At 31.3% G+C, this 144,179-nt stretch overlaps 5 protein-coding genes and 4 long non-coding RNA genes across 12 annotated transcripts in view; 3 read left to right on the top strand and 6 right to left on the bottom strand.

Annotated features, from left to right (window-relative positions):
• LOC134715915 (uncharacterized) overlaps positions 1-16,159 on the bottom strand; it is a 16,281-nt gene extending 122 nt beyond the window's left edge. The window contains exons 1-2 of one of the 2 annotated variants that reach the window (XM_063578469.1): positions 15,183-16,159; positions 1-19 (exon numbers count right to left, since the gene is read on the bottom strand). The exon at positions 1-19 is cut by the window's left edge and continues 122 nt beyond it. In XM_063578469.1, the coding sequence (XP_063434539.1) occupies positions 15,288-15,965 (678 nt within the window). In that variant the 5' untranslated portion in view covers positions 15,966-16,159 and the 3' untranslated portion in view covers positions 1-19; positions 15,183-15,287. Of the gene's footprint in view, positions 20-4,443; positions 5,351-15,182 lie in introns of those variants that run through there. The other variant, XM_063578470.1, reaches the window with a different exon arrangement.
• A 10,803-nt stretch (positions 16,160-26,962) lies between these two features.
• Positions 26,963-31,665, bottom strand: LOC134716800 (uncharacterized). Its single transcript, XM_063579807.1, has 2 exons — positions 31,082-31,665; positions 26,963-27,395 (listed from the first exon to the last, which is right to left on the bottom strand). Exons 1-2 carry the CDS (start codon positions 31,663-31,665, stop codon positions 26,963-26,965), a joined length of 1,017 nt encoding a protein of 338 aa, XP_063435877.1.
• Positions 31,666-48,664: 16,999 nt separating this feature from the next.
• Positions 48,665-120,787, top strand: LOC134716799 (telomerase reverse transcriptase-like). Its single transcript, XM_063579806.1, has 32 exons — positions 48,665-48,767; positions 50,224-50,342; positions 58,100-58,214; positions 61,262-61,312; positions 63,131-63,243; positions 64,022-64,107; positions 68,161-69,166; positions 69,619-69,689; positions 71,586-73,044; positions 73,713-73,792; positions 74,397-74,479; positions 75,425-75,512; positions 76,618-76,688; positions 79,291-79,401; positions 80,332-80,428; positions 80,797-80,834; positions 81,968-82,096; positions 82,860-82,916; positions 84,695-84,780; positions 85,212-85,308; positions 90,242-90,427; positions 92,415-92,489; positions 93,743-93,947; positions 94,463-94,561; positions 95,654-95,734; positions 96,800-96,869; positions 97,798-97,840; positions 99,142-99,259; positions 99,694-99,755; positions 114,705-114,751; positions 120,227-120,338; positions 120,637-120,787. Exons 2-32 carry the CDS (start codon positions 50,239-50,241, stop codon positions 120,709-120,711), a joined length of 5,115 nt encoding a protein of 1,704 aa, XP_063435876.1. The 5' UTR covers positions 48,665-48,767; positions 50,224-50,238; the 3' UTR covers positions 120,712-120,787.
• LOC134715911 (uncharacterized) lies at positions 50,711-53,455 on the top strand. Its single transcript, XR_010106815.1, has 3 exons — positions 50,711-51,335; positions 52,083-52,151; positions 52,915-53,455. It is a non-coding gene; the product is annotated as an uncharacterized LOC134715911 (long non-coding RNA).
• Positions 65,322-66,632, bottom strand: LOC134715914 (uncharacterized). Of its 2 annotated transcripts, none has more exons than XR_010106816.1 (3): positions 66,429-66,632; positions 65,999-66,076; positions 65,322-65,434 (listed from the first exon to the last, which is right to left on the bottom strand). It is a non-coding gene; the product is annotated as an uncharacterized LOC134715914 (long non-coding RNA). The 2 variants fall into 2 exon arrangements; XR_010106817.1 differs by lacking the exon at positions 66,429-66,632 and adding an exon at positions 66,221-66,263.
• On the bottom strand, positions 85,477-88,733 carry LOC134715913 (uncharacterized). The gene is made up of 3 exons (XM_063578468.1): positions 88,397-88,733; positions 87,571-87,762; positions 85,477-86,723 (listed from the first exon to the last, which is right to left on the bottom strand). Exons 1-3 carry the CDS (start codon positions 88,698-88,700, stop codon positions 86,476-86,478), a joined length of 744 nt encoding a protein of 247 aa, XP_063434538.1. The 5' UTR covers positions 88,701-88,733; the 3' UTR covers positions 85,477-86,475.
• LOC134715909 (uncharacterized) lies at positions 101,524-109,548 on the bottom strand. Of its 2 annotated transcripts, none has more exons than XR_010106813.1 (4): positions 109,406-109,548; positions 107,075-107,210; positions 104,802-104,876; positions 101,524-101,739 (listed from the first exon to the last, which is right to left on the bottom strand). It is a non-coding gene; the product is annotated as an uncharacterized LOC134715909 (long non-coding RNA). The 2 variants fall into 2 exon arrangements; XR_010106812.1 differs by having other exon boundaries at positions 104,806-104,876.
• Positions 109,768-112,639, top strand: LOC134715910 (uncharacterized). The gene is made up of 3 exons (XR_010106814.1): positions 109,768-109,845; positions 111,382-111,509; positions 112,262-112,639. It is a non-coding gene; the product is annotated as an uncharacterized LOC134715910 (long non-coding RNA).
• Positions 117,517-119,262, bottom strand: LOC134715912 (uncharacterized). Its single transcript, XM_063578467.1, has one exon. The coding sequence runs from the start codon at positions 119,209-119,211 to the stop codon at positions 117,535-117,537; it is 1,677 nt and encodes a 558-aa protein (XP_063434537.1). The 5' UTR covers positions 119,212-119,262; the 3' UTR covers positions 117,517-117,534.
• Positions 120,788-144,179: the final 23,392 nt, after the last annotated feature.

Here is a 144,179-nt window from a genome sequence, read left to right as displayed (position 1 = left end):
GCTGCAGCGTGAAGAGCATCTGAAAAAGAAAAGAAACATTAACTAGGTGTTGAATAACAATATACAAATTTGAATAATATATACAATTTTAACCGTGAACTCATTTCTAAGAAGAACCTGTTCAAATTCAGTAAGCAGTACAATCGTTTACCATTTTTCGTATGCCTACAATTTGTGTTTGGACTTTCGTTTATCACTGAAGATTCTGTTTTGATCCCTCAATGTATTTTTTTGGGTGCATGGTCCACGTTATGGTGTATTCCATTTAGTTTAAATAGTTTTAATTCTATAATATAAACTGACCAATCAAAATGTAATGCATGGTACTGAATTTAATTACCATGATGATTTATTGTCAATTGTTGTTTATTTTTATCAAGATTTTAATTTTTTTCGACATTCCGTTTCTGTACTTTACCAAGAGTTATTATACTCTGTGTGGGTTTGTAACAGAATGATCATCAGTCAACAAATGTCAGATTGCATAAATTGCTGTGATAGTATCTTCTGCAGCGAAACAAAATATACAACAGGGAAGAAAATCAGAAGTTGGAAGAGTGACAAAGAAAAGAAATTTCAGGAATTTGCTTAAAACTTAATTAAAGAAAGATTAGCTGGAGTGCAGTGATTGTTTGATGAAAGAAGAACGATATAATAAGTGCTTCTAAACAACAATAACTATAAGATAAATGCAACAAACATCTATTGCATTACTTATAGAACAATTAAAACTTCAAATAGGATTTCCCCATGAATTGCTCATATTGCAAAGACGAAAAGTCTGCTGAACATGGTAAATGCATTACATTCTGTTAATAAAGGACATGATTCTGGATGTCTAAGAAAATTACTAAATTATAAGCCTCATATATATTCTTTGTTTTCCAGAATACTAGTATTATCAATGCACATGTAGTATTTTATTTCGATATGGTATCGGTTTCACCATGTAGTTTGTTTTCTCTGAACGTACTAGATAGTTTTTAACAAGCTTGAAAATTATGTTATCACCAATCAACATGTTGTCTTGTCAAGTCAGCAGAGCGAACGATCTCGACTTGTCTTCACATTTTGTCGAGTAGCTGATATATTATGTTATCAATATGATAGAAACCAGATAATTCTGTTTTTTTCGTGGTAGAAATAGTATACTCGTTGTTTGTTTAACCAGCAAACCGGAAGAAGACTTGATAAAAACGTGCTTAAACTTTTAACGTTACTATGAGTCGGTGATAAGTCCGGGTCACTGATACTTATAAGCCGGGTGAAATATATTCGAACTCCATTTGTGATAAACAATTTTATATAGAGCTGGACAGAGAGATACAGGCACTAGCTAGAGGAACCTGCTATTACTTATGCTTAAGTTTGAAGTATTAAACATTAAATTTGAGATGATAAGTTATATCACCATACATGTCCCGCCATCTTTGTATGAACCTTAAATTCACAGGAGAACTAAGTCAAAATAATCATAAGATAAAGTAGATGTTGTATGATTGCCAATCAGAAAACCATAACCACAATTCAGTTAAAGTGGATGTTGGCAATTGTAGCCCTCAACAATGAGGGGGGAAACTTTATAGTGTATATGTTATATAAAAAAGAAGATATGGTTTAATTGCCAATGAGACAACTCTCCACAAGATCCCAAATGACATAAAATTAAATTAACAGCTTAAGCTAGGTCACCGTACGGCCTTCAACAATGAGAAAAGCCCATACCGCTATAGTCAGCTATACAAGATCCAACAGTCAGAAACTTTAAAACAATTCAAAAGAGAAAACTCACGACCTAATTAGTGTACAAAAAAAGTGAACAAAAAGCAATTAAGTAAGACAAAAACAAACCATAACCACTCCTGACTTGGAACAGGCACATACATAAAAAATGTATAGTCGGCTACAAAAGGACACAAAATGTACAATGTGAAACAATTTATTTAAATTAGTATATGGCGTTCATTATCACTGAACTAGTACATATTTGTTTAGGGGCCAGCAGGAGGACGCCTCCTGGTGCGGGAATTTCTCGTTATATTGAAGACTTGTTGGTGACCTTCTTCTGTTGTTTTTTCTATGGTCGGGTTGTTGTCTCTTTGATACATTCCCCATTTCTATTCTCAATTTTAATTCAGAAAATACGCCAGAGTTTACGAAAAACATATATATCGGACATGAACCAACGACAGCCACTGAACTACTTGACTCTTGCATTTAAAGAATGAGGTACATAGATAAAGGAAGATATGGTATGAGTATGAGTGCCAATGAGACAACTCTCCATCCCAGTCACAATTATAAAAGTAAACCAGTATAGGTCAAGGTACGGTCTTCAACACACAGTACTGGTTCACACCGACCAGCAAGCTATAAAGTGCCCCAACAAAGAACTAATGTATTTAACCATTAAAAACAGTTCGTTTCAATTGTTTCAAAGGTTTCTGAATAGTTTATGTTTATAGTGTTTACGACAGAAAACCAAGGGGTGATTGGTTTGCTCTAGCTAAATTAAAGTTAGTTATAGATAACATCATACAATAAATAATTGCCGTTGGTTAACCCTTTTCAAACATAAAAAACTTAGAATTAAAGCCTAAAATATCCACAAAAACACTTCTTTTATCAAAAAGACATGTACATAAAAAAAATCAAATAGTTTCATGCCATTTCGTATTTCATTATCTCAAGTTTAATCATTATTAAACTGCAAGGCGTCTACGGAAAATTGAACTCAAATAAAAACATTTTTTTTTATAATTTTAAGATGAGCACTTAATGTCCTGAATGTGTTTATATCAGATTTTAATTCAAACAGCTGCAAAGATGCTATTCTGCAATTAAGTGGTTAATTTACTTTTAATAAATCTTCTGAAATCGTAATGAAGAAATTTCTATGAAAATTTATCATCAACACATTGATAGCGATAACAAAAACGTTCTCACATCTTTGAAACATCAGTATAGATCTTATATGCATAAATCACTGTAGGCTGCCACCCTTTGCTTCTAATCATAATCGAAAATTGATTTAAATTGGCTTCATATTTTTTACAACAAAATCTAATGATAAATCAATAAATGCCATGAAGTGTTAATTAGTTCAAAATTAATTGGTTACAGGCGAACAAAAAATATTATTTAGAATATTGAAGCCAAAATAAACCAGCAAAATATGCATCATAGTTATAGTAGACTAAAAAAAATATTAAACAACTATATGTTTATCCTTTAAAATAAAGATTACAAATCAAATGGAAAGTACAATTAAATAATAAAAAAAAAGTGAACAAAGGCGTGAAATACGGAACAACAATGCACAAAACAATAAACATAAGGCAAAAGATACAAATAATTTTGATGACTTCATGTGTTTATGACTTGGGTTACTGATTTTTCTGATTGCTGTGTGTCCTAAGTTCAGATTGTATGATAAAATACTAACAATCTAACCTTGCAAGACGTAACGCGCGGTATGTACAACGTTCTAATGTCTGGCACAATGCTAAATCAAATAAATAATAAACTTCAGCATAAAGGCTATTTTCACATTTAAAACAATAGAGATTATGTATATCATGCAATTTAAGTAGAAGATGGCTGGCCATATATTATCAAAAAAATATAATGAATTTTATATGGGATGCTAAAAAGTATATTTACCTCAAACTTTAACCTTGGTAAATATGATGTTCTTGGCCTAACAACTCCCTAATACTCACAGCTCAATTATAAAATCGTCAATTGCAAATAATTACATCACGTATATGCAATGTTTCATTATAAATGATTTCATCGTTTTTATAGTCGGACAACCATATTGTACCGTTTTTAGGGAGGCGCAGTCGCGTTGAAACGCAACAACAATGACTGCAGGCGCTCTTTTTGGCAGCATTCCGACAACGAGTTGGAACATTGAGGGGGGGGGGGGGGGGGTGAGAGTTCAGAACTTGGGACAAGCACATGGAAGTATGGTAGCCTTTAACTTATTTTGTTTATAGATTTCCACTCGTCCGCGCTTCTGACTATATGTGCCTTTGTCAAATAATATCAAAGGAATTACAACAATGGCATTCATTTATTTATTGAAAATTAGGATTTGCGCCAGACAAATCTTACCGTCTTTAATAAAACAACCATTTGATATTGCTTTCAAAGTACGTAGAGGGATTGAGATATTTAATATTTAATATACGTTACCCGGATATGCATCTATATGTAAAGCGAGAAAAATCAAATCTGTAATTTTAAAACACGTTAATTAATTTGTATTGTACCTGTTCTTTCGATTGAAATTGAATACGGATTCGAAAGCTCGAAGTATATGTAATGTCACGTAGAATAAATATATTCGTTATAAAAAATCGGTCGAGAAAAAAAATACCACCTATAACAAATACGAAACCGTTTTAAAAATTGAGATATAAAACATACTATACTTACTTTGATTTTGCCAAGAACAGAAGTTGTGGTTAATAGAACAGAGATCATCCAAACATTGCAAAAAGCTTTAAATAATGTCACAGTTTCTAACTATATGTATAAAGAGTCATGCAAGTCATCATTAAAGAAGATATTCCAACAATGTGGAATATTTACTCTCCTCTGCTCCTTGGAAATTTGCTGAAAGTGTAACTTTAGAGTTTTTTCCACGGTATTTGTCTAAGTCAAATTTTGCTGTCCACATATCATGTCCCCGATCTTCAAAATGGTGCCACTCTCCTTCAGCTATAACGGCTACTGCTTTTGCATTCGGAACTTTGACCTGCCAGTTGATATTTGTCAGCTTACTGTTGGTGTGTAGGACTCTTGGCTCTTCAATAAAGCATCCATCTTTCCATTGGGCGTACTGCTTTGGAAACGGGTAGACAGGCTGGAGGGCTCTGGTACAATGAATCAAGTAGTTGTAGACGTTCGGAAGGGATTTGCTGGGATCGGCTGCTGGTAAACAGTACAGCTGAAGCTTGTAATAATCGGATTCCGGCATGTGGACAAGAAAATGCACCACACTTTCTCTCGTTTGCGCAAACACATACTTAGACAAGTCCTTGTCATTACGACAATTGATAAGCTGGGTTGTAAATTTGACGTGAGTTTTGGCTTTTATTTTAATTTCCAAGTGATTATCCCGAGCAGTAATTTCTGGTTCCGGGTGTGACAGTGTTTCAAGTCCAAGTTCGGAAAATCTCTCCTGTGGACCAAGGTACCCTTCAGGTAGTTCCGGCTTTTTATCCATGTTTGTATCAAGCAATTGAGCTGCAAGCCTTATCCACCCTTATGTTTCTCTGCCGAGTGAGAAATCAGCAATGCAGACCGATATAGATGTCGCCACAGTCAGAGAGTGGTAACCAATAGTTATTTGTGTTCGTTATGATTTTATCGTAAATTTCGGCTGGAATTTTCCTAGCAATGGAGAAGCTAAATTTAGATGATAGATAGAACTATGTCAGTTACAATCACCATCATCAAATCAAAATAATAGGAGGATGTTAACACGAATGTATAAGATGGATTCTACTGATAGAACAACCCTCTTCAAAGGAGAGTTATAATTGTCGATAGCTTGTTTTCTTACTTTGTTTTAATTGCATTTTAGTGTAGGAGGAAATGAACGTCTAGATTAAGTAAATACAGAGAGAAAATATTTTAATTAGTTTAGTTGCATAAGACTGAAAATGAAATACCGTAGTGAACTTGTTTACTTTCAAAGAACTATATTTTTTTGCGAAAATATGTCAGAAAATAAGATTTCACCAGATGAATCATTTTGTTTTAGTAACAGTGTATAAAAAGATCTCCACATGTAACTTAGACGGACTATGTGGTATTGTCGTACTATTATAGTATTAACTTCACTGGAAATTAGAAATACTACAATGGAAACTTTGCATGTATCTATTAAACATTGCCTGAATTTATTTAAATAAACCAGATCTACATCTGCCTAATTTTCATTTAAACTAAATAAATGTGAAAAGATGAAAGAAAGATGTTTTGAATTCAGATACATATATATTCTTTAATAGTTAGATATAATTTCAACATGCATTTAAAATTATGCTTCCATCACGATATATATATAACAACAAAAACATCATCATCGAAAGAAAATCCATTATTTAAGAATGTTCAAATTTCATTTTATAATAAATTGCCAGTCTATTAGATATAGTTTTAAAATAGCAAACTCAAATAACTTAGGAGGTAATGATGCTTAAAAAATCTTAGATTGTGATCAGCATTTTATATGAAATAACAAACAAAAAAAGGTACAGATCTAAATCGTCCTATTTACAAAGTAGGAGTTCTAGATTATCGCGGCACAACGTAGAATGTAATTGCAGGTGTTTAATGAGCATGTCTACATTCTACCATTACAACTTAATATGACGTCATCAATCAATTATAATTTGAAAGGACACGAAAAGTATGTGTGTACTTTGAATATGCCATACAGGTTTGCATGTACTGATAATACAAAATGGAAAGCTATAAATTCAGCTGTATTTTGGCAAAACTTTTAGGAATTTTGGGTCCCCAATGCTCTTCAACTTCGTACATAATTTGACCTTTTTATTTTTTTTATTCAAGCGTCACCGATGAGTCTTTTAGGGACGAAAAGCGCGTTTGCTGCAAATACAAATTTAAATCACTGTATCTATGATGAGTTTATTCATAAAAATGTAAAATTAATGCTTGTGTACACGATGTACACACACGCTTAGCATGCTTCAAAAGAAATATAGGGATTGATTGTGACTTAATGTTCAGTTGCAAAATACATCATACAACTTCAAATTAACAATTTAAAAATATAATTAATAGGTTCAGATAAAGGGACAGTAAAGTGCGTCCAACGGTATAAAAGGGTAGAATTTTGACTGCCACTGAAAAATGAGGATATTTGGTGAAGGCAGCTATTTTACTCTGCAACAAACCACATATGGACCACTCAAAAGAGCTATTTAACATACTATTTGAATAGAAATTTGAAAATTCCTGACTGTATTTATACAACCACCAAAACCAAGCCTTATAGCAAGGGTTTCACTGACAGGAAGCAAAAAGTTAAAGGGATGGTAATCCAACCTACCAGTTTATATACTTGAGGACAGGGAATGATTTTCACAATTACAAGTTGATAATGACACGAAAAGGCTATTATGTGAACACATCAGTTCTTGGCAATCATACCACATCTTCTTTTTTATATTGTACCTTATAATTCCAAAGTTATGATTGTCGGCAACGACAGTACAAAAGTGTTAGAATTCTGCGAAAACCTTTTTCGACCCTGCGATTCCTTCTGTCAGTTTAAAATTATAGTATGGTTGACTACAACAAATCTTGATTCATTTTATTAAATGAATTTATTTATTTCTCTTGAAGAAGCTTCAGTCAATGTTATCATAACATTCCGAAATAGTTGATTGATGCCTAAAATTTATAATTCCTGAGTGTATGCAAATGTTTACTGCAAAACCTTAAGTTTATCTATCAGTCATTTACTAAAAAACAAACATATTTCGCAATTTTGTTTCAGACATTATCTCTAAATCATGTATTAAACTTCTGCCAAAATTTTATAAAAAAACGAAGACGGTTTGACATATGTTTGGATGTCTATAATATATTTACAAGTTAAATCAATAGATATATATATCCTACGCATGGCTTTGACAAACTTGAAAAAAATGTAATGGATCGCACGTACAGTCGGGGCTGTTGCTTTCTGTTGGGAATCAAAATATCTTTTTAATACATACTACATCCTTTGCTTTTTCGTGTGATATCTAGATATTTCATAGTTCAACAGGGAATATTTGAGGTTTGTTGTAAGATCTAGTGAGGTAAAATATATTGAGTTTCTGCGATTTTAATGGTTTCTGTTGACAGTTTTCAATCAGTTTACGATCACTAAAAGAGTGTTAAGTAATGCATGCATAAAAAAACCCTCACCAAAGACATTATACGTATAAACTCGTTTACATGAGACTTGCATGCAGTGGCGCTCAGACCAATAAAGTTGTAAGGCCAATCCAAAGTCGAAGTATAGAAAAGCATTATGAACAGAAAATTTCCCAAAAATATTGTGTCAAATTCTTCTGAGGCAATCGCTTCTATAATCTGGAGGTATATACACCTCAGAGTATCGAATTGAAATAACTAATAATAAACAGTACAGCAAATGAACAGATCAATGATATTTCATGTCAACACACAAGTGATAACAAAGATAATTTACAATGCAGTTAAATTAAAAGATAACAACAACCGACTTATTAAACATATAAACGTTTTAAGATCGATATTTTTTTTTTCATTGTTAAAGAGTTGATTAACGGCCAATGACAAATATTGCATCCATGTTAAAGACGATATGGTAAAAGGAAGACAACTCTAATGTAAAAAATATTTCAATCAATTTTTACCACCAGCTCGTTGTACTTATATATGAAAATCATAGAAGTAGGGTACCTAAATAAAGTAAAATTTAAGTCGATTATTAGAGAGAAACGCACAATTTCAAAATGTACAGCATACAGTATACGTACAGTAAACATCAATTCTCTTTATAGAATATCAAGTTTAGATTCTGTTTTGGATTTCAATTCTTTATCTATTGTTGCTGTATAGCTAATAGGAATTATCAAAATAGCGCTGACCTAATCATGATTTTTTTTGCAATGTTTAAAACACTTGTATTTAAGGTTTTCTTAAAATTTATTTTCCAAATATTGTGACTGATGTCAATACTGTTTATCAGTTTTGATACCCTGACTTCTGTTTTATTTTTTAAACGTTCAGTTCAGGATTATAAAAAAATGTAAAAGGAATGTTTATTTTTATTTTTTGTATTTCACTTTTTTTTCTCAGACCAATTAAATCCTTTTAAAATGCAGACACAAAACAAAGAAAATCATAACTTTGTCACAAGAGAGAACAGCATATGTATGGCTCTTCTACAGACGAATATCACATCAGTTACAGCTATGCAATTATGTGTTACATGGAGAGTTGTCTCATTGGCACTCTCACCACATCTTCCTATATCTATACACCATGAAACAGAAGATACACCGGTAAAATTAAATTACAAAAAGAGGACATTAAACTCCGTTGACATAAAGATCCATGAAAACAAACCAACCAAACTAAACAATACACAGAACAGGTTTGATTCAGCCACGGAATTAAGATACTATGGTTGAAGCATGTGCTCCAGAAGTGAAAAATATACAATACTGATGAACTAAGGATTTGTATAGTATATTATACACATCCTTAGATTAACTTAAGGTAATCGTATTGTTAAGTTTCAAACTAAGGCAATTGTAGTTTACCAATGTTGAAATCTCATATATCAACCTAAAAAAAAACCACAGCAAAAAGTAAAATCACAAAAATATTGAACTCCGAGGAAAATTCAACGCGGTTAGTCCCTAATAAGAATGGCAAAAATCAAATGATTAAACACATCAAACGTATGGAAAACAACTGTCATATTCCTGAATTGGTACAGGCATTTTCAAATGTAGACAATAGTGGATTGATATATGGTGAAGTTGTATGACAGTCGCATCGAATTCCATTACATTTACAACGACGCGTGAACAAAAAAACATAAATAATGGTTTTCCCGTTTGAATGGTTTTACACTAGTAATTTTTGGACCCTTTATAGCTTGTTGTTCGTTGTGAGCCAAGGCTCCGTGTTGAAGGCCGTACTTTAACCTATAATGGTTTACTTTTTAAATTGTTACTTGGATGGAGAGTTGTCTCATTGGCACTCACACCACATCTTCCTATATCTATATAATAGGTAAAATTGGCAAAACATGGGTACAACAGTCATTACTGTGTCACAATCTCAAAACTAACAAACATTCAGCAAAGAAACACAAAAAAAAATCTATCAAATTTAACAACCACATTTATTGCTTCGCGCGTTTGACCTCAGAAAATGTAAACGTCACAAATGAAGAAATATAAAATGATCTTGTCGTTCAAAATAGTTTCAAAAGAAATATAATTTCACATGGGAAATGGTAGTATACAGGGTTAACCAAAACAAAAGTTTTGTTAGAACTTATTTCAGAAAAAGACCGAGTTTTTAAATTATCCAGAATCCACCCAAGCAAGATAACACACACAATAAAATTGCATTTACTCCATTAGAAACTAAATAAGATATGGCTTATACAAATACTCAATTTAATTTTTCCATGTTCGGTCAGTGTCATCTCAAGATTTTGAAATTTGTATGCTAGTAGTTATGTTATTGCGAGGCAGAAATTCCGAATGTTATGTAGATGGTGTGTGGTCGTAATCCAAAATAATAATCAGTTAAAAGAGATTATATACATCATATTCAATTATCTCACGATAACTGCTGGTGAAAAAAACCCAGTTGAAACCGTAGTTCATCACAAATTTTTTCATAAATTAGTCTGCAGTATTATCAATTGATTTGTGCAATCAAAATTAGACAGACGATGTCAATGGAAAATCAAACTAATAAGTCAAAGTTAATTAAACAATACCCGAACATGAAAGAAAAACGAATCCCTTTTATACTTTCTTTATGATATAATAGACTACAGATATCTTTTTTTTTTTTTTTTTAATTTAAACGAATTTATAACTGAATAAACGAATTTATAACTGAATTCGAAGGTTATATTTTTTACAACGAACATGTGTCAATTTTTTATCAGTTGTAATCCAATTATGTATATTTTTAGAATTTTTACTTTGATGTCAGGTAACAAAATTGGCTTAAAATAAATATACAAAAATGAGCTGAAATACCAGGTTCAATCCACCATTTTTTTATTACCTGTACCAAATCAGGAATCGATTGAAATTCGAACAGCAGTATACTACTGTTGCCTTTATTTATACAACTAAATGAAAATAAAAGTATCTTGAAAAAAAAAAGAATAGACTATACATCTCGTTTCATTAATTGTTTTGTTTTTGGTTCTTAATTTGTTTTGAAAGAAAAAAAAACCACTGTAGAATATTAACATGTTAACATAAAGAAGAACAATCATTTTCTTGCCAAAATCACTATTATAATGTAGCATAAGATTCACAATTATTATTGCATCGAAGTATATAATTATGACCGACAGATATATTAATTATTAGTACTTGTGCTACAGTCTATACGCATGTTCTGTAGAGGAAATGTTATACATTGTTAAGTCTTGATGAATTCACGTATTAACGCGGCATCGAAAAGGATTGCATGTCTGAATAAAGTGCATTGTAAGTGGGAGTTCCACATACCAAAAACAGAATATTTTTCAAATGATGTCACTATCATAAGAAATGTTCAAACCGCCGACACAATTGACTCTAAAGATAAATTAATCCATATTACATTCCTGCAATAGAAACGTAGAAAGATACTAAAAGGACATTCAAACTTATAAGTCGAAACAAAAAACTGATAACGTCATGGCAAAACAAGATTTAATATGCAAACAACTGTTGAACAAATTCTTTTTATCAACAGAAGAAGAAACTCTACATAGAATATGGGCTTTTTCCGTATGAAGCTCGCTGGCAAATTTTGATTTTGATATAGTTGTTGGGATGAGAACAGACAACTCGTGTTAAAAAGAACACTTATGTGTGAAAAAAGTCCGATAAGATAGGAAAAATCCCTAAAATAATGACAAAAAAATTAAACTAAGCACCTAGTAGTGTTAAATGATTTTGCAATAAGTAGTATTCCGTTTTCTACCAGTTTGGTTTTTACTTGTAGAGAGGGTACAATGACATGATTTTAAAAAAAAATTGATATACAAATCATAATCATACTGTCTTCAGAGCATAAGTTTAAGAGCATTGAAAACAAACCCAGCTATACCTAATTTGACCCCTATATAGCAATAGAAAATTAGAATACTATAATTATATAGTATCTCGATCTATGAAAATTAATGTTTAAGGTTATAACAGGAATTCCAACCTCCAAGGTTAATTCAAAAGGGATAGTCCATAAAGGATGACGAAATCTAACGTTAACAACAATTAGAACGAGAGAAAAACTACTATCAAATTCCTGACTTGGTACAGACATTTCCCGACAAACATTATAGGATAAACCTGATTTTGTAGCGAGCTAAACCACCTACTTGTATGACAGTTGTTTAAAGTTCAGATATGTTGATAAAGTTGGTTGAGAAACCCAAACATGTGGATATGATATGTTGACCCAAAAAAGCGTTGCGGACACATGGAATTTCATAATTGTTTAAATTTTTAAATACGTTAACAGCCCTGTGACACAACATTTTTTTAAATTACTTTTACATGTTTAAAAAACATCAAAAATATCATGATCAGGCTTATAATTTGGTATGCCATACGTGAGTAACGTCTTTATAATATTTATCAGTGGCGCTATGACTACTCGGCTGGTGATACACTCGGGAACGAAACGTCTACCAGCATTGATATCGACCAAGTGAATGTAAAAAGTTGTATTATATTCCCGGCATATAGTTTGGTACGCCCGACACGCGTTTCAACTTCATTACTCCTATCAGTGATGCTCAAATCAAACAGTTAGAAGGCCAAACAAAATACGAAGTTGAAAAACACGTTTCGTCTACAAAAGACTCATCAGTGACGCTCAGATCCATATAGTTAGAAAACCAAACAAGTACTGAGTTGAATAGTATTGATGATCCAAAATTACAAAAAAGTTGTGACAAATACGGCTAAGGTTATCCATATTTGGGATAAGAAAATCCTTAGGATTTCGAATAATTCATAATTTTGCAAACAGTAAATTTATAAAATGACCATATTATTGATATTCATGTCAAAACGGAAGTGCTGACTTCTGGGCTGGTGATACCCTCAGATACGAAACGTCTACAAGAAGTGGCATCGACCCAGTGGTGTAAATAGTTATCAAAGGTATCAGGCTTATAATTTAATACGCCAGACGCGTGTTTCGTCTACATTAGATATGCCGGTGTAAAGTACAACCTTTAATCTGGAAAGTATTAGTAAATCAATAGATATAGGAAGATGTGGTGTGAGTGCCAATGAGACAACTCTCCATCCAAATAACAATTCAAAAAGTAAACCATTATAGGTTAAAGTACGGCCTTCAACACGGAGCCTTGGCTCACATCGAACAATAAGCTATAAAGGCTTTTTTTGTTGTTTTAGATATTAACTGTTGTAACAATGTCATCGAGATTGCAAAATACAATTGATTTTTTCCATAGTCGACAATAGTACAAACTTCGAAAAGTTTGTTTTTGCACGACGCTATTAGAAATAAAGAACAAAATATTTGGTCATACTGGTATTCATTTAAAGCCAAGAGCTAAAGATTCTCGTTGATATTTGTACACAGTGTCACACATTTAGTTTCATTAGGGCACATACTTTATCTTTTTTCGCCTTTGGTATATTGAAGATGAAGTGTCTATAAATAATCGGTCATAATACTCTACATAGCACTTGGAGTACAATATTTGTGCTCGAAACACCGAATCCATGATAATTCTAGCTCGAAACTTTTATAACCGCAAACGGTCAATCAGAATCAGACCCCATCCCTAATTCTAAATATCATGTTATCTTAACATCAATTAACTATATTGAGTATTGAACCCTGTGGAGCACATGCAGTCATGTATGTTGCGTTTTATTGGTACATGCAATTTTATTTGAAAAACACCGCTTGATTGTTGTCATCTGCCAATCAAGTTAATGGAATCTATGTTAATCAATTATGAATATATAAATAAATACGATGATATAATCTTGACACCATCATAAATTAATTGACCGATACGATGTGTCGGTGTCTCAACTCACAAGAAACAAGTTTTAGCGGTAATGTATATTTAGAGCCAAGCTTAGTCGCCTGCTTTTTAAGTATTCCGTTTATGTCGTGAATTTGCTTGGCCAAGTGATTCATGCATAGCAAAAATTACACTGTCGATGCAACTGATCCCTATTATTTTGAAAGTCCCTTAGTGTTTTGTTTTGCTTTACCTTGATTGGTTGCTCCAATATGCATGATTTTAACGTTGTAAATATGCTGTTGCTTTAATTTACGACTCATAACTTTATATAAATGTAAAGATCTACAATTGTGCTGTTTCTGGCAGTTTTGCCTCAACTGTCAGAAATGTAAACCCTTAACGTAATATTTTAGATTGAATTGAAAATAAATAGAAGTACTTAAATTTGATCAAAGCCTTTCAAAGAGAGCAGAGTGATACCTCTATCATTTATTGCACTTTCCGATAAACTGATGATGTTCTTTCACTAAAAAAAATCCATTCTTTACTGGATACACATGTCTCACATACCCATATCAACTTGAAATTAAGTTTTCAAGAAGGTTTGATCCATGTCTATAGCCTTTTCTTACGATTGATGCTCATAAATATTTCAACCTGAAGGCATTATAAAATACTAATATACTAATATACTACTCCAGAAGGTTTGTGAGAAAGAACGACGACTGCAATTTTTATAGTGCCGCTGGATTAAAATGCAAATATGTTGAGGGGAGGGCCATATTTTCAATCTCAATTTGATGTCTCTTTCATAAACCCTAATTGTTAGAGTTTTGTATTGTATTACTGAAGCTAAAAGTTATTTAAGAGACACATGAATTTATATTTACGTATAGTAAATAAAAAGGTGCTAAGAGATATGCCAAGAACCTCCTTTTCCCTCTTGGACAGCTGCCGGATAAATCACAAATCCAATAGCTGAGGTGTCCTATTTTAGATATCCTGGTTTATGTTAATTCAGCATACCATACGCATCTTATGTAACAGTTAGCTTGTTATCGTCTGCTTGTTACATTTTCAATTTTCAAATTAGATAAAGAAATTCCAATGAAATAAGCTAATTTATATGCCAAATCATGAAGGATACAAGTGGTTTCAAACTAATTTTTCTGTTTCCAACATCTTAAATATACAAACATAAATTTCAAATGATAAGATATATATATACTCTATGATAAATCACAACAACATAAAAATAGCAACATAAGCAACTACAATGCATGGCATGCTCAAACAAATACTATTTGTAAGTAAATGCAGTTTTATATGCTATATATTCACATGTACTAGAACAAGCGCCGCCAGCAAACATTATTTGTAAATTTGTAAACATACTTACTTTCAAATATCAATTAAAAGTTGCAATTGGAAATCCAGAAGCCCCCTATATTGTTAAAGCATTCAAGTATTGTCAAGTCAATGTCAAATTTACAGCAAATCACATTTAAATGGTGAACTCGAGCATAGTAGAAAATTTACTCTCCTCATCTCCTTGAAAATTGGCTGAAAGTTTTACTTTAGAATTTGACCCTCGGTATTTATCCAAGCTAAATTTTGCCATCCAAACTGGTCCTCCCCGGTTTTCAAAATGGAACCACTCCTCATCAACAACAACGGCTACTCCATTGGCATGTGGAACATTGACGCGCCAGTTGATATTCGTCAGATTGCTGTTGGCGTGCAAGACTAGTGGCTCATGTAGAAAGCATCCGTCCTTCCATTGAGCATAGTGCTTTGGAAACGGATGAACCGTCTGGGCTGCGGTTGTACAACGAATCAGATAGTTGAATACGTTCGGAAGAGATTTACTTTCATCAGATGATGGCAATGCATACAACTGAAGTTTATAATAACCGGTTTCTGGCATATGAACCATTACATGGATGATGCCTTCTTTCATCTGAGCAAAGACATATTCTGAATATTCCTTTTCAGAGATACAGTGGATAAGTTGGTAAGTAACTTTGATATGTGCCGTCTCCGACCCTATTTCAATTTTCAAATGATTATCCCGTGCAATAATCTCTGGATTCGGATGGGTCATGGTTTTAAGTCCAAGTTCATTCCATTTTTCCTGGGGTCCAAGGTAGCCTTCGGGGATTTCTGGCTTTCTTCCGGCCATTTTGTTACTCGAACGTACTTAGTCTATCTTTAGGTTGTCTTCCAAGTAAAAGAAAGTAGAATAGCAATCCAGAAATATGTATGCGACGACACTGACAGTGGTAACCAATAGCCTGTTATGTTAGCAACGATTCTATCGTTATTTTCTGTAAGTTACGTTCTAGCATGGAAAAAGCTAAACTAAGATGATAGATAGAAGCTTGTCAGAAACAATCTAAAATTATACAACATACGTATTTATTGGTTTCTTGTTGGTGGAAGATGTATGTTCTTTTACTTCATGCTATATCTATTGTTGTCTCCTAATCGTCATTAATTAGTATCTTTTTGTAGGCATGATTCTCTTTGAATACTCTGTGAAATTCATAGAATAGAACTTTCAATTTTCTTTGTTGATAAATAAGCGTAAAACGTAAATACACTGAATTCACTTGTATAATTTGTTAATAGATGTTTCTTATAATACTTTGGTTTTATCTTTCTTACATTAAGCGAGTGGATGTATTTGTTTGTGTATGTTTACATCATCATCTAAAACAATTATTTTCCCATCAAATACAATAATTCAATTACAGCTAAAGTATTGAAGTACAAAACGATCTGAATAGTTTCGCATCTTTTTAACCATTACCAGTCGGGAACACAGTAGTTCAGCGCAGATTATAAGTGGGTTCGTTTGTGTTTCTCTATGAATAGAATTCTGTGTTATGTATCGTTTGTGTTTTCATCTTTTGCTCTGGCAATCGTATTGTATGTTCTTTAATTTATAAATGTTAGTTCTCGATTCTTTATTTACAAAAACTTTTTATGATTTTTATAACTTTTGATATTGAAGTTCCGGATCAATATGGATACATTATATAATTTTGGTATTGATTGAGTATGAATAACTTTATTGATATGTCATATGTCCCATTTTATTTGGTAGTTTCTAAGGTTTGTTTTGTGTGTAGTTTTTATTCAATTAATATAATTACCACCTACAACACAACTATACTAGTGTTTAAAGTGCATTTGAATTATGCATGACGTAATTTTAAAGCATTTGTCAAGATATAAGGCATTGCTAGATATTATTTATACATTCGTCATATTAGAATAATCACCAATAATGGGATTATTTTGGTGCATCCAAATAAATCTAGAAAAACGCTCCGGACGAAATGAATTATTAAACGTGTTTTTTCCATTTTTTGTCGTTGAATCCACTGAATGTTCGATTTTCATAATAAAGTGACACGATGTTGACAGATTTTTTTGTTTTTGTACCAATTATTTGTTTTGTAAGCGCTTAAATTCGGAACATAAAATGTGTTTTGTCTTCTTGAAATAAGGACTCAATAAATGTGAGAACACGATAGTTTTTTTCGGATAATCTTTTGCACTGCATATGGTATGACTGTTGAAATAAAGGCAACAGTAGTATACCGCTGTTCAAAAAAATCATAAATCCATGGACAAAAAACAAAATCGGGGTAACAAACTAAAACCGAGGGAAACGCATTAAATATAAGAGGAGAACAACGACATAACACCGAAACGTAACACACAGTTGAAAGATAATCTATCAAAACTAGTATTTTATTTCATTCAGTTATTTATTTCAGTTTTACACCTTTTGTGACATTTTTACCTACTGTGTCTGTTTGTTTTGTTCACACATTGTTGTCAATATAAAGGAATTTGATGCGACTGTTATTCATGTGAAAGGTTTAGCGCTTTAAAACTAGGTTTAATCCACCAATTTCTATATAAACCTTATATAAAATTTTCATTGAATTGGAATTTAGGTCTGCATTACTTGTAAAAGTGTTATATGTCTGTGATACCAATAATATTTTGTTACGTGTCGTGTTTATCGTATTACTTTAATACAGGGTATATAATAACAAATTCTAAATCTTGAAGTAAAATTCAAATTTGTTAATAAATAATTTGAAATCCATAAACGTTTGATTGGTTACTCATGAAACCAGTCTAATTAACCAAAATATATGTTTTAATTATACTTTTTATCGATTGTATTATGAATAACAATCTTTGCATTTTTATGACAATGATTTTAACAATAAAAAAAGACCGAAAATAGCCATCGTGTCTTTTTTCAGATTTCAATCGTTTTCGCTTCAAAGCGCGATAAGCATGAAATTAGATAAGAACTGAAATACGTCATTACGTTTGCTGAGGGTCGAAGTAGTAATTAGTGTCTAATCTGAAAACGTTTGATAACATATTATAGTAATTTATTTATTTTTAGTTTGTTTGAAATATAGGATAGTTTCTCTGGTTATGTTTCAGGTATAGTCGTAGTGCGAAATGACACACTGCCATTATTTTCATAAATTATAGAATGGACATTCAGAAGAACAAATACATTTTAAGTGACATGGTTTGGTCAAAATATTTCATTTATAATCATTGTTAAAAAATTCCGCGCGGTATAAATAGTCTACTCGATGTCATCATAAAAGGTAAAGCAATATCAATTTTGTTTACTGATCACGTTATCTGCATACTAATGACAACATCAATAATCTACGTTCCAGGCCTTTTTTTGGCACATCTTTATTGAATTATGGGTCTGCGGTGCTCTTCAGCTTTGTATTTGATTGGCTTTATTATTATTTTGATTTGAGCGTCACTGATGAGTTTTGTGTAGACGAAACGCGCGTCCGGCGTATTAAATCATAAGCCTGGTATTTTTTATACATTCTAGTTCTTCTACAAGACATTTTGGATTTTAAGGCCTCTAAACGAAATTGTCTCTTATCAAAATGTAAAACAAAAAACAGCAAGCCTGTAAAGTTTTGATATAGATGCTCATTTCAATAGCAATTGAACAAAAAAGTAGTATTCTACAGGAGCTACAATGATCTGAATTGTAAATATACATTCGTCGTCAACGGATTAGGTTGTAAACCTAGTGGGTTGGTATATGTTGGTGAAAGGAAATGAAGGGTAAATAAACGTATGTGTGGCCATAGATCAGACACATCAACAATTTCATTGGCATTGTTTACCAGTATTGAAACCAGCCTGATCATTCAATCATTTCTATGCAAGCTCGCATCATTGCAACAAATATACCACATAACTTCCAATTATCTTCTTGCAACTCCCTTAGTATACAACGGAAAACTACTGCATTTAACAATTAGGAACTAAAGCACCATATGGTTGCAAAAGCAAAATTAATGGTATATGTGTTCTATCTAGTCCTTCCTGTAGCTCGATGGATGTGAAGAATTTCGCAGTAATTGTCATCGTTATCATACACCACCTCCTCTCCATGATCTGTCCATTAATGACCTGTTACCATTTATACAAATCGTTGGGTATTCAATTATTCATCACATTTACTTGAAGTTTTTTTTATTACTTTCAAACCCCAATTCTCTTTACAACTTATGCTTGAAAACCGCTCTTACTAATCCTCATTTAACCCTATACAAACTTACAGCCATACTTGCGGATATAACAAGTCACAAACCAGTTCACATTTGAAAAGATGAATAGGCAATATCCTTTATCAACAATCAGTCCACTCGAAAATTCTTCCCTATTTTAAATATAAGTCTGTATCTCGTATACTTGTCTTACATGTTTGCCAATGTACTTTGTCTATATGCCTTTTTGTGCTTCTTCTTTTACAAATTTGTTTGTTTTTATAGTGATTAAGATTATAACACAATGTTCACCGTTGTACTCCTAAATTTGACATTTTTACCTAGTAGTATTATGTCTTTTTGTTTTGTTCACACATTGTTGTCAATATAATGGAATTATGTGTGACTGTCATATAAGTGGGACTTAAGCTTGCTATGAAATTAAGTTCAATTCACCATTCCATATCAAAGAAAATGCCTCTATCAAGCCAGGAATATGACAGTGGTTATCAATTCGTTTGATGTGTTTGAGCTTTTGATTTTGCCATTTGATTAGGGTTTTTCCGTTTTAAATATTCATCGGAGTTCAGTAATTTTGTGAAGTTTTCCCCAGAAGTATTCCTTAAACCTATACCAAGCCAATTGCAACTAAAACGTGCAATTACAAATACTAGTAGGTGTTGCTCAATATGACGATTTAAAAGTATAAATATTCTGAATGCATCCGGGCCATCTATAATCCGGCTGGCCAAGTTGTTACTGGTGACATAAACATTGTCAATAACACTGTTCTGCAAAATGTGTTATTCAAAGGCCTGAAAGATCGTGAGCCTAAATCTATCAATTTGAAACTTCACTTAGAAATACTGATGAATTCAGGCGAGGATTATGTTAGGTAAAGGTTATATAAGAGACATAAGACACATATACTCTTCCCAAATAGATTAAGACTGTGAGGTCGTTAAAATAGATCAGAATTAAGAATCTGAATAGGTCTATGAATAGTTGAATACACATGCTATATAAATATCTAATGATATAAATCTTACATGACACATGTCGTACCTCCATGACAAATATGGCGATTTCTACTCAGATAAAGCCTAAAACAGCATTGATTTTGTATGTTAGTCCATTAAATAAACTGCTTGATAAATGACACTTACGAGAGAGGAAAACCTGGATAACAATATGAGGTCTTTTCAATGTTCCTTTGGAATATTAACATTAGATAAAGAATTGAATCTTCCATCACTGTACTAAATGCTCCGAGAAACCTCTTTCTAATTTATTAACATTAAGTTTATCAGAAATCAAAGCCGGTCTTCAAATTATTGTGAAACTGTTAGAACCTTATCTACAGGTGGCGTGAATCAGATGTGGATTGTTAAAGATCTTTTAGGATACGTCAAATTTAAGACTCTTTTTTCCTACACTTAATAAAAACATTTGACTTTTCTACAGTTTCTTCAAGTATTTCACATTCCAAACTGAAAGACGAATGGAAAGAGTCGGTCCTGTCTTGTTTTACAAAAAGAAAAGCAAAAGTATTTTGTCTAAGTGAGGGGAAACCAATAGATTACACCACTGCAACAAGTGTGTAATGAAATTTCTCTTATCGAGACATTTCTATTTTAGTATTTAAAGCGCGAAACTTGAAATTAAGGTTTAACTGTTGAGAGTGGAGAAATATCGGAATGCACGAGTTATAGTGATGGAATCTGTTTCTCTAATAATTTTTACTCATCTCTTCAAATATTTGCAGAAAGTTGTGTTCTTTTTATGAGCGGCGTCGGATAGAAATCGGCCTTATACAATTCCAAGAACACATAAACATGTTAAGACTTTGGTGAATTTGGGTCTTTTCTGTAGAGTTTAATAACAACTAAATGCGCAAATAGTTACATACTTTGATAATAGGGTTTGTCAGTTGTCAACCCGAATAAAGTTAGGAGATACATGTCTTGATAATTTTGGGGATGATGTTGTTTTCTATCCGACACAGCTCATATTTAACGTCATCAGGCATGGTCGCCTTTTCCCGACGTCACAATAGGGAACATATTTCACTAGTGAGAAGAAATGTTTTTCTCACACCGATCAATAAATTTGAAACAGCACAAAGATATAGATTCTTACACTGCAACAAGTGTATAACGATATTTCTCCACTCGAGACAGTTAAATTTTAATTATTTGTGACGCGAGGCTTGTCGAGCTCTTTAAATGATAAAATTCAACTGTCCAGAGTGAAGAAATATCATAATACACGAGTTATAGTGTCGGAATCTGTTTCTCTAATGCTTTCTATCGTTTTTTCAAAGATTTTCAGAAACTTGTGTTCTTTATATGTGACGTCATCAGACATTGTCACCTTTTGTCATGACGTCACATTAGGAAAATTCAGAAAAAAACAAAACATTTAGACGTCATAATAAAATTTCGACTAATCATTTGCGGAGAACAGATTTTTCACTAGTGAGGAGAAATATTTTTCTCACACCGCTCAGGAAATGTATAAATAGTACAAAAATTAGAGAATATCTTATCTTATAGAGTGATCTATCCTATTTCGTTAAAATCATTCTGATTAAAAATATTGATCTGAAACTGACATTATCAAGGAGCTTGATGTCTTCATTTATTTATAAATGACTTCATGAGGCTCACTTCATACAAGAACTTCTTAAGGAACAACAGAAAAGCCTTCTTCAAATAATTCAAAATTAGGTGACAATTCTGAATGCATCTTTTTAATCGAACTTGAGACACAGGATACACCAAATACAGTTCATTGTGTTTCGTATTTTAACTTACATATAAAAATTGAAAACTTTACGACAAAAAAGATGATATCAGATGAACTAATGCCAATAATTTGCTTTCGTTCGTGTTGCCCAGTCTTTAGATGTCTTTTATTGTGTTTTGTGCACTAAAGCTTACTAGTATGAGTTGGTCTTTTCTTTTGTATCCATGGATTTGTAAGTTTACTATCGTCTTGCGAGTTTTTGAATGTCCCTTTGGTATCGTTCGCCTCTTTTAACTATCACAGAAGATAAAAACGGTTAACAAAACTTTGAATTTTACGAAAAACTATGGATTTTCTTATCCCAGGCATAGATTACCTTAGCCGTATTTGGTACCACATTTTTAGAATTGTGGATCCTCAATGCTCTTCAACTTTGTTCTTGTTTGGTTTTTACTTTTATAAATATTTTTATATGAGCGTCACTGATGAGTCTGATGTAGACGAAACGCGCGTCTGTCGTACTAAATTATAAACCTGTTACCTTTTATAACTATTTACCAAAGAATATAAGAAATAACAATCATTCATCATTTATTCGACACCTTAACTGTGTCTACCTTTATAATTCTGTTTGTTCAATTAAGCCTTTTGAAAAGTTTATAATGAGTTTCCTTTTAAATATTACCGCTAATTGACCAATGGATGTTAGTTATGATTTTTATTAACAATTTGAATGTTTAAGTAACAATTTAAAACTTTGATTTGTTAAGCAATTTCCTTCTACAAATCATGTATACGATATCGATTAGATTAGATTTGATTGCTTTAACAAATAATGTGTGGCGATTAGACATCTTAATTGTACAATAACACAACGGCCAACAATATAAATGTAGAATATTCTTGACAATACAGATTTTCAGTTTCACTCCTGTAACAGTTGAAGAAATCATAGAATTCTTTTAAAGCAATTGTTTCCAAACACAGGTTCCTTAATAGGGGTAAAAAACGTTGATACTTGCGTGAACTTTGATTTATCAATGGTTATCAATATAGAAAAATAGAAATCATAACTGCATAATTTGACGGTAAATATGTTTTTGTTGAATGTTATGAAAAATCTATTTCACATGTGGCCACGTGTATGTTTCATTTGTCGTTATCCTCTTAATCGTCTTCATCATTTGCATCGGGATGCATCTTAGATGTTACACTGGTTTATCGACGTGTGCACCGCTGGTTCAGGAACTGATTATCATACTGAATCATCTGATGCTTTGTCGTATTGTTTGATCGCTATCGGTAATAGTGTAAGGAAAATAACAAAACCTCTTTTCAACTTAGTCATCCTTATTGTTATATTTGATGTTAATTTCTGACCTATTTACTACGAACTTTCCTGTGGGGATTTAACAAAACATGAAGCTGAAACAACAGCGCTGGTATTTGATAACAACAATAATTCGATAAACAATGATAAAGTACATGTGTTGTAAATATTCAGTTAGAATGGAAATGGGGAAAAGCTTAGTTTCTAATACAAAACAACTTGGGGAAAATGAAAAAAAAAGTATTGATACCAACGAATTTCCATGACACTTAATACAAAAATGACATAAAAACAGGGTATGTTAATCAGTAATCCATCACACACAAAACAAATCCAAAAATAAAACAGAGAAAAAAAAATTGGACAAGTTCAATGTATATATCCAAAAGAATCAACAAGTTCAAGAATTGAATTGCAATTGACATGATAGGGAATTACCATTAAATCAGTGAAGGTTTTTGTTAGTCAGTAATCCATCACACACAAAAAGCATAGATACATTTCGAGTAATTCTACGAAGCTCCACAAACCGAAGACTTGGATTAATTGACATAACGTCATGTAAAAATAACCTGGTATTTTGAATTTCTTTAAACTTCCGTTGTTTAACATTCCCCGTCTGGTAAAAAAAAATGTAAAAGGCTGATGTTTCCTTTTACTGTGATCACTTTAAGTTCTGGGATAAATTGTAAGAATTGACAAAGAAAACTGAAACAAAATAATTAATCACAACCAAAATAGCATGTTAAAGCTGTGACAATGTTTTGAGTTACTTTTACAAAATGAGTTTTAACAAAAAGAAATTCATCGCAAAACGGCAAATATTTTGTTTAACTATAAGAGTCCTTATAAACCCTTGCTGTAAATCCCGAGGACAGTGCTACACGAGAATGCAAGATGCAGAAACATGCAACAACTTATAAGTATTAGTTTGTATGCAATTATTTTACTCAGTAACTTCATTTTTAAGAATAAAGTATTATATTCTGTGATACAATTAGATCAACTCATATCTATTTAAACAGGACATGAGTGATATATTAAAGTCATAACCATACGCTTTGAAATAACTCGAGTATAGGCGAGTTGTTGGCGAATTCATCAGGTTACTAAAGACATGTTACCAACACACAATTATTTAAAGCACATAAAACGTATATCACAACCTATGGTTAGGGGCTTCCAGACCTTTACGACACTTAACAAATTATAACGGAATATAAATAATATACAAAGGTACTCAGAAATAAGGTTATTGTGTAAAGCGGGAACATAACTGGCAATTTTGCGTCGTGAGTTGTGTCTCTAGTATTTCTATGTTGTGTTTTGTAAACTTTTTTTTTAAATTTTTGCCATGGCATTACCAGCCTGAGTTTGTTTTTTACTTCTAGTAATGAGTTTGATTACCTTTTTGATATCAGTCGACTCTCTTTCATGTCGGCGTTTGCCAGTACCACACATAGAGAACGAAGAGAGAATATTGGTACATGGCAATATAGTTCAACTGACTTCGATCATACCTTTACAATTGCGAACGTTACTCTGTTTGGTATTTTCAAACAACCTGTTAACTCAAAAATGCATATAGCAATTGATTGATTCTTTTAACAATTACTAGTAAACAAGATTTGTAAATATCGGGAAATGGATTATTCATGGTTTATGGTTGAGATACTGCATAGCGTAGACCCGCTTCTCTTAAAAAAATTAAAATGATATTATTGTTTTATATTGCTAATTAACCCTGATATAACTACTGAATAAAATAAAAGATATCAATTTTTGAAAGATATTTCGTCAGAACTCAACAAAGAGGTTATCGATTACAAATTTTAGCATTTTTTACAATATTAACTTGTTATTTTGATACAAAGATTCATACATTCATTCATGATTGTCTTCTAAATACGTCTTATTTCAATCAGCGTGGTTTCTGGTGAGGTCACTATTTTATCTTTCTAAAACTTGATAAACATAATTTCTTTCTGGAATCTAACTGCAGAAACAATGATCACGTAATAAAGTTATTTATGTAATAGTTAGTTTATCATGAGAATTAATTATAAAGTGTTAAAAGTTAAAATGGTTTAATAGGCTACTTTGAAAACAAAGACATGCATGCTTGACATGTACTTTCTGATAGATACCAATAAAAAAAATAACACCATGCCAAAGTAATTTGTATCCAGGGTTAGGTGGTTTAATAGTTTTGATAGGTTACTCGTCTTAAACAAATGGCGAAGGATACCACGGGGACATTCAAAGTCGTCGAAAATAAACGGACAGCGGCGCCATGTCTAAAAAATTAATAGACAAATATACAACAGTACACGAGTAGAATAAAAAACAAAAATCACAGACTAAGCAACACAAATCCCGACAAAAACTTGGGATGATATAAGGTGTTCCGAAAGGACGAGTCGTACTTAGTGTAAAAGGAGGATATCTGGAACTAAAGTCAAACCTTAATCGATACACTTTTGTACATGATGAGTAGAGTTGTGTTGTTGTTTTCATTTTGTATTTAGTATATGGATTGGATATCATTATGAGGAAACTATTCCTAACAAAGATATCAAACTTGTGTTTCAATGGTAGTTATTAGAAATAAGTTGAAAATAAAACAAAATATATTTTCTCTCCAAATTTCAAAATTCCTGTAATCGGTATTGTTTAAGGTATTGTTAAAGTAAATATTGTGGCAAAGTAGTGTGTTGAAAAAAATCAAAAAAAAATCGTGTTCCATTTTTTCCATACCCTGAACATTACATTACGTACGGCTAAAAACTCAAGTGATTTGAAGCTGTTGTACTGATTCCATAGTCCAAAAAACAATACATAGCTTATGTTCTGTGAAATTCTTAAAATACTTGACAAAATGTCTAGAACACCTATAATTATAAATCAATTATATTTTCACACGGATCTTCAGTAATAATATTGGTAAACATGTTTAGTGTATAAAAAATATAAAAAGTAAAATCACAAAAAATACAGAACTACGCGTAAGATTCAAAACGGAAAGTCACTAATCAAATGGCAAAATCAAATGGTAAAACACACCAAACAAATGGACAACAACTGTCATATTCCCAACTTGGTACAGGCACTTTAAAATGTAGAAAATGGTGGATTGAACCTGGTTTTATAGCGCTACTTTTACGACAGGCGAATCAATTTCAATACATCACCCTAACTTTGCGATAACTTTAATTTATCAAAATGTAGTTACAAACATACATCAACAAAAAATACAAAAATGCATGTAAATTATACAGTTATCATATGCATGTAATAATAAAAAATTATGTATAAAACGTGTTTATAAATGATCAACTGGTCTTAGCCATAGTAACTTTAAAAAAAGCACACTTTTTGGCGAAGCTGTTTTGTTGAAGGATTACGAATTTGTTTAAATCTATGAACATGTAAAATTTACATTTTCTATTTAAAAAAAAGTTAGAATAAAGAAGGAATTCGTCTTCTATGATGTTACAATGAACAACAGATATATTGTAAAAGCTCCAGTTTAAGTTAAATCTTTGAGGAAATTGTTGCCACAGATTCGCTTAAATCTGATTTCCTCAAGGCCTTTTTTCTCTTCCGTCTTTTAATAATTATAAAAACTATTCCATTTAGTACTCCGCCAAAATTATTAAAGAAAATTGCTAAGTATAAGATAACTTCTGGGACATTTCCAAGCAAAGCGGTGATTGAATAGGCAGCCAAGGAAAACCACTGAACGAAGAAGACGGCAACAAAAAGTGACATGTTTTTTGCTGCGTTATGAATACTTTTTATGGACTGAGCAGATTCGCCAAGGACATCAGCTAATGCCTTGCTATCTTTGTAAATCTTGATCCAGGTAGCGACATAGAGGGCGCTGTTTACTGCGACGACGACAAAAGTGAGCATGGTAAGGTAGTATACATACAGATCTGTACCTTTAATAGCGTCAAAGTGGCAACTGAAATATATAATTCAAAATGTTTTCATATCAATAATATGTTGATTAATGGAAATAATGCAATATTGATAACGTGTACTTTAAAATTCAATTGTAATAAAAGTCTACAATAAACGTTGGTTGCAACTCGTTATTGCAAAGCCGAGTACTCGCATCAAAAGACAGTTTTCAATACTTGTTTGGTAAAAAAAATACATTTGACTTTTAATTTTTTGTTTGAAAAATATTAAAAAAAAAAAGGATAACAGATACCATACTTATGCCAAACGCGTGTTCTGTATACAATATATCGACTGATCAGTGACTCTCGAATCAAACATATTTAAAGGTCAAATTTATAACAAATTTGAAGAACTTTGAAAACACGAAATTCAGAAGCTGTTTGTCAAAAACAGCTTAGGTGAATTAAACAAATTTTGTAAAAATTAAAGCCCGTTATGTCACAGACGCAAGCTTTTCCCATTACCAGCTATAGTCTGCTTTCATATTTTTCGAATATGAGATAGAAATAAGAAAATAAGTTGTGAGTGCCGATGAGACAACTCTGCATCCACTTGCATGTTCATGACAGTAAATTCAGTAAGTTATCGTATTATCATGCCTCTTTGATATGAGTTTTAAATGAAATTTCGTTTTTAAAAGGTCTTACTATAGCGTCAATGTTGTTATAAATCAATGAGAAAATGTAAAAAAAAGACTGCATCCATCCATTTTTGTTTTAATTTGTTTGTAAAAATTACCGAGTTTCATAGTCTGATTTTTGTTTTAAAGTACACGTTCTCTCTATTTCTTTCCCTCGGGCTCTCATTTACAATATAAGTCTTATTTGAAGATTGAAGAACCATAAGTAAGCTACGTAATTTGAATTTAAAGTACAAGAAAAATCACTTTATTAAATACAAAATAGTTATGCAACAGAAGCTTTGCTGCATGTTTGAAAAGTTAGAACTGTTATATGTCGAGGATGCTTACTTGCACATATATTGTAATACTATCAATATAACACCTGTTGATTTGAAGAAAGATGTATGGTCAATGGTTTTTAAAATATAAACCGTTATATATTAACAAGGTTCACCACTCAGTATGCTTAATGTCTTCTCATAGTTTGGCGATGCTTTTAACACATTGTTGCCAATATAATGGAATAATATGAGACTGTCATACAAGTGAGAGGTTTAAGTACCTATAAATTGAGGTTTATTTTCACCATTTCTAAATAAGGAAAAGTCTGTTCCAAGTCAGGAATATGACAGCTTTTTACCATTCGTTAGATGTGTTTAAACTTTTGATTTTGCCATTCGATAAGGGACTTACCCGTGTTATATTTTCTTTGGAGTTCGGTATTTGTGGGTTGTTTTTTTTAAACTATTTTCGAAGTACAATTGTCAAGATTTAAGGAATTATCATTTTCAGCTGTTATAGGCCCTTTTTAATAGAATTCGATGGGTTTTCTTTTAAATGAAATGAACAATTATTACGAATTAACATTTTGCCTCGAAGGAAAGGTGTTTGAATGGGTTAATAAAATTACTTAATACAAAATTTTAAAAATTGAACATCTTTTTATGGCGAATGTTTTCACGTGACAACAAACGGGATTTTTTTTAATTTCAGTTCATCTTTAATCCTTCTAACTTCAATGAGGATAGTATATCACTTTAAGTCTTCTTAGGCTGGGCTATTAAAGCTTTTTATTGATGATGTTGTGTTGTAATAGAACTATAGATACTGATCAATATATGACACTTACATAAACTATAATTATTTATCTTTATCTTATCTTATCCTTTGTCAAACTCTACATGATGAATTTATTTTATTTTTCTGATACATTGGTCATTAGAGAATGAAATTCGGTTTAAAATATTTTTCATTTATTCATTAGAAAAAGCGTATAAATGTATGCAGGATTGGGGAAGCTTGCTCAAAGATTTAAGGGTTAATACATTGAATAAAATACACAAAAAAGTATAGCCGAGTCGTGGTAATGAATCTGAGATATCAATGAAAGAAAAGAAATTTAAAATTATTTTTCAAAACAAAGTTTAATCTCAATATATATATATTCGTTCATTGAAAGTCACAATTAGATCCTTAAAAGGTACCGTCGTTACAAAAGAGACATATATCTCTGGTCAAAATATGTCCTCAAGTGGAAATGCGTTTTCCGATATAAAGAATAGGGATTGGTTACCTTAGCTGTATTTGGCAAAACTTTTAGAAATTTTTGGTCCTTAATGCTCTTCAACTTCGTACTTGATTTGACCCTTTACACATTTTTTAATTCGAGCGTCACTGATGAGTCTATTTGTGACGAAACGCGCGTCTGGCGTTATTCTAAAATTTGAATCCTGGTATCTATGATGAGTTTATTTAACTCATCTTTCAATTTCGTATTACCTCTCTATGCTTGTCAATTCAATATCATGCTAGTACATTTATATATTACTTCATTGACGAGTCTTTCTGCTAATAAAGATTCAGTACGGAAGAAAATTTTCAAATTATTATACAAATACATATTCACAAGTTCCTGAAAATATTCACATCAAACATAGCAGGATAAAAAAAATACTTTAACAAGAGTAAGTTAGTGTAAAACTAGGAAACCTGATTAATAAAATCCTCCTACATACGGAAATACTATTAGCTTAATATGAAAATTTAAACATTATCTTAGTATTCGCATTAAATTGAATTTTAAGGAAAAAAAATCGAGCATAAATAATGACAATAATGTAGAATTCCCTGTTTATCTTTTGATAAAGTATAATTACACTTGAGAATTATACGATATTCTTAATGCATGTCATTACACCACTTAAAAAGACTATAAGACAATATCGGTCAAATTAAATGGTACGTAAGCATATGTTGGTGACTTCATAGCAAATATCAACAATCTTCCTTTATGCAATGTTTGCATGTATTCGGTGTTGGTTGTTTCGGACAGAGATGCATGTCTTTCATATCTGTTTCTTGTTCATTCATAAATACGCCACTTTAGTTATCACGAAAGATCTGATTAATACTCGAAAGAGATAATTAAACTCAGATATTGTGCACAAGTTACAGCCACATTTCCGTCTTCATTTTTCAAAAGTAGGTTCACCGAATGCGACTTGCTAAATTGTTGCTTGTTATTAGGACGCAGACCTAGATGGGATTCACTAATGGAGCAGAATTTATGTTACATCCCAGAGAACCTGAGATCACCTTCGGTAGCTTGGTGGGTTCGTGTGGGTTAGTTTTAGTTTTCCTGGTTAGTTATTGAGCTCTTTTTGTTATCTTTTCCAGTTAAGTTTGCAGTTGCGATCTTTTTTGTCTTTCATCGTTTTTTTTCTTCCCTTTTGAGCGCTGAGGATGTAAAAAGTACATTATCAAAAATACCGAGCTCCGAGGAAAAAGGTGCTTTAGCAAATTACAAAATCAAAAGCTTAAACGAATGGATAACAACTGTCATATAACTAATGTGGTACAGGCATTTTCGTATGTTGAAAATGATGGATTTAAATGGTTTTATAGCTAGCTAAACCTCTCATTTTGTAACTGTCTGTTGTTATTCCACTTCTAAATGTATCTTCTAACTTTTTTAACTTTGAAAATGTTTCGATTGTGTTATAGCCCAAAAAGATTGAGAATAAAGCCCAAAAAGATTGAGAATAAAATAAAATTATACTTACAAAGCTCCTGTTGGACCAAGCTTTCCGAGGATGGCCGCAACTAAATAAACAACGAAGGGAACACCAAGAGTATACAAGAGCAGCCTCCAATCATATCTTCCAAAACTCATATCTTTGCTGAGGTATATCATACCAAAAGCGTTAATTGCAACAATGTTAACCATCAGCATCTGAGCAGAGATAAACTCACCGATAACGAAAGCATAACAAATACAAAGTGCACGTGGTCTGACATGATCCCTTGTAATGAAAATATGCAAATGGTCCAAGGAATGTCCGAGATTAAAAAGTCCATCACATAATGCCATATAAACAACGAAACGTTCGCTTTTTGTCCAGTCAAAAAATCGTTGTCTAGATGATCGGAATGAGAGTGTGATAACAACCACAGAGAAGGCAAAACTAATAAGTATACATGAAAGTGCTGTTATGTGCAAATAGGCAAAGTGGTTATTGTCCAGACCAAACACAGGCACGTCGTAACCATCTCTAGGAGCACGCGTTGTAATTGTCGTGTTTGAATAAAGTTCCCCAAAATTGGACGAAAACTCAGGAAAACTTAATGTTGACGCGTTTACGGCCATTACTTAGAAAGCAATTAAAGGCCAATTTAGCCGCTATTGATGTAATAGCAAATCTACAATTAACAAGCTAGAAATTAACAACTCTGAGCTGAAGTTTTATCACGTTTTTATTTAAATAGTGATATTAAAAATCAATATTCGATAGGCGAACATATCAGCAATATCCTTTACTGGATTTATATCGAGGCTAAGCTTGTTAGCACTTGACGTAGATAAGTCCGAAGGTACAACTGGGTCAATATTAGGTCTTATATATATGTAAGTGAATGGGGAAAACGGTAACGATCAATACAAAAGTGCAGTGATATCTCCCGCTGAGCATATTGTATTACACAGCAACGATTATTGTATTTTGTTCAAAATGATTTTCATAGGTTTCTACCTTTTGTTTGATAATCTTGTAGTGTATTGATATAATGCAGATCACTATGATTTTAAAGGGATTGGTAGTTGTTATATCATGGCTCGATTAACAACAGGTGGCACAAATTTCATTGCAGATTATGGACAATAATACATTAACAATAAGTCCAAATATCAAACTAAATTTCAATACTTATTGTTATAGAACTGAACAGATTCATGAAATGTATTTCAATGAAACTTTTTTTATTCTTTGACCTTACATGCAAAAAGAAGTCTTGGTGAATCCAGCATAATTGTAAGGCAAAAAAGGAGACATGGATGATATACATCTATCAGTTTCTTGCTGTCGCGAGTTTCTATTCAATAATTTTCTCATCTGAAACCACTTAGAACGGAACTATGCGCCAGATTCCCTTGTCATATATATATATATTATTTCTTTTATAGTAAATCCGATACAAAGTTATTTTATTATTTAGATATCAATGTTAATCACTAATAAAGAGTAAGGTTACGTTTGTAAAGTCTTAATTTTTTTTATAAATAAACAAATTAATGAAACTAACGACATATTCACCTACTTCAAAAGCAACTGATTTCTTTTTAAAAAGATATAGGATGTCAAGGTCATAATAGCTCATATAAGCTATGTACCCCTATTTTGAAATTTTTACCTATTTATGTCAGTTTCTTTTGTTCACATATCGATGTCAATATAATGCAATGTGATGCGACTGGGTCACTCCCATACACGTGAGAGATTAGCGCTATAAAACCAGGTTCTTGAATCCACCATTTTCTACATAAGAAAATGCTTGTACCAAGTCAGGAATATTACAGTTGTTTTCCATTCGTTTGATGTGTTTTAAGTTTTCATTTTGCCATTTGATCAGGGACTTTCCGTTTTAAATTTCCCTCAAAAATCAGTATTTTTGTGATTTTAATTTTTTCCCATCAACAAAAAAAAAATAATTCAACTTCAAATAGCTGGTGAAAAAATTATTCACAATTTGGCGAAATTCGACAAACAATTCAACAAAACACTTATAGACTATTAGTATACATATAAATTAAAGTCTGGACACACGAAAAACACAACATATAAACTAAAGACGAACCATAGAACCCTACCAAGAGTTTGTGGTAAATTCAGGTACCCCCGAGGGGGCGTATGACATCCAGCGGGTTACTCGTGAAAGTAACCTCCAGTCATTAGTCTGAATCCTGGAAAGCGCCAGACTGAATCATATCATCGATAACTTATTTTATAATTATTATCCGTTGTAATCTGAGAAACAAATATATCACATAACGGTTAACCAGCTCGTGATGGTGTCCGAAAAACTTTCGAAGTGATGATTCAACTGTACCATGTGGAACTTTTGGTTCAATACCTTCTTTCTTAGAATCAAACCTTTGTCAGGGAAATTATTGAAAATACATACAACAACTGGGAGATACATACTACATTATAATGCAGGAGCTGTTAACATGTTCATATATATAAATGGAAAGTTCACATTATAGATGCTTAAATCGTCCCTTTTGTCAAAAACTTGTACTTACCCGACCATCATTGGCAACTACTATATGTTAGTCGACTTGTGAGGCAGACTTGACAGTAGTTGTTAAAAATCATATGTGTGTTTCGTTCATTACTTTGTACATAATCATGCTGTTAGTTTTTTGATTGAATGGTTTTACCTTTATCCCCTTTTTAAGATGTAGATGACTATGCAGTATGTGTTTTGATGATTGTTGAAGCTGTTCCTTTAGTTGTTCATTTCTATGTCATCCAGTATCTTGTGGATAGTTATGTCATTGGCAATCATAACTCATTTTCTTATTTCTTCATTTCAAGTTCGTGGCGATAGATGCATTCAATATTGTAACCAAACATTGATTAATTTAGTGAGAGGACATCATCTATGTATCGGAACGTGAGGTTATATTTTGCAATGTGATTATGGATTTTCCAATTGATTTTCTTCTAAGTTCTTATCGAATTGTGATTTTACTTTTTAAAGGATAATGTTAGCTTTTTTTCATTCTTCCTACGAAGCTCATGTTTTAAGTCTGTCTCGAAGGAATAAGGCAACAAGACGGTCAGTAGCGGTTCACATTTGGTTCCATGGGAGTGCTAATTGTTTGTTGAAAAAACACACATCTTCGTTGTTTGAAACAAAGCTATTTCACGAAGCACGCAAAATGTACATCTGGAATCAGCAAAAGATGACTACAACAGCAAATATCCCACCATACCTGAATGAAACAAAATACGATCTAAAACCAACAAAATATCAAAAATATACATAAAAACGTACATCGAAGCCAAGGATAGTATAAAATTACAAAAAAAGGGTCCATGAATCAATTTGGGAAGAGAGTCATATCTGATGTTACAATGGTTCATTTACATAGTCTTACATGCTTGCAAATTGCTACTCGTACTTATTAGACGCCACTGTGGATATTTGAAATCGATGAAATAATCCAACGATTGTGTTTGAGTGACTACACATTTGAGTTTAATCTTGTTTTACCTCATACAGGATAATTCTGAGGATAAACTTTTCTGAGCAGGATTTTCCCAACTAATACTGTTGGAAAGCTTTTACAACGGTAATGTGTTGATGTAAAATTGTTCATATTGAAATTATTATCATATTCCCTATCCCAAGGGATAATCCGATAAAAAAGATCGTTTGATGACATCGCATAGCGGTGGAATCCAGGATGTTAAATTAAATTTCTTTCTTATATTGATATCATATATGCAAGAAATCTTTTGAAGTAAAACATAAGATAGGAACAAAATTTCGTCCACATCAATCGGATTATGATTCAGTTTAGTTATCAAGTAGAAAATGTGCAACACATTCTTTCCAGCAAACACTTGAAAGCCGTGACAGGAGTGATCAAATTAAATGTACTGTAACCGAAATGTTAATAACAAACATCTAGCGACCAAACCGTTTTATAAATTTCAATAAATCATATATTTTAACTTTAACATAGTTGAATTAATATCGTATCGTAGATTCATTAGTTTTCGATATCGTTCAAATTAAAAATTAAAACAATTAGAAGCTGTCATTGATTATCAGGTCCAAATTCTGTCCTTCTATTTGCAATTTACTCAAATTGAGGTTTTAAACAAATACTCCATTAGAAAATGGTGTGTTTTAACCTTTGAAAATACATATTTCAGCTATTTGCACATCCATATTTCAATAAACATATTGAAATAAAATCTGTTTTCCTTAATTATATTTTGTCCTTATTAGCAATTAAACTGTTGTACTGTCTTTAGGCAAATAGAGATTACTTTTTAAAATTTCAATTTTTCATTAAAGTTTTAACATCAATGATCGAAATAGCAATCAAAGTTTTAATCAGCCACATGTTTATGTTCCTGACATTAGTTGGGAAGCTCGTCAGAAGATTTATTTTGTTATTTTGTGTATTATCTTTCGATGGCAGGTCTTTGGTCGTTCAAGTCATATTTATTTGCAAGTCTCTTTAGACTTGTGACAATTACGAGTGAGAACAAGAGGGGGTCAAATAACAGTATACGTATAACACCTCAAAACAGATAACAAGGGATTGAAAAGGGATAAAAACAGATATTCATGAATAAAACCTAAACCATTTGGGTCCAGGATCAATCCAGAATATCTTATTATAAATCTTTGTAATAAATTCCATTATCTATGAACCTGTATTTAGAGGTATCAAAATAAAGTAGTATACCGCTGTTCAAAACTCATAAATCCATGGACAAAAAACAAAATCGGGGTAACAAACTAAAACCGAGGGAAACGCATTAAATATCAGAGGAGAACAATGACACAACACCGAAACGCAACACACACAGAAACGGACCAAGCATCAGACAAAATCCCACGAGAATAACACATATAACATCTAAATCAAATACATGGCAATAAAATTGGATCAATATATAATAATATTGGTTTGTTATCCAAAACTAGTAGACTCAACCCTTGGATTACTATCTTTTGTAGATGTAATGATCTACTTTTGAGTAAATAAGGTCTACAGAACAATAGAAATACATTAAGTAGTTTCTGTTAAATGCAAATTCATTCTACAATAATAGATAACAAAACAATACAAGTCCTATAGCAGCTAACAAGGAATTAGACAATATCAGCTTAGAGCAAATATATTTTCAGAATAACAAATAACAAATAATTAAATTGCCCTAAAACCGCATAACAGTTAAACCCGATGCACCCCTCTTTTACGACCCTGGCATATGATAGTGTATAAACATTTGTCTGTTGTTGAATACTGTCTGTTGAAGGCGGACATCCGTAGTAATGGTGAAACTACATAGTTCAAGGATGATATGCATCAGTTGTTGATAGTTACAAATTCCAAAAATATGTTAAAGTACATTCAAGTAAAGTATCTTCTCTCTTGCATTACTTTATAAGCGTTTGACCTTTGTATCCTTTACTCTAGTAATCCTTGTTTCAAACGCAAAAGAATGTTGAAAGAATTGGTCTTAATTTGTTCGATCAAAAGGAAGATACAAATATCATACCGAAATATTTATTGGTTTTGATTTTTTTTTATTATTATTATTATATTTTCACCAAATGTAAGTTGTCCGCGTAAATGAATTGGATACTGAATTACCCTGCGTTTTTCATGCTTTTCAATACATATGATCAAACTACCTTCAAATATGTATTCAGATCGTACTGCTTGATTACTGAAAACTGTCAAAAATCTGCATTGAAAATAACATGTTGGTGTAAATTAGTTACAACCAACCAGGGTAGCATTCTCTATGTGTATCTAATGCATATAATACAAATATTGCATGCTTATGCAAATCGAATGTGTATACAAAAAAAGTAGATTCGCTTGAAAAACTGCATTCTCTTATAATGTTTAAAAAGCAGGAGTCGTACATTGAGATACAATTCATTTAAATCTAGTTTTATATTGCATACACTACTTGTAAAGGTTATCAATCCTTCACTGTAGAAAGATCGTTGAAAAATGTCTTTATCGGTACAAACCAGAGGTAAAATTATTGCAATTTAATTAAAACATAGGTATTAACATTGATTTTAATTTAAATAGTTCAAAAACCTGTATTGCTTTCAATGGTTTACTATTGCATTGCACTTGGTGAATCCAATGCTTACTGTTCAGACTGCTAATGATGTCTTCACACTCAATCCAGACATTACAATTTGGATGCACACCTTTACAAAGTCTTCGAAAGTTCAATGCAACTTTTTCTCTTTTTTTAATATAAATACAGTTATTAAAAAAAGATAAAAAGTAATATATGAATGGATTAATTTCTTTTAATGCCTGGTGCATGATTTTAATTAAAAAAAATCAAATTATTCACATATCTTTAGCCTTTCAATAAGAACAATAGCAATTCAAGAGCTCCTTTAATGTGTTGTAGAAAATTGCATCAAGTTAAGATGAAACATAGAATAAGTTAAGGATGAATATATACAGTGTCAATAAAGAAGAACAGTGACACCTTTGTTCAACGCTAAAGTGATCCATATTTTGTCCCTGTTCTCCCGCGAATTAAAATAATAAGGAACTGAAAGAGAATAAACCACAGAAAGGATAAAGGAGTGCACATAAGACAACAAAATAGAAGTGATACACGTACCAATCAAATCTAGTTAAAATTCACGACATAACATGGAAAACAATACTTTAATAAGTGAATAGAACCTTGTTATCGATCAAAATCTAAGGACCAATGACATTTATAATATGATAAAATATCCGACCAAAACAAATGGTAGTGTATAGCCATCTGTCTGTTGTTGAATCCTGTCAGTTGAAGCCGCCGGATAAACAAAAGTAATGGAGAAACTACCTTATTGTTGATAGTTACAAATTCATAAGATCTGTACTCAAAGTACATTTAAGTGAAGTCTCTTCTCTCTTGCATTACTTTAAACGCATTTGACTTTTTTTATCCTTTACTCTAGTATTCCTCGTTTCAAACGTAAAATGGTATTGAAAGAATTGATTATAATTTGTTTCATCAACGGGAAGATACCAATTCCTTATCTCGAAATATTAATTGGTTTACAATTTAAAAAAAAAAAAGTATTTACACCAAATGTAAGTTGTCCGCGTAATTGAATTGAATACTGAATTACCGGAGGTACGAACAGACATCGGTTTACCATAATACATCCCGTAAACGGGGGTATAAAAAGTAGATCGCGTGAAAAACTACATTGGCTGGATATGTTTAAGAGCTGGAGTCGTCCATTGAAATGCAATCCATATAAACCTAGTTTTCCTTTGAATATATATACTCGTTGTAAAATGTTAGCAATCCATCACTGTTAAAAGAGATAGAATATTGGTAATTCCCATGTTTTCAGTTCAGAACTGCTTATGATGCCTTTACACTCAATCCAGACGACATAATTTTGATGCAGAACTTTACAAAGCTTTCGAAAGCTCAGTATTTATTATTTTTTTTCTTTCTTTATATAAATAAATACAGTAATTAAAAAATATAAATAGTAAAATATGACTGGCGTCATTTCTTCTGATACCTTTTGCATGATTTATATAAATAAAAAAACCGTCAAATTACTCACATATCTCCAGAGCATTTCAATAACCATAGTTTACCTTTTCTAGCAATTTACTTGTTGCACTGTCTTTATGCAAATAGAGAAAAATGATTGGTTTAAATTTCATTTTTTCATAACAATTTTAAGATCACTGATCCAATTAAAAAAAGCTTTAATCGGCCATGTGTTTATGTACCTGACACGGGTCGGGAATCTCGTCCGTAGATTTCTTTTCTTATATAGAGTATTAGTCCGAGATTACTCTGACGTCCAACGGCTGTTTTGTCAGACAAGCTGTAATCTCGGACTAGAGTATTTGCTATCGATGGCAGATCGAACTTTGGTCGTTCAAGTCATATTAATTGGTAACTCTCTTTAGAATTGTAACCATTACGAGGGAGGGCAAGAGAGGTTCCAAAAACATCAAAATAGCAAGACAGCAAATTGGTTTGGCGCAATACAGATACCAAGGGATTGGAAAAGGATAAACAACAGATAACTGTAAATAAAAACTAAAATCATTCGGGTCCAGGATCAATCCAGGATCAATACAGCATATCCTATTATAATTCTCTGTAATAAATTCCATTATCTATGAACATGTATTTAAAGTTATCTAAAATTGGTTTACTCAATATATAATAATATTTTTTGTTATCCAAAACAAGTATGGACACAGACGCAAATTGTCAGTGGGGTTAAAGGTCGTTACAAATGTATTGAAAGCTAGACTGGAAATGTGTATTAACAAATTGAGTTGATGTGTACATGTCTTCATTCAAATGCATTGACTGATAAAAAAGGGGGCTTCAACTTCCACCCCTCTCTATGAATTAGTTGTTTGAGTGTTTGAATATGGAGTTTGTTAATAAATAGCTGCACTCTAAGCGCATGATATGTCTTGATTCCTTTAAAGCTCGCTTAAAGGTTGAACTATTTTGTTTTGTACAATTATTAGTCTATTTGTTTTCTCATTTCATTTGTTTTATATTTGTCATTTTAAGGTCTTTTTTATAGCTGACTGTGCTGTATGAGCTTTTGTCATTGTTGAAGGCTATTTGGGGACCTGTAGTTGTTAATCTTGTTTTAAATTTTGGTTATCCAAAACTAATAGACTTAGTCCTTGGATTACTATCTTTTGTCGATGATCACATTTGAATAAAGAATGTCTACAGAACAATAAAAATAAGTTAAGTAGTTTCTGTTAATAGCAGTTGCATTCTCACAATAATATATAACAAAAAATGCAAGTCCTATAACATCTTACAAGAAAAAAGACAATATCAGCTTACAGCAAATATATTTTCAGAATAACAGATAACAACGAATTAAATTGCATTACAACAGCATAACAGTTAAACCCCTTGTCTTGCACTCCTCTACAAATGAGCATTTCAATAAGAACAATATCAATTCAAGAACTATGCAGTTATGGATGAATATATACAGTGTTATAAATAAAGAAACAGTGACATCTTTGGTCAACGCTGAATTGAAATAATAAGGAACTGAAAAGGTATAAACCACAGAAAGGATAAAGGAGCCCACATAAGACAAAAAAAATAGAAGTGATACACATACAAATGATATCTAGTTAAAATACACGACATAACATGAAAAACAATACTTTAATAAGTGAGCAGAACCTTGTAATCGATCAAAATCTAAGGACAGTGACATTTATAGAATGATGCAAATAAAATATCGGACCAAAAAAGGTAGAAATCGATAGAAAACACGTAAATATCGCTCAAAAAAGTTCAATGTTCTGATTTTCGAATGCCTTTTTTCGATAAATATGTTCTTCAAATGAACGAAGTTTATTTAAAAAGGATGTGTAATCAGATCTTCGTATGTTTCTATATATTGATATACTGGGTTTTGCTTTATACATAATTCAAGTGTGTTCTTCACCGTTGTGTTTTTTTTTCTGTGAAACATATTTAATAAATAATATGGTGAAAGTTACATATAAATTGTATAATTTTGCAATATCCATATGCAGTTTCACATGTTCTATTGGCTTCCTGCATTGCAAATCTTCATGAAAACCTGTGAGATAGCCATTTACGTAGTTGTAACATTCAATAACTTCATAAAAAAAAAAAGAGTGGTAAACTAAAAAAAAAGTAATCATACTATCATTGTGTAATCATACGTTTTTTGATTGAGTTAAGTCTGCCAATTGATATTTTATCGTGTGTTTTTCTATGTTGTGATGTTATGCTATTGTTTCAGAAAAAGGGAGAAGGTTTGGATCCATTAAAACGTTTAATCCCGCTGCAAATGTTTGCTTAAAAAAAGAAAAGTATTTACACCAAATGTAAGTTGTCCGCGTAATTGAATTGGATACTGAATAACCGGAGGTACGAACAGATGGACAGATATCGGTTTACCATAATACGTCCCGTAAACGGGGGGTATAAAAAGTAGATCGCGTGAAGAACTATACATTGGCTGGATATGTTTAAGAGCTAGAGTCGTCCATTGAGATGCAAACCATATAAACCTAGTTTTCCTTTGAATATATTTACTCGTTGTAAAAGGTTAGCAATCCATCACTGTTAAAAGAGATTGAATATTGGTGATTTCCATGTTTTCAGTTCAGAACTGCTTATGATGTCTTTACATTCAATCCAGACGACATATTTTAATGCACACCTTTACAAAGCTTTCGAAAGCTCAGTATTTTTTTTCTCTTTCTTTATATTAATGAATACAGTAATTAAAAAAGATAAATAGTAAAATATGGCTGGAGTCATTTCTTCTGATACCTGTTGCATGATTTATATAAATAAATTAAAAAAAACGTCAAATTACTCACATATCTCCAGAGCATTTCAATAAGAACAATAGCAATTCAAGAACAATAGCAATTCAAGAACTATGCAGTTAAGGATGAATATATACAGTGTTATAAATAAAGAAACAGTGACACCTTTGTTCAACGCTGAATTGAAATAATAAGGAACTGAAAAGGTATAAACCACAGAAAGGATAAAGGAGCCCACATAAGACAAAAAAATAGAAGTGATACACATACAAATTATATCTAGTTAAAATACACGACATAACATGAAAAACAATACTTTAATAAGTGAGCAGAACCTTGTAATCGATCAAAATCTAAGGACAGTGACATTTATAGAATGATGCAAATAAAATATCCGACCAAAACAGGTAGAAATCGATAGAAAACACGTAAATATCGCTCAAGAAAGTTCAATGTTCTGATTTTCGAATGCCTTTTTTTAATAAATCTGTCCTTCAAATGAACGAAGTTTATTTAATTAAAAAGGATGTGTCGTCAGATCTTCTTATGTTTCTATATATTGATATACTGGGTTTTGCTTTATAAATAATTCAAGTGTGTTCTTCACCGTTGTGTCTCTGTGAAACATATTTAATAAATAATATGGTGAAAGTTACATATAAATTGTATAATTTTGCAATATCCATATGCAGTTTCACATGTTCTATTGGCTTCCTGCATTGCAAATCTTCATGAAAACCTGTGAGATAGCCATTTACGTAGTTGTAACATTCAATAACTTCATAAAAAAAAAAAAAGAGTGGTAAAACTAAAAAAAAAATTAATCATACTATCATTGTGTAATCATACGTTTTTTGATTGAGTTAAGTCTGCCAATTGATATTTTATCGTGTGTTTTTCTATGTTGTGATATTATGCTATTGTTTCAGAAAAAGGGAGAAGGTTTGGATCCATTAAAACGTTTAATCCCGCTGCAAATGTTTGCACCTGTCCTAAGTCAGGAATCTGATGTACAGTAGTTGTCGTTTGTTTATGTAATATATAAGTGTTTCTCGTTTCTCGTTTTGTTTATATAGATTAGACCGTTGGTTTTCCCGTTTGAATGGTTTTACACTGGTAATTTTGGGGCCCTTTATAGCTTGTTGTACGGTGTGAGCCAAAGCTCCGTGTTGAAGGCCGTACTTAAACCTATAATGGTTTACTTTTTTAATTGTTACTTGGATGGAGAGTTGTCTCATTGGCACTCACACCACATCTTCCTATATCTATCTAGTAACATCGTTATTGTATTTCATAGGCAAGTATGGTGACAAAATTGAATCTTGGAAGCCGAATTGATCAGGAATATAATACATAATAAATTGGTTCTACATTAAGAACATCAAATAACTCTAAATATACACGAAAGTCTGGATTATGGTCTGCCTACTGTTACGGGACGGGGGTGTCCCTTAAGTAAAAGTTATTTATATAAGGTTAACACTGATTACTATATTCTTGATAAATTCTAATATAGAGCTGTCAACTCTGGTGCCAAGTTACAAACTAATTTATACTGGTAGCGTAGCTGGCAAAATGGTCAATACTAAATATGGTAGCACAGAAACTCGTTAACATTGACTTACTAATTACATGTACAACAGACAAAAAGATTAATTAAGCTTCACAATTTATTATATACAAACAATCAATACTATTACAAGTATAAATCACATGAAAACCCAACAGAACACTTAATAAAATATACCGAGACCCCCCTTTTTGGTACGTTAATCGTTTGTCAACATCGTAGTAAACGTAGTAAAACATCTAGGTCAATTATGGTTTGGTCCATTTATTCAACGGGGATGCATACAATAGCAAGGTACATGCATAGCATCGACTGCGGCACTTTTGGTTTGCCTTGGTAAGTTTCTTGGTATTAGAAGTGACTGCCCTGGCATCTTCGCTAGCCAAGAGTTACGATCCACTCCCGCTCTCTTCACCCTTGGCAGATTGAGCCAACATTTGTGATATCAATGTTGCGCCATCTATCGGAAGTTTAAAGTCACGCCCATTCCGAATAAATTATTCTTGACCAATGATAGCACTTGAACTCTTCAATTTGGAGATAAAAACACGGTAGCGTCTAGATTCTAACCACTTGGTAAAGCCGGAAACGAAAATATATGTCAATATTCATGCATTTGTGCATGAAACATACACAGAAACTTCTATTAGTTGATTAAAAACATACAAGTTGTCACTAAATATAGTCCTATGTTTAGTGATGTAAAGACTTGTTGCACAATAAACACGTGGCAATTGTTTACAAACACTTTCAACATTTACACGTGATCATGTTATAGGCGCTTTTTGATTGGATGCAGCGAGTATCTACTGCAACCAATAAAAATCCTTACCTTGTGTCTCCGAAATATTATCTCAATCCGCCAAGGGTGAAGAGAGCGGGAGTGGATCGTAACCCTTGGCTAGCGAAGATGCTGCCCTGGTAGCGAGCCGCAGTCTATCTGAAGACTGTTGTGCACTTGCTTTTATATCTCTTTCCCACCAACGTCTCGTGCCCCTATAGAGATGGTGGGCAAATTAAGTTATGCTGATTGGATGCTGATCTCATGTCATTAGGTCACTGACGTAAATAAACAAAGTGATGCAAATGGCGGCGATCGGTATGTTGACATTCTGTCGAGTCGGGAAATGGACAAACGGGACTTATCTAAGCTTATTCTTAGCATGTATGGGCCCCAGTTACAATATTCGTGCCTTACGCTAATAAAATAACAAGATAATAAAGCGGGAACATGTGAAATAAGGATAAACAGAAGGTGGGAACTGTCGTTCAGTCAAGGGACCCCCATGGTCAAACGGTGAAGACGAACTCTATTTTATTAATCCCAGAGACCTTACTAACAATATTTACATACAATAACAATATATAAGTACACACAATGTTCATCAGATGTCTTTGTATACGCGTTGGCTAACAGTAAACGACGAACGCGAAAATAGAATAGAGTGTTTACTGAGTAGCCTGAACTTGAACAGTCGTATGTACAAACCTACAGCTTATACCCTAAACTGTAACACTACATATATGTATTCTTTAACTTTGTAGACCATGCTGCTCTGGTCTTTATTTTTACCGCTGTATTATTATTCCTCGTATTCTATTTATTAGCACTTTATTGTGATCTATTCTTGATTTTTTTACAAGTTTTTTTCTATACTTTATCATGATTCATTTTTCTTCACTGTAAACCTCTTTTATACTTTGCTACTAAAATTAAGGCAATACTAATGATTCCTCGTTTTGAATGTGTTTTGTCGTTATAAATGTTTGGCCTTGCAGACTGTGGCCTGGTACTATTTTGTTTAATTTGATTAGCTTTACAAACGTTTGGCCTCGCAGTCTGTGGCCTGATGCTATTTTGATTAATGTGTTTACTTCACAAACGTTTGGCCCCGCAGACTGTGGCCTGTTGCTAGTTTTTTTAATGTGTTTAACTTCACAAACGTTTTGCTTCGCATACTGTAGATAAATGCGATGTTGTTAATGTCTTTAGCTAACTGCTTTACAGCTAAGCTGTTTAATGTAAATAGACAAAGATTCATTAGTTGTCGATCATTAAATTAAAAAAAAAAAAATCACAATTTGAAACTGTCATTGATTTTCAGGCCCAATGCTGAACTTCTATTTGCATTTACCTCAAATTAAGGTTTTTAACAAATACAATATTTAAAAATAGCCTTTGAACATACATATTTCAGCTACTTGCACTTACATATTTCTATGAACGTATTGACAATAAATTATTTTTCCTTAATCATATTTTACCTTTTCTAGCAATTTACTTGTTGCACTGTCTTTATGCAAATAGAGAAAATGATTGGTTTAAATTTCAATTCTTCATAACAATTTTAAGATCACTGATACAATTAAAAAAAGCTTAAGTCGGCCATGTGTTTATGTACCTGACATGAGTTGGGAATCTCGTCCATACATTTTTTTGTTATTAAGAGTATTTGCTATCGATGGCAGGTCGATCTTTGGTCGTTCTAGTCCGCATATTTATTGGTAACTCTCTTTAGAATTGTAATCATTACGAGGGAGGGCAAGAGAGGTTCCAATAACATCAAAATAGCAAGACAGCAAATTGATTTGGCCCAATACAGATACCAAGGTATTGAAAAAGAATAAACAACAGATAACTGTATAAAATACAAACTAAAATCACTTGTGTCTAAGATCAATACAGCATATTTCAGTAAAGACCTGTCGAAATTGCATTCAATTGATAAATTCAACAACAACTAGAGTTATCTTTCAGACATTGACCCCAAGGAACTAACTTTAAATAAATCAAATGTATACAGACTGGTAATAACTGTCCTTTCCTGGATTTAGATATTTCGGTTTTAAACGGGAAACTCCACACTAAAATTTACGATAAAAGGGTTGATTTTTCTATCCGTATTGTGAATTTTCCGTTTTTTGATGGTGATGTTCCTTTTATATTTCACAGCTCGTTCGCTATGCCCGTGTCTGTTGTGACGTTTTTGATTTTAACGAACGCAATCCATGTATTACTGGCCCGGTAACTTATCAAATCAGGGATATCGTTACCATAAATTACTTCAAACCTTTACTAAATTTTTTCATAGATATAAAGATTTGGTTTTGAAGTTTGGTTGTACCTGTAGAAAACTTATTTCAAACGGGATAGCACATCCTCATTTCTACGGAAATGTTGTTTATATATATATATACATTCATGGATCTACAATCTGTCGATACCTGTAACTTGGCATTGCACAATGTCATGTTTTTCTCTGACTGTTTATGACGTCTTTACACTAAATCCATAATTGGATGTTGGATGAGTACGGATTGACAGTTTAGTCTTAGAAGCATGATTTTTTTTATTAGTTGTTAGTGGCTTTGAATTGGCTTTCAGATAACTGCTAGTACTCTCAGATCTGTTCCAAGTGTCTTTTTGTCGTCGGGATGTACAAGTACCCGGCCACGTCCACTTGTATTTTTGTCCATCTGATGAGTTAAGCCTTTTTCAACTGATTTTTATAGATCGTTCTTATGTTGTACTGTTCTCCTGGTATAAACCACCCATCAATGTAGACATAAAACCAATACTTGCACCAAATAAACAAGTATAATCAATACTTTTACCAAATATCCAAGTATAATCAAAACTTGTACCAAATATCCAAGTATAACCAATACTTGTACCAAATATCCAAGTATATATATGTACACACTCTGCATATAAACGCCATAATAAATACCAAAATACTTTGTAAAGTGGATAGTCGCACGACAACGCCGATGCTCTATATTTAATGATAAATAATCTCAATACATACATATATATCTACACATATAATATATAACTCAAACATCAGTATCGACACAAAAAAACTCTCCAAATAAAAAGCTTAATAAACTTAACCAGAATTAAAATTTACCAAGAAAATTCGACTGCTCAGATTGACGATGTCGTGCTGAATGATAACATAGGCAATAAAATACCGCGAAAATAATTTTGAAGCGGGAAAACATTACGCCCTCTATGCTACATATGATGAAACACCCAGGAGAAATTAATTTCACTCTAATGCACTGCCCGTTTAAACGAATGAAATTATAATTATACCACTGTCCCAGGTTAGGGGGTTGGGATCCCGCTAACATGTTTAAACCCACCACATTATTTATGTATGTGTCTGTCTCAAGTCAGGAGCCTGTAATTAAGTGGTTGTCGTTTTTTTATGTGTTACATATTTGTTTTTCGTTCATTTTTTTTATACAAATAAGGCCGTTAGTTTTCTCGTTTGAATTGTTCAACATTGTCATATCGGGGCCTTTTATAGCTGACCTATGCGGTATGCGGATTTGCTCATTGTTGAAGGGCGTACGGTGACCTATAGTTGTTAATGTCTGTGTCATTTTGGTCTCTTGTGGATAGTTGTCTCATTGGCAATCATACCACATCTTCTTTTTTTATATATATATATGGCATTGATGTTTTTTCAAATGATTTGATAACGGGATATTGGTGCTCGTACTTTAATTCAAACCATGTGAGCTATCTAGTTTTATCATGGCTAAAAAAGGGCCAGTTTTGTATTCTTTGATAGCAAGTTCAATTCACCATGCAGAAACGACCATCTCAGTTGTCTGTGTCCAGTACTGTAGCATTGTGTGTTCTTAAAATATTTCCTCGCACTATGTCTAGTATAGACATCGGTGGATATGCAACATTGCAAAACCACTCATTTACAAATGAAAATCAACACTCAGACGTGACTATAGTTATAAAGTAGGACAATAAATGAACAAAGGGACAAACCCGGGACACAGAAGTACAAACAATTTACCATCAACTCTGAAAACTAAAAAATCAGAGTGAAAAGAACTTGATTCTTGCAAGACACTTTCCGTGAAAACAATTTGATATGAAGAAAACCTTTTGTTTCATTTAAAATTAAAAAAAAATCAACATGAGGCATTTGTCTCATTTGCCTCAATGTATAGTTACGGCACTGTATTTCTTCAAAGATTTTAAGTTATAACCGTTATTACTAAAATAACGTGTTTCCAAAATCTTAGTAATCATATTGTTTTCTTATCATAATTTATTTCAATAACCATAACGATATTTATTTAAAACAACAATCAGTTTTTCATATGAATGTAAAATAAAGGAAATTATTTGATAAGCTTAAATACCTGAATGAAGTTATGATAACTGTATCAACTTTTTTATAATTTCATTTTTAATAGAATCTATTCTGTCAGTACTTTTGATACTTTTCTAATCTTCCAGTTCTTTTAATACTTTCATCGACAGTCGTTTTAAGGTTCATGTCACGGACCCTATGGCTAAAATGGCCGTATTTTCACCTCAAAATTTTCTCTGAGTACAGGCAAACCTTCTACATTTAGAATGCCCGCCATATTGTTTTCTATATTTATTAAGGAACTTGCATACAAGACGTACAAATCGAATTTTTGAAATGAAATTGCACTTTTATTGAATAAATTCGAGTAATATCTATAATAAGTATACTTTAATATTGTTAAAAGTAGTATACCACTATGAAAAGTAGCATAATACCATCAAACAATCTTTTTCTCGGGATATATCAGTTTGTTTTGGGGATATCACGTATTTCTTGTATTTCTCGGGAAATCGTGGTACGGAAATATATTCCGCAATTGATTTAATATTAGGCACTTCCCGCCAAATTTGAGGATAGAGCAAAGATGTTTACATGTCAATAAACGAATTTACACATGTTATGACATTAAAAAAAAGTCATCCAGATGTTATTTCTAGGTTAAAACACTGATTTTTCATCTTTTCAGCATTTTCTAGGTAGTTCCGTAATGGTGTTGTCGCACAGACATTTATTTCATGCGATGACAACATGACAAATGGACAAATATGGCCGAATTTCCAACTCAAAAATTACTCTGTGTGCAGACTTACCTGTGCAGTTTGGAAAGTTTCAAGGCCTAGCATCCACTAGATATATAAAAGTTACATGTATTTTGCATATCAGAAAGATAAAATCTATTTTGGATATTGATGGGCATTTTTTTCCTTTATGCATTAGGTGTGAAAATTGACTAAGTTGTGGAACAACTTTGAGATGCTCCCTCAGGTAAAAAACTGGTTTGTATTGTTTTGATAGTCCTTAATTAACTCGGACAGTAGGTCTCTTCACAACTACAGGTGACATAAAGAGTTTGTCTGAGCATGCTGAGTGGCCAATATCAAAGTAATTCAGGTGTTTGTTTATTTTTACACCTTCTGCAGAAAGGAAATAAAATACCCATAAAAAAACAGAAAAGATTTCAGCTTTCTTAAACACAAATTGCATTTAACTTTTATATATCTAGTGGAAGCTAGGCCTTAAAACTTTCCAAACAGCACAGGTATATGTCTGTACATAGAGTAAATTTTGAGGTGAAACTACAGCCATATTTGTCCATTTGTTATGATGAACCTTAACACAGCCCACAGCACTTATTTTTTTTATATTTCCATTCATCTGTTCATTGGTGAGGAAGGGATAGGGACCTTTATTGGGACTCCTGGATCTTGTGTTTTTAAACTCGTGATTTTGGCATTGACCTTTAAGGGACAAAGTAATATGGATAGTCGACATTCGTATGGATAGAAACAAGTGCCTGTGTTACGGGATCTGGGAATTCTTTTTTCGAAGTTTGGGATGTCTGGATTTAAATTTTTTTAAATACGAATCCTTGTTTACATCAGGGACTTCAGGTTTTGTGTTTTTCAGCCCTGGAATTTCAGGATTTTGTGTTTTTAAGCCCGGGATTTCGGGATCAGGACCCCTAATACCCCCTCTGTTTGTCCCTTGTGAGGTCGACTATTCATATATGATATTGGAAGTTTACTTTAATATACGAACAGTTGACCTCCTGATTGATAGAAAAACACTGCCTTTGGTAACTTTATGCAGCCACTACATTGTAGGTACACACCGTGAATGTCAAAGTAACAAAAATAGGAATGTACAGGTTGACCGTTGAGAACTATCCACACACACTTGTTTCTGTCAATGTGGAGTAAACTACGAATAATCAATTACAATGTACAATCACTTTGATAATTATTTATTTTCTATGTTATGATATTGTATCTCAATTTTTGATTTAAAGTTATAATATATTTCCAGTGATCAGAATTTCCTTAAAATACTATTCAAATATTTAAATATATATTTATAATGCTTTAACATGTATAATGTGTTTCATAATTTCAGACTATATTCCATAGGATGGATATCATAACGCAATTATTCACTCATACCTGGACATTAGAGGAATGGTTAACACTGGTAGACATTTCCAAAAACTTGTTCCAAGATACAGATTCCCTACAGTAAGATCATATACATAATTTCATCTTTCAAATCACCATGTATAGATTCTGTGTACTGATGTTGTTTATCATCTTTACAATGTGTTATATTGTTCTTTCATTTGTCTTTGTTCTATTATTAATATTACTTTTACTGTTGGATTGTTTTATGTGATATCCATTTAACGTGGCTCGGTACTTAAAAATCCTGTCAACATGGTCAATTTGTTTGTGTTATCTTTCATTTTTGGCTGGTGTTTTGTACAGGTTGGGAGCAAACCCTCTATATGGTGATTATACCTGAATAGAGGGATAATCCTTCTATAGAGGGACAACTATTTTGGTTTAGACTGGATTTAAATCAAAATAGGGCAGAATGGCACTCTCTACTTATTATGGCAGTAACCTGGAACAGTTGATGCACCAATAGATGTACTTTTAAATTTAATATGCACATGCCCAGTTTGCTGCTTATCTGACTAGATGGGACAATACCCCTAATGCGCCTTGAAATGAGGAACACAAAAGTCACGTGTAAACAAAAAATCTCTGTGTAGTGATATTTGACACATTTCTATGATAAACAAATAACTGAGCTGAACCATTAGTGTTAATTTAGAAAATAAGGGAACACAGAATAAATGTGTAAAAACCATGGAGCTATGAAATGTGTTCAAAGTATTAAAATTTCAAAGAACTTATTGTGTTAAAATTGGGATTTTTTACCATGAGGAGCGACATCGCAAAAGGATACTCGGGGTTTGCTAAATAACGGAAAAATGAATCACACTTCGTACCCCGAAAATTTAACCACATATGTAAAAATGTCTCAGCTTCGAAACAAGCCATCATACATATACAAGTTTACGATATGGGCTGAGCAACAGAAGAAAACGTTACCATTACGGCCTATGGAATAACAATTGCGCATATTGCCCCATCTTGTGAGAAAGGATCCAGAGATGTCTTTAGCTAATTTCACCTTGTACACCACAGAAAATTGTTAAAATGATGGTTAGTAGTTTTTTATTTATACCTAGTTATCATAAATGATTTCAGATAAATATTTTTGATAAAGAACAGCAAAAATTCAATAAATTTTTCACTTTTTAATGCATTACTGGCACGGGGCTGAACACTTTTTTTAGGCACAGTCATAACTTTGTTTACCCCCGAGAGATCCGAAATGAATTGTTTATTCAATTGAAAAAGGCAAGAAAAAACTTACATGTAATATAAATAAATTGTAAGTAAACATGACACAATATAGTCTTTGTTATGCAATTATCACTCTGGTCTACAGGAATAGCTTATAATCAAGGGAGATAACACACTTCACACGAGTAAAGTGAGATACATCATACATGTGCTTTTATCCAATGATTTGACCCTGGTCAGTAGATATCATATGCAAATAAACAGAAAAAAAACATGTACATGTATTAAGAAAATCACGAATTACTATTGTTAATGCACACGAGCAAAACACAAGATATTGTCATTTCTCAGTGAAAAAGGGGGAGGGTCAAACCTTCTTGAACACAATATTGCTATTCAATTACATGTATTAAGCTAGTTAGCTACAACTCATTGCTTCTTATATAAACAGTTTAAATGAAGGTGGCTAAGCCACAAGGGAGAAGCATTTTTCTTTCTTCGTGATAAAAGTTTTAAGAATTAGATTTTTCTCTCTCAATAATACTTATGTATTTAAATTAAATGATAACACAGTTTGAGTTAATTTTTTTTGTCTTATTTCAGTTCCAGACATATCATTACTTTTAAATATGAGATGACAAACTAAAGGTTTTAAAAAGTCCTGAATAACTGGTAAGCATTTTGATTTATTAGGTAAGCTCTAAATTATTTATTTATGGTATTTGTGCAAATGAAATTACAGTCGGTATGTTAAAAATATGCTTATATGAAAACTGTTGCTATGGTCTTGCTATTAAATGAAAAGGCTTGGTTACTGGTCTTTTCGACTCAACATTTCGAGTTAAATCTTGTGTCAACTGATTCTCATGTAACACTGTAAACTCTATTTAGCACTATTTTGATCTGTCATTATTTAATGACGCCATAATACGTGTGATGTCACAATGTTTCCTTTAATACCTCATGTGGATTTCTCACTGATAAAGGGTTTTCACTGAAATACATGTAAAAAGCCTTTTTTTCTCAAATAGAATTATGTGAATGGACAAGTTTTGAAAATTTGCACTTCATTGTACTCTAATTACATGATAAGAATGACTTTCCCAGTAGTTTTGAGGGGTTTTCACAGTATTATATACCAGATGTCCACTAGTAAGAATAGTTATTTTGCTGGGTTTTTTTTTATGAAATCTACATTTTTGCATAATTTCTCTGTCAAAATGCACTTTAAGACACAAGAAAATGTTATAGAATGCTTTAATAGGGTCTGTGTATTGTTATTTAAGGTTATCATCAGAAGTTTTGTCCTTGTTTTGACTAGTAAAGGTATACTGGAAGAAATTAATTATACATGCACGTTGTATTAAAAATAAATGAATATAGCGATAAAAGTGTCATTGCCATTTAGTGCTGAAATGACTTTATTTTTTTTCAGAAATGGACAAAAATACACAGATTTATTCAGAATGTCATACTGATGAAGATCACCTAAAAATATTTGGAAAAATCAGAACTATGGATTTCAATATGGGACAATACCCCTAATGAGCCTTGAAATGAGGAACACAAAAGTCACATGTAAACAAAAAATCTCTGTGTAGTGATATTTGACACATTTCTATGATAAACAAATAACTGAGCTGAACCATTAGTGTTAATTTAGAAAATAAGGGAACACAGAATAAATGTGTAAAAACCATGGAGCTATGAAATGTGTTCAAAGTATTAAAATTTCAAAGAACTTATTGTGTTAAAATTGGGATTTTTTACCATGAGGAGCGACATCGCAAAAGGATACTCAGGGTTTGCTAAATTACGGAAAAATGAATCACACTTCGTACCCCGAAAATTTAACCACATATGTAAAAATGTCTCAGCTTCGAAACAAGCCATCATACATATACAAGTTTACGATATGGGCTGAGCAACAGAAGAAAATGTTACCATTACGGCCTATGGAATAACAATTGCGCATATTGCCCCAGATATAAAATCTATTGTTCACCATGATTGAAAGCTGTGATGATCAGTTAAATTCTACTCACTTATGCCTCACTGAACAGAATTTTTATTGTTAGATTTAACATGAAATTTAAAGGTCAACTATTCCTTTTGTTGATAATCAGGTGTTCAGATAGGTATACAATGATTGCAAGTTTTGTCACTTTAGCAGAAAACTGGTTATCCCTTTTTAAGCAGTTAAGCTGCCTTATGCGAGCACCCTGGATTTGTGTGCTACCCAGTAAATGCTGAAATACGTGCCATTGTTATCATCTAGCTGGCTATTATATTATTTGTAACTTATTGGACAGTTTTTTTTATTTTTTTCATTCTGGATTACAAAAAATATGACCAGAAAAACCTCAAATGATCGTCGATTTCCCCAAAAGTTGCACATAGGAAGTAGAGCACATTAGGAATCCTTGTGTAGTTTATTATCCCCTGAGCTTCTGGCTAAGATGTCAAAGAACAAATGTATGAAATATCTAATCGCCGAAAATTTCTAAAGACAAGTAGTTAAGATTTCCCAAATTGCAAAAGTCGTAGGAATATTATTTGTCCTCAATACGTAGTCAACTACGTATATAAGTTCAAATGATCACGCTGTTGGCGGCAATTTTGAATTTAAAAGAAGACGAAATTTTCGTATCTTTTCAATTTGGACGCAGGGGTTCAAATTAAAGGTGGTCCGAGGTCTGCGACCTTCCACTTTTGCAGTCGGACTTTCTACTTTGTTACTAGCTACGCACGTTATGCCCGACAGACCTTGAAAGAATATAAAAAAATAACTTTGCAAACCTCTTTACCAAAGTTTCCTAATAAACGATCTCAAACTCATTTTCATCATTACTATTCATGACAGCGATGTTCAATTTGTTCAACGGCTAGCTTCATACATAAAATCGCCGATAAATAATGTGTAAATCCGAGTAAAATCGTATCTCACTATCTGTCAAAAACAACATTGAAACCAAAATGGCTGCCGCGAGATTACAATATCCGATCCAATTCCGGAAGCTGATAAGGGTAATCCCGGATTAGGCTTCTAAAAAAATCCAGACAGGTGACAAAATACATCTATGCATGGTAAATAAATATAAACACTAGAATTGAAAACCGAAAGACATATGTAGAAGAAAGAAAAAGCAGAAAATATTTTTTACACCAATTTTAATGTGAAAATCCAATACATTGTGACAGCTGGGAACAGTTTATCTAACAATATATATTTTCCTGGTAGTAGTATAATTTTTTTTTATCTGTGATAAATGTTGGTAATGCATATTACTGCAATTTCAAGGGGTATTTTTTTCTTCTCAATTTTGATAGGTCAGTTAAAATAGCTGGAAGTTTCTTATATAAAAAAAAAGATGTGGTATGATTGCCAATGAGACAACTATCCACAAGAGTCAAAAATGACCAAAACTTGGTAACGGTCAAGATCCCCACCCCTAAACCAAATAATTCATGTAAGGGACAATATAACAAATCATGAAATATAGGTGGAGTTCGTGGGGCCACTCTACCCCTGTCTGTTTGAGAATTTATAATGGTCGAGATCCACAATCTTAAACAATATATATATTTATGTATGGGACAATATTACAAATCAAATGAATTATAAGGGGGTCCCTATGGTCACTGTACACCCTCCTGTTTGAGAACTTGGAAACATTCGAGATCATCACCCCTTCACCATATATACTCATGTATAAGACTATATAACAAATCAAATGAAATGTAGGGGAAGTCCCTGTTGTTACCCTACCCCTCATGTTGAAGAACTTTGAAAAAATTGGGATCCCAAGCTCTAAATTAAATTAAATATAGGGGGAGTCCCTGCAGTCACCTGATTGAGAAATTGGAAACAGTCAAGATCCCCACCTTTAAATCAAACCATATATATTTATGTATGAGAACTAATCCAATGAAATATAGGTAGAGTCCTTAGGATCACCCTACCCACTCCTGTTTGATTTGATAACTTAGAAACAGATGAGATCCCCACCCCTCAACCATATATATTCATGTATTGGACAATATAACAAATAGAATGAAATATAGGGGAAGTCACTGGGGTCCCCAACCCCCTCCTGTTTGAAAACTTGATAACGGACGAGATCCCAACCAATAAACCATATATATTCATATGGGACAATTTAAAAAATCAAATGAAAAATAGGGGTAGTCCCTAGGGTCACCCCACACCCTCTTGTGTGTGTTTTGAGAACTTGTAAAAGATTGAGATACCAACGCCTAAACCATATTCATTCCTGTTTGTCATTTCAAAAAAGATTGAATGACATACAAGGTCAATGTCATATGCGACACATATGCATGTCACTTTGCTAGACCCTAACACCCTCATTTTATTCCAAACTTAGACATCATGGACTTGGGGTGAAGGTGAGAGTCATTTACATTTACTATAGACAGGTCAGTCAGACCTCGCCCTTGATCCCTGTAGTAGTAAACATTTGTCTGATTTGTGTCTCATAACTTTTGTACTGTACAACACAAACTCAGTTTTCTTTCCAGGGAAGCAAGTCCATTCATACTTTTACAAGCTCGTACTAAAGTCATCTTGAACTACTAACAGTCAACTAATACGAACAATTACGATCAACTAGAAGAACTGCAATCATTGCAAATTTGTTCCACTGCTGACTCATGAAAGACTCATGACCATTCGTGGTCATGTGCGTTGCTATTGAAAACCTTGATAAAATATGAATTATTTGCCTTAATGATTAATTCATTAAATGAACATAAATGTACAATTATATATGAATGTTTAATGCTTGTTCTTTTAAATCTTTAAAAAAAAGTTGAAGCAGCTTTGCCACAGTTTTCATAATTATGTTTGCCTTGGTTTTTGGTTAACTGCCTACAGTGCTTACAGCGCTTTGATTTTAGTAAAGTGCATATGTTGATCGGTATAATGCTAGAGATTATAGCCAATATAAATAGAAAATTCCATTCTGCCCTTATTTGCTTTAAATCCTTGCCAGTGCAAACAAAAATACCCCTCTATAAAGGCATAATTTTATCCCTCTAAAGAAGGATAATCACTCTATACAGGTATAATCACCATACAGGATGTTTGTTCCCAACCTGTTGTATACACAACTTTTTGTGTTTATTTTGTTCTTAAATGTATAACCTGACTCTGTACTTTCAAGATCCCATCAGTAAGTTATTAACTTATTGTTCTAAAATATGTCATTATGATATATTTCTATTATGAATTAGAAAATAAATTGAACCACAAACGTCAAAATTATTCAATCGCGTAGTGGAATGAACTATTTGTGGACTCTTATAAATTCTATAGAACTTTTGCACTATTTTGGTCTATTTCTGACATAAATTTTCACATACTTTTGATTTTTTCTACCCTGTATGCTAATATTACCCATGTGCAATTTGAAAATTGTTTGTATAAACATTGAACAAAAAAAATATGTGACGAAAAAATTTCTGACATCAGACACACAATGAATGCGTTTGTAGATAGGTAGTTGATTTTGTGTTCTGTGAAATTGTTCCTTTTTAAATTGTTACACAATGATGACTGCTGTACCCATATTTAGACTATTTTATTTATTATGTCTGTTTAGTTCACGCATCATTGTAAATACATGTATAACAGAATTTGATGAGACTGTCATCAAAGTGATAGTTTTAGCACTTTAAAACCTGGTTTAACCCACCATTTTCTACATTTGAAAATGCCTGTACCAAGTCAGGAATATGACATTTCTTGTCCATTTGTTTTTGATGTGTTTTGTCATTTAATTTTGCATGTGATAATGGACTTTCTGATTTGATTTTTTCTCTAGTCTAAGTTCAGTATTTTTGTGATTTTACCTTTTTTTTTTGTAAGTATGAAATTAAAAAAAAAATCTCAAAGGTTTTTTTTTTTTGTGTAATTCTCAGTTCTTAATCATTTTCTTTACTCTTCGCTGAGAATATACATTTTAAGAAGTTTTTGATAATAATATAGGGTTATTGCATGAATATTGGGGAATATTGTCCCGAGTAGAATTTTATATTGCAGGAGCTTGCGAGTGCAATATATGTTCTACGAGGGACAATATTCCCCAATATTCATGCAATAACCCTTTTATTGTATAGCAATATAATATTTGAAAGTATAAATTGGTATAAACTAACGTTTTGTCGTTGATGACGTCATGAATTATGAAGATTTATTGCACTAGTGCAAAAATAGAATTTATTGCACGCTAACTTTTGGTTACTTTCTGTGGAAAATATTATATTGCTATACAATAATAATAAATATTATTGTTATAAAAGTTTAATTTAAGCCTATAGCTACATTTGTACTACTGATTTTTTTTTATGATTAAACTTATATTTTTCTTTATCTACCTGTATGCTATCATCTCTGCCATTGAAGACATGTAGATGATAGATGAAATATTTTATTTTTATTTTCAAAGCTTTTCTAGCACAAAAGATAGCGTATATTATGGATATAAATTCTTGTGTGGTTTATTTGTGATGCCAGTATGATTGAGAAAGAACTGATTTGTTCTAAGAAGCTGATTTCATGACTGTTGCATAAAAGTTCAAACCAATTCATTATTTTAAAGGTATAGAGATGTTTTGAAAACTACCATAGTAGCAGACCAGCAGGAAGAGTTTCCAACCATTCATTCCTTCAGTCAAGTTTATCAACAGAGGGAGCTATTGTTGCATGTAATACAGGTATGCAAATTACATGCAAAAGAAATTGTGCTAAAATAATTATTACATCTTCCAACCGTAAAAACGTTACAGTTCCATATACATGCTCAATTATTTGAAAAAAGAATATGTGTTGATTAGACCTATTTTTAATGTTGGTTCATGTACATAACTTTAGTTCATATGATGTTTAAATTGGTAGCTTTATCATAGAATCTGCAAATATAAAGTAACTTGCATTGCAATAAACAATAAAACAGATTTAACATGTTAAATGATAGGTTTTAAAGATATTTAAATACTGTGAAAGTACTTTAATTCGTGGGTATCAATTTTCGTTTTTTCAGCAATATTTATATATTCGTGGGTTTTTCAATTCGTGGATTTTAGTTTTAAAAAAAAAATTAGTAAAATTAAAGCCTTTAGAAACAATGTTTACAAATAGTCTAGATTGAAGGAAATTGCAAAGTAAACATTGACCCCTGTAAATCGTAGTGATAACAGTCTAATTAACCCATGATAAAGTGATCAACAGATTAAAGACCATCAAAGGTGTTAATTAGGCCATAAACATGTCACCTAAAGAAAACGGGCGATATCTTTTTGCGCCAAAAAGTAACTCATTTGCGCCACAACTTAATTGCGCCAATACTTCTTTTGCGCCACCTAATTTTCAAAACTATAGGTATCATTTGCGCCAATAAAATAATCCTCTAATTGCACCAATTTCATTTATTTTTATATAACAACTACATGATTGACTAGGTACCATCAGCAAAAAAATCCTCTGACATTGTACACAGAAAATAGCCTCGCATCCTAATAAAATTATCCCACTTTGTGGATCGATACACAATACTAAGTCATCATCTTTGTTTGTAACAACACCAATATCATCCAATATCCTGAAATTCTGGTTGATTTTTAGGTTAAGCCGGACGCAGCTGTCTTCTTTCTCTATACATAGACTGACGCACATATTTTAAATCTTTCTTTTTTAAATTTTCTTCTTTAATTTTAAAGATCTCTGAATTTATTATTTTTGAAGGTCGATCAGAAAACATATTGATTGCTTTTCTTATGCTCGCAGATCTCAAAATTTGACGTTCTAATTTCTGGAGACTGATAATGAAATAATTATATTTCTTTTTACAAATGAAAATGTTGTATTGTATACTGCCAAAATCTGCTGTGAAATTTTCATAAAGCGAAAATGTATTTTATACTCGTGATAGTTGACTTGTATTTGTATTATAATTTTAAGAAAAATTGTTTCATAGTCTCTCAAAACTATTTATAGAGTGGTTCTTGTTGTTATCTTGTGTTTTACAAAGCTGATATTGGCAAAACAGGTATAGGTATGATATAGGTAAAAAATATTAACAGGTAAATTTGGCACAATTTCATTTCATTTATTGGCGCAATTAATACCATCAAAATAAAAGAGAGTGGCGCAATTAATACCTTTTCAAAACTGCAATTGGCGCAAATTGATTCTGCCCAAGAAAACAGTAACATAAACAAATGCTATGAGTTGTCAAATAATTCAAAATCAAGACCAGCATAACATTTTTATTTCTTATATGTACGAGAACTATGAGGATATAAAATGAACACTTTATCATACTAGCATATCAATACCTGAAATTAGACTTTCATCGATCAAAATCAAAAGTTGTACATTTTAGGTTACTAAAGATTAAATGGGTATACCGGTAATCCTGCATGTGGTTGTAGTTCTGTGAATGCTATTCAAGTATTCTCAGATTTGGCGCTATACAATATATTCTCTTAGAATAGATCATACATGTCATATCAGTAATGCCTAGTCATTCTGAAGGGGATCTTTACGTGTCTTGATTTAGACAATGGTTATTTTATTTTCGTTGGACACTTAAATTCGTGGATAAAGTCATCCACGAAAACCACGAAAATTGGTACCCCACGAATAAAAGTACTTTCACAGTATATGATTTATAATAATTTAGGGACAAAAATTCATGACAAAAATAAAAATAAAGACTGTTGCAGGGCTCACACTACTTCAGAATTATAGGGAGAAGTGACTTCTCTTTTTGAAACTGATAGGGAGAAGTGGTGAGATTTGAAAGAGAAGTGCTCTTTCGCGTGGTGCGCTACAATGTTTGGATTATACTATAGCATGTATAGTATAAAGGGTCATATGTAAATAATGTTTTTTTATAATGTTCAATTCATATCTGAGTATACAATTAAAGCAACATTTCAAATTAAAAGTTGTTAAGTTTTATTCAGGTTCTTGTGAGAAACTACCAATTAAATATTTAGTATCTAGCACTAACAAAAATATTTTTTTATCTTAAAAAGGTAAAGAAATTATAATATTTCAATTACAATTTAATTCAAAACTATCTTGTGTATGAAAATCAGTGTTTTTCATAAAAAAAAATAAAAGTTATTAAGCTGTGCCATAATATATTGATAATAGTATAATATTCATGATAGTCTCAGAGTTAAACAACTTTAATCAATAGTTTGAAACAATCCATAAAGAATATAGAGAACTATATACCCCAATCAATTAGATGTAACCAAAAGTCTTTTAATTCGTGTGGAATACGTAATTTTCCCCTTTGGAATCAATATTCTTCTGTCAGCTGTTCCATCCGTGCGTCCTTAATTATTGTAAAAGTACGGATTTCGGTCATAGCTGGTCCGGTTGAGATCCGTAGTTTAGAAATCGGTCAATGGCGGACGAATGCAAGAAAATTTACAAAAATAAACGATGTTTGACAAGTTATTTGGAAGGGAACATTACGTTTATAATGCAATAAATAATCTCATATTTTTGCAGGTAACCATTATCTTTATTTTTTAATCATCTGCTTCAAATTAAAAAAAAAGCAAGAAAATTTGATGTCTTATTTTAATTTTGACCAATGAAAACCTTATAAAAAGAAACCAACATCTCATTGATTCCGAAAAAGTTATCACGAAAGGTAGGAGAAAGAATAAGTCGTATAATAACATGAATAATATAAAAGTTTTGAAATACAAATTCTGTTTAACTTCTTTTTTACCAATTACAGAAATTAAAGAAGAGAAATGAAAAGAATGTATTAATTTTTGGATTTTCTGCGGTAAGTTAACAATTATAATGTCTACCATAAAATATGTAGCATTAGGCTCTGTGGCAATATTTAAAAAGCATTTATCTGTTATCATGAAGTTTCTTCTCAGTTGAGATCTTGCATCAATTTTACAATAGATATAAGAAGATATGGTATGAGTGACAATGAAAAAACTCTCAAATCCAAGTCACAATATGTCAAAGTACACAATTTTAAGTCCAAGTAAACCATTATAAGTCAAAGTCAAATCTTCAACACTGAATAAAGGGACCCAAAAATAACTAGTGTAAAACCAAACAAACACAGGAAAACCAACATTCTAATCTATATAAAAAAAACCAAGAACAACTGATGGATCACATCAAGAAACGGCAACCACTGAACAAACATATGCTATAGAATAATATGAAAACGTTCACCAAGTCATATATAAGGTGGTATGGGAGTCTAAAATAAAAGTGATAGAATTTGTTCATACTTTGCCAAAACGTTGTATCTATTGATATATGTTGAAAAATATAATAAAAATGATAGGTCACCGCCCATTTTCTCAAGCTACAGGACGTGACAAAATGACACATTTTGTATGGATTATACAGGAAAAAACACCATTTTGGGATTAGAAACTAAACAAAATGATAGAATTGTTAAATACTTAAGGAAAAGATAGCTTTCAGACAACGTTTTGAGAATATCAAAAGAAAAGATAAGGTCACCGTATGTTTTTCCTGGTTAAAATACAAAATAGGAAAATTCCATGTAGATTCCTTCAGATAATGAACTGTTTTAGAGTTACCTCCCCTTAAAATGCCAATTTAAAAAAAACAAAAAACAACCAAAACTAATCCCCATTTGCAAAAATATTAATATTTATAACTTATATTCTTATAAATTGGTTCTTTTAAATGAAAATTTACATTAAATAATTGCATTCCTGCATCAAATTTTGCTGACTTGATAGAAAATCTTGACCTTTGGTTCTCTATTTTTTACAATCCAAGATGGAGGAAGACGCCCATACCAGCTTAAAATTGATTAAAAAAAAGACTCAAATTACTACAATTAAGCATAGAAAGAACCCCTAGAACTGGTTTGATAGGATTTTTTTTCCAGTTATTAATCTTCTACAAATTTGCGTTGATTAACACAGCTGTAATATTACCATGTTGATATCAACAAATTTTTGAACATATCAAAAAAGTATTTGTATTTGATACTATAACAGATCTACATCTACTCTTGTTGACATCATGTTGTCTGACCATTGGTATTTTTAACATACAGCTATCTGCAATGAAAATATGTTTGTATCATATTTATAAAACCAGGTTTGACTTAAAGAAGTCTACTTGACCTTTGAAAAGTTTGGGAAAAAGAAAATTCCTTTAAAAATATGCATATCAACAATTGAATTCACTTTCATGTATAATAGTTCAAGCTAATTGTTCATGTGTCTGGTGTTCAGTTCACTGTATAGTATACTCAAATCAGTTTAAGCGATAAACTGGATTCATGGGTCATTAATTTCCATGGTTTTCTTGGTTATGTAAATAAGTTTCAAATTTAAATGTTTAATAAAAAAGAAATTGTCTTTATGCCTGTACAGAGACCAGACTGTACAAACCATGGAAATAAACAGGCTCTACGATAAAATAATCACTATCTTAGCCATGAAAATAACTGAATCCTCAGTATGTGGTTTCGATTTAGAATTTTAACAACTGAGGATTTATTTTGAAATATTTTTGATGATTTTTTGTTTATTTGAGATTGTCATATATATAGGAGTTGCTACATTTATTTTCATATTGAATTATTTTATTTTAGGCATCAGATGATATTGGAGCTCAGGTGTCACACATACATAACTTAGAATACAGGTATCCAAACAGCTGTTTTAACAGATTACAGTATCCAGTATGGAGTAAATTATTATCCAGGTAATTCTCAGATTTACTCATGAAATGTACATTGTTGTCTGCTCTATGGTCGGGTGGTTGTACTTGACACATTCACCATTTCCTTTCTCAATTTTATTGTTAACATAAAGTGACTACTTTGAGAATACAGTAAACATGGTAAAGATGTATGTTATAGATTTTTTTTCTTCAGCTCAAATCAAAACTCTGTGAAAGAAAACATTAACAATGTTGAAGACTAACTTAAATATATATATTTATCGCTATTTTGTGCAATTTTCCTTTGATCTTTTTTTGTGTTAATTTTCATATCATGCTTCTCGCTTGATATGGAAAAATTATCGCTTGAAACTAAGGAGGCCACGTTGCGTTGCTAACAAAATTGACATTGAAATTGACAACGTCGTCATAGGTAAAATAGCGATAAACAGATAATCATTGGTCATCGCAACTCGATTGCTTTTCTCACTTTCGCTGTACCAGCTCAAGCCAGATAATCAATCTCCTTGAGATAATCAACGATAATCTATAAATATATGCAAACTATTTCCTGCCCCAAGTGGAAAAATAGGGCATGTAGGGTGAATCATTGTATAAAGTTAGAAAAATCTAAAGCACAAATTTATATTTAATAGAAAATACATTTAAGCATAAATTATTTTACAGTATCTGAACTGTAATTGTACGTTCTGAGTTTTCAATTCAGTGACCATGAAATTCTGTGTGAGATAATAAAACAAGAAATTTACTATATCAGAATCATTGTATGGAATAAAGATAGTTTATGTTGCATTTACAGGATCGGTGATGTAGTCATGACATATTTGCTAGAGAATACATCCATGTTTCTGCTGGTACACACTTCCTGTTATGTGCAGTTAACTGGTAAGTATAAGTCAAGCAAGAAATTACAGGTGAACCTCACTGAATTTGAAAGATGACAACATTATTGCTCTCAAAACAAGCTTGAAGTTAAAAAAAAACTGTTTAGATATTATATTGTCAACCAGGTATGGTAAGAACATTTTTTAATTCAATTTCATCGGCATTGATAATTTTAGTTTGAAAAACAAATTTGCATGAAAAAAACAATAAGTAATGTTAATTAACAAAGATATGTTGATATAAAATTATCTCATGAGGTTTAGTCTTGATCTTTCTACATAATCAATTTAGTATTAGAACTCCATGGCAAAAAGGTTCCTTGACATAAAAAATATTAGGAGTCTGTCTGTCTGTTCATCCATCAAGGATTGTGTAGGCATTCTTACTTGTACAATTCATGCCAGATATATTATTTATAAGATTTATATCAGATATGGCTTGGCAAATTCAGTTCCAAGCAACTAGTTTTAGGTGTAATACCACCCTTGATTTTTCCCTATTAGTCTTTGTTAAATTGGTACTTTTAAAAAAAATGTACAGAATTTACCTTTATTTCAACCAAAGAAATACTTTGCATGAATAAAGTTTAATCCTTTCCAGTGCTACAGTGAAAATTTCACACTACATTTCATCGCATATAAGAAAGTAACCTGCACCGGAAGTAAACAATCACATTTTTACCAGGTTATTTACTGGTTACCTGCTTTGGCAACTATGTAACCTTAACTTTCCAAAATATTTTATAAGACCATCAAATAAAAAAAGAATGATGCTTTCAGACACCCAACATACATGTTTAAGACTCAGAAAAATTTAAGTGCATTGAAATGCAGGGTTAATTTTCTACAACTGTCAAATTCAAGGGAATATTTTTTTAGACCTACTTTCGTATGCAACCGGATGTGGCGTATCATGATTTGGTGGTATTACACCTAAATATCACCTAAATGTCAAATAAACTTAATGTAATTTTTTTCCCTCCAATTGCAAGTTATTTCAAGCATAACTGCCAAGTTTTGTCTCAGTCAGATCTATAGTTTCAGAGAAAATCACTATAATGTAAGGCCATATCCTACGGCAATTTCAGTCTAATTTCTTCGACAAATCCAAATTTCAGTGTATCATTATAAAATGCAGTGTTGACTAATATCTGATCAAAAACTCATGATCTATGCATTCAAACAATTAAATAGAATACAAAAGACAACTTTTAGATGATAAACAATTTTATTGCACCTTTTAGAGTTCATTTGAAGGTCTGTTTTGGTCTGTTTTGGTCCATTTTTCCTCCTTCCTTCCTTTTTCATCAAAACTTGATATCTTTTGTCTAAAAAATTAAACAAATGTGATTATTTCCCCACAAAAATGATATGAATGTAATGTTAAATCAATAATTAAAGTGTTTTAGCTGAAAGAACTGTCTCTATAAATGTTAACAGTCTACACGGAAGTTTCTAGAAGCCCTTATGTGTAACTCGAGTTTTTAGTCTGTTCGCCTAGTGTGACAAATAACGGTTCCCTTTCAGTCAACCATTTATTGTTACTGATATCAAAGTTTTTTTATTTACTCATAACAGTATATTTCTAATAGATTTACACAAAGTGTCCACTTTCTTGTATTTTACATTAGAAAATGGGGAGAAAGAGTAATAAAAAATACCTCAAAATGTTTTTAAAAAGGGTTATGTCCCTTGGAATGCTGGTACAAAAAATAATTGGTAAGAATTATAAAGTTTAAGTATGTGAGACTGGATTCTGATGTGTATAAATCCAGGGCAAATAAGTGTTTAGATGATTTATTGTCTGTGCAAAATGTAGATGGCACAATGGCAAATTGTAAACTTTTGCGGCCAAAAAAAACACAAAAAACATGATGATAGTTGATACTTACTTTAATGCTGAAGTGTCATCTGCAGACCAATTCACATATAAGATTTTTCAACAGAATGTTCTTCAGAACATGTGAACACTGAAATAAAAAATTCACATGTTGTATAAACAAAACTGTTAGGGTATTATTTAAAATTTAACACAGTAAACTAAATACAGCTTTGTCTGTCCACCCATTTGACTTAGAAAACACCCGTAAACCCCCATTTCAAGGCAATTTTACCTCAAACGTGCTTTCTGTGTCTCAATCCATTCCGAATATTCCATGTTTACAATGTATGAACTGGTTTATTAATAACTTTTAAAAATGAAAGTACAATAAGGTCACGAGTGCACATGTAGTTTCCCTAAATAGGTGTAATACCACCATTGATTTTTCCCTATTAGTCTTTGTTAAATTGGTACTTTTAAAAAAAATGTACAGAATTTACCTTTATTTCAACCAAAGAAATACTTTGCATGAATAAAGTTTAATCCTTTCCAGTGCTACAGTGAAAATTTCACACTACATTTCATTGCATATAAGAAAGTAACCTGCACCGGAAGTAAACAATCACATTTTTACCAGGTTATTTACTGGTTACCTGCTTTGGCAACTATGTAACCTTAACTTTCCAAAATATTTTATAAGACCATCAAATAAAAAAAGAATGATGCTTTCAGACACCCAACATACATGTTTAAGACTCAGAAAAATTTAAGTGCATTGAAATGCAGGGTTAATTTTCTACAACTGTCAAATTCAAGGGAATATTTTTTTAGACCTACTTTCGTATGCAACCGGATGTGGCGTATCATGATTTGGTGGTATTACACCTTTAAAGAAGTTATGTCCTTTTGAAAACATGGATAATTGCATTGTAAGCTCTCTTCATCTTACTTTTCTTGAAGAAATGATACAAAATTCATATGAATGGCTGATATCAGATATGTCTGTATATTCTCCTAATTAGCAAAACAACAAAAAATGAGTTTAAAAAAACTTTATTTGGTATTTTAGGTGTTCAGCTGCAAATAGAAATCATTATGAGTAATTAAAGTTTAATATTTGGAAGTAATTGAATAAATAGATGTAAATTCTCAGATGAAATTTTTCTGAGTGCAGTACAAAATTCAAGTTCTTTTTATCAAGTATATTTAAACAGAGAGTACATTTTGAGTGAAAAGAAATCATAAAATAGTTTGAATTAAATGCACAATGTTGGACAAGAAGTTAGAATGTCCTTGTAGTAAAATTGTGTCTATGGGTGCAAGACATTTTGTATATGCTGAACTTTGACAAATTAAAGTGGTTTCAAATTAATACAATATGTACCAGACTAGAATGTTTCCTTTAGTTTTACTGCAACTAATGCTCACAGTATAGTGTCTTCCAATACTGATTACTCCAAAAAACAGCTGCTCATAATTTACATATATATAGTGAATAGTAAAATCACAAAAATATTGAACTCTGAAGATAATTCAAAATGGAAAGTCCATAATCAAATGGCAAAATCAAAAGCTCAAACATATCAAATAAATGGATATTAACGGTCATATTCCTAACTTGGTACAGGCATTTTCTTATGTAGAAAGTGACAGACTAAACATTATAGGTAAAAATGTCAAAAATAGGTGTATAACAGTAAACATTGTCTAATAATTTAATTTTAGATGTAACACGTCTTCTATTTGGCTGACGTTATTTTGTTATGAGCCCATATACATAATTTAGTCATGTGACTGTGACGTCATCAACGTTTTTTCATGGTTTTCTACGGTTTAAAATGGAATTTAGAATTAAATTATAAGAAATGACTGTAGTGTAATATTTTTTCTGTCTATTTGAAATAACATAAAAAAATGTGGTGCACATTGTTAAATAACCCGCTACTTCGTTATCCAGTGTGCACCAAATTTTTTTACAATCATTCCTTAAATAGTCTCTGTCACTATGAAAAACAAATAAATGTGTAACAAAGACAAATAAAAAGGCATATAGACAAAGGACATGAGCAAAAAAAATGAAAGACGATTGCAGAATACAAAAATTTACAATAGCGCAATAACTCAATGACAGGATGTATTAGTACAGAGCCATTATTCATGTGTTGTACATCGAATGAGGTATCATTTATGAAAGATTATGCATTTAACATAGTTTTGTTTTTTTCTTGATAGGAGTTCCTTTTTATGACCTTTGGCCAATGCAACCAGGAAAATATTTAAGTATTCCACAAAAGACTACAAATACAAAGTCCTTTAAAAGAAAGAAGAAATATACTCAAACCACTAGTTCTAAGAAACCAAGGTACAATGAGAACCAAACAAATATCAATAATGAGACCAAACCAACTACAAGCAGTCAGAGCCAGGCTAACAGTTGTTCACAGGGCAATGTCAGCAGAAAACCTGAGACAACACACAATGAAGACCTGACCAGTAACAGCACTGTTAAGGCTACAAATACAAATGACAGAGAAAAGGCAATTGTTGACATTTCTCAGGCAAATGTCAGCAGAAAACCTGAGGCAAATCACAACGAAGAGCTGAATATTAACAGCAGTGTTACCATTACAAATACATACAAAGAGGACCAGGCAAATATTAACAGTTGTTCTCAGGCAAATGTCAGCAGTAAACCCGTAAACAAAAAGGATCAGGCAGATATCATTATGGATGCCCAAACATGTCAAAAGAAATGTTTTATGAAAGCTACTGGTTCAAGTCTAAGCATTGAGGGCCTTACAGATATCCAAGTACACAATGATAAAAATACAATGAAAAAAAGCAACAAAGAGGATCCTCAAAATACTACCACTAAATTGAATGTAGCTTTAAACAGTTGTGCAAAACAGAATATTATTGAAGAAATCATAGCAAACATTGATGATGAGTTGTCACAGCAAATTAACAATAGTAATCCTCAGGAATTTACTAGAAATGATGAACAGTTAAATACATGGAGTAAGACACGATCATGTGCCAATAAAGAAACAAGTGCAAATGCTTACAGTGATACAAGTGCTGAGAAAATTAGTGACAGCATTCCAAATCAGGCATTTACTGTAATTGTCTCAGGAAAGATTCAAAATACAAGGCAAATGAATGATAAAGTTTCTGGAAATAATAAAAAGAAAAGAAGAAAGAAAAAGAAGATAAAATATCAAGAATTTTCACCATATGAGTAAGATTTCAATTTTTTAAGGAATGACTGTAAATTATTTTCTGTCTGTTTAATCCTAAAAATGTGTTGCACACTAAAGATAAGAAGGTTATTCAGTGTGCACCACATTTTTAAGGATTTTTCTTCATTGACAAAAAAGATATTACAGTCATTCCTTAATTATACAGTAGAAATATTAATTTATGTGGTTTAAAATTTTGTGGTTTTCACTTTTGTCTCTTAATTCAATGTCATTGGGAATAATTTTAATCTATTAAAAGTATGCGAAGAGAAATATTTTGTGTGTTTTTTTTTAATTTCATTAAAATGTATGGATTAATGAATGTAATGTTCTATTAACAAAAATAGGCAAAATTAAAATTCCAGATGAAACTTTCCAGTTTTCAGTATTCAAATGCTTTGCTCTCGGTACGTTTTCTATCTTTAAATTAGTTATTATGATCTCGTTACAGATACCACACTTATATCAATAGAATACAGACATTGTATGCCAGTAACCTGAGGGAAAAGTTTACAGACAATTGTAAGTTACTGAATTGTTATTAATCATAGAAATGTTAGTTTGGTTTTGGTTGTATGCATTTGCATCAGAGAAAATCAAAGCACATCAATTTAAATGCCTTAGTATTTTTAAGTGTATTATAGAAATTAAAAAAAAATATTGCATGTTTGATCTATATGCCCTCTATGTGCCAGTTATCAGAATGTTCTAAATTTTGCTGCTACTGTGATGGAAACAAATGTCCAAATTGTCAGTAAGATATTGTTAACTGATTTTTAGGCCCAACCTAGGGGCATTATGTTTTAATGCCCCACCTACAATAGTAGAGGGGCATTATGTTTTCTGGTCTGTGCCTTCCGTTTGTTCGTCCGTCTGTGCGTCCGTTCGCTTCAAGTTAAAGTTTTTGGTCAAGGTAGTTTTTGAAGAAGTTGAAGTCCAATCAACTTGAAACTTAGTACATATGTTCCCCATGATATGATCTTTCTAATTTTAATGCCAAATTATAGTTTTGACCCCAATTTCATGGTCCACTGATCCATGAACATAGAAAATGATAGTGAGAAGTTCAGGTTAAAGTTTTTGGTCAAGGTAGATTTTGATGAAGTTAAAGTTACATCAACTTGAAACTTAGTACACATGTTCCCTATGATATGATCTTTCTAATTATAATTCCAAATTATAAATTTGACCCCAATTTCACGGTCCACTGAACATAGAAAATGATAGTGCGAGTGGGGCATCCGTGTACTATGGACACATTCTTGTTTTCCATCTGCATCTGTTTGTTCATCCGCCTTTTTGTCTGTCCCTTTGTCCCACTTCAGGTTAAAGCTTTTGGTCAAGGACATACTTGCCAACCTCTGACAATAGGAAATCATGTCATGACATGACATGACATGTCAAAAAGCGTGTGAAAACGTGTGATGTAGATGCGGACTTTTTAATATGAATGTGGTAATGTTCATTATTTCACATTATACCAAAGTGTTATCATAAAAGAACAATATATATTCTTCTGTAAACTTTTATTGTATCCTACAGTGGTCTGTTATTTTGCTTTTAAAGCAAATCATTTAACCTTGAATCTTGGTGCGTACACATCGTTTTGGCTTAACAATCAGCGATTTAGACGACAGTACAGACCCTGAAAGCGACCTATTTCTGTGTAAATTTCCCCAATAAAGTGAATTTGTACCTTTTGCTGTTCTTTCATATAGAAAAACAAACAATGGCAGCCAAACAATTACTTCAAAATTTTCGGTATTTATCGCTGAATAAGGAAAAAACATGAAAATAGCGATATTACTAACGACCAAAAAAGCGTGTAATTGCGTTTAAAGTGGTGAAAAGCGTGTTCACGCCATGTGACAAAATCCACGCTTGTAAATTGTTGAAAAAGCGTGTATTACACGCGAATATCATGTCACTTGGCAAGTATGGTCAAGGTAGTTTTTGATAAAGTTTATGTCCAATTAATTTAAAACTTAGTACACCTGTTCCCTATGATATGATCTTCTAATTTTAATGCCAAATAAGATTTTTGACCCCAATTTAATGGTTCACTAAACATTTAAAATGAGTCTTCCCCGCTTCAGGTTAAAGTTTTTAGTCAAGGTAGTTTTTCATTAAGTTGAAGATAACTCAAAACTTATGCACATGGTCTGTAGGATATGATCTTTCTAATTCTAATGCTAAATTAGAGTTTTGACTTCAATTTCATGTTCCACTGAACAGAAAATGATAGTAAGAGTGAGGCATCTGTGTACTATGGACACATCTTATTTATGAATACTCTCAGAGAACTATAGAATGTTTTGTTGTGTGTTGCTAGGTTTTATAAAAGAAATTTTGATACCCCCAAATCACATACCTCACATGTAATTGTTAAATAAAATATCCCTTCAAAATTTCTTTCAGACATTTTGAACTCAATTCCACCAACAGAAGATGGGGCTGTTACACTGTACAGACACATATTAGAACACAAACATACTATTAAAGCATCAAAAGTCACAATCACATGGAAGTTTCCAGAAAATTCTGGGAATTCTATTGGTAATGATTCTTCCTGTTGTGCAAGTAGCACACACAACATGACTGAGCTAGTTGCAGACGACAATAATGATATTGATGACCACTCAAGTTTTTATCGAACAACTTATTCTTATGACAAAGTGCTTACAATATTTAATGAAAAAGACACTCCTAAAAATTCAAAGACATCATCTGAAAATAATCCAGATTTAACAGTTACTGAAATATGTGATGCAAATAAGCAGAAAAAGTCTCAGAATCATGTTGCTGATGCAGATATTGAGAATTTAATTTCAAATAATTTACAAAAGCCAAATACCAAAGAATTAAATGCAATCAGAACTAACTCTGTATTACCAATTGACAATTATTCTATTGCTAGTGGAAATAGAACAGAAAATTCAGAATGTTTTCAGGCAAACAAGATCATTCCAGAACATGAAAAAGCCCAAGGCATTGAAACGAGTGTTATTGATGATACTTTATCTAATTCACAAGGTTTCAACACTTACAGTTTTGAGGATTCCCAAGGGTTTGAAACTAGTGGCAATGAAGATTCTCTAACTATTATACAGAAGTGTAAAGAAAGCTCAGATAATATTTCTTCTTTTGATTCCAAGTCAGATATACAAGTTATAGACGGTAACAAGTCATTATCTCAAAGCTTTGATTCTAAAACTTTCAGTGCAGAATCAGAAAAGAGTGTTAGTATCTTGTCAAAGGTCAAAACTGAAGGTCATGGTTGTTTTACAAACATCAAAAGTAAAAAGTCAGAATTGTGTTTAGATAATGATTACATTGACAAACAATTTTCTAGTACACCATTAGAGGATAATGAAAATCAGTCAAGTAAACCTAACCTGAGTAAGATAGACTACGATGACAACTGTCCACCAAAGTCTAGGGAGTGTAGAAAATCACTGAAGCGAAAACATGTGGATGATTTGGAAATTTGTCATCCCATAGATAAAAGACCTCGTTTGTCATTAGAGGTTTCGTTAGTTCAAGAATCAAAGGAAAGTTCTAACAAAACATGTGTTGAAATGGAAGTAGAGGAAACTGTGGAAGAAGTTATTGAAAAAATGAATGACAGTTCTAATGAAATAAGACTTCCTATCACTGAAGAAGTGGCACCAGAGGAGGAAAGACAGGCATCCAAAAATGATATTGAATTATGCAAATCAACTGTTTGTGGTGACAAAATAGCATCTTCTAAAGGAGGAAAATGTGATATACATAGCCAAAGATGGGAAGAAATCAAAGATGCACAATGTAATACAATAGAAGTAGATTTCCTACCTACCTTGTGTCCTCTCTTACAGCAAATATTAGCCAAGCATAGGTAAAATACATTAGGAATACTGTCTTTTGAAATACTATAAAATTATATAAGAAATGACCAGGTGCAGTCAAGGTATTGTTGAGTCTTTATTTTCAAGGAAATGCACTTACTTTTAAATAGCATTTCACTTATACTTACATTGAGGTTCAGATAACAACTAGAAACATGTAGGTTTGGAATGATGACATCACTATAAATGAAGTCATAATCATGAAGAAAAGTCTGGAAATTCTTAGTTTAAGCATTTTACATTGATTTTGGTAGATTTTCACAATGACTTTATTGCTACATGTAGTTTTTCTTTCTACATTTTGCAGTTCAATCAAAACTCTTGACTCAAAAATCATTTGATTCATCAAATCAAACTGTTTAACTTGAAAGAAATCTTACTAACCTGCTATTCTGCAAGTTGTTTTGTATGAATGAGTTACACCAGTTGACCCAAGGTCAATCAGAGAAAATTATGTCATTGAACAATTGGTTCTTACTATGATGTAATAAGCATTGTGACATAAGAAATGTATTGTTAAGTGCATAAAATTGTCTATAGAAGCGACCCCTGGTTCATCCTGTTAATCGTATTATTTATTTTATGTGAAAGAAATATTTCTGAAAGGGAATGCAGAAAATATTGGTTTTCTTTGTTTGAATATTTGTTTTAATTTTAGAAAATGTCCATACAAGTTTTTATTGGATTACTATTGTCCTGCAGAGAAACCCAAGAAAAAGTGCCAGATTTATCGGAGAGGTTAGTGTGATAAATAAATCCTAATACATTGTATTAAAATGGCTGATGTGCAGATAATTACATTGAATGCAATTGCAATTCAAATTATTTGCTGAAATGAGACAACAAGATCTAAAAAGAGCTTATTGAAACATCAACAATAATGTTGATCTTCTAATTATGTAAATACTAAGTTCCTGGTGTCACAATCAAGATATAGTTGTGAATGAATTGAACATACACTACCAAAAATCTACCATTGATCCCTATTTACTTAAAGGACAAAAAGTTCAGAAACAACAAAAGAAAACCCTTGCCATGGATCCTAATTAGGAACAGGCAGATCAGAATTGTCAGAATAAACTAATTCTTTAAGTGCCCAATCTTGTTGTTGGTCAGGGTTTTCTTTCACAAAAACATCTTATGCCAAAAAATTTATCATTTATTTAGTCATGAACAAGTTAGTATACTTGTCTTGATTTCAGTCATTTTGTAAACTGCTCAGGTCAGGTGAATGACAAAATTTAAGTTACATAGTTATCAAAAGAACAGCGATATTATGAACATTGATACTACATATTAGAACTGTTATTTGTGTATTGTTTCTAATATTAATCTATTGTAGGTCAGAAACACATTGGTGATGTTAAATTGATAAAAACTGATTCAGTCAGAGAAAATTTACATAAATTTATACCTCATAGACAGGTATGTATTAATTATAAAATCATTACTCTTTGTTTGATAAGTAAATGATCCCCTTTCATTGGTTCCATTTCAAAGATGTTAAATTCTAAAAAGTGTTTGTTACTTAGAAAGAACACTTCCATGACTTCACAGACGATAGAGAAAAACAAAACTCCATTTGTATCAGAACTTTCTTATGAACTTGTTCAGTGCACATACATGTATACCTTATATTCTGTATTTTCTATAAATAGGAACTGTCCTTTTGTTTCAGATAATACTATAATTAAAAACAAGATGTATTTTGTATTTGGGAAAATGTATGAATAAAATGAGATGCAGATTATTGATTTACATAATTTATTTCAAATATCAAACTCAAGTTTAAATCATAATACATTGTATCATATATATTAAACCTGGGAGAGTATGAAGTAATTTAAAAAAGAAAGTTCTTACTGAATACATGAGATGATAATAAATAATAATTAAATAATTATACCCTTGCTTTAAAAAAAAAAGAGGGGTATACTGTTTTACATCTGTCTGTCTATCAGTCCCATGAATATTTTTTGTCTCATTTTTCTCAGGAATGACAATACAAGGATTTCTGAAATTTGGTTTCAGGGATTATATAAGTCAGCTTTACTGTGTGATGGGTTTTCAGAGTCATCACTCGACAACTTCCTGTTAAATGAACACTTGCATATTTCTATACTATCAATATTATCCACTTGTGGCATGGGTATCATCAGTGAGCAGTAGCTCGCAGTTTCACTTGTTTGTCCAGATTCTGTAAATACCAAAAAAAAGGAAAGAATCCTGACTGAGGGACAGTGTTATGGCTCAAAGCAAAAACAAACATATACATTACTGCCTCATCAGTGTTAATTGTGTTGCGTTCCACAGACCTGTAAAAATCACTTTTTGATAAGTTATAGTTATTCTTTACTTATAATTTTCCAGATTTACCTGTTTATAAGACGTATCTGTTTGTTTGTGATACCTGAAGATGTATGGGGTAGCAGGAGGAACAGAAATTTATTCACTAAAAGTATCCTTCAATAAAATCAGTTATGCATTTCTAACCTTTTCCACTGTTGGCGGTAGTAGGTAATTATACCCCACGCAACGAGTTGCGGAGGGTATAATGTTTTTGACCCGTCAGTCCGTCCGTCAGTCCCTCCGTCTGTCTGTCAGTCCTGTTTCTTGTCATCGCAACTACTCTCAAACCACTCAACAGAATTTCACGAAAACTTTTCAGATAAAAAGGACATACTGTGTAGTTGTGCATATCGACAGGAAATTGCGATTAAATTTTTTTTCTAGGAGTTACGCCCCTTTGACCTTATTTACTTTAGTGTTCTACTGCAACAGTTTGTCATCGCAACTCCTCTCAAACCACACAACAGAATTTCATGAAACCTTTTCAGTTAATAAGGACATACTATGTAGTTGTGCATATCGACAGGAAATTGCGATTCAATTTTTTTCTCTAGGAGTTACGTCCCTTTGAACTTATTTACTTTAGTGTACTACTGCAACAGTTTGTCATCTCAACTCCTCTCAAACCACACAACAGAATTTCATGAAACATTGTAGATAATAAGGACAAACTATGCATGTAGATGTGCATATTGACAGGAAATTATTATTCAATATTTTTTCTTATACAATTTTTTTCCTTACACTTATTTAATTTCTCCAATGACAATGTGGGGACGTGGGGTATGTGAGCGTGCTCACTAAGGTTCTTTAATTAGGAATTGTGAAAAATGGGGAACCAGATTTATACATTTGTTGAGAAGTTTGATTCATACTTGCCAACTTCTGACAATGAGAAATCATGTCATGTCATATGTCTAACAAGGATTGTCAGTTTACCTTTCAAAAGGTCATGGGTCTTTCCTGACACTGAAGCTTTTTCGACCAATAAAAAACAAACTGACCACCACAATTAAGCTGAAATCAATCATCTTTTGGTGGAGAAAATTGGTTACATCAAATATCATTAAAAGATTGGACAGGTGTAACACCAATCAGTATATATTATCAATTTTTCTTATAGATGGATTTTGTTCATATAAATTAACACAAAAGCTATTTAATATACATATTGATAGAAATGATTTGAAGATTTTTTCCTTAATAAAGAACAGATATACAAAAGTTAATATCATCCAACAAGTATGATAAACTATGTATAGGACAGATGATGTCAGGAATAAAGGTTAGTATTAAATGTAGAAGAAATCTATTTCAAGGAAGAAAAAGAAACGTTTATTTGATTATTATATTTTAAAAGTATCCCCCCAGTATAAAAGTTGGTGCTATATTGAAATCACCTTGTCCATATACTTGGATTCTGCAAATAAAAAGGATAGTCAAACTTTTCTCAGAAACTGAACAGAATTACTTATATTTTGTATCGACAGTAATGAGTTGAAACATATGGCACATTGCTTGCATTCTTGTCTATTTGATACAAACAAATGTAACCACCTTTCCAGAATTAATTATATGGGGAGAGGGAGCGAAATGCACTTTTATTAAGGTTTGATGGGTGTTGTTTTTTAAAGACCCTCTCCCCAAACATCTATTTTTAGGACAGCCAAAAGGAAAAAATTACTGTCATAAATGTATACTGTATATTTGTCACATATTTAACTTCTCAATGTTTTCAACAAAAATAATATAGAATAAAGCAAAGATTCCACAATAAACAAACATTTTGAGAGGTCAGCAGATTGTCTGTATATGGACCATAATTTGGTATTCGGCCTTTGGTTTCTTTTTGTATCCTTTTTTATAAGTTCTAAAACTTTAACGTTTATTCTGTGGGTTGTGTTGATGTTAGAATAGTATTAATGGAACAATTGAGTTTTTCGAGAAAAAATTAACACATTTTGATTCACCGTTTACGTGACAGGAAACAAAACAGGAAACCAATCTTTATTTTCTTTATTTTGCACAATATATTTCAAAAGACATAAATGAACACCATTACTAGTGCTACTTGTTTCATGTTAATATTTAAAATCTATTTTCAATGTTAAATTAAAGTTTTTTTTAAACGCGACAGGAAACCATAAGAAACCGAAAGCATTTTTTTAGTTTTATTTTATTGCAAAATCTGCTTAAAATGATCTGAACAGTTTACTTTTTCTTAAAATCCATCTTAAATGTAACAGTATTATAAAACTCCTAAATATGTGCTTGTTTTGAAAACAATTAGTACAATTTATACAGGAATTTCCGTATTTTCTTCATTGATACAGGATACCATAATCGTTGTATCTTGATGTTTTAGCCAAAAAAATGTATTTATATTTGGTTTTGAAATTCCAGTTATATACAATTTATTCCAAATCATTGGTAATGTAAAATTCTTTAAATCCAGTAAAGAAAACAACTTTTAACTTGGAATTAGCATCTTTAAAATAGGCACCATGTGATATTTGTGATCTGTACACCATCTACATGGTTTCCACATTTTAACCTACTTTAGTGGGCTAAAATCAATAAAGTACTTCCTTTCAAGTCATGCATGGTAAAAGTTTACTTTTCCTTTGACAAGTTTATTGCGTTTCTGATAAGTGTTTGCAGAACATGAAAAAAAAAATTAATTAAAAATTGTGACAAAGATACCAACTTTGTACATTCCAAGTGTAACGGTACATTAACATGTATCTTTTATTAAATTATCTTTATTCACCTAAAATATCCAGTAATATTACCTGCTGAAGCTAAATCAATCCAACGAACATCCGCACCATGATAGGAGACGTAATTTCGATTGAATTTTCCAAGGACCCTTTACATCGTTATTGGGAAACGAAGTGTGTTAAAACATCGGTCAAATCTGAAATCGATTTTGTCAAGTCATTGGGCATTTATTTTCACACAAGATCGTATGTAACATTATGCACATAGGAAAAATAATAGACCCCCGGCGCAATCTCTTTGAAAATTGTATTTTCCTTTTTTAAACAAGACGAAACAAGCCTACAGATTATGTGTGCTTACATCCCGTTGGAAACAAATACAATGTTTAGACCTAGTATTTCGTATATCCGGCTGTAAGGGCGTGATCACATGTTAGTCACATGTTTCACGTATGACTGGAAATGATTAGAACTTAACGACAAAAACAATTTTAATAATAAATGGACTTCTGTTTCGTGTGAAATGTAACGCATAACGATAACGTCATTTTCTAACTTAATTATTACGAAGAACAAAACAAGAATGTAAATTATCTCTGATTTACCTGTTTGAACATCTCGCGAGAGTTCATATTTGCATATTGTTGCAAAGAATTCTTTTACAACAAAGCAGATTAAGCCATCTAAAATATGCGTTACGAAATGGGAAACCAAAATAACGACAGTGTTCTTACACCTGCTACAGAAATACTTATAGTTCTCAGCATTTTCTTCTCACTATTCTTATTGGTTGATGTTCTTTATTATTTGAAAGCAAAAGTTACGAATTTGCCAGTGACGATTATCTATAAAACAGTCAGCGTTATGCACTTCGGAACTGAAAGTAACGCGAGAAACGACACAAAAGTACGGTTGTATAATCTTTAAAATTTGTTAATTTCAAATTTTTTTCTAAGTAGCATACACTTGTATGTTGATAAAAATAATGGCATCTTTAGATGTAGTTACAACTTTTCTTACAGTAATTCACAATTTTATCACTTTTCTATAGTTATAGGAAACGAGCCCAATAGCAAATTATGGTCCATATGGTAAAAATTTTTTTTTATTCTAAAGTCTTTTTATCTCGTTGTTTTGTAATGATATCTTTGAATTCCATATTTGCAGGTTTCTTCTATTTCCTGGTTGAGAACTGTAAAATCTAATTCTGTTAGACAACATATAATGGTTAAAGTATGGCACTGGATCATTGAAGAGTTTGTTCTGGATGTAATCAAGGTATGAAAACGTAGTTTAATTAAGAAATAATTCCTGCATGTCATGCTCTATGCTCATTTTAACATGAGTAGGCATTATATTTGTCGATATTTTACACTGAGCGTTAGCGAGGTGTAAAATATGGTCAAATATAATGCCTACCCATGTTAAATTAATGAGCATAGAGCATGACATGAAGGAATTATTTTGATTCTAATAGGAAAAATATAGTATTTTTATAGGTCGAAGCGTATGAAAATACCGTAAAATTGTTTGGCTTTCCCGTTTCCTCACCGAGGAGTCTGTGCATTACATTTCATATCTGATAAGTTTGAAAACTACAGGCAGGGTAAATATATGTTGTTTTATAGAAATATATAATAAAAGTTTATGCTAGCTGGTTAAATGTATACATTTTAAAGAATAAGGATGGAAATAACGTTTATGTTGTTTGCATTTATCAAACATATTTTTTATGCTCATTAGAACACGGCTTTGTTAACAAAGCGTAATAAGGACGTCATATTAGAATATTACACAACTTTAAAACTTGTAGGTGATGATTCTTATACAACTTGTTAGATTTTGAAGCTTTAAAATTTTCTTTGGGATTGAAATTAAAATAAAAATTTAATTAAATTGTTGAGAAAGAGGAAAACCAATGCCACTGACAATGATTTAACATACATTTAACAATCATAGAAATATCTAATTTGTAAGCCACTTGTTATTCATATAAAAATGAAGATGTGTATGATTGCCAATGAGACGCAGCCATTAACAGCTATAGTTCACCATCTAGCCTTTAACAATGAGCAACGTCCATACGACATAGTCAGCTATAAAAGGCCCCGAAATGACAAGGTAAAATAATTCAAACAAGAAAACTAACGCTCTAATCTATGTACAAAAAATGAACGAAAAACAAATATGTAAGATGTCTTGTTTCAGACTTTTTTCTATGTAACAGACACGACCCAGCATGTAAATCGTTTGTTTTACTATAGAAAAAGGACCTGGCAGTGGCTTCATGTTAAAGCTTTATCAGGTTGGTATTTTAAAAAGGCAAGAAGTAAAAATAAGAATGCTTAAAATGTGGGGTATAATTAGACAACAACCAAAGAACACAGAAAAGACATCTTTGAGAGCAGCATACAGCATATAACAAAAACTATATAGATGATTTTATTTACAAATAAATATTAAAATAGCTTAAGGACTAGCAAATTTGTAATAAATTATTTTCATGGCAAGAAAAATGTAATGAATTATACATTCTATGTATACTCATAATATTAAATGTGTTAGAAATAGATAAAATTATTTGGTTTTCTACAAGGCAAAATTATGATGAATATCATAAGAATTGTGAAAGTCACATTAATAAATGCTCTTATACATTTTTTTTAACTGCAGATTTAAAGAAGAGGAATATTATTAAACTTATTACAGAGGTTTGTCAGTTATAGTTTAAGAAAATTTAAATTGTGTTTCGATTTGTCTATTAATCCTGAAAATCATTGTGCTGGAAGGATGTACTCAGGCTTAGGTCAGCTTTAGGCTTTTTTGTCAGATGTTTGTTTTCCTATGATACAGGGTAAGATATTTACACCCCCGTTTAAAAAAGTGGGAAAGGGGGGTATACTATTTTACCTCAGTTTGTCCATCCATCCATCTGTCAGTCTGTCCGTCCCATGCATATTTTGGTCGCATTTTTGATAGGAACAACAATACAGGGATTTCTGAAATTTGATTTCATGGTTTATATAAGTCAGCTATACTGTGTGGTGCGTTTTCAGATTCAACCCTCAACAACTTCCTGTTTACCAAACACTTTAATAATTGTACACATTATAGCCAAGATGAAAATTTTCATCACACTTTTCTCTGGAACTACATTGATACAAGGATTTCTGAAATTTGGTTTCAGGATTTATACAAGTTAGTTTTACCGTATGATGTGTTTTCAGATTCATCCCTCAACAACTTTCTGTTTACTCAATACTTGTATATTATTACACTTTTGAATTATCCATTTGAGACAGGGTTATCATCATCAGTGAGCAGAAGCTCACAGTTTGACTTGTTTGCCCTGATGACTTCAATAGGTCATCAAAATATCATTACCTAACTTTAAACAGTTTCTTCTGTTTTTGTACCATTTGAGACCCAAATAACACTAATGTTAGAAATAAGGTAAAATTCTTGAGTCAGCCATTTTATGTCATTTGAAAAAAAATCTAATATTTCTAAAAGAAGTTCCAAAACCTCAATAAATTTAGTGAATTTTGTTCCTGAACTAATCTTAACTTATCTGACTTTAAGTGTCCAGTTTAAATTCTAATTCTTATATATTTCACCTAACTACATCCTTAAATTCTTGCATTTACACTTAAAAAAAGAAGACAATTGTACATATTATATATCTGATATGAAATAAGCAAGTCAAAGTTACCAATGAAGAATAGAATGATTCCTATAAATAATTGTGTTTATTGTATCAATTTACAAATATATCTATAGGATTGAAGTACATGCATTTTGCTAAAGTATGAATACTTTAATAGCCAATCATTTGTTTTTGAAGGATAGCGCTAAACAGCTGATAATAGAGAGACAGTCACTTGGTGTCGCCACCTTACGTTTCTTTCCAAAGTCTAAAGGACTTCGACCGATAATTAATTTAGGAAGGCAACAGACACTGTTTGGAATACCAGTAAGTTTTTCCCTAAATGTTTATTAAAAAGTAGATATAGATCTTACTTTCTAGAAGTCTAATAAGTGTGGAGTTTGAATTTATAAATATTGGCTTCAAAGGGACAAACTACAGTTTGAACTTTGAATTTAAATGCTCGACTTGTCAGTAATTTTAAAACTCACGTCTTTTTGAAGTCTTTATTGCTAAAAGGTATGTGCTTCTGGCAATTTTTAAAGTGTTTAAAAATATAGTTGAATTGTGTGGTGAAATGCTATCCTGTAATGGAACTTAATTTGTATTTACTGGTTTTTCTTTCCATGCTTGTTATTCAGCAAATCAAATGTTTTCATTGCTGGAAATTGAGCTTGTTTGGTGCTGTCAATCAACATCTATTTGGCTAGCAAAAGTTTTGTTTGTCTAGAGGGTCACTGAGGGTGAACTGTGTGTTCTTTTGGTATTCATGAAATTGGAATTATATTGAAAGGTTAAACCTAAGTTTCAATGTTATGCTGGTCTTATAGCAGCAGAGAATATGTTTTCTGGTGTGTGTCTCTGATTGATATTAAATTTTGTATGTCACATGAGTTTATATAATTCTTATCTTATTAACTTCAATAGCACTGTTTGAGTCCAGAAAATGTTCCTATATAGTCTGTAAAATATAAAAAAAGAAAATACAATCATTCTACCCACCCTTCTACCCTATGTTTTTTTCTATCAGAAGTATATATTTATGGACTTGTATTATATTGAACTAAATATGATTTATGGTAATTTTCAGGGTCTTCCTATCAATAAACAGCTGCTGAACTTGCTTCAAGTTTTATCATTGATAAAGGTAACTATTACTAAATTGAAATATATGTGTTACAATTACACTCAAACTCAAGAATGATATACTCAAATAAACATTGCTAATAGTAAATTCTTCAATGATCCTGTAAGTCAGTCAATTTGTCTACAATTTTTAACTGGATTTTTGTGACAAAAATGTCGGTTATTGATTTGGGGATGTACGGCGGGCGGCTGGGCGGCCAGGTAGTTGGGCAGGCGGGCGGCAATCAAATGTTGTTCGTGCATTAACTCATGAACTGTTTAACCAAAGCTTTTAAAATTTTAATATATTGTTACTGACAACTAAATGAAGGTCAAGTTCAATAATGGCGATTTTGACTTTTACCGTTCAGGAGTTATGGTTCTTGAAAGATTGAAAAATAGGGTTTCCAGTCGTGTCCGTGCATTTACGCATGAACTGTTCTTCCAAAGCATCCAAATTTTAATATGTTGTTACTGATGACAAATTGGAGGTCAAGTTCAATAATAACGATTCTTACTTCTACCGTTCAGGAGTTATGGTTCTTGAAAGATTGATAAATGGTGTTTCCAGTTGTGTCCGTGCATTTTCTCATGAACCATTCAACCAAAGCTTTTGAAATTTTTATATGTTGTTACTGATGACAAAATAGAGGTCAAGTTCAATAATGACGATTTTGACTTTTACCGTTCAGGAATTGTGGTTCTTGAAAGATAGTAAAATGGAGTTTCCATTCACGTTGTTACATTTACTCATGAACCATTCAATCTAAGCTTTTTAAATTTTAATATGTTGATACTGATGACAAAATGGAGGTCAAATTTGATATTGAGGATTTTCACTTTCACCATTCATCAGTAATGGTTCTTGTGATATTGCCAGGACACATATAAATGTTTATAAATCCGGTTTGCTGTCGTTGTGACAGCCTCTTGTTATTACATATATTGCTTAGATTCTGTATCAAGGAATGACTTGACTTCAGTTTAAAACTTCATAATGTGTAAGATTTTTTTAATATTTGCTGAGCAGACTCGCCCTGTTAGCTATACAACATTTTGGTAGCAATCTTTTACAAACAACTGACATTGGCAATTTTGTAATATGTCTTATTTCACACATTTTGATTGGTCTAACTGCATGCTACTTTGTAATAACAAAGATTTCCTCCCACCCAGACCATTGGTGTCAAAAAGTATTTTTAGCCAAAAAAGTCATATACGACATTTTAGAAGCCCAGCGACGAAATTTAAATTTGAATGGTTTTGAATTATTCAAAGACATCACATATTGTTTTGTATTATGTATTTGTGTATATGTATTTACTATGAAAGCTTGAACTACCTAAAACTATGTTCAGTAAAATGAGTAGTCCAACATCCAGCTTTGACAAACACATTTTTAATGGTCCTAAAATATGTCTATTCTTGCCGAAAAAAACTAGAGTATTCCAACATTCTGTTTAATCCAACATTTTTTCTGTGCCTCCAGTGTGTCAGATAACATAGGTTACACTGTATTTTGAGAAGGGCATAGTTAAAGTCTGTATTAATACTGTGAAGAAACATCAGTAATAATAGATTCTTAGAAATGGTTTGTTTTGGCTTATATTGTATTTGGTAGAAACTGTTAATAAGATTCTGTCTGATGTTATACATTCAGCTGCAATTAACTTATCAATATGAGGGCTCTTATCTGTGTGTTTTTGGTTTTTTTTTTCTGTTTTTTTTTATTTGGTGTGGTGTGGGAGGTTTTGTAGCAATATCTTCATGAAATATTTCAACTTTTCTTTTTTGTTATAGAAAATGCATCCTCATGTAGTTGGTGCTGCCAAGTTTGGACAAGATGAAGTTTATAGGACATGGAAATCCTTTGCCGTTAAACAGAGGTAATTAATTGATTTTGTTATGCTCTTCATAATGGCATATATCATGGTATACCACTAAGCCTGTCAGTCAGTGAGAAAAATCTTTCAGTAAGTAAATCTGACCAAAAACATAGGAAGTTATTTCCTTTAATTTGATGACTGATTTTTACATTTTTATTGGAAATTATTGGAATATGCTCATTGAAATTTATCAGTTGCATGCTAAAATTCCAGTTGAGCAATACAGAATTCTTAGAGCATCTAGTTTAGAAATGACCATACACAAATATATATCTGTCCATTTAAATGTTATGTACTTTGCTGTATTAAAAACGAATAAAAATCTTAGAGAAGATTGTATAGAACCTTTAAAAGCAAAAATGTTTTCAAACTTGAAATGAAAATATATTTACACTAACATTGACTATAAATTAATGCCTGTTCTTTTCCAGTCTTCCATTATACTTTGTGAAAACAGACATCAGTAGCTGTTATGACGAAATATTACAACAAAAACTTTTCTGTATTGTCAAGAATATTTTCAATAATGTAAGTATAATACTGAAGATACATACAAACTACTTATTGAAGAAATTCTAACTATTCTAACTCTTATACAAAATAATAGTACTCCAATAAGTAGATGTAATGAATTGAGCATGCTGGAACAGATGTTTTGAAAATTTGCTTAGCCATGTTTTTTTTTAATTATACTGCAACTAGTTGTGTTTATTTCCTAAATATAGTAACAGCTTTATTTTGTGCAATGTCAGTTTCATCATGGAACACTTTTCCCACAATCAGGGGTACATTTAGGGATCGATGCAAATAAGTTAAACATCTTTATTTCTATGAACAGAAATACCTATGCTTAAATCATAAGTTTGAAATTTGTGTTACAATTTATATAGCTATGAACTTATTTATTTATTTAAGTTCCAGTATAAAAACAATATTAGGTCAATGTCAGAAAAATATCAACTTTTTGTACTAGGCGCAAAACTTGGGAAGGGCTCGATAGAACCTCACCCTTCCCCAGTTTGTATATACCCCTGCCTTGGTATAATGAACCCCATACTAATGACCTCTAATTTCAAAGATTCTAGCAATTCTCACTCCTTTATATAGTAATAATAATCCAATAAGTAGTTTTTATGTATTTGATATGCTGGAAAAGATGTTTTGAAAAGTTTACTTAGCCATATGCATGGTATTTTGACACCCCCCTTTCCACACCTAGCTTGCTGCCATGGTATATTGAACCCTTTAGAGACCCCTTATTTCAAAAGTTCTAGCAATTCTAACTACTGTTCATAGAAATAATACTCCAGTAAGTAGTTTGTATGTATTTAACATGCTGAAAAAGATGTTTTACTTAGATGTGCTATGTTGACCTCTAGTCATGATATATAGATATATAGATCTATAATTTAAAAAAAAAAAGCTATTCTTACTCCTTTACATAGTAGTAATACCTCCAAAATTTTACTTAGCCATGGTATTTTGACCCCTTTCTCTGTTTTTACCATGGGAAATTTTAACTCCCTCTATATATTCCTATTTCAAATAAAGCATTTAAGGTACATGGCCTAGTCAATGCAGAATATATCCAACCAACCTTGCATCCATCTTTAACGCACACCATTTCCCAAAAGCAAATGTATTTCTAGAAAATTGAACAAAAAGCCATTGTGATCATTAATTATTTAAGTATTATCATCTCTTTTCACATAAAAACAAGCATAAGTGATTTGTATTTTGATTGAAATCATGCCAGGTTCCAGCTGGTCTACTTATTGCTATCATACTCTCTGATACTTTGTTGTCTGGTTGTGGAATAATGTAAGTCGGATCCCAGTTAAAGTAGGTCATAGGGGATCCATCATCATATGTCCAAGCCAGATTTCCACTGATACTATTGGTTCCCTGAATACATATGTTTAGCCCCGAACCATATTGTGCTACTGTAAAAGAGATAAACCACCATATTTCAATGCAGAAATTAAATTGTAAGATTAGATAAACCAAACATTGTCACTAGAAGTAAAAATAAATTCTGGAAAATTTGTTATATATTTTCTGTGACAAATGTTATTTCCCTAAGGTCAATATTTATAGTAAATATGTCATTTGTTGAAGATTTAATTTCATTGTTTACCCGCGCTGTACTGACAAAATCCACCAAAACTGGTATCCGATGAATAATGATTAATCAACAGTATATGTTGTGTGTAGATCACTGTAATCTGTGCCTTCATCTGACACGGTTTATTTGACAGCTATTTCATTTTCATAGACCTTGATAATATTGGATTTTTTTTTATTCAGACCTTGTATAACCAGTCTTGCATGGACATGCTTAAAATATTAGCCACTGGATGTTAAACAACCAATAATCAATCAATCAATACATAACCAGTTACTATGGATTCATTATTTATGTTGGATATCAATTTTTGTGCATTCCATGGTTATAGGTAAACTATGAATTTAGATGGAGGTTTTAACAAAACTACAAAAATATAATTTAACCTCAATTTAAGAAAATATGTATCCATGATAGTAAATGAATCAGAGTTCTCTGGTGGTCCTCTATTAATTCTATTGGAAAATGTCAAAATTGTGTCTGTCCTTTAAAAAATTATAGTGGTTAGAACTTTCGGAATATCACTTATGGAAAACACTGATGAATCAGCCATACCTGCATTATGTTCTAAATTACAATTTGTCAACCCCTTAACCTCCTTCGTAAAAAAATCAGTCATAAATGTTAAGTTACAAGCACAGATCAGTCATTTAATGAAGACCTACCAAAGTCAGTTTCTTCCAGTATGTAGCTGTTCTTCTCTGCAGAATCAATCCTTACTAGTTCCAGTCCGTCAGAGAAACACGTTGGTTTGACTATACCATTGTAATTCATTTGGACTGTATCATGTATTTTGTAACATAAATCTAAATATCTGTTGTACGTTAGACCATTTGATGATGGACATGTTCCTGAAGCTGTTTAAATATATAGAGATTTGAAATTAATTTTCCAAATGAATTTAGTGATTGAAGTTAATTATTAAGCTATGATTTCCTGTTAGGATCCTATGTTATTGTTGGTAGATTCCCAATATTTATATTTTAGTCTAAATACAGTAAGTTAGTAAGTAAAAAGATTTTTTAATATCGTCACAATCTAATAAACAGTAAGCCATTTTAGGCACTATGTGATGAAACATTTTGAAAAACATATTTTATTCCTGTTTTAAGACATATCAAGCACTTTCGTCCTTTGAAAATAGAAATATATGCTATAAAGGATTAAACCACAGTTAAAATGGTGGTCACTCAAATATTTTTCTGATTTCATTAGGGATCACGATAATCAGTGGATTCATAATTTTGGTTGCATATCATTAATATTTGAGGGCACAGGTGAACCAAAAATTTAAATTTTCAACAAATTCCTTAATGCAAACTTTGGCAAAACTATAAAAAATGATACTGACCACAGCAGTAGTGAATGAACTGAGCTTCAGTTGAAAAAATATGCCATTAACTTCATATTCGGTGATCATGATGAGCAAAACATATTGTATCTAAAAACAAAGAATAAGATATGTACTCAAGAACAAAAATATTAACTCACCATCTTGTGTGTTGTAAAATTTCCAGCCAAATTCAGATTTATTTGGTGTCTTGTTCCAGTGTGAATTTGGATGTAGGATGCATTTCTGTTGGTTCTTATTGAAGAAAAATGACACACATTTAGTATTCTCTATACATTTCTGAAAGCACCAAAAAAGATTTTCTATTTCAATATAATTTCCTATATTTCCTGTAATTTCATACTTGTTATCAAAGCTGACATCACTGTTGGCTTTGAGAATTATTTTTGAGTGAACACGTACACAATTTATGTTGAAAATTAACAGTAAGCATGATAGTTTCATATTATTGTTGGTAGACTGTTTTTGATGTGAACAGAAAATCTATGTACATGTATATAATGATGCTGGGAAATATTTCCAAATACTTAAAACTCAGCAAATGTTGTAAAATAGGACATTTTGATTATAATTAGTACAGTTAATGATTTTTTCAAAATTTAAAGTCCAGTAAGATTTTAAAATTTTTGTTTATACTTTTCTTCATTTGTTTGCAGTGTAAACATTTTGTTGGTAACAGCAGGGGGGTTCCCAACTTCACACGCTAAGACAAAACTTTATATAAAATATTGAATCTAGAAATTCTTTTGTCAATGTTTTTGAAAATAAATTGTTAAATACTTTCCTGGTGGTAATATTATAATATATATTAATTAGTAAAGTTGATAATTGAAATATCAATGGATAAATCTGTATGAAATGATATTGATACTTTCAAGGTTGATCTAAATGGCCAGACAAAACAATCAATTTATGCTCATTTCTTTTAAAAACAATTGAAATAATGCCCAACTGCTCTTTCTCAATAAGATTATAAAGAGTAGTGAACTACTTTTAGGACAAATCATTTCAAATTTATGGAAAACTTTAGGTCAAAGTAAAAAAAAACGACAATCTTATTTTAAGGGTCTTTGTTATAATGTAAAAAATTCACCACTTAATCTTTAAAAAGACCACGTGTTTACATCCCTCTACTAGCTATTTATTGTGTGAAACATGAAACAATAGATTAAGGACAATTATACTGGTGATACACGGTCCACACTAGGAACCAATTATTTGTAGGCAACTGGAATTATAAGGGTGATGGTCTTTATTTGTCAACATTTGCCACTATTTAAAGATGTTTGCTCTATTTGTTTTTGAATAATTGTCGACTATTCATATCCTCTGGTTTAATCCATATATTGCCATCATTTGTCAATGTCTTATTTTTGAAAAACAAGGACACAGAGACTTCTTTTTTTCTGCATTTACAGTTCTTTTACTTATGGTCTATCAATTTTTAAAAGCTTGTAATTTTGAAACAAGGTAGCAACCATCATTAAACAAGTGTAAAGACTCAGGTCTGATCTCTTTTTTTCCACGTAATGATGATTCATAGTAACTACCGTATAGCGGGTTATTTTCGCGGGTTGAAAATTTTCGCTTATTTTCGCGGATAGAACAAAATCGCTAAAATAAATTCCGCCAATTTAAAAGTGTACATGCAAAGGTATTGATGAAAGTTTCGAAACCATCAAAATAATAACCGCCAAAATAATTTGTATACCTTATTCAATGAAAATCGCAAAATTTTACACCCGCGAAAATAGCCCGCTATACGGTATCTCTATGAAACAGCCCTGAGCTAGCTTATACTTTAAACAGAATATGCTATATGAAGTTATTTGAACTATTTCTGCTATTATGGTTCTCTTGTAGAATTATTTTGACTGGATACATCATGATAATAAGTTGAAAACTTTCATTCCTGAGTCAGAGCATATGAGCAAGGTGATTTTGTCTTGTAAAAAAAAAATGATACCAGTTTTTATTTGTTTCAGCCTGAGATAGTGGAGGATGATTTTATCATAAGAAGATATGTGAAGATAGTAAATGAAGGGGGAGTAATTAAGAGGAAGTTTGTAAGAAAGGCTTTCCAGTTAGGTGACTATAGGTCAGACTTTGTGAAGTTCCTCCGACATCAGAATCAAGAGGACAACTCACATAACATTGTCTTTGTTGACCAGGTGAGTACAAAAAAATGATATTCTAATATCCTCTGCCAATTGCCAATTGTCAAAAGTAACTTTTTAACCAAATCATTATATCTTAATAGTTTTTGGTGGGGTTTATCCATCCTGCTGTCCTCTACAGTGGTAAATGGAATATTCTCTGTATTTCAACACTTTTTAAAGTCATAAGAAACTAGTGACTGATGAAAAATAATGTTCTTCCAATTCTTGAACCAATGCATACAAACATCATAAACTTAGTCTTCTGTGCTCCAATTTATAATTTTTTTCGTGTAAAGGAGTAGGTCCGGTAAGACCCTTTTTTGGCCCCAAAATATGGCAGTTTTACAAAATTGTTAAAATGTAAACTTTTAATTATTTATTGGATAGTAAAATGGTTCTGCTACATAAATATGGGCTGTTTTTGACAATACAATGCACATATATTGGGTACTAGCACCATAAAGTCATGCTAAATTACTGAAATCTTAACAATTCCAGGATTTTACTTAAATTTTAGACGGTTTCCGTGTAAAACGAAAGTGGCTGCTTTCGTGTTCATCCAAAATATTGAAATGGAAGTTGTATTTGATGATAATACATAACATATATAAAGGTTGAGGATGAACACGGATGTGGCCACTTTCGTTTTTGACAAAAACCATCTGAAAAGTGACATTTTTTCGCATATTTGGTAGATTTTTCATATTTGAGCTTGAATCGGATCGTTTTTAATGACGAAATAAGTTAAAATCTGTCACATAAATTAATGGAAACATATGAAATAGACACTTAAGTGTTTAAAAAGTGGTCAAAATCTTTCGTCAGATGAAACTGAAATTTGAGGCCAAAATTGGTCCTTACCGGACCCACTCCTTTCGTATAATCGTCATTTTTTTTTTCAATCAGTCAGTGTTGTTGTGAAAATATGGCAGGTAATTAAAGTTCGTGTTTTGAAGCCGAAGTTTAACGATTGTCACCTGTTTGTCAACAATTGACGAAAAATAAACAAAAAAGCATGGAAATTGAGCACGTGTTTAACATGTAAATTCAGATAATAGTTTATTTTAAGCACATCCATGCGTATTGTGGTCACTGGATTTTTACAAGATGGGTCACACTGAGGTCACCTTGCATACGGAAAATATGTCAGGGGAATTGCTTGCTGGAAGGAAGCAATTCAAATAAGTAAACTTCTTCTAAATATGAATAAATTAAAAGAATTTTCTTCAGAAAAAAGTATATCTACACAAGTTTTATAATGAAAACTATCCATTGAGTTATAAAAAATGTTTGCATTATTTTTTTTTATTTGAGGTTTCTTATGACTTTAAGATAAAAAAAACATTTTGCAGACTTTATTTCAAAAATTCTTGATATAAAATTTGGTAGATTTTGAGTGCCTGTTAATTGCATGTTAATTATCACAATTTTGTTTTATGAACTATTCACAAAGTGAAAAATAGATTCACTTGTTCAGATTTTGAAATCCTCCTCTTACTTTTAAACTAATCTGTGCAGATTATATAGCCTTTTGTCAATTCATTTGTTAGTTATATTTGTTTGTATCAAGTCTAGATCTAAGCTACCACAAATCATAGAAAAAGGATCATTTGTCTATTTATGCATCAAGGTCTACAATAAAGTAAGGTGACCTTGACATTCATTTTACTAATGACTTAGGTTAAGTTTTGCATTAAGGGGTAAAAGTTTGCTTTTAAAATGAAAATTGTTTTTAAGTTAATCTATGTTTTGAGATTTTTTTCAAAATCATTTAGGTTACTTCTTAATTATAATATGAGATCCATAAAAAAGGTAATATGACGATTTTATTCATAATTAAGTAACACAAAAAATGAATCTTTTTGCCATAGGTCTCATTTGATTATGAGATTTAGTAAGGTCTAGTCATCATTGTGAAACCAGTGATTTTTTTTTTCAATTTTAGGTTTTTAATTTTATTGTAGATTATAATATTTTCTTCAAAAATTGTATGTTTTAGGTTGTGACCCAGCAAGAAACAAGAGAATGCTTACTGAGACAACTACATTGTCATATCTTCCATAATATCATTAAGGTAAAATAACATTGTCATATCTTCCATAATATCATTAAGGTAAAATTAACAAGTCTAAATTGAATTTGGCTATCCATTTGACTAAGATTGTTTAAAAGTAGAAGTTAAATTTTGAGTTAGGCTCAAAGTTAAACTTAGAATAAGAGCTCAAGTAAACTTTTAAAGTTAGAAATAATTTTGATATACAGTTAACTCTCGTTGTCTCGAACTTGGTTGACTCGAAATTTCGGATGAGTCGAAGTTTTCACGTGGTCCCGAACTTTGTTCCATATAAATGTATGTAATTCGACTCCTGATGAGTCGAAATTGGATGTGTCGAAATTTCGGTTGAGTCGAACTAAATTTACGATCCCAAGGTTGACAAAACCATTCAAAATTCATTATTTATCTCGAACTAATACACACATATGTCAAAACATGACCTCCGGCATTTAAATGGATTGAAGAGTTAATCTAACAATACACTTGTAATTGAATTTCCAGTCAGTGACCACTGTATTGATTTATGACATGCTGTTTCCACGAGTGTTTACCTAAGATTATCTTATATAGAATTTTTATAAATAATGAGTGATACATTGTTTATGTTCATGAAAAAGTATTTAAAATGTTTACAAAACAATTAATTGTGATTTACACTAATGAGCTTGGGTGTGTATAAGGATTATGACTTCCGTTGATGATCACCTAAAAATTACTCAATCGGCGTCTTTAATCTTGTTGTGTTTTCTTTTATTAAAAGAAAGAGTGAGATAAAACAAAATGAAGAGGAATTTAAATTTTTTAAAGTCTTTTGTATCCGAGAATAAACAATTTTGTCAACTTTAAACGACCTGAATAACGAAACTATCGATTGGAAATTACTCTCTCGGATAAAAGCCATAGGAAACAATTGTAACTGAAACAATTGAATAAGTAAAACAATGTTATTATAATAACGAAAGACTATGACATACAAATACATAGATCTGATACCAGAATATCGATCCCCTTCCCATAGTCACCCTGATTTATTTTAGCTTTACCATGCTAGGCAAGAGTTGTGTCCCTTGTTCAGTCAAATTTCCGGTTTTAGTTTGAGTCGAACTATGTGTATCTCGAAATATTTCTCCGGTCAGGCTGACGTCGAGATAACGAGAGTCGACTGTATATAGAAATGATACGAACTTCTTATACTGTTTGACTGTTATTTATATTCAAATCATTTGAAATTAGTAGACTTTTTACCTTTAAAGATGATGTCTCTTTGACAGATTGGGAAGACATACTATAAGCAAAGTAAAGGAATCAGTCAAGGATCAGTAATATCAACCCTTCTGTGTAACATGTACTACGGTGAGATGGAGAGACAGTTTCCTATCTATGAAGGGGAGGTAATGATGAGGATCGTGGACGATGCATTGTTTGTTACTCCATCAAAGGAAAGAGCTTTCAATTATTACCACAAAATGATAGATGGTAAGTTTTTTAGACCAGGGAAATAGCTGTCAAACAAGAAGGAATGGTTTATATTTCCAAAGAACGCATGTTGTTTGCATTACTAAAAAACTCTGTATGATCAATAATTTGGATTTATTCAAATTGATTTTTTTTGGCAAGGTGTCTGACCTCTAACCATTCAACAAAGTTCCATATATTTAATCAAAGGAGTATTGTTGATTATCCAAAAATTCAAAGCAACTAATATATAAGGAGAATTTATGATAAGGCTACTTTTTTGGTCCCTTGAATTCAAACAAGAGGGGCATAGAAATACTGGGTATCATCCGTCTATAAGTGCTCTCACATGAATATCTCAGACAAATTCTATAATGGTAGCCTTTGACTTTTTATAAAAGAATTATGCCCCTAGGAAATATTAAATTTCTAGAAAAATTCTAGTGAGTAGTATTGAATAAAAAGAACTTTAGCCAGAGTAGAAGTCTTCTGTAAACTTTAAGAAGTATAACTTAATATGAATATGTCTTTTGTAGGAATAACAGATTTTAACTTTTCAATCAACAAAAGTAAAGTCCAAACAAATTTCAATGTTTCTGAGTTCACAGATGGGATAACAGTACTGAAAAATACAGGTATTTCATGTGGTTATTTACAATATATAAGAACAACTCACATACACAAAACTCACTGTTGACGTTTAATTTTAAAATAATTTCAGAGAATGCAAATGGAGTTTTTAAAGACATAAAAAAATTAAACTTAATATTTCTTGAGAAAGCTAAAGCTGGACAATACAAATCAGCTTATGTAGACAAGTAATCTAAAAATTAATCTTTACCATATAATAATCCTGCTCTAGTAGTAAAGGCTATATATTGCAATAAAATTATCTGTGCCTCTTTCTGTTCCTCCAAATAATTCTTTGTCCCTGCACATGCTATAATGCAGAGGACATAGAAATACTTGGTGTCTGTCTGTTTTAACCATCTGACATTGTAAGCGCTCTCACATGTACAATTCTTGCTGATTTTTTATGAAACTTTTATTATTATAGGGTTTTATAGGCAATGGCTCTTGTTCAAATTAAAGAATTTAGAAAGAGTTATGACACTTTGAAACGTTAGATATATTGAAAAATTCCATTGTTAGCACTCTCATTTGTACAATTCTTGCCAGATTTTTTATGAAACTTGTATCAAAGGTTTATATTATAAATCTCTTTTTGATCTTTTGAAAAACAAGTTTGGATCAAATATTTTGAAAGAGTTATGCCCCTTTGAAATTTTAAATTCTTATGGATATCACATTGCATTTGCTCTAAAGCCTTCATTTGATTTCTCAGAGACATTTTAATTTTTTTTTTTTTTGAGTTATTGCCCTTGTACCATGTGTACCTTGGACAGACAAAATATGTGCAACAGGGAAGATGTTGGAACTCTGTTCTTTCATTCTTCACACTTTTCTCAGATCCATAAACAAGATGATTTCCTTTTTGTCCAGTAATTTGAGGAATGAGTTGCAGCTTGTAAGCACTTTTATCCTTGGAAGTAGGAATGGAATAGCACAACAGCAAATGCATATTAGTCTAAAACTGAAAAAATATTTTGTTGTATTTTAGAAATATGGAATATAATATAGAAATATACTTATACAAAATTGTCATAGCATGCAGTAATGGGTTATCTTCTGAAAATTTGTTTTTACAGAAAGATTTCTTTTTTCAGAATGGCTGTCTTGGTGTGGCATTTTGTTAAATATGAGAACATTAGAAACTTCACTTAATCTGTCTTTCTACTTTAGTTCTTGTAAGTATTTACCATAAGTGAAAAGTTTGATAAGCTACATGTATGTATACTGTTGACAGTTATACCCAGCATATCATCAAATAGAAGTTTTTTCAGACTATTTTATTGTGTTTTCTGGTCTGTGGGTCTGTTCGTCCCTCCGTCCTTCCGTCTGTCCAGCTTCAGGTTAAAGTTTTTGGTCAAGGTAGTTTTTGATGAAGTTGAAGTCTAATCAACTTGAAACTTAGTACACATGTTTCTTATGATATGATCTTTCTAATTTTAAATCCAAATTAAACTTTTGACCCCAATTTCATGGTCCACTGAACATAGAAAATGAAAGTGCATGTTTCAGGTTAAAGTTTTTGGTCAAGGTAGTTTTTGATGAAGTTGAAGTCCAATCAACTTGAAACTTAGTACACATGTTCCCTATGTAATTATCTTTCTAATTTTAATGCCTAATTATACTTTTTATCCAATTTCATGGTCCATTGAACATGGAAAATGATAGTGTGAGTGGGGCATCCGTGTACTTTGGACACATTCTTGTTTAGAATATATTTTCACCATATGTTGAGACCCTATTTCATAGATGTTGACAACAGTTACTTGACTGTTCAAAATTCACTTTAACAAACCCTTGTACTGCTAAATTTTCCAGTGCCATTGAAAGGTATTTATTTTGATGTCTGTTTACTTTCTATGAACATGGTCATCACTGAGTATACTTGCAAAATGAAATTTACTCTATTCCATTATATATTCTGGTTTTAATTACCAATTTATTGACATGAAACCTTAAACCTTAAAATGTATTTACAGTCAAATCTGTAAATAAAAGGTCACCCATGGGACCAGAGAAAACTATCATTACAAAAGAGGTGACCTTTGAATTGAGTTTCAAAATTATAGGCATTGTTACATCAGGAAAAGAAAGTAACCTTCAAAGACAACTTTTCTTTTTGATAAGGATACCTTTTGGGCTGGTTTTACTATCATATCTATACTAGCATGAGTAGGTTGAACACATTATCTTTCTACTAAAATTTGACCTTTTTTTTTTAAACCAAAACCTTATTATTTTAGATCTTGTGGATTCAATGACTTTTGATACATCATACAGAGCAGGTGTCACAATGAAAAGAAAGTTATTCAGGTAAATAAAAGTCAAGTAATATATACATACTAAATATTTGAAATCTGCACTGCTTTAAGTTGCATTAGGATATAGGTATAAGTGATAAATTAAAACTTTGTTTTAACCTGCTCAAAAAGAAGGGACTGGTTTACCTCGATCAGTGCTCAGCAACTTCAATTTTTAGTTTCTTGATACATGGAGGTTAAAGTTTAAGTCTGATTTAACTGAATGACATTTTTATGCCCCACCTACAATATTAGAGGGGCATTATGTTTACTGGTCTGTGCATCTGTTCGTCCGTCCATCCGTTCGTCCGTCTGTTCATTTGTTTGTCTGTCCTGCTTCAGGTTAAAGTTTTTGGTCGAGGTAGTTTTTGATGAAGTTGAAGTCCAATCAACCTGAAACTTAGTATACATGTTTCTTATGATATGATCTTCCTAACTTTATTTCCAAATTAGAGTTCTGACCCCAATTTCACAGTCCACTGAACATAGAAACTGTATGAGTGGGGCATCCGTGTTCTGGGGACACATTCTTGTTTTGTCATCACTTAGTGTCAGTCGTAGTTGTCGACTGTTAATGTTGTGGTTTAAACTATTTTAAACATCTTCTCTGAAACTTACTGAACCAATTCCAACCAATCTTTAGCTGAATGATCATTAAAGCATTTACAGCAAATCTGAATCCCAGTTTCCATTCTTATTTTTTTTGTCCAGATTATATATGAATTGGTCAAATTTTACAGCTTGCATCTGTTTCAAATGTTTAAGTTTTCTGTAAAAAGAAATTAAGTCTACAAGTATTTGAAATTAAAAAAAAAGAATTAAGTTTGTAAACATGAACATTTGGTGGATTGAAAAAAATAGGATATAGGTTTGTGTATATATAAGGATAGACTGTAAGACATCAGGAAACCCTTACTTTGATTATTTCACTTTCATTACAGATCTATTAGATTGAAATGTCATCCATTGTACATTGACAGTCAGGTAATTACTGTAGAAACTTTTAAAATTTTGTTGTTTTGTCTCTATATAAGATTTCATTTGGATTTAATTTTGTGGTTTCCAGTAAATGAAAGTGATATTATATGTAGGTAAAATTTACGTGGGGATTTTAACTTTGTGGATATATTCTTTCCACTTAGTAATCAAAATTTATCCTTTTATAGTATTCATTATTGGTTGTGATTTATAAATATCCATTTTTGGTAATTTTAGAATAATTCCGTCATAAAAATTAGGAAAAATAAAAAATTCTATAAAAAAAACAACAAAAAACCAAATTATGGCAAAAAGGAAATGCAAATAAAGAAAAAAAGGTGATGTACATGTGACAACTCTCCACAAGAAACAAAATGACGTAGAAACTATAGGTCACAAATTGGCCTTCAAAAGTTAGCATACTCATAGCTATAAAAGGCTCTAAAATGACTAATGAAAACAATTTAAGTACATAACAAATATGGTATACAGCAAACTATAGTCAACCAAAGTCAACACCAAAAAATACAGATAGTAAAACACAATTTTAACAATTTTTTAAAGCCATAAGGTTTTTTAGGGCAAGATATAGATGGATATTAGTGTCAGCACTGTCAGAATTTATTGTTTGTGGTCAGGTTAGTTTTAGAGGAAATAACAAATGAAGGTCAATGATATCTGGTTATGAAGTTGTATAAATATTTTGCACATCTCATTTTCATGCAGAATATTTGGCCTTGTCCCTTAAGTCTTTCGTCTATTTTGTTGAATATGTGCATATTAGCATTAGCTCATCTGAATTTCCATTGAGATTTGTTGTTTCTGAAGACATGTTCATTGACTTTAAAACATTTGCCTATTTAACATGTTTTAAGTTTATATTGAGGTCAGTTTATAGCTATAGGGAACCACTTATGATAATTCAATGTTTGGTATGTAGTTGTATTAGGATTGGCATGTGTCATTTCCACAGAGATTATTTGACTTTTAGATCTTGGTCCGTGATTATTGTTTTCCAAAGTTTTGCACACTGGAAAGTCTTGAATTATTGTGTGCATTTATTATAACAATTTTTGTGTAGGAATGGGTCAAGGTAAAAGATTAATTATTGTGATTTCAGAAAAAAAACTATACAGATATATCTTCATTTCCATTAATAAATTACCGCACAATAACTTTGAATTTACAGTAGTTTTTTGGCCAATTTGATTTCAAAATTTGCACTATAATATTGAAATTATATAAAGGCAAGAAATATATCTGTGTCAACAGTTTATTTTTATCCATCAATGTATTTTCTGTTATAGTTGAATTCCATAAATGTAGTGATAGTAAATATCTACAAGATACTGTTGCTGTCAGCCTACAAGTTTACACAGTACACAAAACATTTAGCAAAGAAGGATAACCATTGTTTCTTAGAAGGTAAGTTTTTAAGACTGTTTTTGCCTCCGTGAAATCTGATATGCATCCTCCATTGCAGGCTGTCCTTACAATTGTACATATATACCTGACATCACATTATACTCAATCTGTATGCCCTACTGTATGAACAATACAAATAAAGGAGTAAAAGCAAAGACTAGTGGGCTCAGGCTCAGTATTATGATTCCCACTTAGGGTTACGTAACTCATGGGGACTCATATCTTATGAATTAGCATATGCTATTAATATTACTTTAACATCTTCCCCTCCTGAAGATGTATTCAATTTGCAATTGGAAATTTAACAACTATTTATCATCATCTACAGAAAAGTATTTTCATGAAAAGTATCTGGTGAAAAACTCAACATCTTAATCACAAACGTTTGATTTAATCACAAACCTGTTGATATTATATTTATTTTCATGTTACAGGTGTAATTACAGAACTGGGGCATTACTTTTATTCGGTATACTATTCTGCAGTAAAACATAAGGTCAGTATCTAGGTCAATATTTGTATGTCTATTCAATATACTGTTCAATTTAAAAGTACATGGTCAGTGAGATGTTATATCTTCAGAGTATAAAATTGTAATGTTTATTATCAAGTTTGCATGAGCATTTTTAGTTGGTTTTTATCTGTGAAAAGTGCATTATCTCAATGTTGGTGGTATTGATACTTTTGTTTTCCCATTTGAATGGTTTTACAGATAGTCATTTTTGGGTCCCTTTATAGCTTGCTGTTTCAGTGTGAGCCAATGCTCTGTGTTGAAGACTGTACTTTGACCTATAATGGTTTATTTTTATTAATTGTTACATGGATAGAGAGTTGACTCATTGGCACTCATACCACATCTTCTTGTATCTATATATGAGCTACGTCAAATAGAAATCTACCTTTTGCAAATGAATATGAATACATCTGTTTCAGGTTGAAAAAAAATTGTCCGAAAAATATGTTACTGTTTAAAAATTGAATTACATTGTTATTAGAACCATACAAAAGAATTTTCATTTGAAATTGATTGTTCCAAATTCAATCAAAGTCCTATACATATACATGTATACTATGCACATGCATAAGGTCGATTTCTATCCGACGCAGCTCAATTATGATGTTGTATATTATCATCCTGTGTTGTATTTATATTGTAATAGTTTCAACCAGAATACACAGGGAAAAGTGCCATGCATGTTTTACGTATATTTTACATATGTAAAACATGTGTTTGGTAACGCATGGGAAACATCTTTTTCCTACCACACATGTAAAACGCATGTTTTAAACATGCGTTTTACGCATGAATAATACATGTTATGTAAAACACATGTTAAAAACATGCGTTTTACGCATGAATAATACATGTTATGTAAAACACATGTTAAAAACATGCGTTATTCGTGCGTTTTACACATGAAAAATATATGTAATGTTAAACGCATGTTTCAAAACCATGCGTTAAGCATGTGTTGTAAGAAACATGTGTATAATATGCGTTTTAAATGATGCGTATAACATGTGTGAAACAAACATGCGTATAATGCATATATTTCAAATCATCCATAAAACCTTTGTCAAGTTAGCTAGTTCGCATTCCATATGTTCCACAAAACCAAGACGACTTCTGTTTACTTTTGAAGGCTGTTCCCTAGACATTATTGCTTTAATCAGTTTAATTTGTTGGGTAGTTGTCCAATTGGCAGACATACAACATCTTTTTATGTTATTTTGACCACAAATCTCCTTTCAACAAGCAGCATCAGTATCATATTACAGACAAGACTTCACTTTTCATTAGCTCTGTTTGAATACACCAATAAACAAAAGAAATGTCTGTAACACGATTTTCATGATTCTAAAACCTTTATCAAGTACATTTGACACTAAGATGTTTGAAAAGACAATGATATGAAATATTTGATGGAATAAAAACCTACAATCTTTGGTCTCTGTAGTTTCATTGGCAGTAATACCACAACTCTTTTATACAGAGGTCAAAATTATCTTAAATAAATTTTGTGGAATGTTGTACATGTATTTGACAATTTTTGTTAAAATTTTACTCATGGTTAAACTAAAACGTACACATTTGTTGGCTTATGCATATAATACATGTAATATGAAAAGGAAAACCCAAAAAGTGTATTAATGGTTCCTTTAGCATCAACTTAAATACAATTTTGAAGTTGTGTCCCTTGCATGTTAAATGATCTGAGATTGTATAATTGTTTTTAAACATATTAAATGAAAAAGTCAATAAATCTGCTTAAGAATATATTTATATTTTTTCTCTCTGTTGTCTATTTGTTGCAGAATATAAATTTGAAAAAAACTTGGATTTTGATTTCACTCTACTTTTATTTACAGCATTCTCAAAACGTTACAATCAACTTTTTATGTTTTTGTTGTTGACATAATAACATTATCAATTGAATGTTCTTTCTTCTAAATGTCACTCTTCTTGATGTTGTCTTTATCTGAAAAGAAAACAATAATATTCATAATCATACATTTAAACTTAATTTGATTTATTCCCATATACTGTAAGTTGTTAGTTTTAAACATACATGTAATGAAATAACCTCAGTGACTTAAAACATGCTTTTCTGTCTCATTTTTGTCTCTTGTGGAGAGTTGTCTCATTGGCAGTAATACCACATCTACTTTTTTTTATATTTTCTCCTTTTGATATAACATATTTGAATAAAACTGGAAAGTATTTTATAAATATAAATATTTGCTTTGCTATCAGTAAATTAAAACCAAACTAAATATTATTGTTATACACATATGTATGTTTACCAGTTTTACAAACTGTTGAGGTACCAGTCTTGTATTACAACTCCAATTTCTGGTGCATGTCAAAACATGGAGGGAAACAAAATAGTGCATTTTTTTCTGAATTTTTTTCTGAACTCAATTTTTTCTGTTTGATTATAGGTTTATGCTGAATTGAAACATATATATAGACTTTAAAAAAAATCTTGCATCTTTTGGGGATATCAATCCAGGAAAGTGGAAGGATATCATGTTTACTGGAAGTGGTGCGGCCTAGTAAAAATAGCAAACAGAAAGTAGAAAAAAAATGTTTTGATTTCAGGATTGCGTAACTTTTTATTCTTCGTGGCAACACCCTCTTTTTTTTCGATTAAATCACAATTTCACATTAGTACATGCGTGATATGAACATGAAATTTTTTTTCTATGTAGCATTTTTTATTTTTTTATTTTCAAAGATCAGCTGTTTAACATGTAAGCCTATGGAGCAGTCAATTACAAGACTGCAGCCTGCATAGGGTAATTTTTTCATATGTTCACTGCAAGGAAGTAGTTCATGTGGACTTATGTGTGCCCAGAATGATAAAACATCATGATTTAAGAACTTTTTAAGAGAAAAAAATTATGGGGTATCAAGTTACACTGAAAAAACTGAAATTATGTAATAATTATGCATTTTCATACTAGACACCATTCAAAAGTATTAATAGATATAAAGCACAACAGTTTGAGGCAAATTGAGATTTTGATGGTATTACATACATGATTTTCAATTAAAAAGAACATAGAAAGATTTTTTTCTCAATGAAATCTTCTTCTTATGATGCAATTTTTAGTAGCACAGTTTTATTCAAAATAAGAGCAAAGTTGAAGAGACAGCTACATACAAAAGTACTGTTTTTTCTTTAGGGTTATTATTTTCATGGCTCAATTGTTGACATTTAGGTAGAATATGTATAAAATGAACCTTTGGTGAAAAGATTTTCATAAAATGTTCATTTTTCATGAGTCTATACTTCTTTTCCTGTCTGCGGCACTGCATGGTTAATTGAAATTTCCATATTTGGGTTAAAAATTTGTTTAAAAAGTAGAATTTTTCTAAAACTATTCATCATGACATGGATTTTTGTGTTTAGGTGTGACAAGTAATCAATATTCTAACAAAAACCACTCACATGAGTATTCATTTTGTTTTTTCTTGAATTTTATTTCAAATTTTATATGCATTGGTGGGTCAAGTACAGTATAAAAACCATGATATAGTAGGCATGTATAAAGACCAGTATAGTCAAACAAGAGAAAGGTATGGTCTTTCTTGTGTCCAGATAGTTGTATTGTAGCAAATTCTTCAATATGAAAAAGTTTTGGGTAGTTTTTCAATTTTGACTTAAACAAGAGGCCCACTTGGGTAGATTTCATTGAAAAAAGGGGGAGGGGTAAACTATTGAATGTGGTTCATTTAAACAGGATGAAAAAAATAAAAATAATAGATTAGAATACTTTTCTAGCTCCACAGTATCCAAATAATAGAAAAACATTCATGAAGATAGACTAGAATGAGATTTACAGATCATTTAGAAGACATGACTGATTTCCAAATTTTGCCTGTTTTCAGAAAGGGGTACTGCTTAAATAGTGGGGTTATTTTCATTAATATAGCCAAACAGTTCTAATAATGGCACTTTTTATGTTCAAATATGGCTACTTAATGAAACTAAGTAAATGAATTATTTTTTTAAGACATTCCATGAATGTTATAGGTACCAGTCTTGTATTACAACTCCAATTTCCGGTGCATGTCAAAACATGGAGGGAAACAAAATAGTGCATTTTTTTCTGAATTTTTTTCTGAACTCAATTTTTTCTGTTTGATTATAGGTTTATGCTGAATTGAAACATATATATAGACTTTAAAAAAAATCTTGCATCTTTTGGGGATATCAATCCAGGAAAGTGGAAGGATATCATGTTTACTGGAAGTGGTGCGGCCTAGTAAAAATAGCAAACAGAAAGTAGAAAAAAAATGTTTTGATTTCAGGATTGCGTAACTTTTTATTCTTCGTGGCAACACCCTCTTTTTTTTCGATTAAATCACAATTTCACATTAGTACATGCATGATATGAACATGAAATTTTTTTTCTATGTAGCATTTTTTATTTTTTTATTTTCAAAGATCAGCTGTTTAACATGTAAGCCTATGGAGCAGTCAATTACAAGACTGCAACCTTGATACCTATATTTTGGCATTGTACAAGATCATGTTCTTATCCTATGACTAATGGCGGTATATTCACTAAATCCATTAGATGTGTACTGATTGATATTTAAGTCTCAGACACATAATTTTTGGCATGAGTTTTGCTTATTTTAAATTCTTCTTCAATGGTCTCTGGTAATGCTGGTGGAGAGTAATGACTCATTGGCAGTTGGCAATCATACCACATCTTCTTATTTTTATATTAAAAATTGTAGCTAAAAATTGGGCACAATGAATATTTGTAATAAAAACAATCTATTGCAATACAAAACGTAACCACAACTGATCTTTTTACTTACAAAATCGAACAGTTTTTAAAGTGTTATTACCATAAGATGTTAGTTGAAACTTTTCATTCATTTATTTATAGGTATTAAATACCAATGAAACTTTTAACAACTGCAATGTGTTAGGAAAAGCAAGGATTGCAAGGATTAAAACATTTTTTTTTTAAATCTCTCTCCAAATATTACATAATTATAAATATATATTTAAACACAAACCTACTTTTTTGGCCTACAGAAGTCCATTCTATGAAAATATCCTTTGGTTATCTATGCTTGGCTTTCCAGAAACTCCTGTAACATAAATATGAAATAAAATGAAGTTTTGGATACATTCTTTATAAGATGTCATTTTGTATTAATTATGAACATGGTAAAGGTACAAATAGTTTCAATTCACTCTCAATGACAGTGTTTTTCAATAAAGGGTTACAGCTAATTTCCTAATGCATGAAGTGCAAAATGTTGGTTAGCTTGCTTGCTTTGTTTGTATATTGTGCAAACATATTAGGATAACACCCAATTGAATTCAAATATAATATATACCATGTATACAGGTTAAAATATGCCTATACATAATTTGTTTAAAGATGTCAATCTTATTCACAAAGCTTGTATAAACAATAATACAAACAAAATAAGCGAGCAAGCCAACCAAAGTTTTACTTTGCAAGCAGAAGGAAATCAGCTGTAATACATGCCCATTTTCTCGTTTGAATTGTTTTACATTGTCTTATCAGTGTTTGGCCTTTTCTAGCTGACTATGCAGTATGGGCTTTGATCATTGTTGAAGGCAGTACAGTAACCTATAGTTGTTAATGTCTGAGTTATTTTGGTCATAAATTTAATTATATGCCGTTCATCATGTTCCTTCCTGTTAGACATCTCTAAATAAAACACTGATTTCACTATAAATAGTTGGTTTATCAAAATGTCAGTTAGTCCATTTTCATTATTTTGTTTTTTAAATTAAATATGCTTAATTAATTTCACAAGAGTTTAAAGAAAATTAGTGGGGAATGTCTCCATGGGACACAGATGAAGCCCCCTCTTGCATGTGCTCTAAATGCTTTGTTTTCAGAGATATACTTTTTTTGTAAGCCAAAATCTATATTTTACCCCAATGTTCAATTTTCCATACAAGGCGGGTTAAATTACAATAGCTGTATTTTGACCTAATGGTCAATTTTCCATAAGGTTCAAAATACCATATATGGGCCATCTTGCAATTGTACGAGTTTTTTTTTTTTTGCTGTGTATTTACTAATGTTGATTCATTGATATATACCCCTTATAATTTATCAGTTGTTTCTCTACTGCATTTTATCCTTTTTTATAAATTCTCCTTACTATTTGTAACAGCAGTGAATCCCAAACTCTGTCTCACTAACAAATCTCAGATAAAAAGCAGTTCAGAAAGAAAGAACTTTCAAGAGGTTTTAGTTGAATGTTTAGTAGAAAAGTTCAAATTTCTGTTTGGTCAGACAAACACTTAAACAGTTTGGCACAGACTGTCAGCTAATTGTAACAGCAAAGTAACCTTAATATATATATAGTAATAAGTTTCAGCATAAATAATGTATTGAAAGCAAGTTGTCTTACAAAGTTCATATTCAATACAGTAAGTCTCGCAAAGAGCAAAAAAACGAAAGGCCACATATTGTTTTGAAAACAATTTCACCCCATGTCAGATTTGCTCTAAATGCTTTGGTTTTTGAGTTATAAGCCAAAAACTGCATTTTACCCCTATGTTCTATTCTTAGCCATGGCGACCATCTTGGTTAGTTGGCCAGGTCAAGGGACACATTTTTAAACTAGATACCCCAATGATGATTGTGGCTAAATTTGGATTAATTTTGCCAAGTAGTTTCAGAAGAGAAGATTTTTGTAAAAGATATAAACTCAGATTTACGAAAAATGGTTAAAAATTGACTAAGAAGGGCAATAACTCCTAAAGGGGTCAACTGACCATTTAGGTCATGTTGACTTAATTGTGAACCTTACTTTGCTGAACATTATTGCTTCTTACAGTTTATCTCTATCTGTAATAATATTCAAGATAATAACCAAAAACAGCAAAATTTCCTTAAAATTACCAATGCAGGGGCAGCAACATAACAACAGGTTGTTTGATTCATCTGGAAATTTCAGGACAAACAGATCTTAACCTGGTTACAATTTTACCCCATGTCAGATTTGCTCTAAATGCTTTGTTTTTTGAGTTATAAGCCAAGAACTGCATTTTACCCCTATGTTCTATTTTTAGCCATGGCAGCCATCTTGGTTAATTGGCCAGGTCACCAGACACATTTTTAAACTAGATACCCCAATGATGATTGTGGCCAAGTTAGGTTTAATTTGGCTCAGTAGTTTCAGAGGAGAAGATTTTTGTAAAAGTTAACGATGACGGACGCAAAGTGATGGGAAAAGCTCACTTGGCCCTTCGTGCCAGGTGAGCTAAAAATCTTGCACCATACAAAAAATATACTTACAATTGCTGAATTTTACTTGAAACATTTATCAGTCGTCTTCCCTTGCCATTTTCTTCACCATTTGTGGAATTTTTTAAACATCCATGTACATGTACCTTCCTGCATGATATAGGGGAGGTCAAATTTGATAACTAGCCTAAAGGATAAAAAGAAATCCACTTCATAAAAATCTTACAGAAACTATTTTCATATTAATTTACAATTACAGTGTTCATGTGAAAGCCAAAATGAAGTTCATAGATATAAGAGGATGTGGTATGAGTGCCAATGAGATTACTCTTCATCCAAGTCACAATTTATAAAACAAGTAAAAGTAAACCATTAAAGGTCAAAGTACAGTCTTCAACATAGAGCTTTTTATAAATTTATAAAATCTGGTAACTCAAAAACCCAATATCTACAATTATAAAAATTGTAAGGGATCTCATGTCAGAAGAAATAAACAATTCACCAAATTTTTTGCAAGAAAAAGAAAACATTCTTGAGTTATTGACCGACAACTGGAAAATCAACCTTTTTTATGGATATAAAACCTAGTAACTCAGAAACGTAAAATGTAAAATTTATAAAAATTGAAAAGGAGTTCATGTCAACAGATATTAAAAAAAAATCACCAAAATTTCTTGCAAGTAGGAGAAAACATTTTTGAGTTATTGACTAAAAACTGAAGAATCATCCTTTTTTGATGAACAACCCTGCTACTCAGAAACTTAAAATATAAAATTTATAAAAATTGAAAGGGAGCTCATGTCAAATTCACCAAAGTTTTATGCAAAATGGTTATATTAAAGCATTTATGAATTCATGTCCAACATGTTGACCATGGACAGACAGACAACGGTATACCATAATACATACATGTATGTACATGTACTCCCATAAATGGGCGTATAAAAAGAAGAAACAAGAAAAACTTATGAACTTAGTAACTACATCAACAAACAAAAACAAACAAAAACTACTAAACATCAGATTCCTGACTAAGGACAGGTGACACACAACTGCAGGGGTTTTAAACGTTTAAATGGTACCAAACTTGTACCCTTATCTGAAACAATAGTGGCAATTGGAAACTAAAGTTAACACAAGGAAACAAAAATTGATCATCATCCAATGTAATCCTGAAAGATGGACCAACAGTGCCTTAAATTCTTAATGCCTACATAAGGCAGTCTGCATAAAGTCTCAGTGGCAAATATTTCAGATATCAGTATAAACAATTCATGCCAATCAAATAATTAAACTAAGAAGTGTATTTTATACTGAACTCACTATATTGGTTGAGGGAATATGTTGATGGCAGTACGGTGAACTATAATTGTTTGTGTCATTTTGGTCTTTTGTGGATAGTTGTAATCATACCACATCTTCTTTTTCATACATATTTTGAACAGGTGTATAAATATTTTATATATTAAAACAAACCTTAGTATAATGATAAAAACTGATTGTATCAAGTGCTACAATATTATATATTATTGCAGTGAGGTTAAAATCTCTGGCATTTATTGATTATCCACAAATACTTATCCGAGATTTTTTTTTCTCTATCATATACATGTATGTTATGATATTTTTCTAAGACCATCCATTAGAACTTGCAGTTGTCCTATAAAAATGGGAGATGTGATATGATTGCCAATGACAAAACATTTAAGCAGATATGATTGGCTGCGTTTGAACATCTCATTTATTATGGAGTCGAAGCTGCTTGATTTATTGTTTTTAGTGGTTGACAGGGGCTTGTTTAGTAGGCCAGACCAGCTTTTACTGTCAATAGCGATCGCTAACCTACATTTTTTGTAAATGTATATATTGTTTTTTTATATAGAATAACGAATGCCATTGACAGTAAAAGCTTGTGAGGGTTTAACTGCTTCATTAATCTCTTTTTATACGATATATTTTGGGGGGCTATGGGTTTTTTGGAAAAAAGTTTGTTTCCAGGTTTTGAAAATATTTGTTTTGTCGCTAAAAAAATTGTTCTTCGCCGTAAGGCAGAGACTTATTATATGTCTCTGCCGAAGGCGAAAAAAAAAGTTTGCACAGAAAAAAACAACATAGCCCCCCCCCCGAAAATCAAATGGTTGCTGCCTAAGTTCGTGCATGTCTTTATAATTCAATTACTAAAACTGGATGAATCACAGAAGATTGATTCGGGTGAAGCTCTACTGTGATAATCATATTCAAGTGAGGTATATTTGCCGTTATTGTTGATAGGATTTCAAACTCCTATAGGATAGTCCTGTGGATAAATAAATCAGTTTTGGAAATGGCAAAAAATCCTTTATGAAATGTTAATCAAATAAAATATTAAAGTTGAATTCTTACCCATCTTGTCTTTAGTGTCCTAGATTGAAGATATCCTACATTGTCCTAGCTGCATCCAAGGATTTGTGTAGTTGCTGCATCTCATTTCTTCCATAAAATTTGCGTTCACGAATCATGATGTCAATATCAGTGTCGTCTGTCTGAACGCTTGTTTCCGGGTGAACCGTACGGGCTAATATTAAACCAAAGACGAAACATTTAAGATTCCATTTAAACGGCATTAAATGATTGAAATCTATCCGAAGATTTATAAGTCATTAAAACAAGTTAACATGATTAATAATTGTATGTAACCGATTGGACCTTAAAAAACTATAGGAATGTGGATTCCGTAATTTCCTCGGAGTCTCCATGCCAGTGTAATGGTATTTCCCGCGGTTATTTTTGTACGATAAAATACGGTATAGGCCTAACTACAATTTTGCAAAGACTCAATCAGTGTAAGTATATCGATAATGTGAATCAATTAACATGAAAAAAACTCTGTAATTTCTAATTAATTTTACTGGACACATAATGATACTAAACACGGGGGCACCTGGTCAATTCGTCACATTATTTAAGCCCATTTAAGTCAAATCGGCACCTTTTTTCAGGAAATTTCTGCAATTGATTTTTTAACTGCCACCTTATATTAAAAACGGTTTTCATCTTTTATATGAAAGAAGTTTTTGGTACTCTTCTCTACTGCTGTATATAGCAATACAGACGAGGAAAAAAAGAAGAGAAAACACTTACATTTTATCACAGATTTTTTTTTTGAATAATCTGCCTTTCCTGATTTTCCTGATCTTTTCAGTGGCAGATCCATAACTTTTTCTGACTGACCTAACGGGGGCCCGCTCCAGTCATGCTCCAATGATTCCCTATATAATCAACAAAATTTTCCCCACAAAAAGGGGGGGGGTAAATGTATAATGGTAGATGGAGATCCAACACTGTATATAAATAGAGCACCTAGATTCTACATGTAAAAATATGGTTTCTTTTTCAAAGGAGGTTTAAGGATCAGTTCAATTATATTAGATAGTTTATAAAACAATTATGGGAGTCTTCAATAGTTCACTTGCAAAACATAATAGTAATTTTGGGTGTGGACGTAACCACTGTGGGTTACCCGAATTAAAAAGGGGTGGATTTGACTTTTTATGCCATATTGACTATCAAAGGTGCCCATTTGACCAGGTGCCAAACATGGCAAAATGACCAGAATTCAGACACAGTGTTAAAATAATTAAGATATATACAATTTTTTGTTGAAATGCACACTACACTGGCAGCTTTTAAGCTACATTAGATTGTAACTTGAGTTATATTTCTTGTAACTAATTATACATGTGTTAAAAATTATACAGTTTTGAATGATGATATTGAAAATAAGGAGATCAATGTAGTATGATTGCCTATGAGATTACTATCTACTAATGTCCATATGAACTGGATTTAAGCATCTATATAGGACACCTTAATACCTTTAACAATGAACAAAGCTCATACTGTCAGCTACAAAAAATGTATAACAGGCCATCAAGGCTTAATGACATGACACAATGTTAAATGATTTGCCAAGGTAAATCAAAAATGGCAGACTGCATCCAACAACAACTAAATTTCATCTGGACTTGGAACAGGCATAAATAGAATGTACGTGTACTGGGACTGTTGTGTAACAGCACAAAAGAGGAACAAAGTGGTGAAATCGTTTAGAAATTGTTTTGATTCATTGAATTGGAACAAAGCTAAAAAAAACATCTAGCATGAAGACAAACAATCAAAACTTAATAGTACTTTCAGGTACTAGTATTGAAAGCTCATTAAAAGCTAATAAAAACTCAAGCATTAATATATAAACCATTTTTTCCCATACACATATACATGTATATATATGTATAGATGTAATTATCAGAGCAATTTGTTTTACAATTTTTGTTTAACATTTTTAATTATCTAATAAACTGATATATTTTTTATTAAAGTTTCCAAGCAAGTCAATACATGCAATAACAAAAAAAATTTGGGACAAGACAATATTTAAAAAACGTGACCAAAGAAAAGAAAAGAAAATGTACTTGTAATTGACACTGGAGAAAAATGGACTCTTCAGGTAAGAAGTTTTATTCTGCAATGACTTTTGTTTAATAGTTTATCTGTTTTTGAATAAAAGAATGTGTAAAGTATATTTTAGTGGGACAGCATCCCAACAAACAATAAATCAGAAGAGATATCAAGTGGTAAATATTTTGCTTACTGAATCAGACAAAGTTAATACCAAATGTGCCATGCTATAAATTATCCTTCATCTGAAGAAGGTATGAATATACATATATGCAACCGGAATTTTACAGAAAAAAAATCTGTCCTTTATTATGTCTATATATGCTAGCTGCAAATTTTTCACTGCATTTGCATAACTAGTTAGGTTAGTACTTTTTCATCTTTTTAAAATTTTGTCTTGCAAAACAACACATTGCAGGGATAAAGTAAATGCATCAAGTTTTCATTTTATCCATTTTTTTGCATGTTTACACATTCATGACATTCTTTTTCCCATACAATGTTTTGGTGAAGTTAAATAATAGTAGTTAGTACACATGTTGCCACTTGGAAATATAAATGATATGAAAAATACTATTGTGAGCTCTCTCAAGCCTAGCTTTAGAAAACTGCATTTGTTACTTATATTTCAAGAATATATACCTGTTGATTTTGCACATTTTTTTCATAAGAATGTTCATTATACTTTTGCCTTTCATGAACTTTTAACTTTCAGTTACATTCAGTTCTTGTGAAATTTGACATCTCTTATATAAACATCACAAATGTCTTTTTACTTAATCATCTTTTTTATGTTTACAGAAGAAATTGTCACTTGGAAATGTCTTGGGCAGATTAAAAAGAAGAAGTAACTGTGCCAGGAAGCAGTTCCAGTCATTTGCAGCAACAGGACTGTGATGAATAGAACTTTAATATGAATTGAATCAAAATATAGAATTTAACAAACTTGTGTCAGATGATATACTCTTATGATGCTATTGAAGGACATCAATGATGAGAAAGAAGTAAAGGAAAAGACAATAAATGACAGCATATCAAATATCACAATGTATATTAAGTCAGTTAATACATTGTTTCAACTACATACTTTACAGCATTTCATTTTAACCATGTGTGAATTTTGTCTATTCAAGCTTAACCAAATGCTTTAAAATTAAGATATTAAATATTTTATGCAGACATGTTTTTGTATTTTTTCATTTATTTTTCAAACTTTCAAGTTATTACATTCTTCAGTGGTGGATCCAGCCAAAAGCCCATTTTTCAAAGGGGTTTTCCAACCAAGGATAAAGGAGGGATTCTAATCGTGTCTTTCATTTTTAAATTGTTAATTTCCACAATAAAAATAAAACATATAAGCCAAAGATAAAAAAATCAGTCATAAAAAAAATATAATTTTGAAATTCATGTAAAACGCATGTAAAACACGTATTTTACATGAGTTTGTATTAACACGCATTTTACACATGTGAAGTATTTCATGCGTTTTGTAACGCATATTTAATATATGTTTTTGCACGCCTGTTATACGCATGTTGTAAAAAACATGCATTAAACGCACAAAAAACATACGTTTTACACACGTTTTCTTTAACATGCGTGAAACATGCGTGGCACTTTTTGCTGTGTATGACATCCCATATTCACCTTCACATTATAATAGCTTATTTCATAGATCATTATACAAGTAATAATAATTTTTTTAATAAGCCATATAATGAAGATAGCATATAACTCTTATCTAAGGGTAACCAGAGACTTATCTTGTTGGTTGTTGTTTTTTTGTTACATTTTGGGTGAAAAACACAATAAAACATAGTTCAACTGTTCAGCTAAAAACTTAAAAAGTTCTTGATTGATTTTGATGAAATTTATTTTGCCTGAAGTCTTAGAGTTTTTTTACATGTACAGAAGAATTTTCATGGTTATCAATAAGGTATAAGATTAAATATAAGCAATTTAAAAATGTATAGAAGATATGTTCAAATCCAACGACTAAGACAATTTATTTTGTTTGGCCTTAACAAAAATAATGTAAGAAACCTTCATCTTGGGGCAAAAAAAAATATTTTCAGTTTATAAATTTTCTTTATTGATAACACGGATTTTTTCTGAAATTTAATGTTCTGAAGTCTTTATCTTGAAAATGTTACTATTATTGCTTATGAGAAAAACTAATATCTTGCATACTACAATGCAGCATGCATTGCTTGTATTTCATAAGATATGGTTTGCTATGAACAGCTTGACATATGAGAGAGTTTTATTGTCAAGTCTGTCGCAGAAAGCTCAACTTAGGGATAGTGTTCAGGCGGCAGCATTAGCTAACTTCTTAAAAGCTTTATATTTTAGAAGGTGGAAGACCTGGATGCTTCATACTTTGTATATTGAAGCCTCGTGTTACAAAGTTTCTGTCAGTCACATGTCCAATGTCCTTGACCTCATTTTCATGGACAACTTGGGGAAAAAAAGTTTTTTGTTATGTTAATTTCTCTCTTATAATAAATATAAGGATAACTATAATTGGTATGCGTACCTTGCAAGGTCCTCATGCACGTCCAACAGTTTTCACTTGACCTTGACCTCATTTAATGGATCAGTGAACAAGGTTTAGTTTTGGTGGTCAAGTCCATATCTTGGATATTGTAAGCAATAGGTCTAGTATATTCTGTGTATTGAAGGGCTGTAAGGTGTACATGTCCAACTGGTAGGTGCCATCTGACCTTGACCTCATTTTCATGGTTCAATGGTTACAGTTAAGTTTTTGAGTTTTGGTCTTTTTTTCTTATACTATATGCAATAGGTCAACTAATTTTGGTGTATGGAAATATGGAAATATTTTATTATCTATATGTGGGTCGCACAGGTTTTATTTGACCTTGACTTCATTTTCACAGATCATTCCTTGGTGTTAAGTTTTTGTGTTTTGGTTTGTTTTCCTTTAACTATAAGCAATAGGTCATCTATATTTGTTGTATTGAAGAATTGTTAGCTGTACATCTCTGTCTGGCATGGTTCATCTGCCCTTGCCTAATTTTCATGGTTCATTGGTCAATGTTTAGTTTTCTTTGTTAATGTTAAGTTTTTGTGACATTGTAATAAAGCTTTATATTTAGGACTATCAACATAATATCAATGATTAGTAAAGAAGGCGAGACATTTCAGTGTATGCACTCTTGTTGTATACATTACAGTTTTACATCTGGTAAGCATATTTTAGTCTAAAGAAATTTTACTTTTTCAGATACATGGTAAAAATGGAGTTATTTTAAGTCCTGGGCATATTCAGTGGTAGGTATTATTCAAATAAAACTTTTGCATTGTATTCTAGGAAGTCTATTCTAGGAATTACATTTACATTGTATTCTAGGAAGTCTATTCTAGGAATTCCATTTGCATTGTATTCTAGGAAGTCTATTCTAGGAATTTCTTTTTCATTGTATAATAGGAAGTTTATTCTATGAATTCCATTTACATTGTATTCTAGGAAGTCTATTCTAGGAATTCCATTTGCATTGTATTCTAGGAAGTCTATTCTAGGAATTCCGTTTACATTGTATTCTAGGAAGTATACTCTATGAAGTTAATTTGTACTCTAGGTATTTTAGGAAACCAATTTGTTTTCTAGTAAGTCTATTTGTTTTCTAGTAAGTCTTATTTGTTTTCTAGGAAATCAATTTGTATTCTAGGAGGTCCATTTGTATTCTAGGAGGTCAATTTGTACTCTAGGTATTGTAGGAAGTCCATTTGTATTGTATAGAGTGAATTTTTATTCTTAGAAGTCCATTTGTAATCTAGAAAGTAATTTTTGTTAAAGAAAGCTCTTCAGGGACAGAAATCCTGCAGCGGTGTAAACTGACTGCTAAAAAGCTTATGTTTTAGAAGGTGGAAGACCTGGATGCTTCATGCTTTATATATTGATGCCTAATGTTATGAAGCTTCTGTCAGTCATATGTCAATTTTCTTTTGACTTCATTTTCATGGTTTAGTGACTACTTACAAAAAAAAGAGTTAGTTTTCATAATCAAGTTCATATATCAGATACTATTCAGTAAGTAAACTATATTTAGTGTATGGAACGAATGTAAGGTGTACATGTCCAACTGGCAGGTGTCATCTGACCTTGATCTCATTTTCATGATTCAGTGGCTAAAGTTAAGTTTTTGTGTTTTTGTCATTTTTTTCTCTAATACCATATGCAATTGGTCAACTACATTTGGTGTATGGAAAGATTTTATGATGTGCATGTCAGTCTTACAGGTTATAGTTGACCTTGCTTTTATTTTCATTGTTAATTGCTCAGTGTTAAGTTGTTTTGTTTTTGGTCTGTTTTTCTTAAACTATAAGCATTAGCAAAAATAATGTCAATTTTATTTGTTGTATGGTGTATTTGCTGGTTTGGCAGGTATCATCTGACCTTGACCTCATTTCATGGTTAATCGATCAAGTTTGTTTCTTAAATACTATAAGTATTAGGTCAACTATATTTAATGCATAGATTGATTTAAGGTGTACATGTATGTCTGGCATGGTACATCTAACCTCATTTTCACAGTCCACTGAACATAGAAAAGGATAATGTGAGTGGGGCATCCTTGTTATGGACACATTCTTGTTTATAAAAATAAGAAGATGTGGTATGATTGTGAATGATACAAGAATGATGCAACTCTCCACAAGATACAAAATGACACAGAAACAACAAATACAGGTCAATGAGTAAAACACTAACCTCTTTAGTTCTCATTATTTGAGAGTGTCCATTGTTGAAGCTATACACATTGAAATTTGAGCGACACAGGCCCTTTAGAGCCTCTAGTTATGGTCAGTTGATGGAGTTTTGATTAAGTGGTGAGGTGGGTTTCAAAGATTCAAAAAGGCATGTTAGAACAATTCCTAGTAAACCCTTAATCAGTGTAAAACAAGAATTCAAGTAAAACCATGAATATCAAACAATTTTATTTTAGAGTATATGTAGTTATAAAATACCAAGCAACTTTTAACACTTCAAAATATAAAATTAGATATCAGGTAAGTTTAATTCATATATATAGAAATATAACTGGTAAACTAAGATATTACATTGTTTTACTGTTTAATAAGACAGAATTTTAGAAAAAGGTGGCAGGAAATTTTAATGTTGATTCAAAATGTAGATTTTTGTGAAGCCTGGGAATTAAAAACAAATATGATGTAGATTGACAAGTGCCAACGAAATATAAATCTTCTTTACTATTAACAAAAAATTAAAAATAAAGCTAATGAATTTACACAGAAATATAACATCTAAAATCAAAAGGGTACAAGGCTGACTAACCAACAGTAAGGATGTAAATATTTTGATAAAAAAGAAAAAGGTTGTCACAAAGATATTCATTCTATCTTAACTTAACTCTGCTCTGGTTATAAGTAAACAATGCATTACATAAAGGTAAAATGTATTGTTTGATGAGCAGTCAGAAAAATAATATTTGTATGCCCCACCTACGATAGTAGAGGGGCATTATGTTTTCTGGTCTGTGCCTCCGTTCGTTCGTCCATTCGTTCGTCCGTCCCGCTTCAGGTTAAAGTTTCTGGTCGAGGTAGTTTTTGATGAAGTTGAAGTCCAATCAATTTGAAACTTAGTTCACATGTTCCCTATGATATGATCTTTCTAATTTTAATGTCAAATTAAAGTATTGACCCCAATTTCATGGTCCACTGAACAAAGAAAAAGATAGTGTGAAGCTCGGGATAAAGTTTTTGGTCAAGGTAGTTTTTGATGAAGTTGAAGTCCAATCAACTTGAAACTTAGTACACATGTTAACTATGATATGATCTTTCTAATTTTTATGCCAAATTAAGGTATTGACCCCAATTTCACGGTCCAGTGGACATGTAAAATGATAGTGCGAGTGGGCATCCGTGTACTATGGACATATTCTTGTTAATATTGTTAAGTATTTTAAGGGAGAAATTAAATTCAATAAATAAGAAATTTGTCTTTTAATTTTTGTTATAGTAATATATAAAACTTGACTTGAGTAGACCCAAAGCCTGGCAAAGGAGTAGGCCAATATTGTTTATTGATAATTTCAGCATGCTGATATGTTCACTTTATATAGTTTGGCTTCCTTGGCTGTACTGTCTTTAGTACATCCTATGTAGAGTTGTCCTGTTGAGGAAAAAGCAAGGGTATATGGATATTCAATTCCATGTTCTGATGTCTTTATGTATGTAATCAGCTGACCAGAGTGGTTCAGTATGTGGAGGGTATCATTGTCAGCATCAACTACAATGACATTGTCTCTTGGTGTTGTCACTATTCCTGTTGGTCTGAATGGTACCTCCTTGTTGATCTCTGTATCCCCTTTATATATGTTTATCACATCACCTGCCTGTCCTAGCACTACCACTTTACCGCACTCTTCCTTTGATGTATAGTCTGACACATGTATATTACCATTATTGGTTGTAGTAATACTCCTGGGATAACTAAATATAGGTTGATTAAGTTTATCATATTCATACACAGCTTCACGGTCTCCATTCTCATTTATTACAATAACTACTCGTCTTCCTTCTACAGTACCACCTCCTAATATGATCTGTCCACTGCTGGTGACATGAATGGCTGAAAGAAGCAAAGGATCAATGTTATACACAGTGTCTGTTACTTTACCAGTGGTACTGCTGATCATTTGTAGTCTGGATTTTCCAACTACTCCAAGAAGTAGATCATTAGATTCAGTTATTGCCATGCCATTGACCATGATGTTGAAGGTAGATATCTTCTTCAGACTGGTTCCTTCAGGTTTAAGTTTATGTATCACTTTATCTGAATGACAAGCTATCCACAGTGTATCATCAGGACACGTTGTTAGATAACTAACCATGGTAAGATTAGGCTGATATTGATTTACAACACTAAGAGAAACCTTTACTTCAGGTAAGAGTATGTCTACACTTTGTAGTACTCCAATGTTCGTCTGTGTTATCTCTCCAGGAATAAACTTCAGTGTTGTTTTGCTAGATATTCCAGACTTAGGAACAGATACTTCTATTGATTTCTCAATTCTGTCTACCTCTTGGAAAAATTTAGTGATGTCAGTGGTATTAATGAAATCCTGAACATCCCTATACTTTTCTTCTACTTGTCTCTCACTTTTGGAAATGGCATTTATACTTTCTGCATTTGCTTTGGAAGACGCTTTGTGGTTCTGGTCTAATTCAGTTCTTAGTTTTGCGAGATGTTTTTCAACTGCTTCTTTCAAAACTTTCTCATGGTTAAGAAGTTCTTTGCTTAATTTGGCATAGTTTGAATTCTCATCATTTTGAAACTGGTTCAGTTGATATTTGGTGGCAGTAATTTCATCTTTTTCTATTTGCAATTTACTTTGTCCTTTTTTCAGTTTCTCTATCTTCAAGTTATATACATCTCTAGTTTCAGTTAGATCATGTTTCTTGTGAACCTTAGCAATGCAAGTAGGGCAAACAAGTTTGTCGCAATTTGTACAAAAAAGACAGGAATATTGTTCTGAATGTTCTTTACAGATAATGTTTTTAAAGTCTAATTCTTCACCAGGCTGCCCCACATTCTTGATGTCTACTACCTTATGATCTTTTCCAATTCTCAGATGTATTTTATCTTTACATGTACTGCACATTAGAACCCCACAGGTCAAGCATTTCCATTTGATATTCTTCTCAGTTTCACATAAATTACAGTTAATTGGCATCTGGCTTCTAACAACTGATTTAGAAAACGCCATTATTGAAAGCTATATACTTCCTTCTTTGTATCTTATGTGAAAATAATACATTGTACCTGGGTAAAGTAAAGGTAATATTTAGATTTAAATGAAGTTATATTTAGATATCATAACTTGATCAAGGCTATTTACACTAGAGTAAACTGTTTAAATGTCCTTGAGATATTCATACTATTCTAACCTTGCAAAAGAAATGTTTATTTTATGATTCATGCTCTTTTTAAAAAGCCTTTATGACTAAACATAATTTAAATCCTGGTTTAACTGAGCAACAAATGAAATATATGTTTGTGTATTGAAGTAAAATAAAAGCTGTTGAGGGGAAAATGATAAAAATATAGACTTTTCCACATTTTATTAAATTTTGCTCTTTTACAATGATTTTCACCAGTATTTTATGCATATGATTATAATTATCATCTTGAAAACTATATAGATGGATCGACACTTTAAATAAAAAATTGATCAGCAAGAAAAGATCTACAAATGAGTAGACATCTGTTTTTACCCATTATCTTGAAAACTAAAATAGATAGCTATAGATACTGAAGCTGGCAAAAAATAGAGAGCTGTAAACAGAAAATTGATTTGAAATACAAGATCAGCAAAGAACAGATTTTTGTTATAAGTTATATTCTTGTCTATCAATTTTGAAGAGTGTCCTTTGTTGAAGATGCATACAGACCTAGGTGAGCAGCACAGACTCTTTAGAGCCTCCAGTTTGTTTGTATATGCCTCAATATGCTTATTCTAATAATAAGCTTTCTGTGATGTATTTTCATTGACATATTCATATTCAATCTCAAGCCATTAGCTCAAATACAAATATAAGAAGCTGTGATTTGATAACAAATGAGACTAATCTTCATCAAAGACAAATTAAAATGAAAGTTAACAACTGTTATATGTTTACAGTTTTCAACAATGAGCATAACCAATAATGCATGGTCAGCTATAGAAGGACCTAAAAAGACAAATATAAAACAATAAAAGTTTATACATTATTTTGTTTCAGGCTTTGTGTACATGCGTACATGGTAAAGTTGAACCAGCACAGAAGCCTGTATAAACCATTGGTGTCTTGCCTTCAGAGGTGTAAAGTCCAACTAAATAAAAAAATGAAAGAGGTTGGTATGTTATGTACATTTGCATGCATTGATATATTCTGAAAGAATAAAGCTGTAACAAAATTTTTATTACTGGAAAAAATATAGTTTTCTTATAGGACGGAAGGATAATCACCTTAATGAAACAAAGAGTTGATAATTGGTTTGAATAAAAAATTGAAATATATTTTAAAGCAATGCTGCAATGGTGGGGGACTTTTGAATCACTATAATTCTGTCAGATTGTCTCAGTCCTTACTATGTGTCAATCTACACAGAGACAGAACACTAACCCATTATTTCATTTACTCTTTTGCAGAATTTCCTCTCTCCAGAACATTTAAGAGATATCTGTGGCTGTGAACTACCAAAGGAATTTTTAAGAATAAGATGACATTTTATTAAATTGAACAGAGATGCATGTGTGCTCCATAAATTTAAGTAATACACACATTTGTGAACTATCCATTATTTTCAACACAATAATAAAAGGACGACTTTTGCAATATCATGTTACAATTCAAAATTATGTTGATACTGATCACACGGTCAGATAAGTTACAGTGGCGGATCCAGAGGGGGGGTTCCGGGGGTGGGCACCCCCTCTTTATTTTGGCCGATCAATGCATTTGAATCGGGACATATGTTTTGCACCCCCCCTTTGCCCTGGGCTAGCACCCCCTCTTTCGAAAATTCCTGCATCCGCCACTGAGTTATCATGTGAGGACATTTTATGTTCTATGTGAGTGAATCTGGTAGAAGTCATTGTAGATGATCAGTTCACCTTTACAGAGAGATAATACAATAATACAATAAACATAATCAATTAAGAATGAGTGTCTTAACAATACATCTGTTGCAGAATTAGAGCGAGAGTAAAATTGAGAATGGAAATGGGTGAATATGTCAAAGAGACAAAAACCCAACCGAAGAGCATATATAACAGCAGTTTACATAAGTTCAAATATCTTAAATTTGAGAAACTGTATGTAAAGATTTCTAAAGTATGGTAGGTTATATGTATTGTGTTTAATTGTGTTTAATGAATATATCTTAAGTATTGATGGTAGGTCATATGTATTGTGGTTTATGAGGGTCTAAAGTATGGTAGGTCATATGTATTGTGTTTAATGAAGATGTCTAAAGTCTTGATAGTAGGACATATGTATTGTGTTTTATGAGGGTCTAAAATATTGATGGTAGGTCATATGTATTGTGTTTTATGAGGGTCTAAAGTATTGATGGTAGGTCATATGTATTGTGTTTGATGAGGGTCTAAAGTATGGTAGGTCATATGTTTTGTGTTTAATGAAGATGTCTAAAGTATTGATGGTAGGTCATATGTATTGTGTTTTATGAGGGTCTAAAGTATGGTAGGTCATATGTTTTGTGTTTAATGAAGATGTCTAAAATATTGATGGTAGGTCAAATGTATTGTGTTTAATGAAGATGTCTAAAATATTGATGGTAGGTCATGTATTGTGTTTTATGAAAATCTCTAAAATATTGATGGTAGGTCAAATGTATTGTGTTTAATGAAGATGTCTAAAGTATTGATGGTAGGTCATATGTATTGTGTTTTATGAAGATGTCTAAAGTATTGATGGTAGGTCATATGTATTGTGTTTTATGAAGATGTCTAAAGTATTGATGGTAGGACATATGTATTGTGTTTAATGAAGATGTCTTAAGTATTGATGGTAGGACATATGAATTTTGTTTAATGAAGATGTCTTAGAATTGATGGTAAGACATATGTACTGTGTTTAATGAAGATGTCTAAAGTATTGATGGTAGGTCATATGCATTTTGTTTAATGGTGATGTATAAAGTATTGATGTTAGGAGATATGTATTGTGTTTAATGAAGATGTCTAAAGTATTGATGGTAGGTCATATGTATTTTGTTTAATGAAGATGTCTAAAGTATTGATGGTAAGACATATGTATTGTGTTTAATGAAGATGTCTAAAGTAATTAGTATTGATGGTAGGTCATATGTATTGTGTTTTATGAAGATGTCTAAAGTATTGATGGTAGGACATATGTATTGTGTTTTATGAAGATGTCTTAAGTATTGATGGTAGGACATATGTATTGTGTTTAATGAAGATGTCTTAAGTATTGATGGTAGGAAATATGTATTGTGTTTAATGACCATGTCTTAAGTATTGATGGTAAGTTATATTTATTGTGTTTTATGAAGATGTCTAAAGTATTGATGGTAGGACATATGTATTGTGTTTTATGAAGATGTCTTAAGTATTGATGGTAGGACATATGTATTGTGTTTAATGAAGATGTCTAAAGTATTGATGGTAGGTCATATGTATTGTGTTTTATGAAGATGTCTAAAGTATTGATGGTAGGACATATGCATTGCATTTTATAAAGATCTCTATAGTATTGATGGTAGGACATATGTATTGTGTTTAATGAGGATGTCTTAAGTATTGATGGTAGGTCATATGTATAGTGTTTTATGAAGATGTCTAAAGTATTGATGGTAGGACATATGTATTGTGTTTAATGATGATGTCTTAAGTATTGATGGTAGGTCATATGTATTGTGTTTTATGAAGATGTCTAAAGTATTGATGGTAGGACATATGTATTGTGTTTAATGAAGATGTCTAAAGTATTGATGTTAGGACATATGTATTGTGTTTTTATGAAGATGTCTTAAGTATTGATGGTAGGACATATGAATTGTGTTTTATGAAGATGTCTAAAGTATTGATGGTAGGTCATATGTATTGTGTTTAATGAAGATGTCTAAAGTATTGATGTTAGGACATATGTATTGTGTTTAATGACCATGTCTTAAGTATTGATGGTAAGTTATATATATTGTGTTTTATGAAGATGTCTAAAGTATTGATGGTAGGACATATGTTTTGTGTTTTATGAAGATGTCTTAAGTATTGATGGTAGGACATATGTATAGTGTTTTATGAAGAGGTCTATAGTATTGTTGGTAGGACATATGTATTGTGTTTTATGAAGATGTCTAAAGTATTGATGGAAGCTCATATGTACTGTGTTTTATGAAGATGTCTATAGTAATGATGGTAGGACATATGTATTATGTTTTATAAAGATGTTTATAGTATTGAAGGTAGGACATATGTATTGTGTTTAATGAAGATGTCTAAAGTATTGATGGTAGGACATATGTATTGTGTTTTATGAAGATGTCTAGTATTGATGGTAGGTTATATGCATTGTGTTTTATGAAGATGTCTAAAGTATTGATGGTAGGACATATGTTTTGTGTTTTATGAAGATGTCTATAGTATTGATGGTAGGACATATGTATTGTGTTTTATGAAGATGTCTATAGTATTGATGGTAGGACATATGTATTATGTTTTATAAAGATGTTTATAGTATTGATGGTAAAACAGATGTATTGTGTTTTATGAATGTGTCTATAGTATTGAAGGTAGGACATATGTATTGTGTTTAATGAAGATGTCTAAAGTATTGATGGTAGGTCATATGCATTGTGTTTTATGAAGATGTCTAAAGTATTGATGGTAGGACATATGTATTGTGTTTTATGAAGATGTCTAAAGTATTGATGGTAGGACATATGTATTGTGTTTTATGGAGATGTCTAAAGTATTGATGGTAGGACATATGTATTGTGTTTTATGGAGATGTCTAAAGTATTGATGGTAGGACATATGTATTGTGTTTTATGAAGATGTCTATAGTATTGATGGTAGGACATATGTATTGTGTTTTATGAAGATGTCTATAGTATTGATGGTAGGACATGTGTATTATGTTTTATAAAGATGTTTATAGTATTGATGGTAGGACATATGTATTGTGTTTTATGAATGTGTCTATAGTATTGAAGGTAGGACATATGTATTGTGTTTAATGAAGATGTCTAAAATATTTATGGTAGGTCATATGCATTGTGTTTTATGAAGATGTCTAAAGTTTTGATGGTAGGACATATGTATTGTGTTTTATGAAGATGTCTATAGTATTGATGGTAGGACATATGTATTATGTTTTATAAAGATGTTTATAGTATTGATGGTAAAACATATGTATTGTGTTTTATGAATGTGTCTATAGTATTGAAGGTAGGACATATGTATTGTGTTTAATGAAGATGTCTAAAGTATTAATGGTAGGTCATATGCATTGTGTTTTATGAAGATGTCTAAAGTATTGATGGTAAGACATATGTATTGTGTTTAATGAAGATGTCTAAAGTATTGATGGTAGGACATATGTATTGTGTTTTATGAAGAAGTCTAAAGTATTGATGGTAGGTCATAGGTATTGTGTTTTATTAAGATGTCTAGTATTGATGGTAGGACATATGTATTGTGTTTATAAGGATGTCTGAAGTATTGATGGTAGGACATATGTATTGTGTTTTATGAAGATGTCTAGTATTGATGGTAAGACATATGTATTGTGTTTAATGAAGATGTCTTAAGTATTGATGGTGGGACATATGTATTGTGTTTTATGAAGATGTCTAAAGTATTGATGGTAGGACATATGTATTGTGTTTTATGAAGATGTCTAAAGTATTGATGGTAGGACATATGTATTGCGTTTTATGAAGATGTCTAAAGTATTGATGGTATGACATATGTATTGTGTTTAATGAAGATGTCTAAAGTATTGATGTTAGGACAGATGTATTGTGTTTTTATGAAGATGTCTTAAGTATTGATGGTAGGACATATGAATTGTGTTTTATGAAGATGTCTAAAGTATTGATGGTAGGTCATATGTATTGTGTTTAATGAAGATGTCTAAAGTATTGATGTTAGGACATATGTATTGTGTTTAATGACCATGTCTTAAGTATTGATGGTAAGTTATATATATTGTGTTTTATGAAGATGTCTAAAGTATTGATGGTAGGACATATGTATTGTGTTTTATGAAGATGTCTTAAGTATTGATGGTAGGTCATTTGTATTTTGTTTAATGAAGATGTCTAAAGTATTGATGGTAAGACATATGTATTGTGTTTAATGAAGATGTCTAAAGTAATTAGTATTGATGGTAGGTCATATGTATTGTGTTTTATGAAGATGTCTAAAGTATTGATGGTAGGACATATGTATTGTGTTTTATGAAGATGTCTTAAGTATTGATGGTAGGACATATGTATTGTGTTTTATGAAGATGTCTAGTATTGATGGTAGGACATATGTATTGTGTTTTATGAAGATGTCTTAAGTATTGATGGTGGGACATATGTATTGTGTTTTATGAAGATGTCTAAAGTATTGATGGTAGGACATATGTATTGTGTTTTATGAAGATGTCTAAAGTATTGATAGTAGGACATATGTATTGTGTTTTATGAAGATGTCTAAAGTATTGGTGGTAGAACATATGTAATATGTTTTATGAAGATGCCTAAAGAAATGATGGTAAGACATATGTATTGTGTTTAATGAAGATGTCTAAAGTCTTGGTGGTAGGACATATGTGTTGTGTTTTATGGAGATGTCTAAAGTATTGATGGTAGGACATATGTATTGTGTTTTATGAAGATGTCTATAAAGCATTTATGGTAGGATATATGTATTGTGTTTTATGATCGATGTCTTAAGTATTGATGGTAGGACATATGTATTGTGTTTTATGAAGATGTCTAAAGTATTGATTGTAGGTCATATGTATTGTGTTTAATGAACATGTCTAAAATATTGATGGTAGGACATATGTATTGTGTTTTATGAAGATGTCTAAAGTGTTAATGGTAGGACATATGTATTGTGTTTTATGGAATTGGCTTAAGTATTGATGGTAGGACATATGTAATTATTTTTATAAGGATGTCTAAAGTATTGATGGTAGGTCATATGTATTGTGTTTTATGAAATTGTCTTAAGTATTGATGGTAGGACATATGTATTGTGTTTTATGAAGATGTCTAAAGTATTGATGGTAGGACATATGTATTGTGTTTTATGAAGATGTCTATAGTATTGATGGTAGGACATATGTATTGTGTTTTATGAAGATGTCTAAAGTATTGATGGAAGCTCATATGTATTGTGTATTATGAAGATGTCTAAAGTATTGATGGTAGGACATATGTATTGTGTTTTATGAAGATGTCTTAAGTATTGATGGTAGGACATATGTATAGTGTTTTATGAAGATGTCTATAGTATTGTTGGTAGGACATATGTATTGTGTTTTATGAAGATGTCTAAAGTATTGATGGAAGCTCATATGTACTGTGTTTTATGAAGATGTCTATAGTAATGATGGTGGGACATATGTATTATGTTTTATAAAGATGTTTATAGTATTGATGGTAGGACATATGTATTGTGTTTTATGAATGTGTCTATAGTATTGAAGGTAGGACATATGTATTGTGTTTAATGAAGATGTCTAAAGTATTGATGGTAGGTCATATGTTTTGTGTTTTATGAAGATGTCTAAAGTATTGATGGTAGGTCATATGTATTGTGTTTAATGAAGATGTCTAAAGTATTGATGGTAGGACATATGTATTGTGTTTTATGAAGATGTCTAGTATTGATGGTAGGTTATATGCATTGTGTTTTATGAAGATGTCTAAAGTATTGATGGTAGGACATATGTATTGTGTTTTATGAAGATGTCTATAGTATTGATGGTAGGACATATGTATTGTGTTTTATGAAGATGTCTATAGTATTGATGGTAGGACATATGTATTATGTTTTATAAAGATGTTTATAGTATTGATGGTAAAACAGATGTATTGTGTTTTATGAATGTGTCTATAGTATTGAAGGTAGGACATATGTATTGTGTTTAATGAAGATGTCTAAAGTATTGATGGTAGGTCATATGCATTGTGTTTTATGAAGATGTCTGAGGTATTGATGGTAGGACATATGTATTGTGTTTTATGAAGATGTCTAAAGTATTGATGGTAGGACATATGTATTGTGTTTTATGGAGATGTCTAAAGTATTGATGGTAGGACATATGTATTGTGTTTTATGGAGATGTCTAAAGTATTGATGGTAGGACATATGTATTGTGTTTTATGAAGATGTCTATAGTATTGATGGTAGGACATATGTATTGTGTTTTATGAAGATGTCTATAGTATTGATGGTAGGACATGTGTATTATGTTTTATAAAGATGTTTATAGTATTGTTGGTAGGACATATGTATTGTGTTTTATGAATGTGTCTATAGTATTGAAGGTAGGACATATGTATTGTGTTTAATGAAGATGTCTAAAATATTGATGGTAGGTCATATGCATTGTGTTTTATGAAGATGTCTAAAGTTTTGATGGTAGGACATATGTATTGTGTTTTATGAAGATGTCTATAAAGCATTTATGGTAGGATATATGTATTGTGTTTTATGATCGATGTCTTAAGTATTGATGGTAGGACATATGTATTGTGTTTTATGAAGATGTCTAAAGTATTGATTGTAGGTCATATGTATTGTGTTTAATGAACATGTCTAAAATATTGATGGTAGGACATATGTATTGTGTTTTATGAAGATGTCTAAAGTGTTAATGGTAGGACATATGTATTGTGTTTTATGGAATTGGCTTAAGTATTGATGGTAGGACATATGTAATTATTTTTATAAGGATGTCTAAAGTATTGATGGTAGGTCATATGTATTGTGTTTTATGAAATTGTCTTAAGTATTGATGGTAGGACATATGTATTGTGTTTTATGAAGATGTCTAAAGTATTGATGGTAGGACATATGTATTGTGTTTTATGAAGATGTCTATAGTATTGATGGTAGGACATATGTATTGTGTTTTATGAAGATGTCTAAAGCATTGATGGAAGCTCATATGTATTGTGTATTATGAAGATGTCTAAAGTATTGATGGTAGGACATATGTATTGTGTTTTATGAAGATGTCTATAGTATTGATGGTAGGACATATGTATTGTGTTTTATGAAGATGTCTATAGTATTGATGGTAGGACATATGTATTATGTTTTATAAAGATGTTTATAGTATTGATGGTAAAACAGATGTATTGTGTTTTATGAATGTGTCTATAGTATTGAAGGTAGGACATATGTATTGTGTTTAATGAAGATGTCTAAAGTATTGATGGTAGGTCATATGCATTGTGTTTTATGAAGATGTCTAAAGTATTGATGGTAGGACATATGTATTGTGTTTTATGAAGATGTCTAAAGTATTGATGGTAGGACATATGTATTGTGTTTTATGGAGATGTCTAAAGTATTCATGGTAGGACATATGTATTGTGTTTTATGGAGATGTCTAAAGTATTGATGGTAGGACATATGTATTGTGTTTTATGAAGATGTCTATAGTATTGATGGTAGGACATATGTATTGTGTTTTATGAAGATGTCTATAGTATTGATGGTAGGACATGTGTATTATGTTTTATAAAGATGTTTATAGTATTGTTGGTAGGACATATGTATTGTGTTTTAAGAATGTGTCTATAGTATTGAAGGTAGGACATATGTATTGTGTTTAATGAAGATGTCTAAAATATTGATGGTAGGTCATATGCATTGTGTTTTATGAAGATGTCTAAAGTTTTGATGGTAGGACATATGTATTGTGTTTTATGAAGATGTCTATAAAGCATTTATGGTAGGATATATGTATTGTGTTTTATGATCGATGTCTTAAGTATTGATGGTAGGACATATGTATTGTGTTTTATGAAGATGTCTAAATTATTGATTGTAGGTCATATGTATTGTGTTTAATGAACATGTCTAAAATATTGATGGTAGGACATATGTATTGTGTTTTATGAAGATGTCTAAAGTGTTAATGGTAGGACATATGTATTGTGTTTTATGGAATTGGCTTAAGTATTGATGGTAGGACATATGTAATTATTTTTATAAGGATGTCTAAAGTATTGATGGTAGGTCATATGTATTGTGTTTTATGAAATTGTCTTAAGTATTGATGGTAGGACATATGTATTGTGTTTTATGAAGATGTCTAAAGTATTGATGGTAGGACATATGTATTGTGTTTTATGAAGATGTCTATAGTATTGATGGTAGGACATATGTATTGTGTTTTATGAAGATGTCTAAAGTATTGATGGAAGCTCATATGTATTGTGTATTATGAAGATGTCTAAAGTATTGATGGTAGGACATATGTATTGTGTTTTATGAAGATGTCTTAAGTATTGATGGTAGGACATATGTATAGTGTTTTATGAAGATGTCTATAGTATTGTTGGTAGGACATATGTATTGTGTTTTATGAAGATGTCTAAAGTATTGATGGAAGCTCATATGTACTGTGTTTTATGAAGATGTCTATAGTAATGATGGTGGGACATATGTATTATGTTTTATAAAGATGTTTATAGTATTGATGGTAGGACATATGTATTGTGTTTTATGAATGTGTCTATAGTATTGAAGGTAGGACATATGTATTGTGTTTAATGAAGATGTCTAAAGTATTGATGGTAGGTCATATGTTTTGTGTTTTATGAAGATGTCTAAAGTATTGATGGTAGGTCATATGTATTGTGTTTAATGAAGATGTCTAAAGTATTGATGGTAGGACATATGTATTGTGTTTTATGAAGATGTCTAGTATTGATGGTAGGTTATATGCATTGTGTTTTATGAAGATGTCTAAAGTATTGATGGTAGGACATATGTATTGTGTTTTATGAAGATGTCTATAGTATTGATGGTAGGACATATGTATTGTGTTTTATGAAGATGTCTATAGTATTGATGGTAGGACATATGTATTATGTTTTATAAAGATGTTTATAGTATTGATGGTAAAACAGATGTATTGTGTTTTATGAATGTGTCTATAGTATTGAAGGTAGGACATATGTATTGTGTTTAATGAAGATGTCTAAAGTATTGATGGTAGGTCATATGCATTGTGTTTTATGAAGATGTCTAAAGTATTGATGGTAGGACATATGTATTGTGTTTTATGAAGATGTCTAAAGTATTGATGGTAGGACATATGTATTGTGTTTTATGGAGATGTCTAAAGTATTGATGGTAGGACATATGTATTGTGTTTTATGGAGATGTCTAAAGTATTGATGGTAGGACATATGTATTGTGTTTTATGAAGATGTCTATAGTATTGATGGTAGGACATATGTATTGTGTTTTATGAAGATGTCTATAGTATTGATGGTAGGACATGTGTATTATGTTTTATAAAGATGTTTATAGTATTGTTGGTAGGACATATGTATTGTGTTTTATGAATGTGTCTATAGTATTGAAGGTAGGACATATGTATTGTGTTTAATGAAGATGTCTAAAATATTGATGGTAGGTCATATGCATTGTGTTTTATGAAGATGTCTAAAGTTTTGATGGTAGGACATATGTATTGTGTTTTATGAAGATGTCTATAGTATTGATGGTAGGACATATGTATTATGTTTTATAAAGATGTTTATAGTATTGATGGTAAAACATATGTATTGTGTTTTATGAATGTGTCTATAGTATTGAAGGTAGGACATATGTATTGTGTTTAATGAAGATGTCTAAAGTATTAATGGTAGGTCATATGTATTGTGTTTTATGAAGATGTCTAAAGTATTGATGGTAAGACATATGTATTGTGTTTAATGAAGATGTCTAAAGTATTGATGGTAGGACATATGTATTGTGTTTTATGAAGAAGTCTAAAGTATTGATGGTAGGTCATATGTATTGTGTTTTATTAAGATGTCTAGTATTGATGGTAGGACATATGTATTGTGTTTATAAGGATGTCTGAAGTATTGATGGTAGGACATATGTATTGTGTTTTATAAAGATGTCTAGTATTGATGGTAGGACATATGTATTGTGTTTTATGAAGATGTCTTAAGTATTGATGGTGGGACATATGTATTGTGTTTTATGAAGATGTCTAAAGTATTGATGGTAGGACATATGTATTGTGTTTTATGAAGATGTCTAAAGTATTGATGGTAGGACATATGTATTGTGTTTTATGAAGATGTCTAAAGTATTGATGGTAGGACATATGTATTGTGTTTAATGAAGATGTCTAAAGTATTGATGTTAGGACATATGTATTGTGTTTTTATGAAGATGTCTTAAGTATTGATGGTAGGACATATGAATTGTGTTTTATGAAGATGTCTAAAGTATTGATGGTAGGTCATATGTATTGTGTTTAATGAAGATGTCTAAAGTATTGATGTTAGGACATATGTATTGTGTTTAATGACCATGTCTTAAGTATTGATGGTAAGTTATATATATTGTGTTTTATGAAGATGTCTAAAGTATTGATGGTAGGACATATGTATTGTGTTTTATGAAGATGTCTTAAGTATTGATGGTAGGACATATGTATAGTGTTTTACGAAGATGTCTATAGTATTGTTGGTAGGACATATGTATTGTGTTTTATGAAGATGTCTAAAGTATTGATGGAAGCTCATATGTACTGTGTTTTATCAAGATGTCTATAGTAATGATGGTAGGACATATGTATTATGTTTTATAAAGATGTTTATAGTATTGATGGTAGGACATATGTATTGTGTTTCATGAATGTGTCTATAGTATTGAAGGTAGGACATATGTATTGTGTTTAATGAAGATATCTAAAGTATTGATGGTAGGTCATATGTTTTGTGTTTTATGAAGATGTCTAAAGTATTGATGGTAGGACATATGTATTGTGTTTTATGAAGATGTCTAGTATTGATGGTAGGTTATATGTATTGTGTTTTATGAAGATGTCTAAAGTATTGATGGTAGGACATATGTATTGTGTTTTATGAAGATGTCTATAGTATTGATGGTAGGGCATATGTATTGTGTTTTATGAAGATGTCTATAGTATTGATGGTAGGACATATGTATTATGTTTTATAAAGATGTTTATAGTATTGATGGTAAAACAGATGTATTGTGTTTTATGAATGTGTCTATAGTATTGAAGGTAGGACATATGTATTGTGTTTAATGAAGATGTCTAAAGTATTGATGGTAGGTCATATGCATTGTGTTTTATGAAGATGTCTAAAGTATTGATGGTAGGACATATGTATTGTGTTTTATGAAGATGTCTAAAGTATTGATGGTAGGACATATGTATTGTGTTTTATGGAGATGTCTAAAGTATTTATGGTAGGACATATGTATTGTGTTTTATGGAGATGTCTAAAGTGTTGATGGTAGGACATATGTATTGTGTTTTATGAAGATGTCTATAGTATTGATGGTAGGACATATGTATTGTGTTTTATGAAGATGTCTATAGTATTGATGGTAGGACATATGTATTATGTTTTATAAAGATGTTTATAGTATTGATGGTAGGACATATGTATTGTGTTTTATGAATGTGTCTATAGTATTGAAGGTAGGACATATGTATTGTGTTTAATGAAGATGTCTAAAATATTGATGGTAGGTCATATGCATTGTGTTTTATGAAGATGTCTAAAGTTTTGATGGTAGGACATATGTATTGTGTTTTATGAAGATGTCTATAGTATTGATGGTAGGACATATGTATTATGTTTTATAAAGATGTTTATAGTATTGATGGTAAAACATATGTATTGTGTTTTATGAATGTGTCTATAGTATTGAAGGTAGGACATATGTATTGTGTTTAATGAAGATGTCTAAAGTATTAATGGTAGGTCATATGCATTGTGTTTTATGAAGATGTCTAAAGTATTGATGGTAAGACATATGTATTGTGTTTAATGAAGATGTCTAAAGTATTGATGGTAGGACATATGTATTGTGTTTTATGAAGAAGTCTAAAGTATTGATGGTAGGTCATAGGTATTGTGTTTTATTAAGATGTCTAAAGTATTGATGGTAGGACATATGTATTGTGTTTATAAGGATGTCTGAAGTATTGATGGTAGGACATATGTATTGTGTTTTATGAAGATGTCTAGAATGGAAGGTAGGACATATGTATTGTGTTTTATGAAGATGTCTTAAGTATTGATGGTGGGACATATGTATTGTGTTTAATGATGATGTCTATAAAGTATTGATAGTAGAACATATGTATTGTGTTTTATGAAGATGTCTAAAGTAGTGGTGGTAGAACATATGTAATATGTTTTATGAAGATGCCTAAAGAAATGATGGTAAGACATATGTATTGTGTTTTATGAAGATGTCTAAAGTCTTGGTGGTAGGACATATGTATTGTGTTTTATGGAGATGTCTAAAGTATTGATGGTAGGACATATGTATTGTGTTTAATGAACATGTCTAAAATATTGATGGTAGGACATATGTATAGTGTTTTACGAAGATGTCTATAGTATTGTTGGTAGGACATATGTATTGTGTTTTATGAAGATGTCTAAAGTATTGATGGTAGGACATATGTATTGTGTTTTATGAAGATGTCTTAAGTATTGATGGTAGGACATATGTATAGTGTTTTACGAAGATGTCTATAGTATTGTTGGTAGGACATATGTATTGTGTTTTATGAAGATGTCTAAAGTATTGATGGAAGCTCATATGTACTGTGTTTTATCAAGATGTCTATAGTAATGATGGTAGGACATATGTATTATGTTTTATAAAGATGTTTATAGTATTGATGGTAGGACATATGTATTGTGTTTCATGAATGTGTCTATAGTATTGAAGGTAGGACATATGTATTGTGTTTAATGAAGATATCTAAAGTATTGATGGTAGGTCATATGTTTTGTGTTTTATGAAGATGTCTAAAGTATTGATGGTAGGACATATGTATTGTGTTTTATGAAGATGTCTAGTATTGATGGTAGGTTATATGCATTGTGTTTTATGAAGATGTCTAAAGTATTGATGGTAGGACATATGTATTGTGTTTTATGAAGATGTCTATAGTATTGATGGTAGGGCATATGTATTGTGTTTTATGAAGATGTCTATAGTATTGATGGTAGGACATATGTATTATGTTTTATAAAGATGTTTATAGTATTGATGGTAAAACAGATGTATTGTGTTTTATGAATGTGTCTATAGTATTGAAGGTAGGACATATGTATTGTGTTTAATGAAGATGTCTAAAGTATTGATGGTAGGTCATATGCATTGTGTTTTATGAAGATGTCTAAAGTATTGATGGTAGGACATATGTATTGTGTTTTATGAAGATGTCTAAAGTATTGATGGTAGGACATATGTATTGTGTTTTATGGAGATGTCTAAAGTATTTATGGTAGGACATATGTATTGTGTTTTATGGAGATGTCTAAAGTGTTGATGGTAGGACATATGTATTGTGTTTTATGAAGATGTCTATAGTATTGATGGTAGGACATATGTATTGTGTTTTATGAAGATGTCTATAGTATTGATGGTAGGACATATGTATTATGTTTTATAAAGATGTTTATAGTATTGATGGTAGGACATATGTATTGTGTTTTATGAATGTGTCTATAGTATTGAAGGTAGGACATATGTATTGTGTTTAATGAAGATGTCTAAAATATTGATGGTAGGTCATATGTATTATGTTTTATAAAGATGTTTATAGTATTGATGGTAGGACATATGTATTGTGTTTTATGAATGTGTCTATAGTATTGAAGGTAGGACATATGTATTGTGTTTAATGAAGATGTCTAAAATATTGATGGTAGGTCATATGCATTGTGTTTTATGAAGATGTCTAAAGTTTTGATGGTAGGACATATGTATTGTGTTTAATGAAGATGTCTAAAGTATTAATGGTAGGTCATATGCATTGTGTTTTATGAAGATGTCTAAAGTATTGATGGTAAGACATATGTATTGTGTTTAATGAAGATGTCTAAAGTATTGATGGTAGGACATATGTATTGTGTTTTATGAAGAAGTCTAAAGTATTGATGGTAGGTCATAGGTATTGTGTTTTATTAAGATGTCTAAAGTATTGATGGTAGGACATATGTATTGTGTTTATAAGGATGTCTGAAGTATTGATGGTAGGACATATGTATTGTGTTTTATGAAGATGTCTAGAATGGAAGGTAGGACATATGTATTGTGTTTTATGAAGATGTCTTAAGTATTGATGGTGGGACATATGTATTGTGTTTAATGATGATGTCTATAAAGTATTGATAGTAGAACATATGTATTGTGTTTTATGAAGATGTCTAAAGTAGTGGTGGTAGAACATATGTAATATGTTTTATGAAGATGCCTAAAGAAATGATGGTAAGACATATGTATTGTGTTTTATGAAGATGTCTAAAGTCTTGGTGGTAGGACATATGTATTGTGTTTTATGGAGATGTCTAAAGTATTGATGGTAGGACATATGTATTGTGTTTAATGAACATGTCTAAAATATTGATGGTAGGACATATGTATTGTGTTTTATGAAGATGTCTAAAGTGTTAATGGTAGGACATATGTATTGTGTTTTATGGAATTGGCTTAAGTATTGATGGTAGGACATATGTATTGTGTTTTATCGAGATGTCTAAAGTATTGATGGTAGGACATATGTAATTATTTTTATAAGGATGTCTAAAGTATTGATGGTAGGTCATATGTATTGTGTTTTATGAAATTGTCTTAAGTATTGATGGTAGGACATATGTTTTGTGTTTTATGAAGATGTCTAAAGTATTGATGGTAGGACATATGTATTGTGTTTTATGAAGATGTCTATAGTATTGATGGTAGGACATATGTATTGTGTTTTATGAAGATGTCTAAAGTATTGATGGAAGCTCATATGTATTGTGTATTATGAAGATGTCTTAAGTATTGATGGTAGGACATATGTATTGTTTTTATGAAGAAGTCTAAAGTATTGATGGTAGGTCATAGGTATTGTGTTTTATTAAGATGTCTAAAGTATTGATGGTAGGACATGTGTATTGTGTTTATAAGGATGTCTGAAGTATTGATGGTAGGACATATGTATTGTGTTTTATGAAGATGTCTAGAATGGAAGGTAGGACATATGTATTGTGTTTTATGAAGATGTCTTAAGTATTGATGGTGGGACATATGTATTGTGTTTAATGATGATGTCTATAAAGTATTGATAGTAGAACATATGTATTGTGTTTTATGAAGATGTCTAAAGTATTGGTGGTAGAACATATGTAATATGTTTTATGAAGATGCCTAAAGAAATGATGGTAAGACATGTATTGTGTTTTATGAAGATGTCTAAAGTCTTGGTGGTAGGACATATGTATTGTGTTTTATGGAGATGTCTAAAGTATTGATGGTAGGACATATGTATTGTGTTTAATGAACATGTCTAAAATATTGATGGTAGGACATATGTATTGTGTTTTATGAAGATGTCTAAAGTGTTAATGGTAGGACATATGTATTGTGTTTTATGGAATTGGCTTAAGTATTGATGGTAGGACATATGTATTGTGTTTTATCGAGATGTCTAAAGTATTGATGGTAGGACATATGTAATTATTTTTATAAGGATGTCTTAAGTATTGATGGTAGGTCATATGTATTGTGTTTTATGAAATTGTCTTAAGTATTGATGGTAGGACATATGTATTGTGTTTTATGAAGATGTCTAAAGTATTGATGGTAGGACATATGTATTGTGTTTTATGAAGATGTCTATAGTATTGATGGTAGGACATATGTATTGTTTTTATGAAGATGTCTAAAGTATTGATGGTAGAACATATGTATTGTGTTTTATGAAGATATCTATAAAGCATTTATGGTAGGATATATGTATTGTGTTTAATAAGGATGTCTATAGTATTGATGGTAGGACATATGTATTGTGTTTTATGAAGATGTCTAAAGTATTGATGGAAGCTCATATGTATTGTGTATTATGAAGATGTCTTAAGTATTGATGGTAGGACATATGTATTGTTTTTATAAAGATGTCTAAAGTATTGATGGTAGAACATATGTATTGTGTTTTATGAAGATATCTATAAAGCATTTATGGTAGGATATATGTATTGTGTTTAATAAGGATGTCTAAAGTATTGATGGTAGGACATATGTATTGTGTTTTATGAAGATGTCTAGTATTGATGGTAGGACATATGTAATGTGTTTTATAAGGATGTCTAAAGTATTGATGGTAGGACATATGTATTGTGTTTTATGAAGATGTCTATAGTATTGATGGTAAGACATATGTATTGTGTTTTATGAAGATGTCTAAAGTATTAATTGTAGGTCATATGTATTGTGTTTAATGAACATGTCTAAAATATTGATGGTAGGACATATGTATTGTGTTTTATGAAGATGTCTAAAGTATTGCTGGTAGGACATATGTATTGTGTTTTATGGAATTGGCTTAAGTATTGATGGTAGGACATATGTATTGTGTTTTATCGAGATGTCTAAAGTATTGATGGTAGGACATATGTAATTATTTTTATAAGGATGTCTTAAGTATTGATGGTAGGTCATATGTATTGTGTTTTATGAAATTGTCTTAAGTATTGATGGTAGGACATATGTATTGTGTTTTATGAAGATGTCTAAAGTATTGATGGTAGGACATATGTATTGTGTTTTATGAAGATGTCTATAGTATTGATGGTAGGACATATGTATTGTGTTTTATGAAGATGTCTAAAGTATTGATGGAAGCTCATATGTATTGTGTATTATGAAGATGTCTTAAGTATTGATGGTAGGACATATGTATTGTTTTTATGAAGATGTCTAAAGTATTGATGGTAGAACATATGTATTGTGTTTTATGAAGATATCTATAAATCATTTATGGTAGGATATATGTATTGTGTTTAATAAGGATGTCTATAGTATTGATGGTAGGACATATGTATTGTGTTTTATGAAGATGTCTAAAGTATTGATGGAAGCTCATATGTATTGTGTATTATGAAGATGTCTTAAGTATTGATGGTAGGACATATGTATTGTTTTTATAAAGATGTCTAAAGTATTGATGGTAGAACATATGTATTGTGTTTTATGAAGATATCTATAAAGCATTTATGGTAGGATATATGCATTGTGTTTAATAAGGATGTCTAAAGTATTGATGGTAGGACATATGTATTGTGTTTTATGAAGATGTCTAGTATTGATGGTAGGACATATGTAATGTGTTTTATAAGGATGTCTAAAGTATTGATGGTAGGACATATGTATTGTGTTTGATGAAGATGTCTATAGTATTGATGGTAAGACATATGTATTGTGTTTTATGAAGATGTCTAAAGTATTAATTGTAGGTCATATGTATTGTGTTTAATGAACATGTCTAAAATATTGATGGTAGGACATATGTATTGTGTTTTATGAAGATGTCTAAAGTATTGCTGGTAGGACATATGTATTGTGTTTTATGGAATTGGCTTAAGTATTGATGGTAGGACATATGTATTGTGTTTTATGAGGGTCTAAAGTATTGATGGTAGGACATATGTATTGTGTTTTATGAAGATGTCTTAAGTATTGATGGTAGGTCATATGTATTGTGTTTAATAAAGATGTCTAAAGTATTGAGAGTAAGACATATGTATTGTTTTTAATGAAGATGTCTAAAGTATTGGTGGTAGCACATATGTATTATGTTTTATGAAGAAGTCTAAAGTAATGATGGTAGGACATATGTATTATGTTTTATGAAGATGTCTAAAGTATTGGTGGTAGGACATATGTATTGTGTTTAATGAAGATGTCTAAAGTATTGATGGTGGGTCATATGTATTGTGTTTTATGAAGATGTCTAGTATTGATGGTAGGACATATGTATTGTGTTTTATGAAGATGTCTAAAGTATTGGTGGTAGGACATATGTATTGTGTTTTATGAAGAAGTCTTAAGTATTGATGGTAGGTCATATGTATTGTGTTTAATGAGGATGTCTTATGTATTGATGGTAGGTCATATGTATAGTGTTTTATGAAGATGTCTAAAGTATTGATGGTAGGACATATGTATTGTGTTTAATGATGATGTCTTAAGTATTGATGGTAGGTCATATGTATTGTGTTTTATGAAGATGTCTTAAGTATTGATGGTAGGACATATGTATTGTGTTTAATGAAGATGTCTTAAGTATTGATGTTAGGTCATATGTATTGTGTTTTATGAAGATGTCTAAAGTATTGATGGTAGGACATATGTAATGTGTTTTATGAAGATGTCTAAAGTATTGATGTAGGACATATGTATTGTGTTTTATGAAGATGTCTAAAGTATTGATGGTAGGACATATGTATTGTGTTTAATGAAGATGTCTAAAGTATTGATGTTAGGACATATGTATTGTGTTTTTATGAAGATGTCTTAAGTATTGATGGTAGGACATATGAATTGTGTTTTATGAAGATGTCTAAAGTATTGATGGTAGGTCATATGTATTGTGTTTAATGAAGATGTCTAAAGTATTGATGTTAGGACATATGTATTGTGTTTAATGACCATGTCTTAAGTATTGATGGTAAGTTATATATATTGTGTTTTATGAAGATGTCTAAAGTATTGATGGTAGGACATATGTATTGTGTTTTATGAAGATGTCTTAAGTATTGATGGTAGGACATATGTATAGTGTTTTATGAAGATGTCTATAGTATTGTTGGTAGGACATATGTATTGTGTTTTATGAAGATGTCTAAAGTATTGATGGAAGCTCATATGTACTGTGTTTTATGAAGATGTCTATAGTAATGATGGTAGGACATATGTATTATGTTTTATAAAGATGTTTATAGTATTGATGGTAGGACATATGTATTGTGTTTTATGAATGTGTCTATAGTATTGAAGGTAGGACATATGTATTGTGTTTAATGAAGATGTCTTAAGTATTGATGGTAGGTCATATGTATTGTGTTTTATGAAGATGTCTAAAGTATTGATGGTAGGTCATATGTATTGTGTTTAATGAAGATGTCTATAGTATTGATGGTAGGACATATGTATTGTGTTTTCTGAAGATGTCTATAGTATTGATGGTAGGACATATGTATTATGTTTTATAAAGATGTTTATAGTATTGATGGTAGGACATATGTATTGTGTTTTATGAAGATGTCTATAGTATTGATGGTAGGACATATGTATTGTGTTTTATGAAGATGTCTAAAGTATTGATGGTAGGTCATATGTATTGTGTTTAATGAAGATGTCTAAAGTATTGATGGTAGGACATATGTATTGTGTTTTATGGAGATGTCTAAAGTATTGATGGTAGGACATATGTATTGTGTTTTATGGAGATGTCTAAAGTATTGATGGTAGGACATATGTATTGTGTTTTATGAAGATGTCTATAGTATTGATGGTAGGACATATGTATTGTGTTTTCTGAAGATGTCTATAGTATTGATGGTAGGACATATGTATTATGTTTTATAAAGATGTTTATAGTATTGATGGTAGGACATATATATTGTGTTTTATGAAGATGTCTATAGTATTGATGGTAGGACATATGTATTGTGTTTTATGAAGATGTCTATAGTATTGATGGTAGGACATATGTATTATGTTTTATAAAGATGTTTATAGTATTGATGGTAAAACATATGTATTGTGTTTTATGAATGTGTCTATAGTATTGAAGGTAGGACATATGTATTGTGTTTAATGAAGATGTCTAAAGTAATGATGGTAGGTCATATGCATTGTGTTTTATGAAGATGTCTAAAGTATTGATGGTAAGACATATGTATTGTGTTTAATGAAGATGTCTAAAGTATTGATGGTAGGACATATGTATTGTGTTTTATGAAGAAGTCTAAAGTATTGATGGTAGGTCATAGGTATTGTGTTTTATTAAGATGTCTAGTATTGATGGTAGGACATATGTATTGTGTTTATAAGGATTTCTGAAGTATTGATGGTAGGACATATGTATTGTGTTTTATGAAGATGTCTAGTATTGATGGTAGGTCATAGGTATTGTGTTTTATTAAGATGTCTAGTATTGATGGTAAGACATATGTATTGTGTTTAATGAAGATGTCTTAAGTATTGATGGTAGGACATATGTATTGTGTTTAATGAAGATGTCTAAAGTATTGATGGTAGGACATATGTATTGTGTTTTATTAAGATGTCTGAAGTATTGATGGTAGGACATATGTATTGTGTTTTATGAAGATGTCTTAAGTATTGATGGTGGGACATATGTATTGTGTTTAATGATGATGTCTATAAAGTATTGATAGTAGAACATAGGTATTGTGTTTTATGAAGATGTCTAAAGTATTAGTGTAAGAACAGATGTAATATGTTTTATGAAGATGCCTAAAGAAATGATGGTAAGACATATGTATTGTGTTTTATGAAGATGTCTAAAATCTTGGTGGTAGGACATATGTATTGTGTTTTATGGAAATGTCTAAAGTATTGATGGTAGGACATATGTATTGTGTTTTATGAAGATGTCTATAAAGCATTTATGGTAGGATATATGTATTGTGTTTTATGATCGATGTCTAAAGTGTTAATGGTAGGACATATGTATTGTGTTTTATAGAATTGGCTTAAGTATTGATGGTAGGACATATGTATTGTGTTTTATGAAGATGTCTAAAGTATTGATGGTAGGACATATGTATAGTGTTTTATGAAGATGTCTAAAGTATTGATGGTAGGACATATGTATTGTGTTTAATGATGATGTCTTAAGTATTGATGGTAGGTCATATGTATTGTGTTTTATGAAGATGTCTAAAATATTGATGGTAGGAAATATGTATTGTGTTTTATGAAGATGTTTAAAGTATTGATGGTAGGACATATGTATTGTGTTTTATGAAGATGTCTAAAGTATTGATGGTAGGTCATATGTTTTGTGTTTTATGAAGATGTCTAAAGTATTGGTGGTAGGACATATGTATTATGTTTTATGAAGATGTCTAAAGTATTGGTGTTAGAACATATGTCATCTGTTTTATGAAGATGTCTAAAGTATTGATGGTAAGACATATGTATTGTGTTTTATTAAGATGTCTAAAGTATTGGTGGTAGGACATTTGTATTGTGTTTTTTGGAGATGTCTAAAGTATTGGTGGTAGGACATATGTATTGTGTTTTATGAAGATGTCTAAAGTATTGATGGTAGGACATATGTATTGTGTTTTATAAAGATGTCTAAAGTATTGATGGTATGTCATATGTATTGTGTTTTATGAAGATGTCTAAAGTTTTGATGGTAGGACATATGTATTGGTTTTCATAAAGATGTCTAACGTATTGATGGTAGGTCATATGTATTGTGTTTTATGAAGATGACTAAAGTATTGATGGTAGATCATATGTAATGTGTTTTATTAAGATGTCTATGGTATTGATGGTAGGTGAACTGATTTGTGTTTTATGAAGATTTTTATAATGTATTTAAGAAGATGTCTTTAAAGTATTGATGGTAGGTCATATATATGTATTGTAATGAAGATGGCTTAAATATTAAAGGTAGTACATATTAAATTCAGAATGGAAATGGGGAATGTGTCACAGAAACAACAACCCTACCATAGAAAAAACAACAGCAGAAGGTCTCCAACAAGTCTTTAATGTAGCAAGAAATTCCCGCACCTGAAGGCGTCCTACAGCTGGCCCCTAAACAAATATATGCTAGTTCAGTGATAACGAACACCATGTCAATTTCTAAATTGTACACAAGAAACTAGAATGAAAATAATACAAGACTAACAAAGGCCAGAGGCTCCTGACTTGGGACAGGCGCAAAAATGCGGATAGGTTAAACATGTCTATGAGATCTCAACCCTTCCCTATACATCTAGCCAATGTAGAAAAGTAAACGGCTAACAATACGCACATTGAAAATTCAGTTCAAGCGAAGTCCGAGTTTGATGTCAAAATATGAAACCAAAGAAAATAAACAAAATGACAATAAAACATAAATAACGACAGACTTCTAGCACTCAACTTACATGCCAGCTCCAGACTTCAATTAAACTGATTGAAATATTATGATTTCATCATATGAATATCAGGCACAATCCTTCCCGTTAGGAGTTTAGTATCATACCATCATAACATATACGAGAAGAACATAACCCGTGTCTTGACAACAACTTTTTTTAATAAATTTGTCAAGTTCCGATGCACCGTAGTATCAGTAGTTAACATATGTGCTTATCTCGTAAATTGATCAAGGAGGAGCATATTCAGGAAATAAAAGAGTAAGTCCAGTAGGACCCCTTATTGGCCCCAAAATATAGCAGTTTTACAAAATTGTTAAAATGTAAATTTTTAGTTATTTATTGGAAAGAAGAATGCTTCTGATACATAAATATGGGCTGTTTTTAACAATACAATATACATACATCGGGAACTATTATCATTGAGTCATACTAAATTAAGCAAATCTTCACAATTTTATCATTTTAGTTAAGTTAATAACAATCAAAACGAAGGAGTAATAAAGACTCGCAAAAACAAAGGACAGTAACATCAACAGTTATAAATAATAATTAAGAAACAACAACTCCAAATTTAAGCCGGTTTCCGCCTCAAATTAAAGTGGTCGCATGTGTGTTCATTCTTTATTTTGAAATGTAAGTTGTATTTGATGATAGTACATAACATATATAAAGGTTGAGGATGAACACGGATGCGGCCACCATCGTTTTGGACAAAACGCATCTGAAAAGTGATTTTTTTTGGGGCATATTTGATAGATTTTTCATATTTTAGCTTGAATCGAAGCGTTATTAATGAGGCAATCAGTTCGAATATTTCACATAAACTAATTGAATCAACTGAAATAGACACTTAAGTGTTTAAAAAGTGACCAGAATCTTTCGTCAGATGAACCTGAAATTTGAGGCCAAAATCGGCCCTTACTGGGACCTACTCATTTACTTAAAAAGATACATGTATAACAAACTCCAATATGAGTAGATCAGTCAATT

The sequence above is a fragment of the Mytilus trossulus genome, chromosome 4 (assembly GCF_036588685.1).
Source record: "Mytilus trossulus isolate FHL-02 chromosome 4, PNRI_Mtr1.1.1.hap1, whole genome shotgun sequence".
Classification (NCBI taxonomy): Eukaryota; Metazoa; Mollusca; class Bivalvia; order Mytilida; family Mytilidae; genus Mytilus; species Mytilus trossulus.
This window is presented reverse-complemented; position numbering and strand designations above follow the sequence as displayed.

Bases quoted from the DNA above. Each gene is read 5' to 3' on its own strand.
- LOC134716800 (XM_063579807.1), bottom strand. From the start codon at position 31,665: ATGGCCGTAAACGCGTCAACATTAAGTTTTCCTGAGTTTTCGTCCAAT. The intron at 27,396-31,081 runs GTAAGTATAATT...TATATATTTCAG, and splicing joins CTTGGTCCAACAGGAGCTTT to TTGCCACTTTGACGCTATTA.
- LOC134716799 (XM_063579806.1), top strand. From the start codon at position 50,239: ATGGATATCATAACGCAATTATTCACTCATACCTGGACATTAGAGGAA. The intron at 50,343-58,099 runs GTAAGATCATAT...ATTATTTTAAAG, and splicing joins CAAGATACAGATTCCCTACA to GTATAGAGATGTTTTGAAAA. The intron at 82,097-82,859 runs GTAAGTTTTTCC...GGTAATTTTCAG, and splicing joins AGACACTGTTTGGAATACCA to GGTCTTCCTATCAATAAACA.
- LOC134715913 (XM_063578468.1), bottom strand. From the start codon at position 88,700: ATGAAACTATCATGCTTACTGTTAATTTTCAACATAAATTGTGTACGT. The intron at 87,763-88,396 runs GTGAGTTAATAT...ATATTTAAACAG, and splicing joins ATTTTACAACACACAAGATG to CTTCAGGAACATGTCCATCA. The intron at 86,724-87,570 runs GTAGGTCTTCAT...TCTCTTTTACAG, and splicing joins ACTGGAAGAAACTGACTTTG to TAGCACAATATGGTTCGGGG.
- LOC134715912 (XM_063578467.1), bottom strand. From the start codon at position 119,211: ATGGCGTTTTCTAAATCAGTTGTTAGAAGCCAGATGCCAATTAACTGT.